At 49.7% G+C, this 120,512-nt stretch overlaps 2 protein-coding genes across 6 annotated transcripts; one reads left to right on the top strand and one right to left on the bottom strand.

The window, feature by feature from the left end:
* The first annotated feature begins 1,728 nt into the window (after nucleotides 1-1,728).
* SRC (SRC proto-oncogene, non-receptor tyrosine kinase) lies at nucleotides 1,729-69,645 on the top strand. 2 transcript variants are annotated; one of them, XM_039498197.1, is made up of 13 exons: nucleotides 1,729-2,298; nucleotides 37,110-37,184; nucleotides 43,762-44,011; nucleotides 44,325-44,424; nucleotides 54,661-54,759; nucleotides 55,707-55,810; nucleotides 61,084-61,233; nucleotides 62,455-62,610; nucleotides 63,236-63,415; nucleotides 64,339-64,415; nucleotides 65,511-65,664; nucleotides 66,568-66,699; nucleotides 67,183-69,645. In XM_039498197.1, the coding sequence occupies exons 3-13, from the start codon at nucleotides 43,771-43,773 to the stop codon at nucleotides 67,389-67,391; spliced, it is 1,602 nt and encodes a 533-aa protein (XP_039354131.1). In that variant the 5' UTR covers nucleotides 1,729-2,298; nucleotides 37,110-37,184; nucleotides 43,762-43,770; the 3' UTR covers nucleotides 67,392-69,645. The 2 variants fall into 2 exon arrangements, with proteins under 2 accessions (XP_039354131.1, XP_039354132.1); XM_039498198.1 differs by lacking the exon at nucleotides 1,729-2,298 and adding an exon at nucleotides 2,523-2,597.
* Nucleotides 69,646-95,805: 26,160 nt separating this feature from the next.
* On the bottom strand, nucleotides 95,806-111,061 carry LOC120381129 (BLCAP apoptosis inducing factor). Of its 4 annotated transcripts, none has more exons than XM_039499232.1 (2): nucleotides 110,898-111,061; nucleotides 95,806-96,248 (listed from the first exon to the last, which is right to left on the bottom strand). In XM_039499232.1, exon 2 carries the CDS (start codon nucleotides 96,128-96,130, stop codon nucleotides 95,867-95,869), a length of 264 nt encoding a protein of 87 aa, XP_039355166.1. In that variant the 5' UTR covers nucleotides 96,131-96,248; nucleotides 110,898-111,061; the 3' UTR covers nucleotides 95,806-95,866. The 4 variants fall into 4 exon arrangements, with proteins under 4 accessions (XP_039355166.1, XP_039355169.1, XP_039355167.1 ...); XM_039499235.1 differs by lacking the exon at nucleotides 110,898-111,061 and adding an exon at nucleotides 110,487-110,727; XM_039499233.1 differs by lacking the exon at nucleotides 110,898-111,061 and adding an exon at nucleotides 110,409-110,726.
* Between the last annotated feature and the right edge of the window lie 9,451 nt (nucleotides 111,062-120,512).

Raw genomic sequence — 120,512 nt, forward strand, 5'->3', positions numbered from 1 at the left:
AAGGGCTGGAGTAAGTAACAAAATAGCTTTTCTTCCAACTGTTTTTTGGTGTCAGAGTTAAATAATAAAAATGAACCCAAAGAATTTTAAACAGACTGCATGGAAATCACTTCCCTTCTCCATTAATCAGGTTCCACTTTTATGGGATATCATCAACTGCTTAGTTCTCCAGTTCCCCATAGAGCTTCTGTGTTAAAAAACAGATACGACTTGGAATGCTAATGTAAAAGTCTAAGCAGAACATCCACCCACCCACCTGCCTTTTTGGGGAACAGGTAGCTGAGGCCCTTTCAGGGGAGGTAGCATAATCTAGTAAATACATCATAGGACTGGGAGTTCAGAGTTCTAGTCCTCCCTCTATTGTGTGATCTTGGACAAGTCACTTTCCTTCTTTGTCCTCATTTCCCCTCCCTTGTCAGTCTTATCTGTTTAAATTGCAAATTCTTAGAGGAAAGGACTAAACTTGTTTGAGGCCTTGTAACAACAATTCCAGGCAGGGGCGGCTCCAGGCACCAGCACAGCAAGCGCCTGGCTGGAGCAGCAAGCCGCAGGGGTGGCCTGCCAGTCGCTGTGAGGGCGGAAGTCAGGCAGCCTTCGGCAGCATTTCTACAGGAGGTTCGCCGGTCCTGCGGTTTCGGCAGTAATTCGGCGGCGGGTACACTGAAAGCGCAGGACCGGCGGACCTCCCGCAGCGCCGCCACCGAATCTGCGTGACCGGGGCGGAAGATGCCACCAAAGGCTGCCTGACTGCTGTGCTTGGGGTGGCAAAAAAACATAGAGCCACCCCTGATTCCAGGCCTTCTCATTAATGCTTGTGATGGGCTCAGATGAGTGTCACGGAAAAGCCCAGGAATACCCCCCCAGGAAGCACTTTTAGGACACAGGATTAGCTCAGTAATCACTGGGGTGCCCCTAGACACCTCAGGGAACAGTGGGGACTCATCTGCAGGCAGGTGGGATTTTTTTTTTATTTTTAAATACAACTATTTCTTTGTGCTCTAGAAGGCTACCTAGAGGCAAACACCTGGGCAAACCCACAGGCCTCCTGCATGGGTTTAGTCTGGCACAGCCCATATTTACCAGGGAAACCCTTTGGGGCAGGGACAGTCTTTTTTGTTCTGTAAAAAGCGTCAGAGTCCTGTGGCACCTCATAGACTAACAGAGGTATTGGAGCATGAGCAATTGTTCTAGTTTTCCAGCACTGAGAGCAATGAGGGCCCCAGTCCATGATGACTGGGTCTCCTAGTTGCTAAGAGAGTACAATAAATAAACAACAACAACAACAATCATAATAATTCCAGTCTGCGAGCGGCCCGGGGTTTCCCTGCAGCCCTGGAGAGCCAGCAGAGCTGCAGCTGCTCGGGGGGGGGCTGTGTATAGCTCGCCCCAGCTCGGCGGGCTGTTCCTCGCCACCCGTCTAGCTGCGGCGGGGGCTGGAGACCGGAGCTCCGTATTCTCCCCATAGAAAAGCGACGTCAAGCCCCGTCTTGCAGACGTCGCAGCTTCGCTCAGGGCTATGCCAGTTTCCAGCCGCTGGCAGAGCGCCCGGAGCCTTTTTTTCCCCCTTATTAAAAAAGAAGAAAAATATATCCAGGGGGAAGGGCTGGTTCTTTTCCCTTAATCTGTTTCCGGTTTGCTGCCATATTCCCCCTTTTGGGGTGGGTTGGGGGAGGGGAGCATTTGCAAATAACTAGGAATCGATGCTAAGATTTGGGGTGGTAGCGGCAGCGAGAGGAGGAAGGGCAGGGCCGGACCAGGGGCCGCCCCCGCCGTGAGCGCCTGAGCCCGGGCACCTGGAGGGACGAGGGAGGGGGGGCTATTGCGTTGGCCTCGCCTGGCCCCCGATGCTAAATCCAAGCAGGCAGCAGCATGAATCACAGTGGGGAGAAGGTGTCTCAGCCGCAGGCGGGTGTGAACCGCTGCTGACATCACGGCTCCAAGTTACAATCCGGCTCTCTAGCCATTCGCTGGCGTTGCAGCCGCGCCGGGAAGGGGCCGGGGGCCTGAGCAGCCGAGGGGGTTAATTCCGCCCCCGCCCCCGAGAGAGACAAAGCCAGAGCCGGGTTTTTGTGTCTGTCTGGGCGCGCCAAGCATGAGCCGTGTGTCCCCGGCGCGGCTGCCCGGCTCGCTGCCGCTCCGCGCTGGTGTCTCGCAGCGGCGCGGGCGAGGCGTGTAAGCGCGGGCGCCGGGGAGCCTGCGAGCCGCCCAGGGCTTTGCATGTGGGGGCTGCTGCGCTGGGGAGGAAGGCGCTGAGCGAGGAAGCCGCCTGGCTCGGGGAGTTTTTCGCGGAGAGAGACGGTAAGAAACCGCCCGGCTGCCGCCTGCGCTGCGATAGGGACTGGCCGGGGGAAAGGGGCTGGTGATACGCTCGGGGATATTGACTGACCCGGAGCTTTGTTAACCTGCCTTGGCGGGGTGTGTGGGTGTGTGTTTGTGGGTGTGTGTGTGTGGTGGGGGGGAGGTGTCTGCTGGGGTTGTGTAGGGGCGTTACACTGCTCCTCTGAACAACAACAGCAGCAGCAATTCCTCTGTGTGGCACCTGGGAGCTGCCTCCTTACGGCTGAGGATGAATTAGCTGAAGCAGCCGAACGGGAAAGGTATTGTCTGGTGGGGCTGGAAAGGGAGGGTGATACGGTCAGGGCGGTGTGGGACTTGTTCAGAGCCCCTCACTTTCTTTTGTTGTGGTGGCGTAGGGCTGACTGAAAGGTTGGGGCTTCTCTGTCTAGCTGAAGACTTTCTGTAGTTCATTTAATCAAACCACTTGGGGAAGCAAGAGGGGGAGGGAGCAGGAGCTGTATGTAGGCCAAAATATGAAATATTAATAACGCGCCTGCTTTGATGTCTTCTGATTCATTTCCCTTTTACTATTTGTTAAATATTCATTTCAGTGGGATTAAAAAAAAACACCACGTAGGTGCTCTTTGGGGATTTGTGTGTTTACATCACTTAGGGGAGTGTAGGAGAATCTCTGCGCCTCACTTTTTTCTTCCTTTCTCTTTTTTTTTTCTCTTTTTTTTTTTAACCTGTCCCTGTCTTAACTAGGGTTTATCTTGTGGAAGACTGGAAAGCTGTTTATTACTTACCAGCCCTGTAACTTCTGCTTCTTCAGATCAGTAGAACACCACTATAAAAAAAAAAAGTAACACGCTAGGTTTTATAATTCATACTAGATCTGTAGTAATCAGTTGCTGTCATGCTAAATATTGTAGTCCTAGGTACACAAGGTGGATGAGATAGTCCAATAAAATATATGACCTCACCCACCTTGTGTACCTAGGACTACAGTATTTAGCATGACAGCAACTGATTACTACACATATGGTAGCTCTAAAGCAGAAGTCAATATATTTTATTGGGCCGACTTCTGCTTTAGAACTACACAGAGTCCTAGGTCCTTCTTCTGAAGCTAAACACCTGGGGTCAGAGCAGGCAAACTTCAATGGGGTTTTGTTGTTGTTGTTTTACTCCCTAGCTCTCCTGGGTGTATGCAATGTGGGTGGTGCACATGCTCTGCTTTATCATTCTGAGACACTGTAAGAATTCCAGTTGTCATCTTGGTTCACTTACTTGTACCTGCTGGAAGAAGATGTGTTAGACCCAATGGAAGCAGGGGCGGCTCCAGGCCCCAGCACGCCAAGCACGTGCTTGAGGTGGCAAGCCACGGGGGGCGCTCTGCCGGCCGAGGGTGGCAGGCAGGCTGCCTTCGGCGGCTTGCCTGCTGAGGGTCCGTTGGTCCCGCGGCTTTGGAGGACCTCCCGCATCCTCCGAAGCGGTGGGACCAGCAGACCCTCCGCAGGCAAGCCGCTGAAAGCAGCCTGCCTGCCGTGCTTGGGGTGGCAAAATGCCTAGAGCCGCCCCTGAATGGAAGGGGCAGTCAGGAGGTGTTTAATACATCTTGACCCTGGCAAGGCGTGAGGTGCCTCTTCTGTTGGATGTTCCTGGTACTGTGTGGTGTCTGCCAGCAAACTTCTGTACGGCTTTCTGCAAAAAATAAATGAGAACCTGCTGCTGTCTCTACCCTGGGATTGCTCCCTTGGCTCCCCCATTCCTTCCCCTCCCCTGTCCCCGAGTACTTGCGCAATGACTTACGCTAGCTCTGTTGGGGTACTTACCTAGAGACCAGCAGATGTTAAGCCCTCCCAAATAGGTTTCCATTTTTATAAAGCCTAGGGCTTTAGAAGCCCATTTGGTTTCTTGGCCTGTGGTGACTGAATGCCCTTGGGGGAATAGGCTGCACTGGGAACCCAGAATTGTCTCTCACAGTCGCTTTGTACTAGTATAGACTGGGAACAGGCATCCAGTTCATAAAGAAACAAGATGGTCAGTGATTGTAGTGTGTGTGTGTGTGTGTGTGTGTTCTCCTTCCCCAAAAGAGGTGGCTAACTATTTTACCTGTTCCGCAAAACAGTTAAATGGCAGGTGACCCACCAGACCTTGAAGGGTATTAGGTTATCCCAGAATGTAACAAATCCCTGGTAAAGTTTGCCTCTGCTGGCTTGAAGCAGGTAGCTGCTCTTGGCTCATGCGGCAGAGTGCTCACCTGGAGGTGTGTGGGTTGGCTTTCTGTTTTGGGCAGGCCTCTCTGCTGCCAGTGAGTGTTAGCTTTCTGAATGCTCCCCATCATGCCGGGCTTGTGTGTGGGAGCTGCAGGGTGGAGAACTCAACCTGGCTGCTTTGCTTGGAAGTCTCCAGGACTCTAGCCCTGCTTGCTATGGGATCATGGGTGAGCCACTTCTTTGTGCCACCTACAAAGTGCTGGTGTGGGGGTGGAAGGGGAGATAACAAACCTGACCCACACTAGTAAAACAACTTGAGAGCCTCCAAGAAGTGCTGTCTAAGACCTTGCCTACACTGGGAAAGCATGTGAAGCTTGTTGGTGGTCTCCCCCCTTCTCCCCGCTCCCCACCCCCTGCACCGCCAACACACACACGCCTGCCCCAGCGTTTCCAAGGGCGGAAGCTGTAGCATGGACAGAATGCAGGCATGTCTTGCAGCTACTCTGAGCTAGATTAGGGGACATGATGGTGAAATGCCTGCATCCTGTCTACACTACAGCCTTCATGGTGGTCTGTACCAGTGCAGGTAACCACTTACCAACTTCTTCTTTTCAAGTACTGTATTGGAAAGCCATTCATGTCATATCTGCCAAGCCTGGAGTTCCCCTTCAGCAGGTGATAGCTCTATAAATGTCTACGGCCCTCATTCATCAAAGCACTCAAGTACATTATGAAGTTCACCTTTACTAAATGGGGGCCCCCCAAAGCTGTATGGGATGTCTGATGATCCCAATGCCATTACCTGTGATTGGGGGAGATGCAGAAGAAGACAGATCATTGGGCATCTGAAGATGAAGCTGTGGCAATTAAATATAAATATGTTATGTTTAAGTTTGGGGACTTGGTCCTGAGAATTGCTCAGCACCTACAACTTGTTAGTCAATGGGCCGGATCTTTAGCTGGCCTATAGTGACATAGGCTCACCCAAGATCCCACAACAAGCAGGGCTAGAACTCTGGAGACATTGAAGTCAATGATGCTATACCATTTTCACCAACTGAGGATCCAGCCTGATGAGAGTTTTGGCCACTCTGCACTCAGGCCTTCAGTGATTATGGTCTGAGCCAAACCGCTTTGAACTATGGGAGGTTGGAGTTGGAAACTGCTTCCAAGTTGTGAGGAAGGGAGGTAGGTGGGGGAATTGCTCTCTGTGGCGGCTGCTGCTGAAATAGTGGATCAGCTGACATTTTAGGAGGCTGATTTGTGTGTGGCCATGTGCTGGACTTAAGAGAAAGATATGGTATCTCCTACTGATGGATTGCCTTCCACTAGGCAGGCATGGTGGTCTTGCGAAACTCCAGTGCACTGTGCAGAATCAGGAGAGTTGCCTCAAAAGTAGCTCTACAACTTGATGAACTGCCCGGGTGTGCTTTGGGGGCTGGGGGGACCAGCAGCCAGCAAGTACCTAGATACAGACCTGGAGGATAGTCTCACTTTGGAGACCTGGAAAGAGGGTATGCAGTTAGAAATGACCAATGTGTATGGGCAGGGCCGGCTCCAGGCACCAACTTACCAAGCAGGTGCTTGGGGCGGCAACTCCATTGCGAGGTGGCATTTTAAGGTATTCGGCGGCAATTTGGCGGAAGGTCCCTCACTCCTGCTCAGAGCAAAGGACCTCCTGCTGAATTGCCGCAGATCACGATCGCAGCTTTTTTTTTTTTTTTTTTTTTTTTTGCTGCTTGGGGCGGCAAAACCTCTGGAGCTGGCCCTGTGAATGGGAAGCTTGGCTGGTGAGACAAACCAGAGGAGCTGCTTCATTAATTTCTGTAGCCTAGTTACCCGGGAAGAGGTGTGTGTTCAAAGGTCTGAGCGTGTGAAATGAAATCTGCGCGTAATAGGCAGTCACGTACTCTCTTGTACTGAAGCGGGTGGTAGCCTTTGCTGGTGGACACGTGTTGAAATGTAATAGCATGTGAAAGTGATGCTGTTGTCCCTGCCACAGCAGCACTTGATGCCTGAAGCCTCACTTGTTGCCTAGGTGGGCCCAACCAGGCCTTAGTGGGCACTTGTCCACTTACCACAGTGGTTCCCCAGTTGGATTTGATTGTACAGCCTCAGAATAGCAGAATGAAACCTGCTCTGTGGCATCTAGAGCTGGAGGAGCTGTGGCTGTCCCCGCTACCCATTTGTGTATTGGCAGAAGTGTGGCTGGAGGGGGGTGGCTGAGAGCTGCCCAGTCTCTGATTGCATTATTCCTGGTGGGAGCTAGGACTAATGATGGGATTAAGCCTGGACTTTGAAATCATTGGTAAAACTCTCTGAACGGGACCTAGAATAGAACCACTGGGCCCAAGTCTCACTTAATTACCCACAAATGTAAATAATAAAGGAGTTTGGGGCGAACCACAGGCTGGAGTGGACGACTTCAGTTCCTTAGTCTGCTTCCTGTGAGTGCTTAACACAAAAAAGCAGCAGCATTTCTATAAAGGGTTGTGTTTTTTGGCATTGCTGGGGACGTTTGAAAGCCTATCTAAAGCACTATTGTTTCCTGTACTGTCTGTCTTACTGCTTGATTTTTTTAACATGTTCCTTTTTATCTCTCGGAACAATTTCCCATATGACCTCACTTCCTCAACGTGCAGCGTCTCGTTTCACAGAACCCCGTTGGAAATTCTTCCGATGCATTTCACTTACTCTGGTGCAGAACATCCCAGAGTGAAACAAGTTCATCCCCCCTGCCTTGCTCATTTGCCCTCCCCCCCAGCCTTCCCCTCTGTGCTCAGTGAAGAAAGCACATGAGGTACCTCCACCCAAGTTGCTGAGTTGTGTGTGTTTGTTTTTGTTTTAACAGGGAAGAGGCAGATTCATTTAAGTTGATGCTTGTAAATGAAATATGAGCTTAAATCACTTAACATGGAAATAACTGTCTCTGCTAATGCTATTCATGCTGCTCTAGTTAAAATTGTCAGTGTTTCCATTCCAATAAAGCCTTGTTTTCTGAGGCTTATAACTTTGGGTCATTTAACAAAACAAAACAAAAAAATCCCTCCAGGCTGAAATTTGCTAGCAAAAGTCTGCCTGGGAGCAAACATTTTAAAGTATGTGGTGCTATTTAAACCAAACTTTACAAAAACAATTTCTCTTGCCTTCAATTTTTTTAAATGGCACAGAACCACACAATAACTAGAAGCCTCCGAGCTCTCCATAGAAGAAAAGAGTAAGCTTGTGGCGTTGTAGTAAAATCACATGTAGATTTCTTTCTTTTGTGTGGGGGAGGGAGAAATTAGTTGAGATTCAACTCTGAAATGCAGCTACATGTCATCTAGTAGCTGCTCTTGACAGCATTTTCCCCAGGGGTTTCACCTAGATGCCCAGACCCACATCAGGGCCCTAATCCTGCAACAGGCAGAGCTCCATTGGGACATCAACTTGTTAAGATCTTATATCAGGATCGGTCCTTTACTCTGTGCAGCAAACTGTGCCTGGGCTGCGGATTCTAATGTTCAAAGTGTGGTTTGAAAACAAACCTTGGGAGGTATTTTGAGAGAGCGTGGTCTGAGCACAAGTCTGGGAACCAGAAACTCTTGGGATGTAAATCCAGCTCTGCCACCACATTCCCTGGAGGCCATTTATAACCTCTCTGCCCTCAGCTTCCCCATGAGTAATATGGGGATGATCCAGGGGCATGGTGAGATTTAATTCATTAATGTTTGTGAAGTGCTTTGCAGATAAAGGCTAAGCATGAATATCCCCTTTGGGAGAACCAGCTGGCCCATGCTTGCTTCCTGTCTGGCTCTTGTTCCATTTGCCAAATCTCTTTAATTAAACCAGGCAGATTCCTGACTCTCGGGGTGTGATGCTGCAAATCTTACTGTGTTGCTGGATTAGCGTAAAGCAGGGATGTGGCCACCCCATGTGGTGGGGCCGATGCAGTGAACTGTGACTCTAGAAAGAGAAAACCAGGTGTTCGTTTTTATTGAGGCCTCTGCAGAATGGGGTCCCAATGCCCCAGGGTGCAAGATGCTCAGCACCCTCAGCTTCCACTGAAGTCGATGGGAGCAGAGACCCTAGTTGGGAGGGTCCCAGTACCCTGCAGGATCAGGCATTTAGTGACCAGCTATCCAGTGGGGGGACCTACAAAACATCATGCTTGGGGAGACTCCTGCTCCAAATGGGAGTCTGGTTAAACTAATCCTGCATACAGGACATTGGTGTTCCTCCCTCCTCACCACTGGTCTTGGGGAGCCTGCTCCCTGAGACCTATCTCAGGTGAGTGGCCAGAAACTGAGGAAGCCTGGAACTGGAATAGCCGGCCGGGTCGATTGTTTGAGGTTGTTTCTTTGGACTAGTTGAGGACAGGGTTGCTTTGGGGCAACAGACTATGGAGAGGAAACACAATGCCATAGAGCATCTGGAGGAGAAAACATTTGGCCTCCAATCTGAACCCCCCCATATTCCTTCCTTGAAGTCTGAGGGTCTGAGCGTCTCTGCTCAGATCTCCCTTGGTTTCATGACCAGATGCACTGAGATAGCTGTAATCACCATTGCTCCGGTCTGATCAGGCTTAGCCGACTAGATTTTGCTGCTGTTCCCGCTCTGGGATGAACTGGAGTAGGAGGCAGACAGAGATTCTGGGGCTTGAAGGATCCCGAATAGCTGTTGTAAATCATAACAGAAATGAAGATGGGGTCCTGACGTTGTTTTGAGGGGAGGGAAGATACTCCTGTCCCTGGTGCCATCTATGTTGTTATGGGCACTCTCCAGGTTGGCTAGCTCCAGGGACTTGCTCAGTAAAGATTAGTCCAACTTGTTTCTCTGCCCTAACCTTGCAGGTTACAAATTCCGTAATGTAAATGGTTCTCCCCAAGGCCAGTAAAATAGCTGGCTCCTGGTGTGCTGTCCAAGGGGAACTGCAAAGGAAAATTTCAGCTTTCCTCCCAGTGAGAGGCATGCTGATGCTCAGATATCCTTGTGGGAGGAGCTTGTTTTGGGGTTGACCCCCTGTTCCAGGTGGGTGGGAGAAAGGTGAAGGTTCTGATCTCTTGTGATACTGACTTTGTCTCCTGCTTGGGTTTGCTGGGTCATTTTCTCTTCTTGCTTGTGACTTCTGCTGTGCAGTATTTACTCCCTGACTTTCCTCTAGTAATGTAGGAAAATCCTGGAGGCTGGCTCTAAATTTCCCAGCCATGTCTCATGTTTGACCTATTATGGTCTCATTTCCGTGACACTAAACTTTACTGGCACGAGGCTTGCTGTGCTGTGCAAACAAATGGAGGAAAACTTGACTGCACACTACAGAAATAGCTTCCACACTGCATGTCTCCTTCTCAGCCTGTGGTTTCTCACTGACACTGCGTGACTGCTGATCTGTGGCCGTAATGTGGAAGCAATGAAGTGAGGCAGCTGCAGCTGAGTTTTACTTTGCATTTGTCTGACTCTGAAACTCTTGTGAGTCAAAACCTGGGGAGTGCAGAAATGTGTCCTCGACTTCTGCAAACTGTGGAATCCTTCTCAGTTCTGCTGTGTGTGGCAATGCCCTCTTCTCAGGCAGGCCAGCATGAAACTGGGCCTGTATAACATGAAACATGTATTAGAAGTGAAACCCATCTGCCCCTGTCCTATTCCTGTTCTCTCATGTTCATAGAAGCATAGAATATTAGGGTTGGAACTGATCTCAGGAGGTCATCTAGTCTAACCCCCTGCTCAAAGCAGGACCAATCCCCAGACAAATTTTTACCCCAGTTCCCTAAATGGCCCCCAGAAGGATTGAACTCACAACCCTGGGTTTAGCAGGCCAATGCTCAAACCACTGAGCTATTGACCCAGGGTTTTTTCCTCCTTCCTCTGCAGCATGGGGAACAGGTCACTTGCTGGTTTAAACTAGTGTAAATGGTGGATTCTGTGTAACTTGAAGGCTTTAAACCATGATTTGAGGAGTTCAGTACCTCAGCCAGAGGTTAGGGATCTGTTACAGGAGTGGGTAGGCAAGATTATGTGGTCTACAATGTGCAGGAGGTCAAACTAGATGATCATGATGGTTCCTTCTGACTTTAAAGTCTGAGTACTGGGTGCTTTGAGCCCTGGCTGGCTGTGTGGCAGGGAAATGCAATAGGAAAAACTCTAATAGGCAGGAAACCAATTGACTTTATAGAAACAGCTACAGCATTTGAGCATTTGTAGAATTCCTCCTGGTGGGCTTGAATCTCACTCTTCCTATAATCATTTTCTGGAGGATGGGACACTGGACCAGGAGACCTCGCTTCTAATTCCTGACTATGACACTGATCAGGTTTGTGACTGTGACCAAGTCACTTAACCTCACTTTGTCTCATTCCCCATCCGTGAAATAGGGCTAGTACCTGCCGTCTCAGAAGTGCTTCGATGCCTGCTGACGAAGCTCTAGAAATGCTTGTCATTGCATAGGGTGCGTCCATAACATCGGTGGGGGGATGGAATCTGTTATACTCATGAGATCTGGAACTAGAGCGAAGAATGAGTGAGGGTGGATAGAGGTACTGAGGTAACTGGGGCTGGAACGCAGCCATGTGCAGCATTGTTCTCCTCTGCCTGTTCCAGCTCTGCACCATGATCCTCTGTGCAATCCTCTGACGCTGCAGGAGCCCTGGAAGCCTCTGATGGCAAATGACAGCCCCGAGCAAGTGGGACTGAGGGTTTCCTGTGGGTACAGCCTGCTTGCTGCTTGTAGCCGTGTTCTGCTACGCCTCTCTGGAGCCAGTCTGATTTCTATGAACAGGCTGCTTCTCCTCCTCTGACCTCTCCCTCAGCATAGCCTCAGACGGATTTGACCAGACAAAGGTCCAGCGTGGAGGGGGCCGAGTGAGTGTGCGGGGCTAGGAGGGGGGATTAGGTTCATGTTCCGATGTCATGGGCAGAGTGGGGCCTAAAGCAGGGCACAGGGGAGGCCTCTCGCTGCCACTCCGGTTTGATAAATGTCTGATCGTTGGGTGAGATGAGCACAGGTGGCGCAGCTGCCCGGCATGTGACTTCAGAGCAGTGTGTGGAGTCAAAGGGGACGTGTGTCCTGGAAGAGGTCTAGAGGGGCCCAACTTGCTGAGCCTGGGGAAATGGGAAGAAGTAACACAGGGGAAATTGCTGTCCTCTTCCTATGGCATTGGACTCTGCCGCCCGAGGAGAAATAGCTGTAAGCTTCTCCGCCAGCTCCTGAGATGCAGGGCATGCAGCTCACTTTCTGTGCTGCCTGGCTGCCTCTCTGTAAAGCCTGGTGCAGATCTGGCACTGTTCTTGCTGCGGAGTTGGGTACTAACAGCCATGTAAGGAGGGCAGGTTTGACCCTGTTTGCAATGGCTGAGTAGGCAGCTCTGCATTTGATACGCCTGCCTTTCATGTTGCACCCCTCCTCCTATCCCTGAGATTGTAAGGGACTGCAATAAGTTAGGCCCTTCTCTTAAGGAGAAATCCCCTTGATTGTGATGGGGATTGAGATTGACCCAACAGGGTTCTACAGAAATGAGCCGGAACCATCCTGTGGACTCTGAGAGGAAACTGGATCCTGGCTATAGGTTGCATGGGCTGGTTTAAAAATCCTATGCCATTGTATAGACTTCTCCATAAGGGTTAATTTTTAACTGTGCTTTAGAGGTCTGACTGGGAAGCCCCACTAGTGTTAATGTTTGTAGTAGGTATTTGAGAAACGCCAAAGAACGCTGCTCTTTGTCCGCCCTGCACCAAAACAGTACTGGGTGCCCTCGTTCACCTTCAGCAGTGCTAGCGGCAAAGTGCTCTCATTAGAGCTCGTCAGTGATACCAGTGCATAAACTAGGAGGGATGGAAATCTTAATGCATTCACAGCCCTCTGAGTGCTTGAGCAGCTCAACTCCTGGCCTGCCAGGAGCCATTGTCACCCAGCTGCAGACTGGTAGGGGAGAACTGAGGCAGCAGTATTAACCCTTGAGAGACTGGCTGAGATAGTGAGGCATGCATGGGGGTGAAGGGGAGGTGGGAGTTTTCTCTCTCCAGAGAACACAGTAGAGCTTCCAGGCTGGGAGGAGAGTGGCTGCAGATTACGTGCATGGTGCTGCACAGAGATCAAAGAGCTGGTCTCGGCCCTGCCATGCTTGCTTTGCCATAGCAAACAGGATGGGCGGTGGCCCTTCTCCTTGCACAGCTTCATGGGCTAATGGGGTTTTTGGAAGCCCAAAAGGTGAGAGTGTGACTGTGCTGGGCACAAAGGACACCATGAACGAAGGCAGCAGAAATGGAAGGAGACCCTGTGGTAGAACTGAGGGATTGGGTTGGGAGTGGTCTAACAAACTCCTCACCCACGCTGGTGCCCTGTTAGCTGGTGAGCGCTCCGCAGCATGTCGCCTGATTAGTGCAGAAAGCCTTAAATATAGGGACTGTCAGGGAGAGGGGCCATGTCTGTAGCCTGTCACTACAACTCTCATCACCCCACGGGTTCCAGCACATCGCCAGCCCCTATGTAGCAAGCTGCTGCCATTGCTAGTTTGGTGAAAGCTCTCCTGGTTAAATGCTGCTCACTTCACTCCTGTGCTGCTGGAACCTCTGGTTCCCCTTTATGTCCTGCCACAGCATCTACTGGCTGACTCATGGCTGTGGCTGGCATGGTAGCCCTGTCTGTCTTGCATTTGGGAAGTGCCTGGAGCTGACTTATCTTGGAGGAGGGGTGGGGAGGAAAAGAAAGAAACTTTCAGCTTTTCCGACTGTCTCTTACTCTGAGGTTGGCCTGGCCACACTCTGGTACAGCCTTCACTGCCTTCTTGCCTCCCAAGGCTCTCTCAGCCAGAGCAGCTCTGAGGAATCTGATGCAACCAGGAAGTTGATTTGCTCATCTTATGAGCAAGCATGATCTGCTAGAGCTGCAGGTGCTGGTGGGCCAGGATAGCCTACGCACCTGAGTTGTCCTGTCTCAGTAACAAACAATTCACCACCAAGGCGGGAAAGCTAGCTCAGACAAGTCCATCTGTGCTATGTTGCAATATAGGAAAAGATCCCTCCGTGATACAGCGTCTGAGGGAGTAAATACTGCACGTGTGGGGAAATACAGGCAACAAACACGATGCAAATCAGAGAGACTAGAGGCCCCAGCTAAGATCAGGCCTTCTGTGCTAGGTGCTGTACAAATACGTATGTGACAGTCCCAAAGAGTGTACTGTCCAAATCGACAAGACAAACAATGGGTGGGTGTAGAAGCAGTGTCAGAGAGAGGCCCAAGGTTGCACAGCTGGCTGGTGGCAGTGCTGGGAATAGAACTTGCGTCTCCTACCCACTGGCTCATGCTGTTCCTCAAGTTGATTTCACTAGCTCCAGCCTTAAAACAGGCAGTTGTTGTGTTGTCTGTGTTGTAATCTTGCCTCCATATTACCACGAGATCAGGGGCAAGCTGTTCACTTTTACCCAGCCACTTGCATGCCTGGAACCCCCTTGAAGTTTGCAGCCGCGGGGTTCTTGGCTTATGTAGTTTTGTACACAAACACCCAATGGTGCTGGAACAATTTGTACGGGGGGGCTGGGAGCCATTGAACCAAACTGTAAACCCTGCATATAATGAAAACCACTTCCAGCCAGGGGGTGTGGCAACACCTCTAGCACCCCTAGTTCCAGCACCCCTGCAAACACCTAGATCTGATTCTTTTCCCTTTCTCTCTCTGCATGTACAATATTGATTTGAAACTGGCTGGTTATGCCTGTGTACCACTGCCCTCAACTGGATATGCGAAGCTCTGCCATAGACCTTACACTACCACCAGCTAGTGAAGATTCTCCTCCTAGTTTCAGTGGCAGAGGCCTGTCCTCTTGAAGCTGGAGCATCTGTTTTTCTCCCTGCTATCACTACGCAAAGAATCAGTGGCCACTTAAGGGACTAGATGGTCTCTGTGCTGCGCTGCATGGCCATTCAGATCTTCACTGCATCCATATCAGTTGCCAGCCTTGTCTGTTAATTACACTTGGGTATGATATTGGCTCTGCTGATGTGTTCTGGAGGCTAGGGATGTATAAGGTATAAGAGACACTGAAAAATCAGGCATTAGATGTAGATAAAATGGCCATAGTGGGTCAGACGAGACCAGTTTTGACCAGGGTGAGGGGCAATATTGGCAGCTTGTCAGGGCCTAGAACCAACTGCAGCCATCCCATTCTTAGGGTGGAGATGTGGCCCGTGGAGATGCAACGTGACAGCTTGACCTGAGCAACCTAGCAACTAGAATCTGATCTCTAGGTGGAGGGGAGCGGATTTCTGATCCGGAGGCAGAAACTTCCTTCCAGCGCTAACTAGTTCCCAACTGTAGGAAAGAAGCAAATTCCACTTGCAGCTGCTTTGACAGAGCCGAGACCCACATGCAGGCAAGCTCTCTCCCAGAGCTACTGACAGGCCACTGCAGTGACAGGAACCCCGTAGGGGAAGCATCTGCTTTCAGTCTGAGATGCCTCCCTACACCTGAGAGCTGTGGGGAGCACACATTCCGAACGAGGACGGAAGTGACTCAGCCGCGGTATTACCTGTGGGCAGCCAAAGTGCTGCTCTCTACCTGTTCGAGCAGAGGTGAAGCGCCAAGAGGGAATGACACACTAGAGATCATTGGAGCCACTTCATGTGCTTGGAAGCCTTGGGCCAGAGCAAGGATACCAGCTCAGCCAGGCGAGAGAATCCTTCGAGGGGGAGGAAGAACAGGGCCACGTAGAAGAGGAGTTCCAGGTCTGAGCAAGTGCTCACCATCCCCGGCTGCGCTGGCATCACTGCCCAAGCATTTCCATACCAGAAACCAGCCAGGCTAGTCTGACAAGGAGAGGAACTCCTGCAGGCTTCAAAAAAATCCTCTGCTGCAACTCCAGCTCTTAGAGGCATGAATCCAGAGATGGGGGAACACGTACATCACAAGTGTGCTGATCCCTTATGGAAGAGCCCTATAGAAATGGATAGGGATTAAGGCAATAGGGATCTATAGGAATTACTCTTCAAAACCCTATAGCAATGATAAAGATGATCCCCAAAAGACGTAAGGTTATTGGTTATTCCATTCTATAGGGAAGTTGTTCTCAGAGTGCTCCATCCTCCTTGTCACGTGGGTTTAATGCAAGTCACTTCTCTATTTGCCTCTCCTGCAATGTGGCCTTGGCCCAGATAAGTGACCTCGCTGCCTCAGTTTCCCCCTCTGTATAAGGATTGCAAGGCCACCCATCAGCAGAAAGCACTAAAAGAATCTCAAAGGTGTTATGCTGCACATGCACCGTGCTATACGAGTGCTGCATTCACCATTAGCAGGGGACAGATCCAAATAGAGGTCACTGCAGAGACCAGCGATTTCTGAACCCATACCGGATTCTCCTCCAGGGCATGGAGAACGTTCCCTGTTCATAGGGTCAAGATATCATATCGCAGATGCCAACTAGCGGGAATCAAAGGGAGCTCTGAGCAGCCTTGTGCTGACATGAGCAGAGCGAGGGAGATCTGGCTCCAAACAGGAGTGATACACCTTGTCACTGGCGTGCAGTCAAGAGATAGGGGAGTGAGGAAGGACGAGTCACCAGCGGAAATACAACACAACACCCTTTACCCAGAAGGGCAAGAGAACACTCCTAGAGGAGCAGGAATGGGTGCAGCACCACGGCTGCTCAGCACAGCAAACAGAAGTGAAACAGAAGGTGCCGGCTGCCAGGCAGGGCTAGTCAGCAAAGTGTCCCTTTGTACATTGAAAGCTTTAATTTACCACTGATAGTCGAGCTGTGTTTGCCTATGCAAACCCGCGGGGAGGCGGGGAGATGCAACAGCAGGTCACGGTGAGCTCCAAGCAGGGTGGGCTCCAGGCACCAGCTTAGCAAGCAGGTGCTTGGGGCGGCCAATTCAAAGGGGGGGCATTCCGTCCGGTATCAGGGCGGCACGGCCGGGTCTTTGGCGGAAATTCGGCGGCGGGTCCCTCATTCTGTCTGTCTCTCTCTCTCTCTCCCTGTTTGAGCTGCTGCCGAAGAAGGAGGACCTGCCGCCGAACTGCCACAGAAGAAGCGGCATGGTTGAGCTGCTGCCAAAGTGCCGCCACTCGTCTTTTTTTTTTTTTTTTTTGCTGCTTGGGGCAGCAGAAAAGCTGGAGCCAGCCCTGGCTTCAAGGGTGGATCCATTCCTGACCCAGCTCTCAGCAGCACCTCACACGCCCCTCCAGCCTTTCTGACACTGACTCCTGAGAGGGGAAGCAAGAAAGTGGATTGGGGGGGGAAGGGAATCAAACATTGAACTCCTCTGAGGCGGAAGCAAAGGGAGAGATGAATACTTGCCCAGGGCTCTAGCAAAAAGAACCATGAAATGCACAAGGAGTGAGTGCATCACAGAGCACAGGCCCCTTGGATCCTCTCTGTAGATTCCATGGGCTTTGGGCGAGGGGGAATATTGTTAGTTTAACTAGGGCCTTGGTCACCCAGTGGGATCCCCATGGAAATGGGTGGAGGCCAAAGGGAATCGGGTGCCATAGCAAAGGGCGTGGCATAAAAACCTAATGGAAAGAATGGACTGAACCTCAAAAGAGCCCAGGTTCTGGGAGGGTTGGAGCTTCGAGGTGGTGTTCTGTGAGGGGGCGTAGTCCAGTGTTCGGAGCACAGGCCTGGAAGGTGGGAGTCGGGCTTCTTGTTCCGATGCTGCTGCTGGCTTGGTATGGTCCATGGTGAGTCTCTGCAGGAGCTCAGCCTTGTCCTGAACCAGGCCATAAACTCTTCCTCACTTCCCCCATCTGTGAAAGGAGGAGGATGCTATATTCACCTGTGGGGGGAACACTGCAAAGACAGTTTGTTTGCAAAGGGCTTTAAACATGCCATGTGGTAGAAGTACATGGGGACTTGTTTATTTCAGCTGGCTAAGATCAAACACCGCATCAAGCTAGTGGAGACACCCTCTTCTAGGAAGGGGCTCTTCCATCTCCACAACTCTGACTGTTACTGGAAGTGAGCTGGTCAGAATTTTCCTGGGGCGAAACTGCCTGGGGTGAGCCAGTGGCACAACAAACTGGCCCCTGTTGCAGCTGACTTTGTCTGCATGCAAAAGCCATGTTGCTTTTGATTGGCTTGCCATGTTTGTGCTCTAGTCTCTCTCCCGTCCTGAGAGTGAGTGTAAGTGAGGCTGTGCCAAGCCTGCTGGAAAAGAGGGGGTTCTCTTGGGGGGCGGAGGAGGGGTGATGGGAACCCTTGCCAAGAAAGCAGCAATGATGGGTACCATTAGGGGGGGGGGGAATCTCTAAAGTGGCATGAGTGAAATCTGGGCTTAGCTGAGCTGTGCACATTAGTAGGGTTATGGCCTGCCTTTCAATTCTGTATTCCAGCTCAGAGATCAAAGCCTGCATGCTGGGAGGAGGGGAAGGACAGAGTGAGGTGTCCCCCCCCCTTTTTTTTTTTTTAAATCTTCAGCAGTAAACAAGGGGAAAGAAAGCCCTATTGTCCAGCCCTTCAGTAAGAGGAGATGCTCCAGATTGCTCACAGCAGGATTCCTCCACAGAGCTCGTCTATGAGGGCCTCAAAATATCAAGTGGAGCCTTCAAGGAGCTCTTTCCTGCCCTCTGAATGCATTCCACTCAACAAAAGCTTCATTAAAATGAAAGGGGGAGGGATAAGAAGGCTTGAACTGGTGAATTAGAGGGAAGCTGGTCTGCCTGCACGGAGTAAATGAGGTCACTTTTTACCAGCACCAGAGAGTTAAACTCATGTGTTAGATCAAGGTGATTCAGGGTTTGATTTCAGTGTGTGGCTGGCTGCTACAAGCTCTCGTTCCATGGGCTTCGCCGTTCACACAGCTCCCTAGGAGGAACAAGGGGGCGGAAGAGGTCTCTGCAATTGGACACCCTCCCTAGGAAGGGAATATTGTTACAGTACCACCAAGAGGCACTAACTGGGGATCAGAACCCCCTTGTGCTAGGTGCTGTACAAACACAGAACGAAAAGACAGTTTCTGCTCCCAAAGAGCTGATAGTCTGCATCTAAGATGAGACAGCAGGTGGATATGGACAGCTAGGGGAAGGGGGAGCGCTAGAGTACAGTGAGATGATTGTTACGCTAATCATAATCGGTGGCCACCAGCTAAAATGTGGGTTGCATTGAATGGAGTTACTTCTCTTGGCTTTTCATACACATGTGAGATTCTTGCTTAGCGAACTAGTGCTGCTGGCAGTGAAGGGACTTCCATGGCCAGAAACTGAAAGTGCTTCTGTTTTATTTTGAAATCACCAGGCCTGGTGTCACGGCGTGTGGGGAAGTCAGGGCCCTGCACCTCTCTGCCTGAGATTCACCGTGACTCTCAGCCAGCCAGTCAAACAGAAGGTCATCTTTAGATGACAGGAACACAGGCCTTGGCTACACTGGAGCGTTACAGTGCTGCAACTTTCTCGCTCAGGGGTGTGAAAAAACACCCCCCTGAGTGCAGCAAGTTACAGCGCTGTAAAGTGCCAGTGTAAACAGTGCCCCAGCACTGGGAGCATGGCTCCCAGCGCTGTAAGCTAATCCCCACGGGGAGGTGGAGTACCTGCAGCGCTGGGAGAGCTCTCTCCCAGCACTGGCACCACGACCACACTCGCACTTCAAAGCGCTGCCACGGGAGTGCTCCCGCAGCAGCACTGTACAGCTGCAAGTGTAGCCATACCCACAGTCCCAAGCGGAGCGTGTAGGACAACCATAACCCCTCAGTCAAGTCCTTCTGGGGGGTTCAGAGAGCTTAGACCCCAGCTTGGGGTTCCCTGCGTTGCACCACCCAGCCCAAGACTGAAAACAAAAACTCCTCCAGCAGTTCTCTTCCCACTCCCCCCAGCTCCTCCTCTTCTTTGTTCAGTCTCCCAGGCAGAAAGTGTCACTTCTCCCAACCCCCCTCCTGGCTCAGGTTACAGCTCAGGTAGCTTCCTTCAAGGGAAGTTCCCCATCCCCAGTGTAACTCTCCTGCAACATTCCCAGGTCAAACCCGCCCTGCTTCCTGCTCCGTCACACCTGGTGGTGCAGCTGACCCAGATGCAGAGCACACTTCCCTGTGCTGTCTTGCTTGCAGGCACCCCCTGGCCTGAAGGACTAGGGAAATGGCAGGAAGGAAAGGTCCCTGGATCTTGCCTGGCCCCATTTTGGCTGGTGAAGTTTGTGGGGCAGAGGGTGTTTCTCTGCTGTGGGCTGGGCTGAGATGACTGAACTCGCTTTGCTTGGAACCTCCATCTGGATTTGCTCCCCACTTCCAAGTGAATGTCTGTTACCTCTCTCAAGCATGTAACATACAGCTCACTGGAGCTTCGGCAGTTTTTTCCCATGTGCCACAAGGACCGGTTTTAAACTCAAAGCTTCCACTGATGTTCTTATTTCTTCTCTCGACCTTGAGTTGACAGTCTTTCTGGGCGTGGTTCTGGAGCCTGCTGATGGGCGTGTTTACACAAGGGCTGGGAAAGCTGATGAGCCAGCTGGTGGGAAGTGCCAAACCATGGGTCTGCTAAATATGCCACTTGTCCGCCCTTGGGAGAGGGGGCTGGGAGGCCTTGCCAGGGAAGTGTGCTCTCCCTGGTGTGAATGGTGACCAAGAGATTCCTTCTACTAAAGCAGTGGTTCTCAAACTATGGGCTGGGCCTCTCAAGGGAGGCACCGGAATGTGTCAAGGGAGGCATAAGGTGTGTGCGCTGCTTTTTTTAAATCTTTGGGTGACTGGGGCTTGTACAGAAGGGCTTTGCACACCTGGGGGGCAAGGATAAAGGGGACAGCCAGAGCCCCACCATCCCATTCCCTCACCGGGAGGTGGAGGGGCTTCGGGTATCTGCCCCGGGGTGGCAGCAGCAGCGCAGAGGTAAAGGTGGCAATGGGGCAGTAAGTTAGCCGTGAAAAGTTATATTGACAAATAGCACTTTTCACATTGCCGTCCTTACTTCTGTGCTGCTGCTGGCATGGCACTGCCTTCAGTGGTGGTATATGTACTTTAAGGTGGGGGGGCTGACTGCAGACACACAAAGAAGGGGAGCCTGATCAAATAGGCTTGAGAACCACTTTTCTAAAGGGAACAGAGTGCCAAAATCTGAGTGCTGAGATCTGTGGTTTTCTCTTAGAACAGGTGCTGGGAGGTCTCCCTCCTCAGACACAACCCATCTGTGTGCCTTAGCCCTGGCCTATCAGGACTGCCTACGGGAGAGGAAAGCCCCATCTCCAGGACCCAGCCTACCTGTGGCCTCTAACCCTGCCAACAAGAGTGCCCATTGGTATCTGAGAGAGAGGGGTGTCCTGTGTGTGGTGTGGACTACTCCTGGACTGCCCTAAGAATTCGGCTTCTCAGAATCTCAACAGTGCTGCATTTCCCTAGGCCAGGGCTTGCCAGGATACCCTTGGAAGGCTGTGTGCTGCAGCTCCTGCACGGGGAGAATCCTTGCCTAGCCGGGCGGAGACTTTTTTTTGAGCCCCTTGATGCTTCTTTAGCCCTTTCACCTAGTGTGAATGGGTTGGAACTTGAAGCAGAAGTGAGACACCGCCTCACTCCAAATCAACACCAACTGGGTAGGAAAAGCTCAGTAACGGAGACGCAAAAGCCATCTACCCTCAACCCTCCCCTCTGGCACTGGACTAATGACACTGCAGTAACGAACATGTCATTGGGGCTAAAGGTCCCAGGTCATATTTCCTGCTTTTCCTCTGGGTTTGTGTGTTTTCCAGTCACACTCTTGTTCTTCCTGGAAAGCTCGTGGTATCATTGGCATTACTGACTTGCACCATCTGCTTGAGGTGTGACAGGAGCTGGGCAGGCCCTGAAGGCGCGAGGACATGAGGAATAGGAGCTCATTATTAGGAAGGCAAAAACTGGGGAAAGGAAATGGCTAGAAGAGAAACAAGAACAAAATGGAGGTTTTTTCTAAATCTAGCTATATACTAGAGGATCCTGAATGCAGGACCCACTGCTTTTCATCTGGTGCCTGTGCTCTCTGGTGGTCTGAATGGGCCGCTTCTGTTCCTGGCGTTCCAGAGCTGCTCTTAGACAGGTTTATAGCTTCCCATTCCTGGCTGTTAAAGCCTGTCTCCTGAGATGATGCTCTTTAAAGATAGCTTTGCTGGGCTGTCAGCTGTTCCCAGGCAGCTGGGCTTTGCAGAGCCCTGCAAAATGTTTTCATAGTGAATTGCCAGGAAACTGGGACTGCTTCAGAATGTTGTGAGGCAGGTGAAACTCAGATCTTTGTGGATCGCTGGACTGGCTGGCAGGTTTCACTTCAGAACCCTGAAAGAACTCCTGGCTTGGCCAAAGTGGCCAGCTGAGTTTCACCTGGCTTTGTGTTGAAATTGTTCAGTTGTGTGGCCAAACCTGGAACTCCAAGCAAAGCTTGTGGCTGTACAGCCTTCCTGGTTCAAGCCCAAAGACTGCTTGGCTTGGTGATGGGGAAATCCCCACTCCCCACCTTCCTTACCCCCACAAATCCGTGCTTAGTAACTGTCTCACCCTGCAAAGCCTCTTTCTTCTCCCTCCTTATTGCAGACCTTGTCACCTACTCTCAATCTTTCCCGCCTATGTGGCATCCAGTTGTGTCTGGCTCACACATGTGGGTGTTGTGTGGATTAGATTAGCTGGTGTCTGCAAAGAGCTTGCATGGCTGCATGCACTTTGCATCTGTAACCCACACACCTGCTGGGGGGGTGGGGGGGGAGAAAGAGATTGATTGATTGGCTCTAGAGCCTTAGCTAAAGGCCGTATGGTTTTTAGCTCATGCAGTACAGGTTCATGCATATAGCTTCAGAGGTCCCAGGTTCTTTCCCACCTGCCAATGACCAGGGTCTGTCGGTGTTACACATAGGGTACGTCTGGTGGGTAGCGATCAAATCTATCGGGGATCGATTTATTGCGTGTAGTGCCGATGCGATAAATCAATCCCCGATCGCTCTCCCGTCGACTGCTGAACTCCAGCTCGGCGAGAGGCAGAAACAAAGTTAGGGGGGGCAGCCATCGATCCCAGGATGTGAGGACGCGAAGTAAGTGATTCTAAGTCGATCTAAGATACGTCGACTTCAGCTATGCTATTCTCATAGCTGAAGTTGCATATCTTAGATCAATTTCCCTTTCCTCCTCCCCCCCCCCAGCCCCGTGTAGACCAGGCCATAGACTAATTTGCCAGCACACAGTCCCCTGGGGGCCATTTGAGTGGAACTTGGCTGTTTGCTGTGAAAATGTGTTAGTGTTGCCTGACCTGGTACAACTGAAAGCGGGCAGAGTTCATGGCTTGTTTCCCTATAAACCCGGCAACAGCCAGCTCCTTGGATTCCCTTTAGTGATCACTGACTCAGCCCTCTACAGAGTATGAGGGGCTCAGTCTCAGCACCTTGGCTCATAGAGACCCCAGGGACCTCTCTTCCCCCCTTCAAAAACCATTCCATCAAACCAGGGGCGGCTCTAGAGCCCAGCGGCGCACCACCCCGCCTGGCGCCCTTCCCAGGGGCGGCAGGCTGGTCGGTGGTGGGACTGCAGTCATCATGCCTGCGGAGTCCCACCGGGGGCGGGACCGGACGACCTGCCGCACTGATCGGGGGGGGGGTTCGCGGGTCGCGCTGCGGCTCTGGCTGACGCTCGACTGCGCATGACTGCGCTCGCAGCTCGCCGCGCCCCGCCGCCGCCCGCCGCTCCGGCTGAGTCCCAGCTGAGCGCGCGACCGCCGACCGCCCGCCGCATGCCCGCGCGGCAGGCTCGCTGCCTCAGCGCGGCGCCGCCCGGCGGGCATGATTGGATTGCTTTTTTTTTTTTGCGGCCCCTGCATCAAACCTTCCATCTTCAGGCCCCTTGTTAAGTGCACAAGGGGCCACTGAGTGGCACAAGGGCCTAGCTTCCACTATTTCATTGCTCTTTAGCTCCAGCGTTCCAGCCATCGGTCTCTCTGAACTCTGTCGAAAGGAGAGAAATTCAATAGTAATAAGTCACCAGGACCAGGTGGGATTCACCCAAGAGTTCTGAAGGAACTCGCATATGAAATTGCAAAACTACTGTAACCGATCACTTAAATCAGATTCTGTACCAGATGATACCTATGTAATACTGGGGGGGAGGGGTGGGTGGTTTTTTTGTTGTTTTTTAAAGGCTCCAGAGGTGATCCTGCCAGTTACAAGCTGATAAGCCTAACTTCAGTGCTAGGCAAACTGATAAATCTGTTTTTCACTGTAGTTTCAGTCAGACACACAGATGAACATGATGTGTTGGAAGAGTCGACATGGGTTTTGTAAAGGGAAATCATGCCTCAGCAATCTATTAGAATTCTCTGAGGGAATCATCAGGCATGTAGACAAGGATGATCCAGTGGATATAGCATACCTTGAACTTTCAGAAAGCCTTTTTACAAGGTCCCTCACCAAAGGCTCTTAGGCAAACTAAGCAGTCGTGGGATAAGAGGGGGAGGTCCTCTCACAGATCACTATCCCGTTAAAGGCCGGAAGCAAAGGGCAGGAATAAATGGTCAGTTTTCACAGTGGAGAGAGGTAAATAGCAGAGTCCCCAAAGGATCTGTACTGGGACCAGTACTGTTCACCATATTCACCCCCTTTTCCAGATCATATATGAACAGTGAGGTGGCAAAGTTATCCAAGATAGCCAAGTCCAAAGCTGACTGTAAAAAGTTACAAAGGGATCTCAGTAAACTGGGAGACTGGGTAAAAAAATGGCAGATGAAATCAGTGTTGATAAGTGCAAAGTAATGCACATTGGGAAACATAATTCCAAATATACATACAAACTGAGGGCATCTAATTTAACTGTTACTGCTCAATAAAGAGATCTTGGAGTCATTGTGGATAGTTCTCTGAAAGTATCCACTCAGTGTGCAGTGGCAGTCAAACAAGCTAACGATGTTAGGAATCCTTGGGAAAGGGATGGCTAATAAGACAGAAAATATCATAATGCCACTGTGTAAATCCATGGTACCCCCGTATCATGAATGCTGCATGCGTTTCTGGTTGCCCCATCTCAGAAAGATATATTGGAATTATTAAAGGTACAGAGAAGGGCAGCAAATGACTTAGTGGTATGGAACAGCTTCCCTGTGAGGAGATTAAAAAGTCTGAGACTGTTCAGCTTGGAAAAGTGATGACTAAGGGGAGCAGGGAATATGATAGAGGTCTATAAAACCATGAATGGTGCAGAGAAATGAATAGGGAAGTGTTATTTACCCCTTCACATAACACAGGAACCAGGGGTCACCTGCTGAAATTAATAGGCAGCAGGTTTAAAACAAACATAAGGAAGGACTTCTCTATGCACCACACAGTCAACCTGTGGAACTCATTGACATGGGGTGTTACGAAGGCCAAAGGGTTCAAAAGAGAATTAGATAAGTTCACAGAGGATAAGTCAATCAATGGCTATTAGCCAACACGCTCGGGGATGCAACCCCATGGTCTGAGCATCCCTGGCCTCTGACCGCCAAAACTGGGACTGGATGATGGGATGGATCACTCAATTGCTCTGTTCTGTTCATTCTCTCTGAAACATCTCGCACCAGCCTCTGTCAAAAGGCAGGATACTGAGCTAGAAGGACCATTAGTTTGACCAGCATGGTGGCTCTTATGAGGAGGAGGAGGGTCTCAGTTGCTGTTCTAGGTGAGGGTTGGATGTACTTGCATATGTTATAAGCAATTCCAGTAAGGCTTGTTTTCTAGCTGTCATGGAATCTCCTGTGGTCTCTAATCTGTCTGTATGCACTTCACAGTAGCAAAAGGGCTGCTTCTAAAGGATGTGGGTGGCAACAGACTAAGGAGGGAAGAACCGTGGTCTGTGTGGTGACTATACAGGACTGCAGAATATCGGTGTCTCTTCTTGGGTGGGACTGGATAAACAAGGCTAATACACTAGCCTCCTGCATCTACAGATCTGAATTCATATCCCAGAGTAAGACCAACATGAAATGGAAAGCTTCCTTTGTGCAAAGTGGTTATCTGCCACAAGCCAACCCCAGTGGCTTCATGCCCTGTCTGTGCTAGAAAAGTAGTCTGGTGTTTGGCTGTTCATTAGCAAAGGCTCTCCTTGTGGTCTCCCCCCTCAAATGAGGTAGGAAATGGTTCGGGGGCTAGCATGGATGGGCTAGATCTTTGTGTCCTCTTTAATGGACTTTGTTATGGTGGTGAATGCTCTTTGAGAATGGATAGGTTATGTCTATAATAGCAATTTAGAGGCTGCTTTCAGCACCCGCCTGAGGAGATGGGTAGGCAGGGTGTCTGTGGCTGACAACCATTGTCAGCAGCAGCACATAATTTTCCTAATGTAACTGGATCTCCAGTGTAGCGAGACTGGCTAGCTCAGCCCAGGGATGGGCCCGTTGCAGGTGTATTGACAGAGCTGGGGTAGCATTACTGCCTGGCTTTCTCCCCTACTGGGAATAATCTGGGGGTAGGGGCTGGTTCCCTGCTGCCACAGAGTTTTGGGGTGAGTTGTATTTACCCATTTAAAAAAAAACCCGTATCTTCCCCCCCCCTCGCCCCCTGTTGCTGATTGCTGCATGAAGTATAAAGAGGAATCAGCAAGTCTGGGCAATGCGTGTTTAAAAAGCTGGTGAATCAGGTGTCTGAGGTGGGAATCAGCCACACGTCACTCAAGATTATGTCACAGACATCAAGATGGCACGTATCGCTGTGTTTAACATAGGGGAATGGCACTGGCATGCCAGGGTGCGTGCTCGGTGTTCTCCAATCCTGACAAGTTCTCTCACCTAGCGTTCTGCCCCGAGTGTATCGCTTCTCGGCTCTCTGAGCTAAGAGGTGAAAACATTATCTAAAAGTTGTGAGCTCTCCCACAGCATCTCTCCAAACAGTTGTGCACAATACAGCAGCTTCCCTGGTTAAGTGACACTCCTTGGCACTTGTGGGGTTTATAAACCCCGTCCTAAATTTTCAAAAATGACTTTGGGAGCCCAACATCAGGTTCCTTTTAAAGGGGCTTGATTTTTTTTCAGAGGCAAAGGACTTGGGTGGGGTTACCGGACATATGGGTTTTCCTGGACATTGCCTATTTTTTATGGGTTTTCCTGGACATTGCCTCTTTTTTGATCCTCTGGCTGGGTGGATCTCTCAAATAAGAGGCAACATCTGGGATTTTTGAAAGCAGACATTGTGGCTCAGAAAGAGACCTGATTGGTCCCTCCCCTGTATCAACAGCTGCTAGATCTCTAGCTCCCAGCCCTGGGAACGGGGGAGAGAGACAGAGGCACTGACAGACGGCTGTCGCTGTATCCTGGGCCTGCGTCAGCTGCCCTGCCACTGTGACAGAGAGTGACACTGCCCTCTACCTCGCGAGAGAGGCTGAAGATATCTCTTCCCCTCTCCCTCAACAGCTTTTTTTTGGGGGGGGGAGTGGGGGAGAGGGAGGGTGAGGGAATGGGATGGCGGGGCTCCGGCTGTCTCCTTTATCCTTGCTTCCCAGGTGTGCACAGCCCTTTTGTACAAGCCCCAGCCACCCAGAGCTCTTTTAAAAACAAAAAAAACCCCAGCTCCTGGAGTCATGGGATATGAGAATCTCGTATTCCTGCCTCTTCCCCCACAAACCCCTAAAAAGTCTAGCCTGCATGGTTGTGGAGTAAAGCTCAGAATATAACCCTGGAACAAACTGCCTAGGGAAGTCATGGAAGCGCCTTCATTGGAGGTTTTCAAAAGGAAGCTGAATAGCCACCTGTCTTGAATGGTTTAGACATAATAAATCCTGCAACTTGGCAGGGGGTTAAACTAGGCGCCCCATGCAGTCCCTACTTGGGTTCTAACCCCTAAGGTCTCAAAAAGCAGGAAGCAACCCCCAGGTTTTTTAAATGTCATGATTTTTAGGGTCTGAGCTAATAATCTTTGCTTATATGGGCTTAGCAAGATTACGTACAATAAAACTCCTATGAGCCACTCAAAACCCTTTCCTCTCCCTCTGAGACTTACGCACCTGGCCTGTGCTTTGGGACTCTCATTCCACAAATTCCTGCTGGGAAAGGAACCCTCCTCCAGACTAAGATAGTGCATGTTTCCCTGCCTCTTGTTTTCACTTGGGCCTCTGCCAATTGCAGTCAGTGCTGGGTGTTTACAGATAACTTACATGGAACCCTGCCTGCCTAGACAAGTAGTTTCATAACTTACTCGACAAGCCAAAATAATTGCCAGGATTGGTCCAGAACCTACGAAGATGACACATGCTCATGCAATAGACGAAGATTCCAATCTGTTGCTGCCTGAATATGCAGATTTGTGTGTGTTTGTGCTACGGTTTGCTTAGTCGGATAAAGTGTCCAAAACTCTTGATTCAATCTTCAGCCTTATTTGTTTAAGGCATTTAATTCCTTCTCATTTTCTGAGTTCCTTCCCTCTTTCTCCCTCCATGGGCGAGGGGATGGAGTGAATTTGATTGTTAATTTAATTATCCCTTTCCTTTCCGTGACCCATTGGCCCCGGCTAGGTTTGGCCGTGTAGCTTTAATTAAGACGGTTTTAAATTTAACAGGAGCTGACAGTTTGGTGGGTGGGGCTGGCTCTTTAATACACTAGTTTGGGTCTTGTGGGAGGTGAGACAGTTCCAGGAACGTAATTTACCATATTCCTCCATCCCGTCTATTTGTTTTATCTTGGAGAAATTTTAGCTGGATTAAGAGGGATGGAGGAGGAAAGCTACATTGCCATGAATAAGTAATGAATGGGGTTCCTTCACTCGCATCTTTGCTGGGTAACTGCTGAGCATTACTGAAAGCAGAGCTCTCATTCCAGGCAGCAGTACAGGGAACGGTGGGGTTCATAAGGAAGCTGGCTGTTTAAACTCACTGTTGCCCACCCTTGCAGCTTTGTGAGCCTTGTGATGTTCGGTGTGTTCTTAAAACCCTAGCTCCTGGAGTCAGCAGAGTCTCCCTGAATCACTTTGCATTTGAAAAATAAAGTTTCTAGCCCGTTATGGTTGTGGAGAAAAGCTGGTATGTGCCCTGAGTGCCTTCAGGTCTGAGCCTGTAATGTGCAAAGAGAAAGAAGCACTTTTTCCTCTCTAAACATCCTGTGGTATTTTGGGGCCTGACTCATGAATTTTTGAATGCCTGGGGTTGGCCATGCTGTGAACCGTCATGGCCTGGTCTGTAATGCTTCTTGGCACAGATTTGCATCCCTACCAATCAGCTCACAAGGTCAGAGTGGAATCTCATCAGGCATCTGTGGCAAGTGAGGCAGTGTGATCTTGCATCTATGATACTTGCGTGGCCTCTATCACCATAGTACTCGAGCACCTCGCAATCTGTAATGTACTTATCCCCACAATACCCCTGGGAGGCAGGGCAGTGCTAGTCCCCACCCCCCCAGGTTGGGAAACTGAGGCACTGAGACTAAATGACTTGTCCAAGACCGCATAGGAAGTCTGTGGTGGAGCAGGTAATTGAACCAGATCTCCCAAGACCCAGGCAGCGAATTAACTACTGGCTCATCCTGCCTGTTGGACTGAGCTAGCCATCATGATGATGCGAGAGAGGTTGGGAACAACCCACTCTACAGATGACTCTGGCATGAGAACCCTTTGACCTATCATGCTGTCTTGTCTCTTCCTGTGATGGGGCCAATGTGGCCCTTCCCCTGGTCATGGGTTGCAAAGTGTGCATCTAAACTTGCCCAAAGGTCTTGGCAGCAGCTTAGATCTGAGCATTTGGTTGAGAACCATCCAACATCTTTGACTGCAAGCACTCGGATGTCTTCATGTGGCAGGTGAGAGACCCTGAAATGTTAGGGACTGATGTTTGAAATCTGTTAATCCCAACAGCATCCTGAAACAGGATAGCGAGTTTCCAGTTGCATCACTTCCCCCTAACAAATGGCCTGCAAGACCAGAAGACATAAAAATGTCTGTTCTCTTGGAGCCACTGCCTTGGATGTTGCAAGAGTTACACTGGGGAGATTGGCACCATGCCCACCTGTAATCGGAAATCCTGCCCTTTAATTACACCCGTTCCACTTTGACAGGCTAGAGTTGCTCTGTGCAATTCTCTCTTCTGGCCTCTTCTGTGAGGACTGAGACCCAAACAGGCAAAAGTTCAAGATTTAGGGATGGAATAGACGAGATCAGCCATGGCAACCTTTGGAACTCTCTCTTGTCTAGTTCTAGCACTCTGAGAGTGTGGGTGAGAAATACCATTTTCTTTCTCTCTTCTCCCCCCCACAAATCTCTATTGCCTCAGACTCTCTAATGTGTAAGACTTGTACTTTCACTCGCTCTTGCATGGAGACCTGGACTACACTTAAAATTTTAGATCAACCTAGCTGTCGTTCCAGGGTGGAGGGTGGGGAATTCACACCCCAGAGAGCCAGAGCTATGCTGCCCTGGACCCCCAGCATAGATGTGGCTAGATGAATAGAAGAATTCTTCCATTCATTTAGCCACCGCCGCTGAGGGAGATGGATTACTTACAGTGACAGTAAAACCCCCTTCTGCAATGTAGGAAATGTCTACATAGCACTTGTAGCGTGATATAGCCATAGTCTCTTCTGTCCCTCTTGCCAGCAAAAGATCCACTTCTTAGACTAGCATGAAGCAGGTGAATTTATTAACCTCTGGTCTTGCAAACCATTGAAGGGGAAAGCCTGTCTCAGTTTGACTGACTGTATTTGCCTTCAGAATTAGGCTCTGAACAGGGCCTAGCTAGGAGCCATGCACACCGTTCTCTTTCCCCACCTCCCATCCCAGGGATGGGGAGATAGGAGGATGCAACTGCTCTAATTTTAGATGTGACTTTAGTATTACAGCCACCTGATCAGTGCTCAAAACTTCCCAGACATCAGTTAACCAAAGAGCTGAAACTGCTCCTATTAGCTAGAGCCGACCATACTGGGGTAGAGCTGGGCTGGAAACTATTTTCCCATCCTGTGAACATCTTGAGATATCTGAAACCATCCAAATTTGGGACAAAAACTCAACCTCTCACTGAAAATCCAAAAATAAGCTTTTAATTTGGATCAATAAAAACATCTGTTTTGATTTTTTTTCGTCTAATTTACTGAAGTTTCAAAACAAAAAGTCATTGACTCGAAAACCAAGCTGTTTGTCAGTCTCCCATTCTGACGCTTTCCAGTCTTGAAGCTCTTTCCAAAAAGTTTTTCCAAGTCACCTGATTATTTGTTTGTGAAACAGGGTCAGGTTCAGTGTCAAGGAACTGATGCTCTTCAGTGAAGAGGGGTCTGTCAAATTCCCAGCCAGCTCTATCCAGGGGCAATCACTGCCCTTGCGAGAATTTTCCCTTTTCGCTCCATCTCCTCACAAAAAAAGCTACTGAAAAGAGGGAGATGCTGCGGTTCTTACCAGGGTGCTGGCCCTGGACCTGACGACTGGGGTCTCCAACCTCTTTGCGGCTAGCAGATGTGCGCTGACTCAAAAGCTTCCTCCCCTCCAGCTGTCTCCCAACAACTGGAAAGGTTGAGGGTGGTTTCATTCCCTGATCTCCTCGGCACTGGGGAGGGCAGAGGGTTTCCCCATCTCTATTCCTCCCCCCTCCCCCGCAGCCTCCTAGGTGCTGTAATAGGCAGTGTCTTTGCTAATGGAGTAGCATTTTAGAGATCCTCTCCAGTGCCTGCTTCAGCTACTGCTGAGTGTTTATTTCCAAGTGGAACTGACCCTTTGCCTATTACAGGGTTCTTCTGAACAGCAGCCATGAAAACAGCAAGACATTGGTATGGTTTCACTCTGCTGCTGCTGCTGCTCAGAACTTTCCCAGGCTGCAACAGAGTCACTAGAGCTGCTTATCTGCTGGCTCAGGAAGGCAACACTGCATCCGTTCACACTTGGCTCCCATATATAAAGTGTCCCTGCCAACCATAGGGACTAGAAACATGGACTTTTGGTTAGCAGAAAGCTTCAGTTCTGCATAGGCTGAAGGCACGGGTTGCACTTGCCAGTAAGGAGGAGAGGGGATTTTCATGCTCTGCATAGGATCTGCATACCAGTGCTAGGATGCACACCTCCAGCCTCTTAGCACACTGTTCTAGGTACAGTACCCCATGGGGAGGAGCATGATCTCCTCCTTTATGGGCCTGATCCCCACCATTCCTAGTGCTTGGGGACTTTTGCCTTGTAGATGACGCTATTTGCCAAGGCCTCTGCTTTCCTGTAACAGAAACAAGAATGTGGTATCTCCAGATCTTGGTCTGGTAACGTGGTGGGTGGGTGGGTGTCTCTCTCCTTAGCCCTTCTGGAAAGGAGACCGCTTCCCCTCCTCCACCAGTCTGGAAAGCTGTAAAAGCCACACTGATAGCACTCTGGCCTTGAGATATTTGGGTACAAGGAGCCTCTCGGGAGCGGTGGGCGGGCGAGTCTTTCTCAAGGAGACAGACTGGCTTCAATGCAGCTGGATTTCCTTGGGCTGCAGCTGGCGAAGTGTCGCTCTGCCAAGGGAGGCGTAAGTCACTGGGGTCATTCTCCTGCCCCTTTTCAACTCCCGGGGTAGCAGCTCCAGGGGGAATTTGGGGCAGGAGATCCTGGCTCGGTGTGACCTGCTAGGAGACTCTCCCTTTCATTGCCCCACCATGGGGTGGCTCTCAACTTGAGGGAAATTCTTTCTTCCCCGTGGGTCCTGTCGGAGGCACCAGATGAGACCCGTAGGCACCTAGCCAGCCTCTCGCCCCTGTGATGAATACATGCTGTAGTGTGTGAGTGCAGACTGCTGCCATCTCAGCTGTGCCATAGGCTTCATTCTGTTACCAGCTGGTGGAGATTCCCCTTGGTTCAGGTGGCAGGGGCTCTGCTTTGGGGCAGGAGGCTCTGACCCCACCGGTGACCGTTGTCAGCATGCTGCACACCAGAAATTCTAGGTTCCCCTGTGTCTGCATCCGCCTGGGGTCTCTTGTCTTAGAAGTGGATTGCGAGCTCTCTGGGGCGGAGACTGCCTTGTCCATGTTCGTGCAGGTCCTGGACCATGACTGAGACCTCCTAGGTGCTACCACAACACACCTAGCTAATGCCATGGATTTGATAGTGAGATCTTCACTTCAAAGGGCTCTTTTTCTCACCCTCTCCACCATTTCCCCTTCCCGGGCCGGTTCTGACTCTGTCGGAGGGGAGCGCACGATACAGGCGCTAGCTCGGTGCGCCCATCTCCTTGGCGGGAGGCTCCGTGCCACGTGTACGGAATCTCTCTAGAACAAATGCGGCGATGGGCTCGCAGATGGGATGCAGAGCACAAACCGAAACGCCGCCTGCTCCGGGGCCTCCAGGGGCTGGCCGAGCCAAAGGAGTGGAAGCAGCGCTGGCCAGGTCTGGAGGCATTCCCCAACAGTTCATTTTTACTCTCCATATGCCAATGCTTTCTTTTCACACCCTGTGGCTCATTCAATTAACAACCCCACAGCTTTCCATGGATGAAGCCGGGGGGAGGGCGGGAGGAAATGCTGTCTAAGCACCATGATCTGAACCAAGCTGAACTATGCAGCTGAGTGCCTTGTTTTTAATTGCTTTTTGGGGGGGTGGAGGCCATTTGCTAAAATCTGTCTTGTTCTGTCTCCTGAGGGCAGGAATTGCATGTCTCAGCTTATCCATAGCTTCCCCCTCCAGCTCCCTCCCCTCTGTTTGGTCTTAATCAGTGCCACAGCTTGGGGTGGGCGGAGGGTAGTGGATGGAGGGAAGAGCTGTGGTGAAAACCTGGAACTGGACATGTGGGAAACGTTCCTCGTGGCTGCTGGAAAATGCTACAAAGCTCCAAGAAAAGGGCAGATCTCATGGATCACAAACTCCTTCACTACTTGGTATCTCGCTTCCCTCCTGCCCCTCCGACAGTGTCTATGGGAGCTGGCCGTTCAAGCCTCTTGAATAGGGGATTGCAAGCTGCCACTATTTGGCAGAGTAAAGATGGGCAGAGCAGGATCTGATGACTTAATGCCAGGCAGGGTGGCAGCATGGTTGTGTGTCTGGTTAGAGCACAAGACTCAAGTTGGGCAACTGCCTGTTCTAATCCTGGCCGCATCACTGCTTTACTGTGATCTTGGGCAAGTCTCTTAACCCTTCTGTGGCTCAGTAGATTTCTGTGTGAAATGGGGATTGTGCTTAAACCTGGTGGTGGTGACTAATCCGTTAGTTTGAAGTGCTTAAGATCCTTGGGTGGAAGATGCTAGGGACGTGCATGTGTTACTTGTTAGTACTGCTCTGCCTGTCAACCATCCCTAATTAGAATGGAGGTCTTTCAGGTTCAGCATAGACCAACTTGCATCTGTGGCATGGTCTGGTGGAGAGGTGCTGGGCTGGAATTCAAGGTCCTCAAGTGCTGATCTGAACCTAAATCTGCCACTGATATAGTGTGTGACCTTGGGCAAGTCATTTCACTGCCTCTGTTTCCCCTTCTGTTTTTTTTTAAAGGGTGGGGGGGACTTTCCAGTGCTTTGGGCTTTTGTCACTTGGCACCATAGATGCAGGCAGCAATATTCTGTACACTGGCTTCTGCTGAGCTTAAAGAAGAGTCCATAATTTCTCAAAATCCCCAGACAGGATGGTGCAATAAATTGTTTCTACACCTGCAACCTGCCCTGTAAAGAGTGGACAGTGCAATGTTAGCAAGAGGGGAAATTCTGAAAAGGTGTTGCCATCTGCCCTGGGGTGAGCCCCCTAACCCAGGAGTTAGAGCCCTAAAGGTGTCCGCTTCCAGAACACAATTAGCCTGGTCTATGCTAGACAAACTTCCCAAACGCTTCCCACTGTGGCCGACACCAAACAGAGAGAGACCCCGGGAAGCTAGGGTAGGCCATGTTTACGTGCTCATCTAGAGGCTTCAGCAGTGCTGGGGGCAGGAGGCATTGTACAGCTTGTCTAGGGTTTTCAATATTCCTTCCTGTAACTACTTTCCTTCCTTTGCCATCCTCCCACCCTTAGTAATATTGTGTACCACAGGAGCACCTAGAGGCACTGTATGGACTTGGTGAGGGGCAGCCCCTGCCCCAAAGAGCTAACAATCCAGCCAAGAGACATAGGGTAGGGGGGTATGAAACTGAGGGGAAGTAACTTGCCAGAGGTCACACAGCAGGTCGGTGGCAGAGATGGGAATAGACCTCCTGGCCCAACTGACTTCAGTGAGGCTAGAACTTCACTCCAAATCTTTACAGTCCTAGTCCAGTGCCTGAATTGTTACCTTGCCTATCTTCCCGACCAGACCTGTAATCCATCTCTTTTCCCATGGATGCCTTTTCTTCTGTGTCTTGGTGGAATTTTTTTAATATCCCCTCATTCACTGGTAGCATCTCATCTGATCAGACATGCTGATCAGCTCAAGCCATGAGGTTGTGTTTTTTTAATGTGATTCAGACTAGTCACCCATCTTGCTAAATACAGTGAAACTCAAATACAGTACTGAGCATCAGCCAAAAAAGTGCTAGTAGGAAGATTCCCTTTTCAGAACTTCACTGTGGCTCTAACAGAATCAGACAGAGCCAAGGGATGCAGCCTCCGTAGACCTGTCAAATGCCGTGGAGTATGGATGTGGAAAGGGAATCTTATTTGTATGTACTGCAATCCTGAGTTGAGACTGTAACTTGAAATTCATGCATCCTGCTGTGCAATTATTTCTAGCAAATATTAGTCAAGTACAAATTACAAACCGTTCTGTCTTAGAGAGCTGTCAATCAAATGCTGCTTGTTCTTCTAATCAACCTCACTAAAAATAGTGGCAAAACTTATTAGCAGGGAGAAGGGAGGGATACCAAACTGTACTGTAGCGCGTCTGCTGCATGTTAAGCAACGTACTCAGAAACTGCCAGCCAAAATACCCCAGTGGGACTGAGAGGAGATGTTTGGTTGGCTGGGTCTGCATAGATCCTGGCAATAAAATCCATTGTTCATATCCACCCCAGTGCAACAGAATATTAAAAAAACAAAACCACCCCCTTCCTCTCCCCCCCACCGCCCCCAACAGCTTTAGCCTTTGCCATACCGCCTTGTCTTGGGATCCTGTTAATTTTCAAGCTAAGCAGGGGCTGGGTCAGGTCTTTGATGGAAGATCTCAAAGGCAATCTTAGATGCTCAGAAGCAGTGTGTACTCTCATTTGGTCCTTGTCTACACTGATTCTTTCTAAAACCTTTGACCTGTGCCGCTCTGCTGGTGGGAGTTCTCAGGTGAAAGGTGCAGGCAGCCACTGGTATTGAGCCCAGCTCTGAGCCAAGTTAGATGATACTGTGGTAAATATGCCAGTGACTGATCTATTCTAGTTCACCCACCGTTGCTAACATCAATGGCACTTCGTGGCTTTGTCTACACTAGATTTTTTTTTATACAGGTTTTGTCATTTGGATGAAATGTGAAATCATGGGCCTGGCCATTTCTCGTGATAAATGATCCCACAGCACTGTAAGAGTAAGGATGTTGCTCGAGGTGCCCTAGTTAAACCCCAAATTCAGTCATTATACTCTGAGTTTCCCCTGAATATTCAAATAGGTAGTGGTGTTGTACCTCCACGAAGCCTTAAATTGTTGAGCATTGTTATAGCTGCGGCGTTCATCCCAGAAGTGGCTGCATTTCAGGGTAGCATAAATGTTCTCGGTATATCTTTTTCCCCACCCCCCCAGTGGATTGAAGATGTGCGTCTGGTGCTTTGGGAGCCTCTGAAAGCTGCTATAGAAGTACAAACTGAGTGACTTAGTGGATTTTTTTTTTAAACTCCTTGTGCCCCTGTTGGGGGTGAAGGTTAGAGGAATAACTCTCTGAAGGCGGAACTCCAACTAATAACTACTCCAAGGAGTGAGTGACCTTTGTGGAAATGATGTGATTGGACCCACGTCATGTCAGTGAGAGTACTGGTGACACTTCTGAAAGGATTTGCTTTCAGACTAGAAGAAATTCAGCTGAAAGGGGTCCGAGAGCCTGAGCATGCTCAAGAAATGGAACCTAGGTGGTAGAAACCAGTTAAGACCTGAGCCTCCAGTTCACCTAGGGATTTTGGGATGTTTTGGATGGCATATTGGGCCTGTCTGCTCTGCCGCTACCTGTGCTGTCCCTGTGCTCTCTCTGGGGGCAGGACTTGCGGCATCTCTCACAAGCACTATGATGTCCTCGCCCAGCCAGCCCAGTAGGAAACCTACATCCGTGCACAGGGCTGCTCAGGCTGATCTGTGCAGGCTAGTTGGGGGGTAGGGTCGGATCAGTGTCTAAACCCTCTGAGATGAAACCCACAATTCCTCTGAAGAGACACAGCAGCTCTGGGTACTGCGCTGGCTCACGCAGGGAGCAGTTTCTCATACTGGTGACGACGCAGACACCCATTCAGGCACAAGCTCGGTTGGATAGCCCTGGGCTGCCACTGACAACCTCCCCTTCCTTACCCTGTTGATTTGATGAAGTGGAGCAGAGAATCGTCCCCTCTTTACACATGACCGATCAGAGAGGCAGCTGTTGGCTGGCTGTTGTGGACTTCAGAGCTCCACCAAGCTAGAAAGTTCTTGGGGAAGGTGAGGAGGGTGGAGATCACAGCCTCACTGGCTTTAATTAGCCCTTCCCATGAGCTCTTCTTGCCCCGATGGGGAGGCTGATGGGGAAACTCCCATTTTCTGGGAGGGCGCGGGTAGAGGGAGGAGGTGTGAAACGGATTTCAAGCTGAAGTACTGAATGCTGCAAGCATGGGGCTATCTGTGCTGGGAAGGTGCCCAGGCAGCGGCACTGCCTATGGGGCATGCAGAGCTCTGTGCTAACCTTTCACTTCATTTGTGTCTCAGATTCCTGAAGAGCTGAGGTGACTTCACATACGGCCACACTGCCCCTGTAGAAAGGCTGTAGCTGGACACATCGCGGTAAGACCTTTTTCCTTTTCGGGCAGAGGGGAGAAGAGGGTGTGAGTTTTCTGCCAGTGACTATTCAACAGATCACAAAGTGAAACCGAAATCTTCTGCTTCGCGGCACTTAGATCCCTAAGCAATAGGCACCTTTAGCTGGGTGGACTTCGTCCCAGCTCAGGTACAGTGCATGGGAATGACGCACATTACCCGGTCCTGCCAGGTGTGGGAGCTTTGTGGAGAAAAGTGCAGCTATTGGTTTGATTTGTCTCCATATCAGCTGGTGCCTCCAGAGCAGACCCCACTGGCTGTGCTGAACTGGGCATGATGCTTTTAGTTCTAACTGGCCTGTTGGACACACAGCTGAGGCCTTAAACTCATCCCACCAATGGCCTCAAACTCATCTGTTGTGATTTCTTCCCTTGAGCTGAAACCATCAGAGAGCTACTGCATACCTGAACTTGCCTTCTGTGCTTATCCAGCTGCAGAAAAGCCTGCCTTACTATACCAGGTCTAATCAGCCAGGAGCAAGTGTTTGGGAATGCTGGCCGCTTTTGCACTTCATCTTTGTGTGGAGAGGGGACGGGGGATTTCAAATTAAAGATTCTGTGAGATCCTAATCGCTGACAAACCAGATGTGAACTGGAACTACAAATATGTTTTTCCCTGTAACAATCTAATGCTGCTGTTTTTGTTTTTGTTTTATTTTTAAACTGGGGGAAATGATGTGAAAAGCAAGAGGGTTTTTGTTTGGGGGGGGGCGGGAGGACGGGCATGGGAGGCAGGAAATGTACAAGCCAACAGATTCCAGTCCCTCTCCCGAAAAGTGACAGTACTTTGTTCCCTCTCCCACCCCACAATCTGCTTTTCTGTTTCCTTATTGTACGGCTCTGCACGTGGTTTGGAACACGTATGACTCAGGCTGTAAATTCTCTGGGGCAGGGACCATCGTGTGTGTGTGCCGAGTGCCGAGTGCAACGGGCTGCTGCTCCAGGACTGGGGCTCCAAGGTGCTGCCACAATACAGGCAGGATGTAGTAACGGCTTTGGGGATGATGATTTAGGCAGCTTCCTTCTTGCACCTGAAGCTTGGACCCATTTTTTGCAGCTTCCAGTTATCCAAGCAGGTCTCCTTGGTGGTGTAGTGGGAGCCTGGAAACCTGTACTAGAAACCAGTGCAGAGAGCGTGGTGCTGTGCCAACGTTTGTCTCCCAAGCTCTGCCTGTAACGTGCCGTGTCACAAGGCAAAAGGCCTCTCTCATGAGGTGAAAGCAGCCATGTTCAGCTGCAACCACACTGAAGCTGGCACCGTTCTGATCTTGTTGTGGCTAGGACTAAAGGCTCCCCAGGGAAGCATCCAATATCTGTTTCCTGCTGGGGCTGATATTACAAGCGTGGCAGCTTGGTAGCTTCCTTTAAGCCCAGTAAGTCATTTAACAAGGCTAGAAGAGATGGAACTAGCTGTGGGAGGGAGTGAAGGAGTCAGCCTCCTGGAGGCTAACTGGGCAGTGGATTCAACTAGCTGTATTCTCTCCTTCCTCCCCGCAGCCTGTCTTTACTCCCTTTTCTTTCGTGGCTCATTCTTTCTCCCCTCCTCCTGGCAGAGTGTGTCTGACCTCTCACAGTCACCCCCGAGACCTTTGTACACAGAGCATTCCCGGACAGGTCATTAATAACTCCTTTCCCCCAGGCCTCCCCTGTGCCACTCTTTAGCAATACAAATTCCTTTGCTAGACTAGTGAATAGGCATTGATCCTCCTGGTTTTTTCAGGAGGGGGTGGTTGGAGATCTCCTTGTACAGCTGCTTTCACAACACTGCTGCTGCATCCTCCTGGATTGCAGGCAGAGGTTGGAATTTTAACCCTGTCCTTGCCTGAGAATGGAAGCATGGCTGCTGCCAGCTGTTGGCAGTCAGTTTTCTGCCAATGTGGCAACTTATTGCCCACAGCCAATTCTTGATGGACCACCGTTAGCTGGAGGGTAGGCATTGCCTCTCACCGTTTCAGAGGCACAGCTCTTTCCCCGAAGGTTGATTCGATGATTCGACATGACTTCTATTTTGCACAGGGAGGGGAGGAAGAGAAATGTTTTTGGCAGCATCTCCAGGAGGGAAGAGTGATGTTGGGACACTACCTTGGGGTGGGCATTGGGCCTGCTAAGAAGCCAGTGGGTATATGAGGAACGTTGAGGCTCACTGTATCAACTGCTGCTGGTACATCCTCTCTTTGATCCGATGGCCCTTCCCTATCTATGCTGTGATCCTACAGAGTGTAACAGGTGGAGGTTTCCTGGGAGGAGGGGAGTGGGGGATGGGAGGGGCTAGCTGCCTGCCCCTCATGTAGGACTTACAAATCGGGCATTATAAAAAGAACACCTGACCTGAGTGAACTTGCCATTCAATCCTCCTCTCTGTTGCCCTTCCTTCTAGTCTGGGTGGCCAGTGAAGGCTGGGCTCCAAGAGAGGACCTGCTGTTGGATTAGTCGGGGTAGCCAGTGTAAGCGGTGCTGAGCTGGTGGAGGAGGGGATGGGATAGAACACAGGGCAGAGGAGAGCTTGGGGAGTATGTAGCATAAGTAAAGGAAGAAGAACTGCCCCAGGATAGGTCTGAGCTGCTCACCTCTCCGCCTCCCCACCCCTGAATTCTGTCCCACTCTGAGCCTGGTGTCTGACTGACTTTTCTTCTGTGCCTCCTGGCCAGTGGCCCTGTATGTGCCGTTGTTTCCCTCTCTCCAGTGGAGCAGTATAACGAAGGGCAGTGCCCTACAGCATTTCCTTTTTGGTCTGTGCGTTCTCTCTCTGCAGCCAAAGCCTAGAAGCTTGTGTAAGCGAGAGGCCAAATTAGGCCTCCTCAAAGCAGTGCACACTGTGATTCAGCAGGAGTCTGAAGGATCCCTTTTTCAAGAGGGTAAACCCGTGGAGGGATGGGGGTTTCCAGCACTTCTAAGCCAAGGCACAAACTGTGCACTTGTGAAAGGTATTGGGGGTGGAGCCCTCCCTCTAGAGGCTACTTGGATAGTCCCTGACTTGGAGACGCCTGATATGCTTCCACAGCGGGTAGTGGGCTACCACTAGCTTCTTGCTCTCATAGGTAACTTCCCGACGGATGCTGCAAGGTATGCCAGTCCGGCATGGCAGCTCTCTACCACCAGGACTCATGACATGGGGCAGTGGTTCGAAGTGGGTGGGGGAAGGGGAAGTTCAGGACTCATCTCTCCCAATGAAGTCCCTGCAGATAGACAAGGACTCTCTTGAGAGTAGGGCTGCCGTAGCACGCCCCACTTGTGAATGGAGGCGGGGCCGGGGAAAGAAACATCCCCAGGAGTCTGAAACAAGGGCATCAAAACTTGTGCTGCCTGTTGGGGCCTAAGCAGATCAGAAAGTATCTCCAGAGGTGACAAGTAACCATGGGTCTAGCCATGAGTGGCCATTTCTGGGTGCTTTAGATGAAGGCCTACATCCCCCCCCTCCCCCTCGCCAATACACCAGTTCTCTGATACCAGGTGAGGGGTTGGCTCCTGAAGCAAGAGGGTGATGGGTCCTGTTCAATTGTATTCTAGCTAGTGCAACTGCAGGGGCGGGTCTTACTCATGTGAAAAGCCTGGTCCTTTTCTGAAGTCTATGTCAATGAGTTGTGGTGGTGATGTACACACGAGCTCCTGTGGGACCCGATTGCTGTGTGAGCAGTAAAGTGTCAGTCCTACTTCCTACTTCCTTTGCCCCTTGTCTTCCCCAGAAGTCATTCTCTCTAGGCCAAGTTCACTGCTAGTGTAAGTGATTTCAGCAGAGGAAGAATTTGGCCCATTGTCTTTCTATCTTCTCCTACCACTGCACACTGATCTGGGGAAGTCCCAGTGAAATACTCTGCCACTAGGCTCTTGTGGGACTCTGAAAAGGGACACTGCAATGCATTACAGCGCGGTTAAGTTAGGCCCGTTATGTCTGTCTTTCAGATCCTCGCTCACCAGGCCAAAAGAAAGTGACTCAGAATGATTAGGAAAAATCCTTGCGCTTACACACAGACCATGTTACGAGACTTAGTCTTTTTCCGTTTGGGGAAGTGTTGTTTCCAGGGGAAATTCTGAGCCGACTTGGGTACTTGTGACTGCCCATGTAATGATGGAAAACAAGCAGTGCGGTTAGGCCCTGTCCTGCATTGTGCGTGTCTTCTCCTCCCTTCGCACATAGATGGAATTTAGCAGGGCAGAATCTAGTAATGGGAACAAATGGCGGGAGACCTGAATCACCTGAGACAAAGGTAGGAAAAACAAAAGGCTGAACTTGGGGCAAGAGGAGGGAATGTTTCTGTCTTTCCCTGTCTGATTGTTATAACCAAGTATTCCAGAGCATGAGCAACAGCAGTCTCCTAAATCAGTGGTTCTCGAATCCAGTCTGCCGCTTGTTCAGGGAAAGCCCCTGGCAGACCGGGCCGGTTTGTTTACCTGCTGCATCCACAGGTTTGGCTGATCACGGCTACAGGCCAGTGGGGGCTGCGGGAAGCGTTGCAGGCCGAGGGATGGCTTTGAGAACCACTGTCCTAGACCATGTTTTCTTGGTCTTCACAACATCCTCTGGCAAGGAGTTCCACAGGTTGACTGTGCATTGTGTGAAAAAAATACTTCCTTTTGTTTGTTTTAAACCTGCTGCCTATTAATTTCATTTGGTGACCCCAGGTTCTTGTGCTATGAGAAGGATTAAATTCTTCCTTATTTACTTTCTCCACACCAATCATGATTTTATAGACCTCAATCATATCCCCCCTTAGTTGTTTCTTTTCCAAGCTGAAAAGTCAGTCTTATTATTCTCCCCTCATATGGCAGCTGTTCCATACCCTAATCATTTTTGTTGCCCTTTTCTGAACCTTGTCCAATTCCAGTATATCTTTTTTGAGATGGGGTGACCACATCTGCATGCACTATGTGTGTTAATGCTCAACTGTTGCGTCCTGTGGGCTACTTATGGGTAGTAGGGTCTCTCCCACAATCTTTAGGAATTTTTAAAATCCCATCTTTCCAGTGATGATCCAGCAGTTGTGTCTGAACTTCTGATGTGGTTATTATTTGTGTAAGTTGATCTGACTCATCTTCTCCTGCCCATAGGTGCTGGAACAAAAAGCATTGAGGGTGCTGCCACACCCCTTGTCTTAAAGTGGTTTTCATCATATGCAGAGTTTACAGTCTGGTTCAATGGCTCTCAGCACCTGTACTATACAAATTGTTCCAGCCCCCCTGCTCCTGCCTGTCCCCTAATAGGGACATAGAATGGAGCATTTGTATGTAACAGTCTCCTGCTGGATGCGATTACCACCCTCTGCTGTGTCCCATGTAATGTTCTTGTCGGACACAATGCTGCTTTGCGATATGGGATGATTGTCGTCCGATGAAGTGCTAGTGATGCCTCTGTGGTCTTGTGAGCCCTGTTTTCAGAATGCTGGGCTGCCTCTCTGAAACTAGGATAATTCTGCAAGCTATGGGACAGGCAGGACCCTTCGCTGCTGTTCAGGCGAGCTTTAGGGGAGGGGAAAGTCAAAGGAGGATTATGGAAAAGGCTTGTTTTGGAAGTCAATGGTGGTAGCACATCTCAAATGGCTGTAGGATTTTAGAGACCCACCTCCCCAGCCTTGGCTGATCTGCAGACAAGTGCCTGTCTGATGCCCTATGAGCAATGGGTGCTGGCTATCCTACCTGCCCCCAAAGGAAATGGTGAACCTTTGGCCATCAGCCGACCATTCTGAATCTGCTCCCGCTGTCCAGTTTTCCCACAGAGTAATGCACAAACATGCTGAGACCCCCAGGCCCTCTGCAGGGCGTGGGTATGAGGGGATGCGCTGGGCCCACCAGGGAATTGGTGTCTGAATGCTTCACCTATTGAGTGGGGGTGGTCTGAGGGGAGCAGCGGAGTTCAGAGCTGTCTAATGTTGGAGCCCAGGACTTGTTTTTTCCTTTAGCTAAGGTAGGGCAGATGGTTTTCGGCTCCTCTACCTGAAGTCCTGATTGCTTGTAGGCCTTAAATTTCCCATAGAGTTCCTGGAGTACCTAGTCCTGTTATTGCCCGGGCCAAATTTGAACTCTGGTAAGTACGTTCAGCATAGCTGAAGTGCCTGCTGCAGTGTGAAATTAGATCTTCTGTAGCATTCTTCTACGTTTGCTGATGCATCATCCCACCTAGAGATGGCTGCTTGGCAGTGTTGGGTGGAGAATGATCCCCATGTATTACAGAGGGGTCTGAACACTCCTAGACTCTGGACCAGATCTTTGTGGCTAGTCTCTGTCTAGTTTGGTTACTCGTGAAAGGCGCGTGCTCTGCATTATTCATTCTACTGTAATGCTATTGAGTGTGCCTCTCTTTGGTAGAATATCGCTTACCAAGTGCATTGGGTCTGTTTCACTAGCTAATACAGGGAAGTGGGAGGCTGTGCCTGAATATAATGAAATAGAGCCCATCCCCAGGCAGTAATGATGGGAGGTTTGCCAGCTGAGCAGTGGTTGATTGGCCAGCACTCAAGGGGTCTGGAGGCTTCAGTCCAGACCCTAGTGGGCAGACGTTCGTGTCACCCAGACCACAGGCATCAGCTTAACCCCATTGTCTTCTCCTCCAGTTTTGGACCATGGGGAGCAGCAAGAGCAAACCCAAAGACCCCAGCCAGAGGAGACGCAGCCTGGAATCTGCCGAGAACGCCCACCATGGTGGCTACCCTTCCTCTCAAACGCCCAGCAAGACGCCTGTCCCCGACGCCCATCGGACCCCCAACCGCTCCTTTGGGAGCATGGCAGCTGAGCCAAAGCTCTTCGGAGGCTTCAATACGTCCGACACAGTCATGTCCCCGCAGCGCTCGGGGGCTTTAGCTGGTCAGTATGACATCAGCTCTGACCTGCCAGAGGGGGAGGGGCGTCTGGAGGTTCTGGAGGAGGGAGGGTATTAGAAGGGAGCCAAGCGCTCGATGAGGAAGAACCCTGAGCCTTAGGCTGCGGGGGGCCGTATGGCAGGTGGGTGCCATTTTTGCCAGGTGCGAGGAAAGCTGCAGTGGAGAATCCAGACTTGCAAATGCCATGAGGAAAGCAGAGGCTGTGCCAGGCACGGTTCATGGCTAATTGCCATGGAGGGGCAAATGCTTCCTGGAGCGGGAGGGTGGCTAACAGGATGAGTTTGGGTCTGTTTCAGGCGGAGTCACCACCTTTGTGGCCCTCTACGACTACGAGTCACGGACGGAAACAGACCTTTCCTTCAAGAAAGGGGAGCGCCTCCAAATTGTCAACAACACGTAAGTGTGCCAGCCTCTCGCTGGGCTGGGGACACCTGCTGCGTGGGCTGGCGTCTCCCTTGGAGGGGCTTCGACCCTCGCTGCTCAGGGGAGCCCCACCGGTAACGTTCTTGCCTCAAAACTGCTCTTCTCCTTCTTGCTTCTCCTCTTTCTTCCATGTTTAACCCCCGGCTGGTCACGTCTGTTGCCTGGTGTTTGCATGTGGTTCCTCAGGGATCCTTCCCCTTCCCAAAGCCTGGTGGGGCGGCTGTCTGGCCGAGGAGGGCTGGGCTGTGCCTCCTGTGCCAGCAAAGAGCCCCTGAGCTAGACCCAGGGGATTTATCAAGAGCACCACAAGGTGCCGTCCCTGCCTCCTGGGGTTGCTGCCAGCCAGGGGGTTTGGGGGCCATGTAGCAGCCCATGCAGCACTAGGTGGTGATGGGCAGCTAGTGGGATCCTCCAACTTGCCCCATTCAAGCAGCCTCCCTTCGTATCTCCCTAACCCTCTGCCCCGGGACTGGGGAGGGTTGGGTCTGGTTCCCTGCAGCGCTGCCCAGAGCGCTGGCCAAAGGTGTCTTGCGAGAGAGGCTCCAGTCCCTCCCTTCAAGGAGGCAGTGAAAGGAAACTGACCTGCTCTAAGGAGCATACCTGTGACTGGAGTCATGTGGTGGTTCTCCCCTGCTCTGTGAAATAATGGTGCCCCCAGGTCTCAGTCCCCAGCATCCTGCCCACCCCTTGAGCACTGGATGTGATGTGTATCTAGGGGCAGGGGCGGGGGCAGTGAATGCACCTCGGATAGGTTGACAGGCATGGTCCATGCAGAGGGTCTCCCATGGAAGTGGGTAACAAACATCTGCTAACCCTGCAAAAGGGTCCACTGGGAAGATTGTGAAGCCCTGCAGTGTGGGGGGTTAGGTGCCAAGGGAACTGCATTCACCCGGGCAGCCTGCGCTGTGGGAGTTGGGCAGCAGAATGAGGCATTTGGGAAATCCTGGGGCTTACTGAGTTAGTCCCGCTCTCTTCCTAGAGCTGGGTCCTGCATCTGGCCTGCTCTCCCCACTGCTAGGTTGGCAGGGTTGGTGGTATGGAGTTAGAGGCAGTCTGTGCTCTGGGAAGGTCCCGGAGGGGAACAGCAAAGGGAGGTGAGCAGCGAGCATGCAAAGGGCCGACTGGTAGAATGCAAGTGGCGTTTCCCCTTAGGACAATCACTAAAGTCACCACAGTCTCCTCAAAGGAAACACACAGAGGTTAAGTGATGTGCCCAGGGCCACAGAGAGAGCTGGCATCTGACTCAGGAGTCCCTGGCTCCCAGTTCTGTGCTCGCACCACTTCACAGTTCCACTCTGTAAGCTGTGAAACAGCCCTTTGCTGCTGACGCTGTGGAGAGGGATTGTTGGTGGTTTCTCTGGCTCCTCGGCACATCTAAGATGTCTGGCAGAGCGTGAGGTTAGGTGCTTTCTAGGGTGAAAGAACCATCGTCAGGATCAGCTTTAGTTTGCCCTAGTGTTGGGGCCAGGCCTCTTCCTAACCGGCCTCTAGGGTGAGCAAGAACTGGCTTCCACCCTGCCTGCCCTACCACCACCACTCGCCAAAACAAACTACCATTGGGAGGTATTGTCCTATTACTAGTGGTGCCCCTTGGCTGCCAAATCTCTCCTCTGCCTAGTGGCATCAGCCTCCCCAGTCTTTAAATAAATCACACCTCTCCGGGGGTTTATTGTGCTTTCCTCTGTTGCTGACAGCCTCACTCAAGGCGACAGGATCTCAAATCCCTTTTGATTGCCTTGTGAGATCTCTCCATGCACACTTCTTTCCCAGTCACTGTTCAGCAGCGCCAGCACCTGTGCAGTACTTCTAATCTAAGCCCTGTCTCTTTCTCTCCTGCACAACATGCTTTCATTTAGGAGAAAAGTGGATGTCAGGTGTGTATCTGTTTTTACTTTTTTGTTGAAAGCCAACTTCCTTCCCGGGTGACCTAAAGGGCAGCTGGGGAGAGGGTTGTTTCGTGGTCTATTTATGATCCCCGGTGACAGTTGCATTTGGGTTCCTTTGTTTCCCCTCTTCTCCCCCCCCCCCCCCCAGTGGAGCTTTTATAGGTTCATTTTCTAACTACCAAATAGCCCCGTCTAGATCCATGTGCCCATACTGCAGTGGTGTGAATTCAGTGCCCTCTTCTCATCCAGGTCTGGAACCTTCTTCCCTCATCCCTTCCCAACAAAGCACTTCCTACCTGTTTTTCTCTCCCCCTTTTTTGTTTCTCCCATTCATCCAAGCCACCAGTGCCCCCTGCTTTCCAATGGCAATGGGGGATGCAGGCAGGACTGAGTGGGGACTGCTTCCACCCCGCCTCTCTGAAATTCCTGGCACTGCACCCCTTCAGCTGCCCCGGTGGCATTCTTGCCAGCTCTCTACACTGCACATTGCATGCAGCTGGAAGTAGGATGGTGCAAAGGGCTGCTGTAGGAGAGGTGTTGAATTTTGTTCTTCGTTGGAACCAAGTGTGTGCTTTTTAATAAGTATGCATGCACAGACAAGCCTATCAATAGATGCATTTCAGAGCTCTTAAAGTGCACTGGCCAAATAGCCATGCTTCAAGGAACGTGCATGCTCTGCTGGCAAAGGCTGTGCTGTGGGAGACGCATCTGTCTGGGTTTTTACACTTTCCCCTGCCACTTTCTTAAAACTAAGGAAATTTAAAATGTGAAGGGAACACTTAAAGGTTGCAACGTCGAGCACTGGCAGGTCCGATAACTCCCTGACTGTCAGGTTTCTCCTGCTATGTTACTTGGGAACTGAAAAATTCCATTTGGGTAACACTACACAACTCCTATGTGGTTTTGGTTATTAACTCAAGCCATAAAATCTCTCTAATGTGCGAAGTGGCTGAGTTCACTGTTGCAGAAGAAACCTTAACTTTGGGAGTTTCCTGACCCCTTTTTGAACGTTTGACTTTTGGAATCTTAATTTTGTACCAGCGCTAGCTTTGGTTTCTAATGAGTACTCCTAAAAGGAGGAATCTGCCTATTGGGGATTCTGGATTGTGCAAATATCTGGGGGAGGGTCCCCCGGCTCCCATGCACAAAAGGCACCTCTGCTTTCCATCTGAATTACATTTGCTCACTATTCCAAAGTATGTGTATCTCCTTTGTACATGCGTCAGGAACTCTGAGAACAAAATGGCTATCTCTGCAGGGCGGGTAAAGTTCTTGGAAATTTTAAGGTGCAATATGCAGGAGAAAAGGCATCAGTTTCAAGCTACATGCCCCACAGTATCCAGTGTAACTGCATTGCTGCAACCTTCACTTTATCAGAGTCAAAAAACATCTTTAGAAAGCAGCTTCATGCAGTGGTGTTAGGGGAGTGACTAATCTATACATGTTAAATGATTGAAAAAAACTTAATCTTCTGCCTAACACACTGAGATGTGCAGACATTCCTGGGATAACCACCCATCTTGTCAAGCATTCTCGCTGACCTAGCAGTAGAGCTGGCATTCTAGCCACATGTTCTGAATGCAGTTAGCCCGAAACCTAGTCATTTTGTTTTCCTTTTGCAAAGTATTATTAGAAAAATATGTGGCAGATGGAAAATCCTGCCTAGTGATACATCCAGGCTCTTTGGTATTGGAACTAGAGTCATGTAACCTCTCGTGAAATGTGTCTGGTTGAGTGGGTTACAAACTCCCACCCACGCCTGGTTTTGAGTCAATCTGGGTTCGTTTATGGGTTTGCTCCGAAACCACACAGAGCTCAGTGTCTTCAGCAGTTTTCTTCTGGAGTTGCTGACCTTGTTTCGACTCAGTTAAACTTGAGAAGGATCCATCCGCTTGGAGTGAGAGAGGACTATTGCATGGACCCCTGTGGAATGAAACAGCCAAGTGTCTCCCATCCTTGGGTTAAAGAGGAGAGACTTAGTCCCCTCCTGGCTAGGCACCTACACCTTTGCAAAGCTGGGAAGGTGGTAAGTGCTAAGGCTTTTCCTCTGCCTCCTGTGCTTTGGTAGCGTATAGCCATAGCTCGTATAAAAGGTGTGTGGGCCTCCCAAAGTCACTGGGGAATAGCACAGCAAGTTTGTAACGAGAGCTGCCCCACTCCATTTACCACCCCTTAATGAGAGCTAATGTCAGGGCTGACTGAACCATTTTAAATGCTCATGATACTCACTGTAAAGATGGCCCCCAAATAATGCCCCCTCCTCATGAATAATTGGATCTCCCAAACTTGATGTGGTTAGAAATCCGCCCCTGGTTTAGAACTGCCAGAATAATTTGTGTTCTCATAGCACCTAGGAGCCCTGTCCATGGACCTGTTGTGCTAGGTGCTGTACAAACAGACCCTGCCCCAAGGAGCTTCCAATCTAACAGTGAGCTGAACCAAACCCACTAATCAGGATCGCCAGCACCTCACAGTTCAGCTGCAGGACTCTGAGACCCAGTTGCCATTCTGTACTACAGCTATAACCGATGGCACGGTCATCCCCGACCTGGTTACAATGCAGCTTAAATTAGCAGGCCAAGATTTCCAAAAGTGGCTCAGGAGTTTGGCTACCTCTGTTTTGGGGAAGATGTTTGTAAAGGTTTCAGAGGGTGGGAGCTCAGCACTTTCTGAAAAGTCACACCTCTGATGTGCCTCAGACATTGAGGCCTTCCTGAGGAGAAGTCACTTCTGGGAATCTTGGCCGCAGCATAACCAAGGCATAACCTGGGACGGGGCCCAGTTAAGGAACCTTGATACAGCTAGAATCACTTGAAATCATTGTCTCCATGCCCAGGATGGGTCGCCCCCACAAAGCTGGACTTTCCTGTCACGTTGGCCAGGCTGGAAAGATTGAGGTTTACCCTGCTCATTCGGTAGAGCTGGTCAAAAATTTCTCTGATAGAACAGTTCTCCACTGGAAAATGCTGAGTGGATGAAATCAAATTGCTCTTCCGAAATGTGTTGGTTTTTGTTAGTTTCCCTGTCAAAAAATATTATCTAAATATTTTATTTAGACTTAATCATTTTTACTCAAACTGTCATGTGGCTGAAACAATAAAAACAATGTTTCAACCTTTATCAAAATGAAACATTTTGGGATATTTTTGTTTCATGTGGAGGAAAAAATCAGATGCCGGGGTGGTTTTTGTTTGTTTGTTTGTTTTTTCTTTTTTGTCACAATCTGGGCTGAAACCAAATTTTGAATTCTCAGAATTTCCCATCTCAGTTTCACTTTTCAGCCAGCTCTTGTTCATCCTCATAGCCCAGTCTCTGTCCCCCCGTAATGGATTCAGTACAGCACGGACCCATGGCTGGCACATCAGCTTAGCCTGGGGGGAGCTGTGGAACCCCTTGAGCTATTCCCCATGCCTTTCCATGGAGAGGGATCTCTCTTCAGCGTGGCCCACTGGCAGCATACCTACCTACTTAAGCAACAGTTTGGTAGGATGCCACCATCTGCCAACGTTCTGGGTGTTGCAGTGGAGACCAGATCCCAATTATGGGTGTGTAAGCAGCTTGGCCAGGCCTCCCAGCTCTCTTTAGTAAGAGCTCCCAGAGTGCATTGCCCCCTGGATTGCTCTACATGCATCTCCTCTGGCACTGTAGCCTCTGCTGAGGCAGGATGGCATAGTTGACCTGAGTTTCCCAGAAGGCACTGTTGCTATCTATCTTAGCTACTTATTAGGCCCCCATTCCTGTGTTATCTGAGCACCTCACAACCTTCAGTGTATGTGTATGCCACACCCCTGAGAGACAGGGCAGTGCTATTTTGCAGGTGGGGCACCGAGGGAAAGTGACTTGCCCAAGATCTCATTGGGCAGCATGGTAGATGCAAACAGGGACAGTTGTGTGGACAGTTTCACTGGGTCAAGTGACTGTCACAAACATGTTAAACATCACTGCACTGGCCTTGTAAATAGATGTGCTTGCTAATGGGGCAGTATTGGTGCAGATGCACCATATTTCACCATTCTACAGAGAGAAAACACCTGCAAAATGGGTCATGAGACGGCCTGAGCCACCAAAGGCTGAGGGGTCTGGATCCAGGTTTTGGGTTAGCCCATTGTGCAGGGAGGGACTAGCAGTGGATTTGAATTTCCCCAGGGCTCAAGGCAGAGAGTTCAGATCTGGAAGATGTGTGGTTGGGTTTCTTTTGTTAGCTCAGACCATCTCTTAAAATGTGCCTTTAAAAAAACCTCAAGTTATCCATTCAATTGAAACATTGTTCTGAAAATATGAATCCTCTGGTAAAGTCTCTCAAGACCCTTATCAGGAATCTGCCGAGTTCTTGTAGATTTGTTTATCCTGCAGTCACAGTAAATTAGACACATGCTCTTCCTTCCTCCCTCCCATCTGACTCTGATAGAACAGTCCGTAATATGTGACTGCCATCTCCCATAGAACAAAACTTCCCCAGTCTTCTGGCATTCCTTTCTGCTCGTGACCCACTTACAAGAATCCCCCGAGACACCCCAGTGAAAATCTGGGAACTGGTGCAACGAAGTCATTGCCCTAGATTTGTTTTCTCACTTCACCAGCCTGCTCATCACAGATCGCTGCAAATGGAAATGACGGCCGTACTGTACTGTGGCAAGATGGCGGGCTTGACTATCCCGTTATCCATCTCATAACCCCTAGATGTGTTTAGACACTACAGTGATGAATCAGAATAATCGAGATTGGCTCATCTCAAATTCCAGCCTTGTAAAATTGTACTTGAGGCAAGTAACATTTTTATGGGCATATACATTGGATCCATCTTCCTGGTGTAGGTGAACAAGGAGACTTTTTAAAATAGATTTTAAGAACTTGTACATCTAGCCACTAAGCATGTGCACAGTAGCAGTAATTGTATGTGTAAATGGCTATGCATAATCCCATGGGCAAACGATGCACTTTTGCCCATGCAGTTAGGAATATTTGAGCTTTGTGTCTGGACTGGAAAATTTTCCTGACCATTTTCCCAGGCTACTGTGTGAATAAATAAAAAATAGTAAATTAATGGAGATATCCTATCTCCCTGTGCCATCTGATCTGTGTATAGCTGTGTTAGGGGTACATACACTAATTTCTTTCCAAGTGCAGGGAAGTGGTCTTTTCAGGGAGTTAGTGCTGGCTTCGTAGTCTATGAAACAGCTTGGTGGAGTCCGAGACATCTCTGTTCTGAGGAAATGTATTCTCAGATCCACATGGAGGGTTTGTCTACCCAGCAGCCGAGGCCTCACTTGTGAAATTCTGCAAGATAAAGACATTCCAAACCACCTTGGTGTTCAGGAAGTGCTTTCAGGATTAGTCATTTAGAGAGAGAGGAGCAGGAGTCACTGCTATGTACCTCTTGCTTGCTTCACATAAAGCTTATGGTACCACATCTCACCAGGGCTGCAGCCAGCAACTTGTGCACGACCACATGAATAACTGAGCTCCTAGACAGCTTCTTAAAGTGACTCCTGGAATAACACAGCAGTAGCTCTGAGCTCCCCAGGCAGCCCAATACTGAAGCCCCCGGGGTGCTCTGGCCCCTCCCATGAGGCTCCACCCCTGCCCTCACTCTGCCTCTTCCCGCCCCCAGGCCCTGGCTTGCTGTTCTTCACCCTTCCCCAAGCTGCCAATCTTGCACCAAACAGCTGTGGCTGGTGGGTGCTGAGTAACTGCTATTTTTTTCCATGGGTTCTCCAGCCCTGGAGCTCCCACAAAGTCGGCACCTATGCCTGGATCCATTTCTGCTGGGAGAGCCCCATATCCATTCATGTTAGCTCCTCATACAGGATCAGCGATAGGGAGAGATTACATGAAACCTGACGCCAGTCATGACCATCCTGTTCCCACTGAGTTCAAAAGGAGTTTTGCCACCAAAGTAAATGGCAGCGTCAATCAAGCCCCTGCTAAGTGACGTTCATGCCTTAATCATTTATTTATCACGCTCTGTCCCTCCCCCTTTTTCCTCTCTTCCCTCTTGTTGCTTTTATGTGATTTGCATTTAACAAACAAGTCTCCTTTGTTTGGCCGTCTTTTCTAGCACGCTTTATTTAATTATCACAGTCATTCTGCTTTTTTCTTTTCTTTTCTTTTTTCTTTTCCTTCTCTGCTTCCCTGTTCTTTCTGCTCTCTGGGATTTCCAATGCTTCACACTTCAGCCAGACTTGGTTCAAATTCAGATGGCTCCAAAGGTATTTTCAATGGGTATCTGATGTGCCCTTTTTAAGTAAGGAGTTTCCTTATTTAAAAGGCTATCGCCTGTGCTGTGTGTATGTGAGAGTGATCGCACAGTGACTGTGGCCATCGCATGCCTTATGGGATCAACGTGGTATCCGCACTGGAAACTCTGGTCAAATGGCATTTCTGAGTTAACATAGGGCGCCCTGATACCGGAGCAGTTTGACCCTTGTTGCCAATGTATATCCTAGAGCATTTGGTTTGCTGGTGCCATGGGCTGTCATAATGGTCAGTGGTAAATCCCCCCGCGTTGATGGGAATTGCAGGTGCTCAGCACCTCAGACTCAGTCCTCTGTGAGCAAAGCTCCGTTATTAGTTCCCCTGCCAGCTTGGCTATTGCCCCCAGCAGTTCTAATGGTCCTTTGGAGATGGTATTTCAAGGTGAATTTCTAGTGACTATCGTGGGGAGCGGTTGTAGTTGATGGTAAAAATAATATTGAGAGCAAAGAGCGATGCTTTCTGTGGCCTAACCAATTCCGCTGCTCATCTGTAATGTAGGGTTGCCAGTTTTGGTTGGACATATTCCTGGAGATTTCATCACACGCCAGTCTTTAATTAAAGATTAATCTTTAATTCTTGGAGACTCCAGACCAATCTGGGAGGGTTGGCAACCCTAGTAATGACCGCAGGGAACATGGGAAGACAGGCATATAGTAGGGCTCACAGTCTGAACTAACTCGCCCTGAATCTTCAAGAGCTTCTCCCTTGCCCTGTTGACTCTAAGGCTATGGCTACACTTGCAAATTTGCAGCGCTGCAGCAGGGTGTGAAAAAACACCCTCTGCAGCGCTGCAAAAGCGCCAGTGTAGTCAGCCCCAGCGCTGGGAGCGCGGCTCCCAGCGCTGTCCGTTATTCCCCACAGGGAGCTGGAGTACGGACAGCGCTGGGAGAGTTTTCTCCCAGCGCTGGGGCTTTGACTACACTTAGCGCTTCAAAGCGCTGCCGCGGGAGCGCTGCCGCGGCAGCGCTTTGAAGCGCTAATGTAGCCATAGCCTCAGTCAGATTTCAGTCCATTCTGACTGTAGCTTTGGGTCTCTGAACATCTCCCAGGGCTTGGCTACACTTGCAAGTTGCAGCGCTGGTAGAGGCTTTCCAGCGCTGCAATTACACCCTGTCCACACTTGCAGGGCACAACCAGCGCTGCAACTCCCTGGCTGCAGCGCTGGCCGTACACCCAGGTCTGCTTGGGGTATAAGGGTTGCAGCGCTGGTTCTGCAGCGCTGGTCATCAAGTGTGGACACTCACCAGCGCTGTTATTGGCCTCCAGGGTATAAGGAGTATCCCAGAATGCTTTTAACTAAATTATTCCCTTTGTTTTGTTATGCAGCCTCTCTTTGTTTTGTTGTCAATTCCGTGGAGCTGCTTCAAACATAGCTCCTGTTTGCTGTCATTAATCTGTAACTACTGTCAACAATGAAATGAGATAACCCCTGCAGGGGTTGAGTGTTTGCTTTGCTTGAGAGAAACGGGGGGGAGGGGGCAGAGGGGGGAAGACAGTATTTTGGATGCAGGTTGTTTGCAGTTAACAGTAAGGGGGTGGGAAAATTTTCTGATTTTGCACAGTGTCGGTTCCAAAAATCCACTCTCTCTCTCTCTCCGCCCCGGTCCCTGTCACACTGCCCCACACCCCCCTCTTTTGAAAAGCACGTTGCTGCCACTTGAATGCTGGGATAGCTGCCCATAATTCATCACTCCCAACAGCGCTGCAAATGCTACAAATGTGGCCACACTGCAGCGCTGGTAGCTGTGAGTGTGGCCACACACCAGCGCTGGCCCTGCACAGCTGCACGACCAGCGCTGTAACTACCAGCGCTGCAGATTTGTAAGTGTAGCCATACCCCCAGTTCAGTAAAGCTGTGGGCACCCAACAGTGACCTAAGCAAAACAATCCAGAAGAACTAACTTGGAAATAACCCCGGTGCCAATGACCTCCCTGAAAGGGCCAGGGTTGCCTGTTTGCAATACCTCCAGCCCAGGGAGTCCACTCTTGGTTGCCAGCTGCTTGGGGATGATGTCACTGCTCGAAGTTCCTCTTTTTAAATATCTGTCTCTCTTTATTTCTCTTCCAGGGAAGGAGACTGGTGGCTGGCTCACTCCCTCACAACAGGACAAACGGGCTACATCCCCAGTAACTATGTCGCACCCTCAGACTCCATCCAGGCTGAAGAGTAATTGAAATCTTTTTAGACGGTTTAAAAGAACAATGCAAACAGCCTGCCAAGTATATTTTTTTCAGACATTTTTTGTAGCCTCCTAAAGGTTTTTGTGGGCTTTCTGAGCTTGCCACTCTGTTAAATATTTTGTTGTTTTTCTCAGGCATGCTCAAAGCCAAATGTTAAGACATGATATGTTTTCGTGCCATATACAGTGAAATCCGTCTTGAGCAACTGCCCGGGGTGGCCTGGGTAGTAGATGTGGCCCTAAAGGATCTGGGTTTTTTTGTATTTTTTTTCCAGACCAAATAGGCATTTAATTGCATATGCAAGATGTTGACTGATTTGCATATGCAAATTAGGGGTAGCATGCCAATAGGCACATTTGCACCTGCAATGGCCCTAGTGGTCTGTGCAAACTAGGCATGTGCAATTGGCTGCACCACTAATTTTTATGTAAATCTACCCTGACAGGTTGCATGCACCATGCTGGAAGGCTTGACAGGGCTAACCCCAAATCACACAGACTCCCATCTGAACAGTGCTGCAGGCGCTCCTGCAGCTTCCACTACGCTGTGAAAATAACACCCACTTTCTGCTCTACATCTGGGGGGGGCAGAGTTCTTGGAGTAACACTGGGCTGGGATGCCTGGGGGACACTTTAATTAAAAAAGACAAGTGACTGCGTATGACACAGAATTGCGCGGGGGCAAGGGCAGGGGGGAGAGGCTTTTGCTGTTTACCTAATTATATCTTTCCCAGTAGATCCCTAGCCCCCTGGCTGTTGGGATTTGAGAACTCTGACGAATGCCTCTGGCTGTTAATGCAACCCTTGGTTCTAGCAATCGGTGCTGTGGGGGAGGGGATGTTGGGGCATCCCTCTCTAAAACGTGGTAGCAGTAATGAGGCGCGTCTAAATCCAAGGGGTTTTCCTTGTGCTGATCTGTTGCTTGCTCTTCCAGGTGGTATTTTGGCAAGATCACTCGCCGGGAGTCAGAGCGGCTCCTGCTCAATTCTGAGAACCCCCGAGGAACCTTCCTGGTCAGGGAGAGTGAAACCACCAAAGGTAACTGGGTCCCCAGCAGGCGCTTAGGTCCATGGCGAAGGCTTATGGGGTGGTTAAGTCTTGGAGAACCATCCCTATATGGTGCTTCTGTCAGGATCAGGAGGCACAATGCAGTGGGTGGCCAGTCTGCTGGGTCCAGGCGTCTGCCCAGGCTCTGCGCTCCCTCTCACAAAGATGAAAGGAGGAGATGCTAGCTGGCGTTGCTGAGAGGGCCCCCTTCTCTGTGGATGCAACCCCTATAGTGCCCCCTGTCCTGTGCCTATAGGGGCAACCTGTCTGCAGTACCCCCAGAACCCTTGTCCTACACCAAGGGCCAGTACTCACCCTTAATCAGTGACCTTCTTGCTTTTAACCCTTGCGCTTTTAATCTGTCCCTGCTCAGCCAGCCTGTTCCAATGGGCGGCTCCCCCCTCTCTTTCCCCAGCCGATTGGCTGAGAGCTGGGTGGGATTGAAAAGTCTGTAAACAGTCTCCGATCTTCTGTTTGCCTCTCTTCCCCTCCCCTCCCGCCCGCGAGAACAGTGCAGAAACTGGGTCAGTGAGCTGGGAATAGATGGGTAACCAATGGCAACGGGGGAACTCTGCAGTTCCCTCCTTCCTGTAGTGCCAGGGGCTGTTGGGTTTGAGCTGCTCCATGAAGACTGTGTGAGGACCTGGCTGAGGCGTGGAGCAGGCTAGCTTATACCCGGGCAGCAGCAGCAGCGGCCTCTGCATTGGCAGAGAGCCTGGCTGTGAATTACATCCGCCCTGGGTGCTTGTGCTTGCTAAGATTTCACCAGTCTTGCACTGAGCGCACCCAGGTCAGAGCAAGCAGCATAATTGCTCTGAGTCTTACAGAGATTTAGATTGGGGGGGGGTGTTTAGTTGATATAACTGGGGAGGGAGGCTGAATGTTTTGTCTCTGACATGGGTGAGTTCTGGGGCTGTCTCCAAGCTGGTTTGGAGCGTGCAATCCAAGGCCCCAAGCAGCTCTCTGCCTGCTGACATGAGATGTTCTGAAGCTGGTGGGTGAGACGGTGAAGTTTAGGACTGGTATAAACGGGGGTATATGTTAATTTACGTAGCAACCCTCCTCTAGAGGGATTCCCATGTGTTTCAGGCATAGGCTTCACCTGTGCTTGGAGCTGGGCGTGTGATTCCCAGCTCGCATCGGCAGCTCGCCCTAGCTCTCGGTGCACTAGTGCACTACAGATAGTAGTGTAGCTGTGGAAGCATGGGGAGCAGGGACTGGCAGCATAGGCGAGCTGCCCTGAGTATGTACCCCTGGGGTCCAGAGCAGGTTTGTCCCCCTCGCAGCTAGCCTGTGCCACTGCTCACCACTGCCTGTGCCACTGTAGCCAGCTCAAGGAGAGCTCGCGTGAGTCTACACAGAGAGTCTCAGAGCCTGGCTCAGACTCGGGCTCGTGGGGGTCAGGTTACTGAACTAAAAATAACTGTGTAGATGTGGGCTGGAGCCTGGGCTCTGAAGCCCACCCCCATCCCTAGGCTTCAAAGCCCAATCTCCAGCCAGAGCCACATCTCCATGGCTTTTCTTCGCGCCGCAGCCCAAGTCAGCCAAAGTGTCCCAGACTCACTCCCCCTCCTCTGTTGTGCACTCATCTCTGGGGCGGAAGGTGGCAATGCTACGCAGCCATGATGCTTGTAGTGCCTAGAGATCTTGCCCAACTCCAGGGCTCTGTGGCAGGCACTGAACAAAGTCCTGGGAAGGCAGCCCCTCCCCACGAGAGCTTAGCCTTTAGAGATCAGACAGAGAAGGGAGATTATCCCCATTTTGAAGAGTAGGAACTGAGGCCCAGGGGGAGTTTCTCAGGTCACACAAGATGTCTGTGTTAGCTCAGTTCCCAGCTCTGCATCTCCCGAGTTCCAGGAAAGCGTGTTCAGGAGGGGAAGTTCAGACTAACTTCTCTCACTTCAACGACTGGGTGAACCTATGTGAACAAAGGGTCACCCAGGGCTCTAGGGAGTGAGTCTGTCTTTTGCTGCAAAAAAATCCATTTAAACCAATAAAAAGAGGAAGCCTGGAACATTTCACTGCTTGAGAGTTGTCTTGGTTTGGATTTGTGCTGAGGCGGATTTTCGACACTCCACAACAGCACAAGTCTGTTGAGCAGGGTGCCAGTAGCTCACTAGGTCATGCAAGCTGCAAATTTTATTTTTGTGTGTGAAGGCCTCTTTGCCCTGAAATGAGTCCAAACCACTCCCTCGCCAGGACTGACCCTGCTTGCCTACCTAGAGTGCCCACATCTATCCTGGTGGAGCCCCCGTTGTCCCCCACCGTTTACAAATGGAAATAACACGTGCACAGTCCTTCCTCAGCCCATTGGAGCAATAGCTTGATTTAATTCATAGGCTTGTTTGTAGGAGGGCGTGAGAAGAAACACAGGCATGGACTTTCTTCTGTCTGGGTGGGTGGGTACTCCACCCCCGCTCTGCCCTGAGACCCCACCCTTTCCCCGCCTCTTCCTTCCCCTGCTCCGCTCCCTCCCCCCCTGCACCACCGCTAAACAGCTGATCGGTGGGTGGCTGGTGCAGGGGCGGCTCCAGACCCTAGCACGCCAAGCACGTGCTTGAGGCGGCATGCCGTGGGGGGTGCTCTGCCAGGCGGCAGGCGGCTCCGGTGGACCTCCCGCGGACGTGCCTGCGGAGGGTCCGCTGGTCCCACGGCTCTGGTGGAGCATCTGCAGGCACGCCTGCGGGAGGTCCACCAGAGCCACGGGACCAGCGGACCCTCCGCAGGCACATCCGCGGGACCGGCGACCAACAGAGCGCCCCCCCGCGGCGTGCCACCATGCTTGGGGCGGCGAAATGGCTAGAGCCGCCCCTGGGCTGGTGGGTGCTCCAGGGCTGAGAAGAAAAGCTAATCTGCTCTTCGAGGCCTCTGGGAGATGCCTCTGTCTCAGTACTACTGCCAGTGAGCAGTTGGATAACTGTAGAGGCGGTGTGCTGCTTCCACATGTGTCCAGTGCCAAGTGTTTGGTGGAAAAGGCCCTTTTAAAGTACGTCTGCAGAGTGTGGTTCTTAGTGTCGGTTGACTGACTCACGCTATCTCCGCACGATGGGAGAGCACTCAAAATAGCGGTGTAGACACTGGCAGTGGCTCCAGCTAGTCACCTGAGCTTGGACCCAGGGGCTCGGGTAGGCTTGGACTAGGCAGCTAGTCTGAGCTGCCTCCTGTGCTGTGATGTCCACGCTGCTATCTTTAATGCACTTTCTCGAGCAGAGCTAGTGGGAGTCTATTTGTGCTGGGAATTACACCTCCCAGCTGCAGTGTAGACAGACCCGAAGGGGGCTACGTGGTATAATGTTTGGGACTGGAAGCCAGGGCACATGGATTTTCTTCCTAACTCAGCCACTGGTTCGCTGTGAGACCGTGAACAAATTGCTTTGTTGCTCTGCCAGTGTTTCCCCATCTGCATAGAAGGTGTTGCACTTCACAAGGGGTATTTTTAGGCTTAATTCAGTGTTTTCCAGCTCTCATGACTTTATTGGGAGGTGGGAACCAGCAGATACTGCAAGACTTGCAATGAAGCAGCTCATGGAGTCATGTGATTTATTTTTTTTTTAAACATTTGCGGTTTTATTAGCCCTTCCTGGTTGCAGAGGAAAGCTGGAAAATGTGATCCCTATCCACTCCACCTGCCCCTACAAAGGTTCAAGAATCAGAAGCATATAGACTTTTGGTTCTTCTTGTTTTTTAAAAATATTATGGCTTTTGCGGGGGGGGCTGACCCACTATTTTTGAACACTTGGGTTGGCACTCCTGTTAATGAACAGGACACTGGTCAAATTTTGGCACCAAATGGAGGTCTGGGAGCTCCTGAAAATACTTCATTAAGTCTTAGAATCAGCATGATCTTTTTTTTTAATTCCAATGAAAACAGTTTATATGACTAAAGTACCAGCTGTCCCCTGCTGAGCTGGTAGCCTAAACATGGCAGTGCTGGGCCGGTGCATGAAGCGCTGACCTGGAGCCCCCAGTGAGCTCCAGAATCCCAATGTCCTCCAAAGCTGGAGGGTGTTGGGGTTTGGGGATTAGCCTGGGCCCTTCCTTTGAGAAGCTGATGAAGAAAATTGAGATTGGCTTTAAACATGGTTTTTAGCCTGAGGGGTCTGTCACTCTCGTATCTAGCAACAACCCATCCGAGGCGCTCTGGCAGCGCAACACCCTCCTACTTCCTCTCAGAAAGGGGGGGCTTGGAGCTCTCCTCCCCACCCTTCCAGCTCCCACAATCCAACTATTCCTCTCTTTGGGGATTGGGACTCAGCTGGTTCCTGCCTAGGCAGATTCCTCCTTTGTTGCTTTTGTTGTTATCTGGAGCCTTTCCCAGTCGTGCATTCATCTTCGCTCCTCTCACATGGCTGCTTGCCCTGTTGCCAACCCAACCAGCACTAGCAAGGCTCCAGAGGTCACGTTCCCTTTTGCCAGCTGTTTTCCCCTCTCCCGGCTTGGCTCCTGTAAGCCAGCTGGGACTCTTCCTATTCATACCTCATCCGGGAATCACACAGGGAGGCACCATTGTCTTCTTACCCTCACTTGCCCACAGGGAGGTGATGGCAGGGCCAGCTGATCCTAGACACCTCACCAAAATATTCTGTATCTCCCTGTACATTCCCCTGAAGAGCCATGTCCCCATTTAACGGGAAGTGGCTGGTTTTTGTGCCTGCCCTTTTGTGTACTCCGCATTTTGGTGCTACTCGTTTCATGTTCCTTCCCCTCTGCTCTCCTGTTGATGCCTTGTTAAGCCAATCCAGTGAAACTGGAACAAAGATTACATGCTGTATGGGCCAGAGCAGTGGTCGGGGGTACACCTGTGTGAGTGGCTGCTGTGAAGTTGCTGTCCTGTTGCACTGGCATGTCCAGAATCTCTTCCATAGACACAGGATCAAGACTTCCCAGCGGGATGGGACTGTCAGCAAGGCTGTGTGTATTCCCACGCCCTGTGGCTGTACAGCACCAGGGAGAAAGCAACGTGCAGCTGTCACACCCAACAGTTGTTTGCATTGGTTCTCCCCTCGTCTTACTCTGTCACACGGCTACCTTAGGCCTGTTCAACTTATCCCAGTCTTAGGATGACACATCAACCGAGTTACATCTCTAAAGAGCATGAGTGCCCCGGCCCAGGCCCCTGCCCCACCATTCCCTTCCTGTAAACCTCAGAGGAATGAGATGTGCACTTCTATTGCACCCTACTCGGTTGTTTTCCCCCTGCTCTTGGAGTGTCCCCTCAAGGTAACCAGGGCGGGAGGACTGAGGTGCACCTGCTCTCCCCACAGGTGCCTACTGCCTCTCGGTCTCTGACTTTGACAACGCCAAGGGGCTCAACGTGAAACACTACAAGATCCGCAAGCTGGACAGCGGTGGCTTCTACATCACCTCCCGCACGCAGTTCAACAACCTGCAGCAGCTGGTGGCGTATTACTCCAGTAGGTGTCGTGCACTTGTACCAAATGCAGCTGAACCCATTTCCTGCCCTGCATTCCTTTACGGCCTAGGCAAAGTAAAGTGTAGCCAGGCCTGGGACAGCCACCCAGGCAAAGCAGGGCCTGTGGGTTAGTAATGACAGAGGAGAGGGTGTATTGCCCCAAGAGTTGGGTTTGAAGGACGGGAGAGGGGCTGCTGGACAGATGAGGTTAGGGCGAGTGTACGGGGTGTGGGGAACAGCCTGGTAAAAGCACAGCATTGAGAGTGGGAGATGGAGACATCCGAGGGGGGTGTACGGAGGCACAGAGAGGTAGTTGGGGGCAGGCTATGTAGGGCCTTGCATGTGAACTGAGGCTGTGTCTGTCTCCCCCTTCACAATGGGGAGTGGGGAGAAGGTTGGAGCAGCTCCCTCAGTGGCTGCAGTGGTGGGACCTTTGTGTGGACAAGGCTCCTGCAGCTTCTGGTATTCAACACTGCGCCACTCTAGACTTGCTCTGATCAGGTTTTATTAGACAGGGCTGCTGACATCTTCTATCTTAGTGCTTCCTTACAAGCTACCATCGATGCAGCTGCACCATTGTTGGCAATGATGGGTAACTTTGCCAATAAAAAAATGCCCAGTGTAGAAAGCCCCAGGGCTGCATTGTGGTGGGGATGAGAGGCCTGGGGTTGGCCCACAGCTTTATTTTGGCAGGTCGAGCAACCAAAAAGAGATGCCAAAGGTCTGTTTTCACTTCCCTGAAAACATACAGGATGCCAGGAGACTTGGTGATTTTTAGATAGAGGGAGCAAACGCATCGATCCCTCCCCTCTAGCCCTTGTCTCCTAAGGAGATGTCATGTCTCAGCAGGGGAGACAAATACTAGATGTTAAGAGGGAAATTATCAAGGAAGGAAGAGTGTTTGTTTTCTCCCTCCCCTCTGCAATGCAGAGAACGACCCCCTAGAGACCTCTGGCCTAAATGCCGTAGCAGGTAAGCAGTGAATGGCTGGCTCCATTTGAAGTGTGATGGGGGGATGTTGTCTTCCACATGGAATGCAGCCCCCCAGGCAAAAGGGTCCCAGGCACCCTTCCTACTGAAATAAAATGGAGAAGAGCCAAATAATGGATTTTAAGGAAGAAGGGAGGGGATGATGATCAGAACAGACTCTGCCGCTTTGGAGGCTGGCAGATGCCGTCTATCTAAACTCCCCCTGATGCCTGTCTATCTTCCCCCTTGCCAGAACATGCTGATGGCTTGTGCCACCGTCTCACAAACGTGTGCCCAACTGCCAAGCCCCAAACGCAAGGACTTGCTAAGGATGCTTGGGAAATCCCCAGGGAGTCTCTGCGACTGGAGGTGAAACTGGGGCAAGGCTGCTTTGGAGAAGTGTGGATGGGTAAGGATTCTTCCAAACACATATGCCTAAGGCGGCGGCAGCATTTGCCTGGGCCAGGGAGTATCTGCTCATCTTGACATGTTAATGAGCCAGCTGGATTTCTGACAGCGAGGGCTGGATGAGCGAATAGGAATTTCAGCCTTTTATTCCTTGCAGCAAGTTGAGTAATCCCCCCTTCCTGGGTGGGAGTAGGGGTGCTCACTGGAGTGATGCAAAGCATCCCCCTTGCTAAAAGTGCCCCCAAGGGCACTCTGAGGGAGCGTCTCTGCCCACCAAACAGGCCGTATAAATGGGGTGGGAGGGAATAACTTCTAGCGCTGTCAGAGAGCCGTGGATTGCAGCCAGTGCAGGGAGCACTGGCCAAGGAATGCTGATGTGTCAGAAGTCGTGTGGGACGCGGTGAACTCTGCAGCTCTCCCTGTGCTAGTCGGGCTGTGCACTTGTAGGACTTCCACGCCTGGTGCAGCAGCATCCCTGCACATCCTGTTGATAGTGTGTCATGGCATAATCTGGCTGTGCCGGGGTGACTGGGTGCTGGGCACCGCGCCCCTAGGTGAGCGCCTGTAAAGGCAGTGCCTAATCCTCCAGGGGCTGCTTCATAAACTGGCTCTGGCTTCTGCTCCAGGGACCTGGAATGGCACCACCCGGGTGGCCATAAAGACTCTGAAACCCGGCACGATGTCTCCAGAGGCATTTCTGCAAGAGGCCCAGGTGATGAAGAAACTCCGTCATGAGAAGCTGGTTCAGCTGTATGCGGTGGTGTCGGAGGAGCCCATTTACATTGTCACGGAGTACATGAGCAAAGGTGAGTGCCTGGCACCCAGGGGGTAGGGCTGGGGCAGCTGGACGGGGGGGCTGGGGCAGTCATAGGCTCTGATAATTGAAGAACTGCTTCCTATATGTAACTGAACCTACTGTGTGAGCAGAGAGAAGTGTGTAGGGCAAGCTGCACTGGCCACCGGCAGCAGCGAGATGCAGCCACCTGAGGAGGCTGGAAGGAATCTCTCCCCTAAAACTGATTCCATAGTGCTCCCATACGTGGAAAGCCAGATCCTAGTGGGCGGAGGTGGAGACCTATAAATGACCCAGCCAGCTGAGCACAGTCTTACCCATTCCTCCATAGAAGGCGTGTTGGATATTTACCGGCGGCACCCGCCCTTGGCAGTGTGCAGCGTTCCCTACTAGAAGGGGCAGAGTTAAGGGAGCTGGGGCCCACTAGAGTGCAGAGGGGTAAGGAGATGGCCTGCTTGGGGGCTGACTGGGGAGCGGGAGGGCACAGGTTGTGAAGAGAGGAATAACCACACCCGGTTCTGGGCCAGAACGTCCTGCCTTACAACGCCCCCACTCTGGTGCATGCACTGCTGCCCTCGACTGGATGGAACTGGAGCTGCTCAATGTGTCATAGGCCCTGGCCTGCCAACAGATTGGTCTTTAGCTCAGCGGCCAGGGGCCTGTGTTTTTTTGGAGCCAGAGGATTCAGATTCTATCCCTACTGTTGCCATGGCGTTCCAAGTGGCTGTAGTGTGCAGCAATGAAATCCCGGGTGGCTGCAGATTGGTTTAGCACAAGACTCCTCCCCCCCCCACCCACTTCCCATCATCCAGTAACAACAAGGGCAGGTGCATGAGGACACCTCTTTGCTGTTCTGCTCAAACACCGTCAAGTGGCCGAGAGTCTGGTGTCCGCTCCTTCCTAACAGCAGCTGACGGCTGTGCCTTTCCACCCTAGGGAGCTTACTGGATTTCCTGAAGGGGGAGATGGGCAAGTATCTGCGGCTGCCCCAGCTGGTGGACATGGCGGCTCAGGTGGGTCTGGCTGACTGGAGAGCTGCAGTTTGAATTTCACTTTTATCTTCTTGGCTGCTGTGGCCCTTGGACTTCGGGCCTTCTCCTGCCTGGTCTGGGTGGGGTGTGGGAGTCCAGCTGCCAGAGGGGACAGGACCATCATGCCAGTCTTCACGAGTGCAATCCAAGGAATCCACGAGCACCAAAGTGAAGTGTGCCCCAGAGTTTGAGGCGCTGCCTCAGCCGTCCTTGTCCTCTGAATTTGAGGGTGACCCGATCCAAAGCCAGCAATCCCAGAGGGGCGGGGAAGAGAGGAAGGATCTGTTCAGAATAGGACGGCCTCTGTCCCACTTGCCCTTATCTCCTTTCTGTTCCTCTGCCACAATTGCTGTATCAAGCGAGGCCTGGGAACTGGATGGTCAGGGCACAGCCAGAGCCAGAAAGTGCTAGACTTTGGATCGCCTGCCTTCTGGGTCTTTGCCAGCAGTTGCTGGTGTTATGGCACCTCCGCAGTGAAAGGTTAATAGCAGCCTGCCCTATGCAGGTTTATAGGGCTCTGGAGGGTCACAAACTTCGAGCTGTACTCTGGAAAACCGCGAGGGGTCCTGTGCTAGATCTGTAGCCCTGATTCTATGGCGCACACACAGGAACAAAAAGCAGCTGTCCCTAGCTTGGCTCCTGCCACTGGACTGATCCCATCAGGTTTTACTGCCCTGACCTGGCTGCTATAGAAAAGGCCCCCAGTCTGGGGCTCTGGGTGGTATTTCACGTAGAATCCCGGGGAAGAAAATACCTCATCGCTGCCAGGCTTCTGTTGTCGTCGTCCCCCCCTGCCCTGGTGGGGTTTTTTTGTTTTTGTTTTTTATGGCCACAAACCTGCATTCGCCTGACGAAGCATTTGCAAAATAACTGCAAGCCCCTTCCAAGTCCTATCAGCTCAGTGTGACCCAGCCTCCCAGGTTGCTGCTGGAGTGCCGGCTATGTTTACCATGCCCACAACGCAGCTGCAAGCAGCTCTGCATTAACACGAGCACACTTGTGAGGTCTAGTGCTTGGGCAAACCGTGTCCTGTAGCATCTAACGTTCTCTGCGCACTGTCCCATGTGTGGGCTGCAGATCGCATCTGGAATGGCATACGTGGAGAGGATGAACTACGTCCATCGGGATCTCCGAGCTGCCAACATCCTGGTGGGGGAAAACCTGGTGTGCAAGGTAGCCGACTTCGGCTTGGCCCGGCTGATTGAGGACAATGAATACACGGCCAGGCAAGGTATGGACAGTGGGAGGGGGCGCATAGCCTTTATGTGCGGGTGTGAAAGGGAGCTGTGGAAAATGGAATGACTGAGGCCCAAGCTGATTCGCATTTCCAAGTGGAGCAGGGCAGGTGAGAGCAAGGTGGCACAAGCCATTGGTATGTGCTCCTCGGTTCAAGTCCAGTCCAGCTCAGGAATGACCTTCCAGCTGCTGTTTGGTTCCCTGCAGGCAGGCCCCCACACTGCATAGACTGCCCCGCTGGCACGGGTGGTCTCTGCAGAGGGGCCAAGTACTTACACAGGGCATGGAGGCTGAAGGAATCCCTTGCCCCCAGCCGGTGAGGGAGCCTGCACAGACTGCAGGTGTGGAGGGACATGGCTCTGCAGGGCTCTTGATCCAGCACTTCTCAGGAGTCTGCAGTCACACTCCTGTGCTCAGATGTGTATGGGGTGACCCTGCTGCTCCATATTGGGTACTTTTAAACCAGCACTTTAACTCCTGTTCACCTGCTTCTACTCACCCTTCTCTGCTGGTGCTATTGGAAAGGGAAGGGGATGGGACTTGGGACCCTACCTTATGCTTTTCAGACTTACTCCTGATGCAGGCTCTGTCCCCGCCTAGATATGAGAACTTAATAAGGTGCTTGCTGACCCTGTAAGAGGGGAGGAGGAAGCAATCACCATCCATAGTGCCACGGGCTGCAGAGGGGGCAGGCATAACTTTTCTCCAATGCTAGTTCTGTAGCCTAGTCCTCTGAATGGGGGTCTGCAAGTCCGGCTGGTGAAACCTCCCACCTAGAGTAGCTCTCAGCTCACACCCATTGTGGTGTCACTATCCCTCTGTTCTCTGTGTGGAGGCTCCTCTAGTGGACATACAGGGTGATTGCATCTGAATTTTATTTTCTATCTCTGTTGCTTAGGTGCCAAGTTCCCTATTAAGTGGACAGCCCCAGAAGCTGCTTTGTATGGCAGGTTTACGATCAAGTCAGATGTCTGGTCCTTTGGAATCCTATTGACTGAGCTGACCACGAAGGGCAGAGTGCCATACCCAGGTAAGAGTAGTTACCGACTGTAGGCACCAGGAGATCCTATGCAGTCACTGACCATTGCAGGCTCTTATATCAGCTCAGGCTGTGGCAGATCCCAGCTGATCTATGGAGCAGTGTTTTGTCTAAGTTGACATGGTGACTCCTAGACACATCTCAATGGAGAAACTTGCTGTGGTGTTTCTGCCACTGCTTAGGGATGGGGGTGGATAATGAGGCCTTCCCCATGGTGGGAAAGACCTGAAGGGGTCTTGTATTTGGACAAAGATGTTCTCTGGGCCTTGAGTGAAGCCCCAGACCTCCTGCCTTGGATCAGGTTCTTCTCCCATTCATGCTTGGAGTGAGTGACTGGCTGTATTTAGGACTGAGGAAGATCTAGCTAGCTGAATATCAAGGTTCAGTTCCTAGCTCTACCACAGACTAGCTACATGATCTTAGTCAAGTCAGCTAGCCTTGGTATGTCTCACTATTCCCTCTCTTGGCTATCAGGTATGGTTAACCGGGAAGTGCTGGACCAGGTGGAACGTGGCTACCGGATGCCCTGTCCTCCAGAGTGCCCCGAATCGCTGCACGATCTGATGTGCCAGTGTTGGAGGAAGGACCCAGAGGAAAGGCCCACCTTCGAGTACCTTCAGGCTTTCTTGGAGGACTACTTCACGGCGACAGAGCCCCAGTACCAGCCGGGCGAGAACCTATAGACATGGGGATGGCTCCTGGTGCCAAAGACCTTGCTCTCCTCCTGGTGTGTCCATGCACATGTCACAAGACACACGGCATCTCAGGAACTCATTGCAGAGTCTGGGTCTGGTGACTAGTCCTTCTCCCAGAGGGTGGGACTGGTGCTTTTTAGCCCCGCAAAGTGGAGGGGGCTGGGTTCTCCTGATCACGAATTACTGATTTATGGTCTGTGTTTAACAAAGTGTGGCCATTTGACCTGGAGATGAGTCTGAAGGGAATTGGCTGCGTGCAGTGACTGGGGGTTGGAGAAGGAGCCTTTCCAGAAGAAACCCAGGAGGGAAGATCTGTGCAGAAGCTGGAGGGGCCTTCAGGGGTCTTCCTCCTAGTAGTTCTGAAGTGCAATGAAAGGCATTATACAATCTCTGTCTAACAGTGACCTAGGCTCCCTTGCAGCCTGCCTCTCACTGGAGCGCTTGGCTCTGCAGGGACTGGATGCTAATGCTACAGATCGACACCTTGCAATCTCCGATCACGCAGCTTCCAGCCTCTCTCTTTCTTTTAAACCAGCACAAGTTTCCTCCCATACCTCTTTGCTCCCTACGCCTGTTCCCAGAGCAGACTTGGCTGCCGTTCGCTACAGGAATGTTTGTGGTTTCAGACTGAGAGACTCTTCCAGAGAGGACGTTCATATGTCAGTGCTCGCATGACTCGGTCTCCACTGCCCCATCCTGCTGGTGTACAGGGCTGTGGCATTGGGACACTAGCGCCAGCCCCCTTGCCTTGCTGCAGGTCCCAGGCACATGTGAGTTTGGATCAGGGATGCTGACTGTGCCATATAGACCTGGAGGCTCTTGAGGTGATTTTTTCTCCCCGGACGAGGTTCTACTGGAGAGCTAGAAGGACTTCATGGCCGAGTTGCACGTGCGGCTGCATTAGTGTTCAGTGTTGCTACTCATGGGGCCAGTGACTTCTGACTTGTATCGGGACCACGAGCTGCAGGTTTCTGTCTTCCAGTCTCGTCTGACTCAGCGAAGGGAACCTTGTAATCTTGATGACTACTTCGTAGAGACACACTAAGGCAAATGCCAATGGGGCAGGATACCCCTCCTTTTTCCTACCTTTGCTGCCAATCCCCTATTGCTTTGAGGGGTATTCGTCAACGAAGTACCCCTGGTCTTCCAGCCAGCACCCTAAGCAGCTCACCTGGGGAACACCCAGCCAGACCCTCCTGCCTCTCCTCATTCAGATGCATCTTAGTTTACTGCAAGGTTTTTAGTGCCAGAGAAGCAGGGGCGGTCATTCTTGGGACACTTTGGTGCCAACTCTGCCACAGTCAGGAAAGCCTCTGCCCAGCAAAGGTTTCTTTGTGTCTGAATCAAGGCCTAATATGGAGCTAGCTTCTTACCTAGGGTAATGGGGCCCTGGCCATGCCCCATTGTCCTGTCCTCCACAGGCTGCTGAGCTCGAGAGAATCCCAGGAGTGCATCACCCACTCCATGGGGGTGTGGTTTCAAGAACTACTTATGGATGCATTCAGGGTGGAGGTGAAGTCTCCATTCTGCCTGAGAGCAGAGGGGCCTTCCCCTCCATCTTCACTCCATAATTGGTCTTGAGCTACCTGGGGGCGTCACCTAAACTCCAGACCCTGCCTAAAAGTTAAAACTGGATTCTGCTGCTTTAGCCCAGCTTCCATGGCTGTTTTCCCTGGGTGCGGGTGAGGGTCTGGGAAAGGGCTCCCACAGGGAAGATCACTAGTTCAGTGCTTCCACTCAACCCCAGGCTTCAGCAACTGGAGCTGAGCTCTTCTGGAATCATGGTGGGACCTTTGCACCTGCCCTGTGTGCAGCGTGGCAAGGTAGGGAAGCAACCTCCTTGCCTCATTGTGTATTGGAGTCTGGCCTCCTCGTGCCCTTGCTGCAACCTGGCCTCAGGCCCATGAATGCAGAAATCAGGCAAAATCTCTGTTCCAAGCCTTGGTGAGGAAAGGGAGGAGGAAGGGCCTGATTCTCTAAGGTGCTAAGAGCCCTCACTTCCCACTGAAATCCTTGGGAGCTCAGGTTGCTCAGCACTCTAGGATTGGATCCTAGGTACTTTCTTCAGCAAACAGCTTGTTGCTCCCAGTTAACGCGCTCTGATGGTGCATGAGTGGCTTCCATGCGTGTATTTATGCAGCCACGTGGCAGAGGTTACCTTGACAGCAGTTGACACACAAGTGGCTGGTTGTATTTTTCATCAGGCTTGTGAATAAACAGCAGACGTAAGTTTGCAAGCTTTGCCCTGTGTGTGTATATAGTTATTAAAATCTCTAAGGAATCCCTTCCTGCCAGATCACTGCTGATCTTCTCTTCTGCTGTTTCCTCAGGCGGAAAGAGCTGGTGGAAGGCAGATTCAGACACCAGTTCTAGCTCAAGCTGCTGTCAAGGGGGGGTTTCTGGTGCTCTTACCCTGATAGAGAAGCTAATAGGCCATCTACAGCCAAGTCAGTCATGGTGCAGGAGAGATTACAGTAGCCACGGGTCAAGACACAACTCTCCATCTGCTCTTAGCTGCCAGGGAGAACAGGCAGCTGGATGGATTGTATGCAGGGCAGTAAGAGCTGGACTGGCCCAGCACTTGGATTCAGGTCATTAGTTGCAGTCTAGGACAACACTGCAAATGAATGATCTGTGTCTCAGATACTGGTCCCAAACGGACAAGGGAGGAATGCTGTGCTGAGATCTGCAGCAGGGAGTGTTAAAATGGAGACTGAGCCTGGCCTTTCAGTGAAAGTGCTAAGCAAAAAACCCACTCTCTTCAGTGCGGGAGGGAGGGAACCCCATCTCTCGTTAACTCCAGACTGTCATGGGGCTCTATATCAATATGGTGCCCTAATACAGCCGTGTTGGAGGTGAGGCCTAAGCACTGCCGAAGGAACAGCCGTCCCATTTCTCTTTTTGCTGCAGAAGAAAGGCTCCTTGCTGCTCAGTAGCATTTTTTTCCCCCTTTGAGGTAGACCTGGAATGTCAGAATGCAAGAGACAGGGAGGTGGAATAGCAAATGGTGCCCATATGGGCAAAGTGTCATTAATGGGCAGGTGCTGTGCCAAAGACAGGAGAGAACGCAAAAGACACTGCCCCATCCTTGGCCAAGACAGCTGGCTGGTCTTCGGCCCAGCTCTCCAGATGCGCCAGGTGAAGTCCCACCTGCTCAGTCCTGAAGGGTTTCTTCATTCTAAATGAGGTCCAGTCATAAAGCCCCATGTGGTGCAGGCCTGTCCTTGGAGCAGGATTGAGATGCGCTTGGCCAACCTCTAGAAGGGAGGGCGCTCGGTGGGGTGGGGATGTAGAAAGGGGCTGCAGGACTGCCCTCCCCTACGTCACAGACGGGCTGGAGATGCTTCTGAGTTTGACCGTTTTCAATGACCCATCTTGCTCCTGCCTTCACCTCATGATGGATGATTCTTTAAACAAACTATAAAACCCAAGCAGCCACCGAAGCCCTATTTGAATCACCTCTTTCTGGCAAAGTTACGCTGTTCAACTGCAGCAGCCCAGCAGCTTTCTGTGGGGTAAGGTGCTTATGGCTTCTTAAAAGGGAGAACTTCTAATGAGCTGTAAAATAGCCTGGTTTTGTACATAGCCCTCGAGTCGCCTGGGTGCTCACCCAGAGCCCCCATTGAATTAGTCGCATGTGTTTTTTCTAAGGTACCGCTCATGTCTGCATTTGGATGTAACTGGAATTCTTTGCCTTTGCCCGCAAGGCTTTGGTTATTGTCATTACTCGCTCGTTTTTGTCTGTATTTTTGGATGCTCTTCAGTGTGCCAATAATCCCCACAGACCAAACCCCTTTGGCAGCTGAGGGACTGTGCTCCAAGCCCATGTGGCCTGCTTAGTCCATGCATTACTCAAAGAATTTAGCTGTCTCAAACAAGTGCTGTCCTAACTGCTTCCTTTAGGTGGCATCTGGCCTGTGGGGTGCTTTGGCACACTGGCTGAGAGTGACCCCTGACCCTCTGTTCTCCAGAACTGTAGGCTGGCATCATGGTTCAAAATGATCCATTCTGCCCAAGGCTGGGTTTGGTCTGGCGCAGCTGCCCATTCTTGATGCAGAGGAGAACTACTTTTCTGGGGAGTGTTAAGGAGTGCTGGGCAGGCACAAATCCTTCCCCTGGAGAAATGCCCTCTAGGGTGAGTGAAATCTCGGAAGCACATGGGATTAAAAAAAACCCTAGAAAAGCATGCGGCACAGCCACGCATGACCTTGAAAGTGGACTCAAGTGATTGATTCTGATGTGCTTCCCCCAGTCCCTGACCACCCCAGCCTGTGGAGCAAAGTGAGCTTTGGTATTTTCCGTACATTTTCTTCCATCATGGCCCTAACGCTTTTTCCATGTTGGGATCGTTCCCCATCTTTAGGGCAATTGAGCCAAACCTCCACCAGGTGCCAGGTCCATGTGTATCACAACTGCAAGTTGCAGAAATGTCTTGGCAGCTGTGGTGAATCCCCCAAGTGGAGCTAGTGGGGTGAGAGAGGTGCCCAGGGGCATTCAGGGGGATGACTGGCTGCATGTGGGCTAAATCCTTCCACTGCCATCTGTGCCAAAACTCCAGTTGGTTCCAGTGGGATCTGTCCTTCTGTCCCCTGTACCCCTGCCTGATCATAATACGATGCAAGCAACCTTGGGAGATATCCTAACAGTGCTGCTATTATAGAGCCGCTTTAACTCGCGTATCTTGTCTGTATTGCTGATATGCCTTTGTGATTAAAAATCATTAGGGTCAGAAAATTAGGTGGAGTGTGACTCCATCCTGGCTTTGTAGACTCTTTTTAAAGCTGCCTTCTCCTGAGCTCTTGCAGCCACGTACAGGCCCCACTGAAATCCAGGACACAACTCCCATTAACTGACGTGGCACCAGCCTTGGCCTCTCAGAATAAAACCCTCCCCGTCCAGCAGGGGAGAAGCAGGTGCAGAAGGATGAGGTAATTGTCTTCCCAACCTATCCCCTCAAAAGTGGCTAGAAATTGAGCTTTACTGGCATTCTCTTCCCAACCTGGGCATGGTGGGAGGGATAGTTCATTTTCTCCCAGAGCTGCTGGGACCCAAATGAGAATCTTCCTTTTAGGCATTCCTCCCCCCAGGAGCTCAGGGAGAATGGGACTGATGAAAACACAAACCCAGCCCTGCATCTCTTATTTATTAAAACTGTTTTTCTTTCTCTCTAAAAGGTTGAGTTTCCACTCATCTCCAAGAAAAGTTCCTACCTTTCTTGGTTAGAATGTTAATTTTCTGTATTCTTTTAAGTAAATTTTGGACTAAAAGGTCCTTCTGCACAGCATAAAAGTTGCTGTGTCTAGATTTCTTCATTCATGAGCAGGGACTCTGGGTCCCTTTTTCATGTTCTGTGTCTTTTTGCATATGTTGAGCAGTTGTGGAGAAATCCTAATTACTAGTGAGATCAGATTCCTCCCCCCCCCTTTTTTTTTTGGTAAGGTTTCTAACATGCAGAGAAAGTGTGGGGGGGGGGGGCATTAAGTGTGTGTTGTGCCAGTGATGCTTGTATAATTTACATGATATATCTTTAAACACCTACCATTAAGGAGAAATTGTTGCTTCAGAAACAAAAATTGGAATATGCTGAAGAACAGCAGGCTGACGGGAGCTGGAGAGGAGGCGGCAATGGAAGATGTACATATTTAAAAAAAAAAATTCTTTTCAGTATGTACATTTTTCAAAGGAAGATGGGGGATCAGAATGACTTAAACACGGATTGTTTCCAGCTCTGTCTGATTTTACTACAGCTGGTGTAGCAATAATGACTATTAATTATTTAAGTGAACACGGGATGCTCTCGTTCCCTGTCTTTGGCAAGCTTTGAAGAAGACTAGAGCAGGATTCTTTGAATTCTTTTTTGTCCCAGGTTCAGAGTAAACCCCTCTTCATTGTGCATGATCTAGAGTGTGGTAGAGCAGGGTGATCCTCCTGTGTGTGGACACGAGAGAACCTAGGGTCTGTTATGTCTTAGGGATGGATACTGGCATTGGAACTGACTAATACCCTGCAGGCAGCAGGATGGACAGACTGTGTGTTTTGCCAATTTTATTTTTTAAGCCAATAAACTAAAGAGGAATCTCTTTACCTAGTGAGTCTGATGCTCTTTGGCATTGATTCAGGGAAATAAATAACACCGTATAAGGTATTCTTCTGTTATTGTAACTTGTTAAGTGTTTTGTAAAATTTCCGGCTGCTGACTATGCAGAGAATGTGGTGATCTGCCTCTCTTCCCTGCTCCCCACCCCACTGCCTTTTGAGTATCTAACTATCTAATCCACCCCCCTCGTTTTTTTTTATAAAAAAACTTTTTGGAAAAACCTAAAGTCCCCAGATTTGTGGAGTGGGAGGTGGGGATTCTTTGAAACTCTGATATTGGTGTAAATATTTTGCAGTTTGTCTGATTAAACATACACACCTCACCAGAAAACTTGTATCTTGTGTATGAATGAAAAGATTGGCTTCTTGTGTGTGCAGCAGTGCGTAGCTTTCTGTGCCAATGCACGTCCTGAAACAAGCATGAGCTCCAACCTGCAATAGCTGAGCACCTCTTACAGATCTCGGGCCAGACTTCAGCTGGCACTCACTGGCATACCGATTATTGACTTCAGTGGCGCTAGGATGCTTTACACTACTTGGGTAGCTGGCTCTCTCCTTACCTAACCTCATTTTTCCTCCCCAATCCATCAACTTAAATTTTCAGATTGTATCAAGGCAGCAAGTTCTACCAGGCATTGTATTAGCAAGGCCCATCAGACTATTAGCTTTAGTCAGTGCCCTTCTCAACAGCATGTCTCTAGCCAGCGACACTCAGCTGTATCGAATCCATCACAGCCTGCTGAGCCAAGAACTCCTTCCTTGCCAATGAACATCTCAGGGCCTGCACAGCTTTAGTGAATCCCTCTGCCCTGCTGGGAACGGGCTTCCAGAAGGCCTGCAAAAAATGAACCTCTGCTCTGTCATAGAATAGACAAGCTCCTCGGGTAGGGTAATGTGAAGTCTCTGGAGTCGACTGGTGGCAGAGCAGGGTTATTGTGTACAAATATTAAAGCAGCTGGAACTACCGGCAAACTGAATCTCAATTCCTTTTGCTGCTCCCCAGGAAAAAGGAGAGGGGCTGACTAGCACTGGTCCTACAAAATTTGGTTTCTTTATATGTCCTCTAAATGTTAGTTAATGCAGGTTGGAGCTGGGCCTTAACACGAGTAGCTGCTTCATCCTGGATGCACAGCCCGCAGATAATCACAGCCCTCACTGATTTACAGCTCTCCCAGCTGGTACTGGGACAGGGGTGTGTACTGAAGCTTTGGGAAGAAGCTGGAGCTTCATCGGGGAATCTTCCCTCCCCTGACACACTTGGATGGAGCTGGTTTTCCTTTAAAATAAACACAACATGCTTGATGTGCTCTGTGCCAGAGGCTCTTGCTGCTTATTTTAGCATCTCCTCCCATCTGCATTACTGTTTCAGTGTGAGAGTGTAGGCTGTCCTGCTGGCCGTGCCACAATAGAATTCAGTTGAAGGCATGATTGGTTTGCAGCTCACCTCCAGCTGCTGCTCCCTGCAGGACCCCAACAAGACTGCTGAATGAAGACAGCAAGTCAGGTGTGGATGTTAAAGTAATGTACGCATGGTATAGGCTGTGCTGGGAGCAGATCTGTGCTACTTATCTTACTACATTAACTCTTGTATCTAGTGCGTTTGTCCTGCCAGATAACAAGATTCACACTAGTCTGATCACAGCTGCATGTGAATTTTCCCAACATGGAAAAGGGGGCTGGAGATGAGGTAGACTTTAGAAATAGGGGTCAACTGCAAAGTTGATCTGTTTGCAGCAGTTGGGCTCACGTGCTGCTCCAAACAGATGAACGTTGCAGTTGACCCCGGTTTGCATGATCCTTACTGTCCACATGCAACAGCTTCATCAGCCCAATGCAACTTACGGTCATGCCAGGGAAGGCAGAGGCTGGATGAGTCCTGATGGCATTTACATTTCTAGCAATTCTAGGTATTTCAGCTCTGATCTTTATATCCTGAACCGTCCCCTGGATTTGCACTGTAGCAAAGGGTTGGTGCCTGTGCCTCGTGGATGCACCTGAAGGGGTGACCTATGGTCTACAAATTTAGGGTTGTGAACCCTCCTGGGTTGGCCTGGTGTGTCCAGGAATTAAAGATTAATATTTAATTAAAAATTGTCATGTGATGAAACCTCCAGGAATACGTCCAACCAGAATCGGCAACCTTACCTATGATAGACGGCATATCCTGGGCTCTGTTTTGTTGTGAAAATCCCCTTATCGTTATGGGCCAAGGTGTCAGCAATAGCAGGCTCCCTCTTTGCTCCCCTACTGCCCCCTGGTGGCCAGGGACTGATCATCACGAAGACTAAGATTTTGTGAGGGGTATTTTTAGTAGAGGTCAGGGACAGGATGCAGGCAATAAATAATAAATCACAGCAGGCCAGGCCAAGCCCCGCCACCCGGGCCTGAAGTTGCAGAGGTCACATAAAATCATGGAAGCCGTGACTGACTCGTGGTCTGTGCAGGGTAGAAAAGGCTAGTGGCCCTCCGTGCAGAGCAGCCCATTCCCAGCAGCGTGCTCTGTGCCTGAGACCCTGGACGCTCCTGATGCATCAGACTGGTGTGAAAACTGCAGGTCTGCCAAGATGTTGCAGAGAAAGCTCCCCTCTGCCATTTCCCCCACTCTAGGCTCGCTCCTCGTGTATCCATCAGCCACTGGTGCTCATGATGTGGGACTCGCAGGTGGCTGTGTAAGCCTGTAACAAGATTACCCTGGGCCAGGAGGGCTGTGAGCTAATCTACGATACTGTACAATAAACCCTGGGATCCAATTACCTTCTGACCAGGGGCGGCTCCAGGCACCAGCACAGCAAGCGGGTGCCTGGGGCGGCAAGCCGTGAGGGGCGGCCTGCTGGTTGCTGTGAAGGTGGCAGTCAGGCTGCCTTCGGCGGGATGCCTGTGGGAGGACCCACGGCTTTGGCGGCAATTCAGCAGGGGGTACATCGAAGGCGCGGGACCGGCAGACCTCCCGCAGGCATGCCGCTGAAAGCAGCCTGCCTGCCATGCTTGGGGCGGCAAAAACAATAGAGCTTCTGACAAGATAATGAAGGCAGCAAGCCCAGAGACGGTTGCTCCAGGAGGTGTGTCCTATCACCCAACTGCCTGGACTTCCTTTCTGTTCTGCTGTCCTTTAACATTAGGTGTTTGTGTTGTTCTGTGGGCCCTTTTACCCACCACCAGGCTCCATTGTTTTGCCCCACTGTGCAGCCCAGGTTGATTCACTGTTTAGGTTTCACTCACACCAGCGTGCACAACGTTTTGCCTCCCGTTCACCTTGTGATGCTTTAGCCAACCAGCTCTGCTGCCGCTGGATTTACTGTGTGACACAGATTGTTTTTTCTGGGGGGGGACACTTGTACAGACCTTTTCTGATGCCTGCTGGGTGCTTAGCTGGTGTAGTGTGCTCTGCCATCCCTTCTCAGCCACATCAATACTTCTAGCAGGGGGAGTAGAACCACCCATCGGGGAAACTCCATGGACACGGTGAGCCACTCCAGTAGCTTTTTAATTAAATCGAACACATCTACACCGACGGCTGGAATTGGGACCAACCCCCATGCCAGGACAAGGCCTTTCATTCTGCTTTCCTTAGCACCATGCAGGCTCCTTCCAGTCAATGCAGCCTTTTTTGTGTGAATAAAACAAAGATCCTGCCTCTTCGTCCTGATACCCCTTCCCTGCCGCTCCAACTTCTTGTGTTTGCAGCACGCAGCCTAATGTGCACTATGGACACCAGAATGTGCAGTCATTGAGATACCCTCACGTGTGCTAGGGCTGGCTGCAGGCGCCTGCCTTTGTTGTTGGAGCCCTGCACTCACAGTTTGGTTATTTGTTGCTTTTTTCTTTAACAGTTTTGAGATTTGATTTCCCCCACGTGAATTTCAGGCTAGTGAGAGGAGCTGGGTGGCAGTCTGGGGACCTGAGTCTGAGACCCATCTAGAGAGCTGGGGGGAGCCTGGGCAGTGGCACCCCAAGCTGATACACACTCTGCCCACCAGCCTACCTTACCCGGGTCCAGGAGGAGCATCTTCTAGGGATAAGACGGAAGTCCAGGCGCTGCAGCCTGTACACGCCTCAGCCCCTCCTCCCAGTGGGGATGGTGCTTGCTGGGATGCAGCTGTGGACTCTGCCCATGTATGAGATGGAGACGGATTGGAAAGGATCCATGTCCCAGTAGCTCATCCCCACTTCCCCAGGGTGGCAGTCTGAGCCTCGTCAGCTCTAGGCCCAGCCATCACTGGAACTGCACCAATGTGACACCCTAGTGCCCACGGGCCAAGCTGCTCTTTGCACTGGTGCAGTTCTCCCCTGCTTCAAACTGGGCTAACCCTCAGGAGAGCCTCTAGCAGCACTGAGCCTGCTTTGGCCACAGTGTGGAAGGGCTGGGATCTTATCACCACGCCACGAGGGGGCTGCACCAGGCTGTCAAGCAAGCCCTAGTGCATGCCTGGCCCCTGCCGGAAACAAAGAATCGTGGCTTCCCCTTTCCTCCTTATGCTGCGTCTCCTCTGCTCTGTGCACCCTGCATGCAGTCAAGGCTCCGGATCCTGCTGCTCTTGCCAGCAGCCCAGGGGCGCTCGCCCTCTCTTTAGCTGTTTCAGTGGCTGGGTTCTGTTCAGCCCAAGGTGGGAGACGGCTGAGAAAGGAAGAAGCATTTATGGCACTGGTTAAAGCCTCCAGCTGCCTCGCTTGGGGGGATGGGGACAGAGAGAGGTGCTTTTACTTTGGTGGTGGGGTTAGTCTTGCTTGGCCCACGCCCTGTGATTCTATTCCTAGCAAAATTCTCACCCTGGAAAGGCAGCCAGGGATTCCCTGAAGCCTCCATTGTAACATGTTAGTGGCTCACAGAACTGTAATATGCAATGATTGTAGAGGAAGTAACAGCTAGCACTGGGGGCTGCTTGTTTATAGGCCTTGCTTCCCTGGGTAGTTCATGGAAAGGGAAGGCGGGGCAGCTGTACAGGACATGGGGCTGGACAGTCCAGCCTTAGGGGAAGGCTGGGCGATGGGGAAGCGTTTAGAGGCTTCTGTCAATGGTGTTTCTGGGCTAACTACCTGGAATCCTGCGTCAATTGCAGCTGCTGGCTGGTGACTGGCCTAGTCAGTCAAAACCAGGAGCCAGTTACAAGACAAGAAATCGCTTTTGCACCACGAAGAGGCAAATCTTGTGGCTGTAGCAAGAGACACAGCAGCTTGGATCCTGCCTCACGAACCGGGTGGGGGGGGGAGGGAATGTTACAGGAGAGCAACCAAGAGCTGGAACCGAGCCACTAGGGCTGGGAGAGACAGGTGCTAGGGACAGTGGTGAGAGCAAGGGGTGGGGAGGCCTGTGGAAGGCGAGCTTTGTGGCAGGAAGAGAGATGCCAGCAGGGCTGGGAGCAGGGAGACAGGCCAGTGGGGAGCAGAGGGGAGCTGCTGACATTTTCTGGCAGGCGCTGGGCTATGACCTTAGGAATTAGCCGCCTCCACTCCCACCCTTGCACATCCCAGCACCCTGCCACCTTCCCTCCTACTGGTCTGCAGCCAGGGAAAATGCTGAACAGTGACACTAGCTGCCATTCCCTTCGGTTAGGGGTGGGAGATTGGGGGGAGGGGAGACCCTGGGTCAGTGCCCTCTCTGCTTGGTGCGAAGGGCTGTGACTAGGGGGGTCTGCACGCTTTCATGTGAGTATCCAAAGCACTGCCAGCAGGGGTCTGCTGCGATGGGGTGTTCGTCATGGCTTATGGCAGCTGTTTCACTTTAATAAAGAATTACATATTAATTGGGCCACAGAAAGTGTAAGAAGCCCTCTATAGCCCAGCGTTTTGGGTACTCACCTAGCCTCTGGGAGCGGTTGGGTCAAGCCTCCTGCTCTTTGCGGAGATGGATTTAAGCAGTGTTCTCGTGGGACTGCCCTGACTGCTGGACGGTGAGGGTTTGCTGAGGTGTGGGGCGGGAGCACCCTGGCTTTCCTGGTGAAGCTGCTTCACTTTAATTAACGCGCCAAAGTGAGATGTAACTGTAGAACGCACTCTGTCACCCTGTGGGTTGGGGGGGGCTCCCCTGGGCGGTTAGTGGCCCTGGGTCAAGGCTTCCTGGTGCCTGATGAGACGGGCTTGGCAGAGTGGTTTCTTTCTGTCTGTCGTGTTGATGCTGGGCTACTTTCATTAACTAGTCATTGGGTAACCACCAGGGGCGGCTCCAGGCCCCAGCACACCAAGCGCGTGCTTGGGGCGGCAGACTGCCGGGGGGGGGGTGGGGGGGGTGGGCGCGGGCGCGCTCTGCCGGGTGCCGGGAGGGTGGCAGGCAGGCAGCCTTGCTTCGGTGGAGCCTGCGGGAGGTCCACCAGAGCCGGAGGTCCACCGGAGCCGCGGGACCAGTGACCGGCAGAGCGCCGCCCCCCCCCCCCCACACACACACACACACCCGCGGCATGCCGCCGTGTTTGGGGGCGGCAAAATGTCTAGAGCTGCCCCTGGTAACCACCAACCCACTCAGCCTTCTGTAGTACCCTGCTGTGCGTGGGCTGGTGGCCACAGTGGTTTGAGGCCACCAGCTACTTGCTGAGGTGTCAGGATGTCACAAAGGAGCTGCCCTGTTGGCGCTGTTCCACTTTATTAATTGGGCCAAAGCAAGTGTTGCGTGTGAGCCCCACTGCGTAGCATAGTGGTTAGGTTCCTCATGGGGCTGTTGGCTTGACCCCCCCACACACACACTCCGTTGGGGGGGGGGGGTTTGAACAGGGCTCTGTCTTAAAGGTGAATCACTCTTTTGTCCCCTGGTTAGACTACTCACCCAGGCTCTGGGAGCCTCCAGGTCCAATCACAGAGCTCTCCCACCGCCCAGAGACCCTGCCCTCTCCCCCCACCCCCTCACACACTCCCTGCCCGACTCCCGTCACACCCCAGCCGCCTCTCCCCCAGGGCCAAGATTTGAGTACGAAAAGGGAGGTGTGTGCTTCACTGACCCCCTCTCTGTCAGGCCCCCTTGGACTGTACTAGGAAGCTACACACGTAGTGCTGCGGTTAGACCATGGGGTTTGTTCCAGGGCTGCTGCACCAAAGAGTATCTGTGTCAACCAATGGGGCAGGGTTTCGAAAGTGGCTGGGTAATTTTATCAGCACTAATGACACATGGAGAGACGGGTACTCCAATGATTAGAGCAGGGGACTGGGCCTTAGGAGACCTGGCTCCATCACTAATTCACTCTGTGACCCTGGGCAGATTACTTAGCCTGTGACTCTGCATCACCACTTATTACATGTTGTAACGTATCAGAGGGGGAGCCGTGTTGGATCTGTAAATGCAGTGAAGAGTCCTGTGGCACCTTATAGACTAACAGACGTATTGGAGCATGAGCTTTCGTGGGTGAATACCCACTTTGTCAGATGCAGGCATCTCACGAAAGCTCATGCTCCAATACGTCTGTCAGCCTATAAGGTGCCACAGGACTCTTTGCTACTTACAACATGGTGCTACTAATTCTGACCCAGGTTTGTAAGACTTTGAGACTCCCCCCAGCCCCCCATAGAAGGGGCACACAGACTCATTTTGCCTCTGATGCACATTGCGCACCTGGCCTAATGTACTATGGGTTTCAGGGCGGGTACTGTACTCAATGGCCCAGCATTCAATCTGTTCCAGCCGCTCGTAGATTCCACTGTTACTGACCAGCCATTGCTCATTTCTGGGGTGGGGAAAAAAGTGTAATCAGAAACCAGCTTATTCATAAAACCAGTAATCTTTTTAAAATGGTGTTATGAGAAAGGCAGTTTGGTTTCTGGTTGGCAGCCGCACGGTCAGCTCTACCCTGGGTGGCCAGCCTGTCCTCTCCGAGTCAGTACAAATGCACCAGGAGCCTTTGAGTTTTGAAAATGAATCAAAAAGTAGAAACTGGCAAAAGCCTTATTGCAAAAAGGCTCTAGCTGTTGGAGGGTGGGGGGGTAGTGGGAAGGCATGTGATCATCTAGACAGCAAAATCCACTTGATCAACAATCTGATAAGTGGCAGGCCTGCTTAATTAGGGTAATTAAAAGGGAACTGATTGACATCAAAGGGATTCGACAGTTGATCTCAGGTACACCAGTAGGAAAAGTCTGGTGTACTTTAAGGGCAGACTGATGACAAGGCCCAGTGGTGAACTATGGAGGAATTGGTATGTTTGCTAAAATGAATTTTCTAAGCATTGGCTGCCTGTCTCCTGCCAGCTGCTTCTCTGATCTGTTATGTTTGGTAAGTGAGACAGTCTTGTCTTTTTAAATGTTTAATGCTTTGTAGTATATTGCCTGTTAAAGCAATTCATAAAATGAAAGGGAATATTTCTCAGCAACAACTGTCTTCTGTAAGCCTCTGACATACAGGCTGATTCCTTAACTGGCTTATTTGTTTCTGCTCAAGCTAAAGAGGATTTCTGGCTTCAGTTTTCCCTCTTGGAATGATTGTGCATAGGGCGGTGTGACTACAGGGAGAAAGTGGGGCACATATCCAGGCCAGCAGAAGCTAAGACATTTAGACCGTTAGATAGGAGGCTTTTTTGCTGTCTAATTCACTAGGTGTGGTCATCGGATTTTGCTTTGGAAGCTTTTAACTCTGCCTGTTAACAAGCACCACCAGAGCTGTTGCACGAGGGCAGAGGCCAATCTTGCTCTCACACTACGAGTCAGGCTTTCAACAGCCTTCGGCAGCTCTAACGGGCCTCAAGGGTGAGGCGGCGTCTCTAGACGCTGCTGTGCACTTCTGCAAATCTAGGCATAAGCAGAGCTGAGACTCCCTGCTCCATAGCTGTCAGTGTCTCTCGAAAGTATATATGCCTACGCGCTAACAAACACCAACACTACTGGTTAATTACATGAGGTAAGGAATTGATTCACCCCTGGGTAGGGGCTGGCAAAGCAACCACCAACCATTTCCATTTGCCCTCTGACTACATTAGGGAATCCTAGACCGGTGGGGCTGGGAGGGAGCTTGAGAGGCCATCTAGTCCAGCTCCCTGCACTGAGGCAGGCCCAAGTAAACCTAGACCCCTCCTGATGGGTTTGTCCAACATGTACTTAAAAGCCTCCAATGAGAGGGATTCCACAACCTCCCTGGATATAAACTAGGGTTTAGGCTCACGTCACTAGGTAAGGTGCAGGCTGCTGTTGTTTTTTTTTAAACCTATGCCTTCTGCAGGTGCCATTTAAAAAAAAGGCCTCGATTCTTAATCTGCACCGGATAGCCAGCACAAGTGCTTCACAGCATCCTCAACTGGGGCTAGATTCTTCAAGAAGGCTCAGCACCTGCTGGGCTGGGCTCCTCTGAAATGTTGGCTGCCTATTTTGGTGTCGAGGAGTGCTGAGTTCTCCTGCGAATCTGGCCTATGGGCTGATACAGTAGGCAGAGTGCAGTGCAGCTGGGCAGAAAATAATCTGGGAGCACGGAGAGTCTCTCCTCTGTTTTTAGTGAATGAGGAAGTGTCCCAGACTCATGGGGCATATGAACAATTGAGTGCTAGTTTATCATGAAGCACGGCTCTTCTTACCAGAGGGGTGCTGCCTATAATGTCCTTCTGGGCTTGAAGCTGCCCATAAGGCCTTGTCTCTGCTGGTGGTGTGTAGGGTGCACGTAGCTACCCACCACACTAAAAAGCAGGCTGCATCCATGCTCCCTGCAGGGGGACACTACACTGCTAGTTCTAGCAGTGTATCTATGAGTGGCCCTGCTTGGCAGGGGAGAGAGCCACGTAAGGTATATACTGCAATGTTCTGGAGCATCTTCACTAGCCTAAGCAGGGCTTCACCCTCTCTACGACTATTTAGCCCATGCTGGGGGGCACACAGTATATAGCCTCTACCTGCCACCATACGTGTAGACTCAGCCTAAGACGTGTCACACAGGAGACGACGTAACCACACTTCTATGAGCCAAGATCTGCACTGAGGAACTAGGTCCCTCATTAGCCATCACCTGCCTCTCCTCGTTTGCCGAAGGAGCTGTGCTGCTGCCTTGCACCAGGAGGCTCGGTCAGCAGCAGAGTCATCCTGAAATTTCTCAAGATGTGAAAAAGGAAAAATTTTGCTGTCACAGCAACCTCCTCCCCACTCTGGCTGCAGCGCCTGATGCGATCCGCAGTAGCAGTAGCAGGGGAAATTACCAAACTGTAGCTGCCACTTGTACTAAATCACTTCCAGTTACCTCTCACCTCTAGTAGGTATCAGCTAGTGATGCTTGTAGGGTGGGGAAAAGGAACAGGGCCTTGCTCATAATATTGAGGGAAAAGCTGTAGGCCAAAATTCAGTGATACCTCCACAAACGCTCCCCCAGAATTCCTGGGATTGCTTCAGTAAACACCCACAGCTCTTAACAGGGCAGTGGCCATGCTACGGGGATGCCAGTCTGTGCATGTTTCCATAGCAGAAATTTCTCTCTGCTCCAACTGTTCCCCAAGCGGCTATTCAAACACTCCCTGGGCACCGGTGGAGGACACCCTTGGCTCTTTGTTACGTCTTTCCCTTGCGAAGTGCTTTGAAAACCTAACTGATGAGCTGCTTGCTAGGTGTGAATGGAGGCCTGGGTTCCACTGTTGCAGCAGGAGGCGGGCAGGGACTGAACAGACTCTCTCCAACTCTAGAGCAACAAGGGGTGTGTGGGAATATCGTTTATTGGCCCAACTCTTGTTGGTGAGAGAGCTTGTTCTTCTAATATCCTAGGACCAACACGGCTACTGCAACCTCTCTCCAGCTCTCACATTTCTAAAGGAAAATGAGTTGTGTAGGGAGATGATGCCTTGGGATACATCCCAAACCTAACTCATCCCTAGGCCAGCCCTGTCTACTGGGACATGAGCAGGGTGGGCAGGAACTAGTGCCGTTGGGAAAGGGGAGTCCGCAAAAGACCACTTTGCAATCCACCCAAAAACATTACGGCCTCCTCTGCTCCTTGGAAGTGTCATCCCTCTGTTGGGTGCACCTGGCTGCTAGACCAAGGGTCCTCCCTTCTTGGATTGCCCCAGGGTACGTGCGTGACCTATCCCAGAATCCCCACTCCAGCAGCAGACCAGGAGGAGAGGAAATTAGACCAAGCTGCAGCTGCACTGCAAAGGAGCCAAGCAGTTTATTTTGCTTCCAATTCTGTGTGATACCTCGCTCCGCCCATCCCAGAGGCTGGTACTGATAGGGAGCCAGGAGTCCTGTTCTGCCCCCCCTCCCCCAAAGAAGGGAGATCTGCTCCAACCCCACCCACTGGAAATGTACCAACATCAAGAATCAAAAGACCTGTTCTTCGCCTCACAATGCAGCCCATCTCCCAAGGGGACTGGTTCCCCAGTTGCAGGAGCCCAGAGGATTTGCCTATCTCTGCTACAAGGTAAAGGGAGATACTGAGAGGTTGGGGGAGGTCTCACTTAGGACTGCTGGATTTGGGAGGGGCAGAACCCATGGCTAAGCTGGCAGGACAGCATATGGAATTGCTGGACTCTGGGCAGTTTGGAGAAGAGAGGCTGTTGCATGTATGACCAAGTGGGATGGGATACTGTTGAAAGAAACCCTGTATGAAGCATAGGTGGGTGTAAATCAGGCACACAACATCCTTCTGCCAGCTGCAGCCAGTCACCCCACTTGCCTTACCCTTCCCCCAGCTAGAGAGATCCCAACAGAAATTCCTCTCTAGCTGCTAGACTAGCTTTGGCTAAACTTCACTCGGACTGGCAGATGCGCCTTGGGGGATTACATACGTTGAATCCTAAAGGAATTAATCTCACTGTTTGTTTCATGCGCTTGCTTCTCCCCTGATCTCTTTGTAATCTAGGCATGGGATTTGCGTGTTACACAAATACAGGGAGAATGAGGGCAGAGGAAAGCCAAAACTATTGTCTCCATGCTCTACATTCTGAACTCCTATCCCAGGGCGGGGAGGAGTGAAAGCGTACCAGACAGCAGAAGCCACATATACAGTTGACCATTTGCACTAACTACATTACAGGCTAACACATAAGCCAGCCACATACCTAGCAGATGCTTGGCCACTTGAAACCTCCCTCTAAAATCTACCACTAGTGCTTGACGCCTGCAAGGACGGAATTAGAAGTGGGACAGTGAAGTTCATAAAATCAGCAGCAGTTTGGTACTATTGAGGCTGATTTGTAGAAGGGCAAAAGTTCTAATTCCCTGATTCATTTTCCCCAAAGCTCTGCATAAATACCACACTTAGAGGTGACTGGCAGAGCGGAAAAGGAACCTGAGTTCCGCCCAGGTTTCTGCAGAGTGGTCCCACCTTTCCTAAGGCGGAATGTACAGCAGTGCTCTTCAACTAATACTTGTGCAAGTCTCACCCCACTCACAAGATACTCAATGCTACTTGCTTGGCTGGGGATATCCAGGAAAGCATCACGGATTGCACTGAGGATTCTGGAATGCCTTGTGATTTTTGCAGCAGCAGCAGGAAAGCATTTTTAAAAGATTGGTTAACACTATGGCTATGCTGCAAGCCTGGTTAGCAGGATCATGGAGCCCGCATTCCTGAGTTCAGTTCAGTTCCATTTACTAAGTTACTGCACCTCAGCTCTTTTTGAAGGTATCTTTCCAGTGCCCACTGTGCATCTCTTTTCTGCTTATTAGTAAAGGGCAAAGAGGGAGCCATGGGCATATCCTGACAAGGAATGAAACCTGCCTCTCTCAGGAGGCCAAAAGGTTGTCACTGTATCGTAGCTAGGGCCCTACCAAATTCACGGCCGTGAAAAATGCGTCATGGACCGTGAAAGCTAGTCTCCCCCGTGAAATCTGATCTTTTGTGTACTTTTACCTTATACTACACACATTTCATGGGGGAGACCAACGTTTCTCAAAGTGGGGGTCCCAACCCAAAAGGGGGTTGCGAGGAGGTCGCAAGGTTATTGTAGGGAGTTTGCAGTATTGCCCCCCTTCCTTCTGTGCTGCTTTCCAAGCTGGGTGGCCGGAGAGTGGTGGCTACCAGGTGGGCACCCAGCTCGGAAAGCAGCACCACCATCACCAGCAGCGCAGAAGTAAGGGTGGCAATGCCACAATGTCCCTACAATAACCGTGCAACCTCCTTTTGAGTCAGGACCCCTACAGTTACAGCACTGTGAAATTTCAGATTTAAATATCTGAAATCATGAAATTTATGACTTTTAAAATCCAATGACCGTGAAATTGACCATAATGGACTGTGAATTTGGTAGGGCCCTAGTCATAACTGGCTAACAAGAAAGTCTCTCTCTGGTGGTAGAGATGCCAGTTTTGCTGGGCAAAGCACAAGAATAGGAAATTCATGTTTCCACAACCGCACCCCCCTCGTGGCACCTGGCGCTCTGGAATAACACGCTGGGGTTTGAGAGTCAGGGATCTTTTTTCCCCTTTCAGCACAAGTCCATTTACCTTTAAAATACTGAACCCCCTCCCCCCATTTGGGGGCAGATGTCGGCTGAGCTTCTCTGAAACAGCTCAGCAGACTGGAACGAGACTGCCAGGGTGAGTGGTTCTCACTGAGGAGCTGAACATGCGAATGCTCTTAGCAGATGCAGTAAGCGGGGCTCAGCAACACTCCTACTTAAAAGGGACAGATTTAGAGAAGATCTAGTAGACCAGAATTAATCAGTTTGTCCTGTAAAACTCATGGGTGAATTTCATGCTCGTTGGAGTGGAGGAGATGGAGGCTGAAGCATCAACCCAGCCAGGAGCCATGCAAGCTCCTCTCACCTTGATCCTGACCCCCAAGACCACAAAAGTCACAGCAAGATACAAGTACAGGGGGCAATAGAGAGAAAATTTAACTGGCTGGAAGGGAAAGAAAAATACAATCCATGGCCCGAGTTTTGCTGTTACATCTTTGTCACTCCTTTGAATCAAATGGAGGTCTGATGTCACACCAGGGCACAGTGTAAAGCAATTGCTTCAATCATGAAGTCATCTCTCCAGCTGCAACCTCCATTCCAGAACACTCCCCTTATTGGCCAACCTGCCATTAAAGCCCCATTTTAACTCAACTGTTAGCAACACCCCTGAGAGCCTTGTCACATGAAAGCAGCTTGGATTTCCCTTTCTGGGGTGTGAGGTTATGTTTGTTTTTCAATTTGAATTATTCCTCATCAGAATCTCCCTTTCTACTTAGGGAGCTGGTGCATTAATAAAGCCCCAAGACCTTGTGCAGTTCAACAGTGCCGAGTGGTGGGGTACTTAGCCAGCCAAGACCTGACAATGCCAAGAAGTTACTACTAGGAGAACGGGGCAGTTAGGGCTGTTTTGATCTGTCCGTTCAGCAGGCTCTCACCATAGGGACAGGATGAACAAAGCAGCACTACTGTGCTACACTTTCAAAACTAGCTTTCTGCATTGGAAGAACATAGAGAAAACAGACAAGTGAACGCAAGTGACCTAACAATACTCTTACGGACTGCCCCTTCCAGAGTCTTCCCGTTTCTTTCCTCCCCTGGGACTTTGCCCCAAGTCAGTGTGGCTGCCTGCCATTCTCAATGTCCCGCACCCCCAGTCGCAACTGCAGGCAGAGCCAAAGGGCAGATTAGCTTGTCATTGTAATCCCCCAATCAAATTGAAAGCGACGTGGCAGCTGGAGATTGGGAAGAAGAGCGCAGGGAAACCTCACAGCTTTTCTCTGACGTTCACAGCAGTGTCTTTGGGGGTAAAGGAATGGTTTAAGATTCCCTGTTCACTGTATGCTTAGCAGGCTGCTGAAGCACTCGCTAATACATTGCAAGGCCTAAACCACTTGCGCTGCTGTAGCTCCTTCTATCCATGGAACTCCTGGCGGTGTCCAAGGGGTGAATTAAGCCTGACAAGGCTCCTGTAAAGTAAATTATTCCTGTTTTACAGATAGTGGCAAATTGGGGCACAAAAAAGTTAGTATGACCTTGTGTAAGTCACCTGCAAGTTCGTGGTGGTATTGTGAAAATTAATTAATAATTTTTTGCTTACATGATACTTGTAGTCACATTTTTCTACACATGCCCTAAGCGCAGAGTGCACTGTATGCATCAATGCTAATGAGGTATACTCAGAATCACATTATAAAAAGAGGATATCCAGACTGGGAAAATTGAGTTCCCTAAGGGAAAACCTCAGCAGGACCTATCCCTCTCCTGCTGATCAATTGGCAAGGCAGCCATCAGACCTTAGAACACAGTTAAGGATGTAAGTATGAGCAGATTTGTTACTTGTGCATAGGTCTTCATAGAATTTCTCTATGCTTGGGTAATCATAACGTTAACTGAAACGTTAATAAACTTGTAAAACAGACTAGACCTTGTACTTGTGAAATCTGTGTGGTCACTATCCTTGGTCTTTGTGATCCTAGGGACTCTAAAACTGACACAAATAGCACTAAGATGACTTTCATTCTGAGCTTGAAACTATAGCAACCACAGCCAAACCCACAGTGTTGTAATACGTTACTAAATTCACTTTAAATTAAAATCAAAGGCTACAAGGGTAATATTCCAAAATACAAATATTCAAGAAAATTTTTGGTGCCACAAAGTGGCACAGTTGTGTACTGCAATGTTAGAATGGTCCTACAACCATAAACTCACAATCCACGTCTCCAGGGCTAGCCTAGTGGTGTGTTTTTGGGGTTTGGGGTTTCTTTTGGCGGGGGAGAGGCACTGGGGCAAGAGGAGAATGTGCATGAGTGTGTGTACATGGACATTATATATACAAATATGACACACATACACAGAAAGACTCTTACCTCGTCTATCATATCAGCTCTCCCTGGCATATGGCATTCACTGTCAGCTAAGCAATTCTTAAGGGGATGTGGAAAATAGCTTGTCCATCTGAATAAAATGGTTTCATAGAGGCATCTTAAATTAGAGCAGGGCCACTGGATTCAGATGAGCCCTTACACAGATCTGGTCAGCTGTGTATGGAATGGAAAGACCCTATAGTTTAGGGGTTTGAGCTGGTATCCTCCATAGCTCAAGCCCCACTGTTCTATACAGTGGTGCGGGCTGGTTGGTAGACCCTCCACCCTGAGCAGCTGCACTTCAGTGGTGTTCTACAGTGAGGAAAGAGGGTCTGACTGGTGGTTAGGGTGTGGGACTCAAGACACAGGTTTAATTCTCTGCTGTACATAGACTTCCTAGGTGACCCTGACTTAAGCCCAAATCCTCACATATTTAGGTATTTAAATATCTTTGAGGATCTGGGCTTTGGTGTCTGTAAAAAAGGGTAGTACTTCCCTACACCTCACAGGGATGGGATGAGGCTCAGTACACCACAGACTGTAAAGAACTGAGATACTATTGTAATGAGGACCCTGTATGTACCTGAGGGAGGAATATATAACTGTAAACAGCTTTGGGCTGGGGCTCACAGTAAAGTGTAAATTTAGCATCACCCCAACTCCTGCACACACATCGTTAGTGCAGTATGGTCAGAACCTCCATTTTTAAATATTTGATCCAAGTCTGATCTAGTCTTGGAATGAAGAAATTCACAGCTCTCACCATATGATTTTGAATACAATAGCAGTGTAGGGATATTAAAGAAGGTTTATATTAAACATGGTTTATATGAGAAATGATTTATTGTTAATTGATACTTTATAATTTAAGGTTTATGTTAGAAGTAAATTTGTGATTCCCAACATTTAGCCTCTAACCTGCAAGCCACCAGCTGTGTCTGTGTGAAGCCTGCTCAAAGAGATACTTGGTATAAAACTTGCTAAACATTAATTAACTCTAAGTAAGCCAAAACAGTAGCTGTTACAGTGTATAGATAGAGACCCCCACCCTCTGTAAGTTTTCATCTCACTTTATCTTTTGATTGTTAAAAGACAGGGAGTCTCACATAAATTGGTAACACCCCAGATAGAGATGTATGTGAATGAATGGTTAGGGAGTTACCAGCCTAAAGAATTCAGTGTCGGCTGAAGAAGGTGTCAAGTGGGATCAACCAGATGACCCTCGGAGGGCAAACTGGAATCCACCCACCACACCTCAAAGGAAGGAAGAACAAAACATCTAACAACATGAAGCCAGCCACCTGCTGATTGATTTAGCAACAGCAAAATGAAGCAACTCCTATGAACTAACATAGGGAAAAATCCCTATAAAACTGGACTCTAAAGACTGAGGACTTTGAGTCTATGGTTCTGCTGCCAGCCTCCAGGAGCATCAGATGCATCTGACACAGACTCGGCTCCATCCTCATGACCAAGATACCTGGCCAGTAACTAGGCATGAGCAACATCTAGGCTGGTAACTATAACATCTATACAGAACCTGAATGAATGATCGTGTGAATGAATATATATGTGTGTGTGTATGTATATGGAATAAGTAGTGATAGAAATAAGTAGTAAAACAACGTTGTTTGCTTTTATCTTTTGCTTTACTATTATATTTACAATAAATGTGGCATCTTTGCCTTATCCCTCTTAATAAGATCCTGCTAGTTTTTATTCGTATAACAGCAGAAGGAACTATTATGAACCAGCTGTGCAGTGAGTTATGGCAAAACAATGGCCAAATCTTGTCCCCCGCAGATGTTGCATGGTCTAGTGCAAGAGGAGGCTCTAACTTTACGAATATTTAAGTCACAATCAGAGTGAAGCTGGCCCCAGTTAGCAAAGACCATCCAAATATTTTTTTTTTTAAAGAGGAGTTACATGGGCTAATGCAATCACAGCTCTAATTATTTCCAGAGCAAAAGCATTGGTCTTCATTCGCGTCACACCATAACTGCCTAATGGCAGGCGTTTCACTAGTACTAAGCCTGTTTCCGGTCAGGGTTTACTCACATCTACCATAGTACACTGACCGGGTATAATTACTGTCCAGTTCCCAAATCCAGAGATAATGCTGCCTATCCTTTAATTTCTACATTTTATACAAGTGGTGGACCTTGAATCATTGCTGAGTTGGACTTCAACTACCACAGGGTAAGGAGGCAAAGGAAACTGGTTTAAGTTTGAGCAGAACACAACTCCTGTGGCAACAGTGATGTGTCTTCATTTGGCCAGTTAGACATGAGCTAGCTAGCGTAAGATTATTGCAGGAGAATGGGATAGAGCAGAGGTCAGCAAACTACGACCAGCGGGCCACATCCCGCCCACGGGACCCTCCTGTCCGGCCCCTGGGCTCCTGCCCCGGGAGGCTCCCCCTTGGCCCCTCACCTGCTCTTCCCCCTCCCGCACCACCTCAGCTCACCCTGCCGCCAGCGCAATGCTGTGGCCGGTGGGGCTGCAAGTTCCTGGGGAAGTAGAGCTGCAGAGCCACAGCCTGACCCGGAGCTCTGTGCTGCACGGTGGTGTGGCTGGCTCCAGCCGGGCAGTGTGACTGCCTGTCCTGTTGTTCTGGGCAGTGCGGCTGTAGCACCGGTGCTCCAGGGAGCATGGTAAGGGAGCAGGGGGGTTGGATAGAGGGGCAGGGGAGTTTGGGGTGGTGATCGGGGTGTGTGGGAGGGGATAGGGGTTGGGGCAGTCAGAGGGTGGGGAACAGCAGGGTTGAATGGGGGCAGAGGGTCCAGGGGGGCAGTCAGGAAGGAGAGAGGGGGTTGGATGGGGCAGCAGGATACAGGGAGAAGGGGGGAGTTGGATGGCAAGGGTCCCAGGGAGCAGTCAGGAAGGAGAGGGGAGGTCGGATGGGGTAGCAGGGGTCCAGGGGCTGTCAGGAAACTGGGGGGGGGGGTTGGATGGAGCAGGAGTCTGGGGGGGAGGGGGCCAGAGTCTTGGGGCAAGGCTGTCAGGGGGCGAGAAGCAGTGGGGGCTCGGATGGGGGAAAGGGCCAGGCCCCACCTGGCTGTTTGGGGAGGCACAGCCTCCCCTAATCGGCCCTCCATACAAATTTGGAAACTGGATGCAGCCCTCAGGCCAAAATGTTTGCCCAACCCTGCAACAGAGTCCTGCCATCAGAGGACAGATTGGAGTATCTCCGTATGGAACAGGTGATGGTAGCAGGGTTCTTTTACCTTACCAATATGAGAGACCCCCTGGCACCTAGTGTTAGTCATGATACTTTGAATTGGTAGTGCTGGAATAATCATGCTGCAGCCTTGCAGCTTAGCTTCATGCAAGTGAAGTTATTACTATAAAGATGTCAGACTGGTGGTTCCAAGAACTGCAGTCCTCTGGTAACAGGACAGGTGCAGGTGAGCAATTTTGCAAAATCTTTTTTGGTGCTTTGCACCTGCTTTGATTTTCCTAAAGGGTGATCCCTTCCAGCTGAAGCAAAAGTATTTCAGTCTCCCTGTCCCATCTGATGCTGAAACTGCTGCCAACAACAAATGTGAAGGGTGTGAGATATGGACACCTCTTCTTGTGCAACCTAGGTAAGAACCAACAGCTCATGTGGCACAGCTCACAGGACTTCTCTTGGCTCATAAGTCTACTGACCTGAATTGAAACAAACACAGAGTTGAGAACATCTCTGTTATTCTACCTTATCCCGAGTCATTATGACTGTCTCAAAGTCCATTACTCTCTGCTGTTTGACCAACTTTAAGATCTCCCTTCCATGCTTGTGGACTCTTAAGTAGTTGGAAGACAACTCTCCTTACTCAGACAGGCGCTCACCTCTGCAGTGTTCTCGCTCTTGCTTTTATGACTTTTTTTTTTTAATAAATTGGGCAAGTATAATTTCTATGGACTCTTTAAATTGATGAAAAAGGGGTCTCCGTGCTTTGCAAGTAATTTTCAGAATTTCTGAGGCCAGGTATCTTTCACTCATGTCATCCCCTTTACATTTTTGCACTGGAGAGAGACTGAAGCTTTGAAATGTCAGTTTCATTTCAGCTTTTGCTATGGGCTTGTCTACACTACCGCTTAAGTAGACGTAACTTACCTGGCTCCGGGTTTAAAAAAGCCTCCCCCCCCCGCCCCGGGTGCCATGTTACATAGACTTAAAGCGGTGTCTCCACTGCACTGTCGGCAGAAGAGCATCATAGCTATGTTGTCCCACCAACATAGCTTCCGCCTCTCATTCAGGTGGAGTAATTATGTCAAGGGAAGAGCATGTCTTCACCAGATGCACTGGAGCGGCGCAGCTGCACCAATGTAGCGCCATAGTGGAGACTAGCCTATGACTCCAGACCTCTATAACTCAAAGCCCCATACTGTACCATTGGACAAGGCTGGTGGGGGAAATGGATCATATTTTAAAGGGACAGAGCCAACACACTCACTCACCACACTTTTGACCACTCTTGCTGGAAGCTGTGTTGCCTCCACAGTGCTGGACTGACCTTGAGTCTACATTGGCAAAATTGGCATTTATCAATTCACCCCAGCACAGCTCCAGTGGTGGTAACAGCTATGGAAGCCATGATGCAGGAAGTACTCAGTGGGGGTTTCAGGCATTGCCTCTACTTGTCATCAAACCCTTCAAGTGAAGGCACCAGAGCCCTCTCTTCACTTCCTTGAAGTGGACCTTGAATCAGTGGTGCTGCATGTCAGCAATTTCAGGTCTCACTTTTGCTAGTGTGCCCATAACTGGATAAATTCATGGTGGCTAAGTCCATAAATGGGTATTAGCTAGGATGGGTAAGAATGGTGTCCCTAGCCTCTGTTCGTCAGAGGATGGAGATGGATGGCAGGAGAGAGATCACTTGATCACTGCCTGTTAGGTTCACTCCCTCTGGGGCACCTGGCATTGGCCACTGTCGATAGACAAATACTGGGCTAGATGGACCTTTGGTCTGACCCGGCACGGCCGTTCTTATATCCTGAGTATTAGATTTCAAGCTCTAAGGGCAGGTCAAAGAAAACACACACACAGTTCAGGGCTGCAACTTGGATGAGGTCCCAAAGCCACGTGTAAGGCAGTTTAAACCTTACAACCTGAATCAACATTAAATAATCAGTGGAAAGAGTCAGTATTCGGGGAGCTGTGTGTCACAGGACAAACATTGGTGTAGACTCCTGAACCACTTTTTTGGAGGTTTTGCTGCAGCTTGTTCTGGGAACAGAATGTGGAGTGGGGCAGAAAAGGTCAGAAAACATTACTCATCCAAATGCCTTAGTCCAGGGGTAGTGAATGCATCACAACTGGCACAAGTCCATAGACCAAAGTTTATAAAGCTTTATTGAACATTGTGAACAGCTGTGCAGTGAATAATACAATGCTCTGGAAGTTTCACAGCTGGTTTTAGTTTTAATCTCCCTTGAGAGAGCAGCAACCATCTCTGCTGCTCTCCAGTAGAAGCTTGTGTGGAGACAAATGGATGGCAGACAGGAACATAACCTTGAAAGTGGATAGACCCAGTGTATTTCAAGAACCGGTTAAGTTTCTCACAAGCAAATATTTGCCACAGCAAGGAACACCATTCCCTCTGGGAGCTGCTGCTATGCATTGGAACAGATGAGCAGGAAAGCAAGCTGTACAACAAGTACCACTAGGGAAACCTCCCCTAGGCTCCCCAAAACCAGCCTGCCAGGAGAGAACAGAGATCCCAGGACTGCTCCCTCCCTCCATTGCACATTACCAGCAGCTGGTTTGCTTGGGACAAAAGAAAATGCACAGACAGTCCCGGCCTGCAAACACTGTCAGTTAAATGGATACAACCATTTGCTATTTTGAACCACCCCACATCATGCTTACTAAAAACTTTGAATCCTCCCTCCCTGCTCCCACCTCATCATTCCAGCTAGGAATGCTGACAGTTTTCAACTAACAGTGAAATTAAAACAACCCCAAACACCACAGCAGAGCATGCTTTGTATCCAAAGAGTCAAGACCTCTGTCAACTGGAAATCCAGCAGAGAGGGAGGCAGGCTTTGATGCCTGTGAGAAGCGCTTCAAAAGCAGCATCATGACAACGCAAAGTTTTTTCAGTTATGATCTGGGAGAATGCAAGTAGTTCAGAAAGCACTTGGGCAGTGCACATTTTTCAATTTGGCATGATGAGCAGGAGATGACGACTCAGCAGTCTCTGGCTCCAGCAGCTTTCAGCTGAGTGCATCTGTTAACTGTTGCAAATCCCCTTGAACAGCAGTGCAATGAAGACTAGCTCCCCTGCAAACAGCAACATGGAGAATCTTCCAACTGCTTCAGCAGAATTGGTGGGCCCAAAGCTCCCACAGAGACAGCTGTGGCCTTATACAGACAACTGAGAGACGAACACAGATGACCAGCACGCAACAGCTGGACAGGTCCTTCTTCCACCACTTCTCAGAGGAGAGGGCCAGTGTCCATTCCCAGAAATAAGGGAAGGGAAAACATAACTCTTCTGCTTCTAAAAGCAGGTAGCAGTGCCAGAATTCACACAGTAAACAACTGACATCAAATTTCATAGGCAAAGTGGGAGGGCTGGTCAGGAATTTGCCGCTGTAGTCCACACACGTTATAGAAAACAGGCTGCTTGTACTTGCCTAACAAGCCCTCCCTCCCCCCGCCCCCAACCTCACCCAACCCTCCCTCTTTAAAAGCAAACCCAGAGCTGTCAGCAAGCTGGAGGTACTTTTAGGTACCGACTATGCTGGGATCATGAGCAGACTCAGGCAGCTGGGAGCCACTGCAGTGATACAAGAAGCAGTTCCCCCAGCAGCTGTAGCAGATGAGGAACAAGGCTGCCAGGAAGACCAAGGCACAGATTGTGCATGGCTTCCGCTCCAGGAGGAAACTCAGCAGATAGAAGCCCATGAACATTGAGTGACTGAACCACAAAGCTGGGTTGAGGGGTTTAGGAATGAGGAGGACAGGCAATAACCACTGAAGGCAGTACATAGTGACTGGCAGGCAGGGACCCAGGGACAGCAGCAATTAGAAGCACTCCTAGAACTTTTTCCTGCAGCTCCTCAGGTGAGCAGGATTCCCAACACTGTTCTGTAACGTGAAGATAAAGCTTTAAAAGAAAAAGAAAAACAGTCAGGATTAGGGTAATGTGCTAGAGAGGCCAAAACCAATTCTCCTCATACACCAAGTCACTTATTTGCTCCCAATTTACTGTACACTGACAATCACGGCATTGTTTTAACATGGTTTAGTATTAGGAGTTCCTCACACCGAGATCTGAGGCTGCACTATAGTCTCCTGGGGAAATGGTGAAAATACCACCAACTAGTACATAACACTAGATAAAACATTAAAAAATGTACAATGGGGGGCAAGCCTGCATTGACAAGGAGATGGATTTGGTCTAACTTCCTGGTCAATGCTTCTTTTTCCCAAAGGCCAGCTGTTATCTGTGTCATTGGCTCAAATTCTAACAAAGTAGTAAAAAACCCAGTCCCTTCGCGCAGTGTAGGAGGCTAGAGGGAAAGCAAAGGATTCCATGGGGAAAGACTAGAGTGGCTGGTTTTCCTACTTATGTGCATGCTCAGCTCAAACTGTCCAAAGAGATTTGGAAGGTGATGTCAGAGTGCACTTTACAAAGATCACCGCTGAGTGGTTGCGTGGGAAGTAATGGAAGACAAGGAACAGAACCTAATTTTGCTTCCAAAGGGGAAATCATATCTGTCTAATAGGCACAGCTGGAAAAGTGGTTCAGCATAAGGCTGACAGCATGTGAGAGGGACTGTGATGATTTATGAGATCTTCACATCTGAACTGGAGGACGGGATCGTGGGAATCTCTCCTTTGCCAGGTTGCATCGTGCTTTCCTGCCTGCACCTAAAGTGGGAGAATTCTACCGAGTCTGCTCTGCAGTCCTGCTTATCATTCCTTTCCTCAGCAGCTGCAAACCCAGAGTCAATTTCACACAGATGCAGATACTGCAAAGAAAGCCCTTGGGGAGGAGGTACAAAGCAACAGTGAAACTCAGTTTCCCTCAGCAACTTCTTAAGATCTTAGAAGAGGGAAAGCTGGGGCGGAGGTCAGAGAAAGATGCCTTTATGGCATTTAGACACATTGCTGAAAAATTCATATCTTGAGCCCATCCATGTACCATCTCCTCTCCACACACATGGGCTGATTAAAAAGTCCCCTAGCCCCAAACATAGTATGCATCTTCTAATGCAGCATTCTGACACCAGAGATCCCAGTCATGCAATATGAAATTCAAGCCATGTGTAGCTAAACTCTGAATGATGACAGCATGCACACTACACTACAATGAGAAAGACTGTCTCTGCCTGAAGGATTTACAATTTAAGCCCGACAGACACATTCAGATCAGACAAAATACATTGATGGATCAGATATAGGACAATCTCAAAATGACAGTGTTTATACATAAACATGGAATTTCCTTCCTTGGATTATCATAATAAAACCATGTGAAAGCAGCATGTTTTGAGAAGGCATCTGAATGGAGAGGGTGGCCAATCAGAATACTAAGTTGCACTGCTCCCTTTAACAGATCAGCAGCAGCCACAGGGAGCAATCTAAGCAGCTCACGCTAGAATACTTAGCTGTAGATAGCATTTGTCATCCGAGGATCTCGAAGTACTTTAGAAAGGAGGATATATTTTCAGTTTACAGATGGGGGAATGGATGGAGAAAGAGGATTCTGACACTTACCCAAGATCACACAGCAAGTCAATGGTAGGATTAGGGTACTAGTCCTGGTTTTGACTCCTTGTCAGTACCTTGCTGAAACAATACATACGAAGTGTGGTGGTGGTAAAGGGAAAAACGAAGGCACAGGCAGCAGCTCTCTCAACAAGGGCTAATGAGAACAGTTTACATTTATACAGCACCTTCCATCCCACAGTGCTTCAGAACTACATTTATACAGCTCAGCTAAAGGGGACGGCAGGCAGCCAAGGCACAAAATGGCAAGGGAAACAAACATGTGCCCAAGGACAACAGGGCAAGCCCCTCCTCTTAGAGAAGTGCCAGGGGTTCTAGTGACCACGCACAGCAAACACATTCCTGGTTTATAACGGCTTGTCCTAAAGATCCTTCTTCCTTCAAACACTAAGCTGCATGGTTCTCTTTGTCTCAGAGGGCAGAAGGGCTGAGCCAAGCCAGGCAGGAACAGAAACTGTAGTTGCAGAGGGGCTAGTGGGACAAAGAAGCTGAGAAGATAACAACATATTCCCTTGGCTAAAACTAGAAGAGAAGGATGGGATTTCCTGGCGAGGGGAGCGGGGATGAGGAGGGAAGAAGGGGCTGCATGAAAAAGCCAAAACACAGCCACAAAGAAAATGGTTTCCTGTCAAAAGAGAGTGAAGTCATAACAAAGATTAAGAAGTTCCCAGGCATGTTTGAGTACCTGCTCCTCCAGCAAGAGCTGGAAACACATTCCGGCCTCATATGCAACATTCTCCCCATGCCACCAGCGAGAGGGTGTATTTTAATAGCGATGAAAGAGGAGGCAGCCCAGCAGCTCCATCCCGGCACACAGCACATCACCAGCGTTTTGGAGTATTTCTGGAGAAAGCATGGGGTGTTGGTCCTGGGAGGGTGTGGTGGAGAGGAGAGAAAGTACCATCCAGCAGAGAGTCGGGAGGTGGGGGTTACTTTATCAGTAAAACTAATGAGCTTATTTTCAGGCCTCACAATTACTAAGTTATTTGTTTTACGTGTCAGTATTTATAGTGGTTACAGCCAAGAAACAGGAATCGGACTCCCAAGGTTTTATTCCTGCTTCAGTCCGTCTGTCCATGGGCCGTAGTTAATTAATAAGATAATACTTCCCTATATCACAGAGGTGCAGAAAGGCTATTAACCTTTGTAAAGCATATTGAGATCCTCAGATGAACATCATTATAGAAGCTAAGTATTAGTTAGTTCCTCCCCAGGGTAAGTGTTCACAGAAGTGAGCTAGCAGCACAGCTCTCATGGGAGTTGAGCAGCTAAGTCACTGCTCTTCTCCCTACTCAGACACTCACTTTTCGTTCCTATCTATTCAAACATATGGTATGACAGCAGGCAGTAAAACAATTGTGGCAAGTCAGTGCTCTGCAGCTCTCCTTGAATCCTTCTACACGGCTCCATATCATATGCACAACATGATTGTTACTTATATAGCAACTTTTGTCCCCATGTTCCCCCCAAAGCACTTTACAAACTTAACCATTATATAAAGCAGGGGTGGGCAACATATGGCACGCGTGCCAAAGGCGGGCACGTGAGCTGATTTTCAGTGGCACTCACACTGCTCGGGTCCAGGGGGCTCTGCATTTTAATTTAATTTTAAATGAAGCTTCTTAAACATTTTAAAGATCTTATTTACTTTACATACAATAGTTTAGTTATATATTATAGACTTATAGAAAGAGACCTTCTAAAACGTTAAAATGTATGACTGGCATGCAAAACCTTAAATTAGAGTGAATAAATGAAGACTCGGCACACCACTTCTGAAAGGTTGCTGACACCTAATATAAAGTATACACAAAAATCACTATTTCCACCAATGGACTGCAGTGTACTGAATCACATGGTACAGCCGTTGGGCCCTTTAAGGATCAGCTGTTAATAGTAACAAGTACTCTTTTCTACCTCTTTTTCCCCCACCCACCCAAGTCCAACAAGGCTATGAGAGTGTCCCATGGAGACTCCAGTCATCTTAGCCACATCACCTTTCTTTTACTAAATGGTGAAATATTTATTTTGTTTGTGGTCTTTGACACACAATTTCTTATCTAAGTTACAAGAGTATTTTTAAAGTATCCACTTCTGCCTAGACTCCTGAGCAATAGTCTGAGGCAGGGACACAGCAAGCACACCGAATCCCCACCTGATTTTCTCTTTTTCCTCAAGGAAACTACACTTATCTGCTCTAGTAGATTACCAGGTACTGACAGCAAGTTATTAAATGCGATACAGCAGCATTTCATTGTCTGTGCTTCCTCGTCTCACAATGGCATTCTGCTTCTTCCAAACCTACTGATCTCATTCACCTCTGACTCATCTTTCATTGATTCCTTGGCTAAGATGTGCACTGTCATCTTTACAGATTGCAGTCCTTATACTCACTCATCTGGTTTGTCAGCCACACTTGTTAGTCATTCCAGGAACAGTGACTCCTCTGAATCCATCACACAGCTGTTAGCACCACTAAGTTTAACTTTAGACCCCTGAGTCAGAGAGCGTACAAAAAACTAACTGACATTCTCACTGCACTCAATAATTCACTGTTCCTTTCTATGATCTCCAGGCAGCGCATTGGAGTCTCCTACTCTAGAGTTCCTGCAATACCCTCAGGGTCTGAGCCACCCACTACATCAGAGCTAAGCAAATACAAATGGTTTTCCACAGACAGTCGCTCATGCTCATTAGTGAATCCACACCAGTCATGCTCACATCCTTTCCACTTGATCCCATGAACAACATTTAAGCACCAAGAGCATAATAGGGTTATGGGAATAGCCAGCATGGATTTATTAAGAATTATTCCCAAATTAATCTAATTGCCTTCTTCGACAAGGTTACTGGCCTGGTGGATTGGGAGAAGTAGTAGATGTGATATATCTTGATTTTTGTAAGGGTTTTTGACAGTCATACCTGACAGTCTCATAAGCAAACAGGGGAAATGTGGTCTAGATGAAATAACTATAAGGTGGATCACAACTAGCTGAAAAACAATACTCAAAGAGTACTTATCAATGGTTCTCTGTGAAATTTGGAAGATGTATCTAGTGGGGACCCAGGGGGTATGTCCCAGGTCCAGTATCACTCAGTACTTTCATTAATGACATGGATGACTGAGTGAAGAGTACACTTATCAAATTTGCAGATGACACCAAGATGGGAGGAGTTTCAAGCATTTTGAAGAATGACCTTTACAAATTGGAGGATTGATCTGAAATCAACAAGATTAAATTCAATAATGACAAGTACACAGTCCTACACTTAGGAAGAAAAAACATAAAATGCACAACTACAAAATGGGAACAACAGGCTAAATGTACTGCTGAAAAGGATCTGGGGGTTATAGTAGATCACAAACTGAATATGAATGAGATGCAGCTGAGAAAAAAAGCTAATATTCTGAGGTCCACTAACAGGAGTGTTGTGTGGAAAACACAGGAGGTAACTGTTTCTCTCTTCTCAGTACTGGTGAGGCCTCAGCTGAGTTCTGTGTCCAATTATGGGCACCACACTTTAGGAAGGAGGACAAATTGGGTGAGTCCAGAAGAGAGCAACAAAAATGATGAAAGGTCCAGAAAACCTGACCTATAAGAAAATGTTTAAAAAACTGAGCATGTTTAGTCTTGAGAAAAGCAAGCTGAGAGAGCACCTGATAACCTTCAAATACATTAAGGGTTGTTATAAAAGGATGGTGATCAACTGTTCTCCATATTCACAGGAGATAGGACAAGTAGTAATGGTCTTAATTCACAACAAACAAGATTAAGGCCTGGTCTACCCTACAAAGTTGGGTCAACATAAGCCACCTTGCATCAACCTAGCTGTGCATGTGTCTACACTTAAAATCTGTCTCCTACTGATGTAAGTGTCTTGTTACAGCAACATAGTATCACCAACTCCCTAAGGGGCGTTGAGCCATGGTCACTGTACTGAGGTCCACTCAGTGCAAGTATAGACACTGCTTTACTTATATGGCCCCTAATAGTCCTTCAGCAGCTGTCTCACAAATGACTGACACTGACTGCTCTGGTCACAACTGTGAACTCCACTGCCCGCAAGACATGGAGACCAGAAGGCCACCCTTCCCCTTTAAAGCCCTGTGAATTTTGAAAGAGCCTTTTCTTGATTGTTCCAGTTGGCGAGCACACCTAGCAGCTCTCCATTGTTGCATAAAACTCCACAGCTGACCAGGCTGGCTACATGCTCCAGGTGCACTCCTGCTTGAAGTAGACAGCAGATATTGGATCTCCTGGGCTTGTGGGGAGAAGGAGCTTTGCAAGCACAGCTACAAACCAACTGTAGAAACTTGGACATCTACGTGCAGAGTGCTCAGGGGATGCAGGAGAAGGGGTACAACAGGGACCAGCAGCAGTGCTACGTGAAAGGGAAGGAACTACATCAGGCATATCAGAAGGCTAGTGAGGCCAACAATCAATCTGGTGCTGAACTGCAGACCTGCCATTTTTACAAAGAGCTACAAGCCATATTTGGCAGAATCCCACCATCACCCTGCACACCACCATGGATACTTCCAGGGAGCCCAAACCACGAGGCCCTGGTGCGAGCAGCAAGGACGATGAGGGACATGCAACATGGGGGTCCTGCTATGCCACAAGATAGGATCTGTTTAAGACTCCACCGCACTCCAGTCAGTCGAGAATGGGGAAGCCTGATGCAGGGGAAGGAACCTCCTGTGAGTGTGTACATTACAGTGGTGGCACCCCCAATTTAACAGGACACAGCTATTGACACTTCATTAATTTACTCGTACTAGAAGAGGTAGTGGTAAAATGAAGAGGTAGCACTGTTATCTGTTTTTCATTCCCCTGTAAAGTTAGGTAAGGGTGTGGGGGGGCTATGCGGAGCATTTTGTTTATGTACAGAAATGTCCCTTAAATCCTCCTGAGAAATCTCAATGAAACTTCCATGGAGGTACCGTGCAATCCTCTCCCAATCGTTTCTAGGATGGCAGCCTTATTTCTTCCTCTATTGTAGGACACTTCTCCCATACTAGTCAGTGCTAACTTCAGCAGGCACCAATGCAGCACACAGCCTAGCAGCATACAGGCCTGGGCAGCTTTGGAACACCACCAGCAGCTGTTCTTTCTGTGCCTTTGTTACTTTCAGGAGTGAGATATCAGCTAAAATCATCATTGCCTGTGGAACATGGTGCTAGTATTCAGTACCAATACCCTATACTCATAGTTTCATACAACCAAGCATTTGCCTCCTCATTTTCCTCACCCCTGGAGGGCTATACTCACCATGTCTGGTCCTGAGAGCAGTGGCTTGCCCAAGCACTCCAAAGCAGAAGTGTCAATATACCTGTCTTGTTTAAAACTTTGCGGAAACAAGGAAAGAGAGTTCTGAATCTTAGCTTTCACTTTCCATTGCAACTATACTCTGTGTGTTTTATCTGCAGCTGCTGCCACTGCAGTCTTGAGGGGTTCCCCCTACACACCCACTGAACACCTAAGCCAGTTATGGAGGAAAAAGAAGACATGTTCAGTGAGATTCTCCAAGCCAGTGCTGCATCACACCATGAGCAGAGAGCCTGGAAGGTGAACACTGCTGATAGCCCAGAGAAGGAAAGAGTGGACAAGAGAAAGGCCCAGGGGTCCCAGCAGGAAAAGGAGAGGGAGATGCACTAGGACATAATGGGGCTTCACTGGCAGCAAACAGATGCTGCAGACGCTTGTGGATCTACAGGTTCAACAATCCTGGACTTCCCCTCCCCACCTTTGCAGACGATGGAGAACTTCATTACAGAGTGTACGCATACCCACACACACCCCTACATACCATGTTTTTTCAGGGGCCACATCCCTACCACTCTACCCAGGTGACATTAAAGGACAACCACAGCTTCACAAACACTGATCTGTGAATGCCACAGTTGCTGTACATAGATGTAAAATGGACATGAATGTTCTTCCCCTTGTTAATAAATTAATGGAACAGAACAGTATTTGCTTTTAAATTGCACAGACTTTTCTTTGTACTGGTTCTATTACTGAATAAAATTATTGGAATTATTGGAAAATAATTCATCTTTATTAGTTCACAAACATATGCTGCAGAGTGCCAAGCAGTTCTGAAATCACCTACTTGTTACTGTATAGCGTAACAACTCTCAGGATCAGTGGCAAACAGTATAATATCAAATATACAGCAAGCACTGCAAAATTCATAGGTGCACTGACAGTGGTATAGTCATAGATGTACATCAAGCATCACACAATTCTTAACAGGCCCCAAAAGAGCAGGGCCAGGTAGAGCACAGTACACCACAATACATTATTGTGGGTTGCTGTTTAAAAGCTCTTTCAAAGCCTCCCTCAGCTGTATCTGGCTGCTCAAACACTGCAGACAGCTACTCCACCTCTACCCTTTGCCCCAGCCGCAACTTTTCCCCCTTTGCTTCCCACATTATCCAGAACACTAGGCAGCTATAACTAGGCCCCTACCAAATTCACGGTCCATTTTGGTTAATTTCATGGTCATAGGATTTTAAAAACGCGTATATTTCATGATTTCAGCTATTTCAATCTGAAATTTCAAGGTGTTGTAATTGTAGGGGTCCTGACCCAAAAAGGAGTTGCAGACCCCCCTAAAATAACCTTGTGACCCTTCCCGCAACTCCCTTTTGGGTCAGAACTCCCAATTTGAAAAATGCTGGTCTCTTCTGTGAAATCTGTGTAGTATAGGGTAAAAGCACATATACTACCCAGATTTCACAGGGGGAGACTAGATTTCACGGTCTGTGACACATTCTTCACAGCCGTGAATTTGGTAGGATCCTACCTATAACCATGGGGATATTTTTCTCACTGAAATCCAATCTTGAGGGTAAATACCAACATCCCTTCAATCTATCAAAGCACATTCAACTGTCATTCTGCACCTGCTGAGCCAGTAGTTAAATCTTTCCTTGATGCTGTCAAGGTGGCCGGTGTATGGCTTCATGAGCCAGGGGAACAAGAGGTAGGCTGAGTCCACTAGGATCACTATTGGCATTTCATCATCGCCTATGGTAATTTGCCAGTTGGGAAAGAAAGTCCTTCCTTGCAGCTTTCTGAACAGTCCTGTGTTCTTAAAGATGTGACTGTCATGCACCTTCCCTAACCAGCCAACACTGATGTCGATGAAGTGTCCCTTGTGATCCACCAATGCTTGCATAATCAAGGGAGCACTGTTATGTACTCTGTGGAAAAGTGGTCTGGTGCCAAAATAGGGATGTGTGCGCCGTCTATCACTGCAATGCTGCAAATCCGTCCAACGAGTTCTGCACATTGCCAAGAGTCACAGTCCTGTGTAGCAAGAGGTGATTAATGGCCCTGAACATCTGCAGGACAACGGCCCCCATAGTGGATTTTCCAACTCCAAAATGATTTCTCATTGATCGGTAGCAATCTGGTGGTGCAAGTTTCCACAATGCGATCGGCACTTGCTTCTTCTCTGTCAGTGCAGCTCTCACTTCAGTGTCCTATGCTGGAGAGCTGGGGCGAGCGTGGCATACAGATCCAGGAATGTGGCCTTGCACATCCGAAAGTTCTGCAGCCACTGCTCCTCTCCCAATGCCTGCATTATGATGCGATCCCATCAGTCAGTGCTTGTTTCTCAGACCCAGAAGTATCACTCCACCATCTTCATCTGCTCTGTAAATGGCACCAACAACTCTGAATTGGTTCTTGCTATATCCCACAGCAGCCTATCCTCCAAGAAACTGTCATGTTCCCCACTGATTCGATTATTCTTACAGCTCTGCAAATACCAGAGGATCACATGTCCTGTGCTTGCAACACTTACGACAGTGGAGAGTTGTGCACGCTCCGTGCTTCTGTCAGAGATGGCGGACAGTGAGGAGGGCTGCGCACATTATACAAACACCTATCGGGGTTGGTCTAGGTTTAGTTGGTCCTGCCACAGCGCAGGGGGATGCACTTGACTTCTTGAGGTGCCTTTCAACTCTACGTTTCTATGATTCAGTTATTGAAACCACCGAGGTCTAACTTCACAGGAACAATTTTAAGATTCACATGCATAAGTACTTGCACAGTCAGGGAACAAAAACAACATTATGAATTATCTAACCAGTCACAAGTAACCAGCACTACTCTAATTTTAAGTATTTGCAATGAAGTATTCAAAAAGCTACTAGAATAAATACATCTGAGGAGCTTGTGATCTGTTCCTGGATAGTTTACAAGGCGAAAAGGCTTAATTCATCATAACTTTAGTTGTAAGGTATTCATTAAGCTATAGTCCCTATATATTAGTCCATGGATACCCATTTTATATCCCCTCTCTTCTGCAGAGAGTGTGTGCCACTCCCAATTACCGTAGGGCTCTACTTACCCCTAACTAGTGAAAATCAGCTCTGATTATCCCCACTAAACACCCAGAGAAGTGCTCAGTGGTAATCTTATTCAGCCCTCATTAGGGTTGCTGTTAAGCAGGTGTTGGTCCAGAGGGAAGGCAAAACTTAGGTGATTTATGAATCGTTCCATCCCAGCATGCTAGTCAAGCTGCCACCCAGTTTGGCAGCTAAAAGGCTTTACAGCAAGAGCTCACTCACGTACCACCAAGAAGATGGTCAACTATTCAGCTTTTCAGAAACACAAACGTCTCCCTGGAATTTAGAGGCACCAGGTGTCTAGAGCAAATTCTGTCAGTGTCTACACTATAGCCTTATTCTGGCTGATGGAAGTGCCCTAAAGAACAGGAGTATTTGTGGCACCTTAGAGACTAACAAATTTATTTGAGCATAAACTTTTGTGGGCTACAGCCCACTTCATCAGATGCATGGAATGGAACGTATAGTAAGAAGATATATATACATACAGAGAACATGAAAAGGTGGAAGTTGCCATACCAACTCTAAGAGGCTAAGGAAAGAATTTTCCTCCAGGGCAGATTGGCAGAAGCCCTGGGGGATTTTCACCTTCCTCTGCAGCGTGGAGCACGGGTCACTTGCTGGAGGATTCTCTGCACCTTGAAATCTTTAAACCATGATTTGAGGACTTCAGTAACTCAGACATAGGTTTGTTACAGGAGTGGGTGGGTGAGATTCTGTGGCCTGCATTGTGAAGGAGGTCAGACTAGATGATCATAATGGTCCCTTCTGACCTTAAAGTCTATGATTCTATAATTAAGATGAGCTATTATCAGCAGGAGAAAAAAAACTTTGTTCGTCTCTAAGGTGCCACAAGTACTCCTGTTCTTTTTGCAGATACAGACTAACACGGCTGCTGCTCTGAAACCATTCTGACAGTTGACAAGAAGGTGTGAGGATACTTAACATGGGGAAATAGATTCACTTTGTGTAATGACCCAGCCACTCACTGTCTCTAGTCAAGTCCAAGTTAATGGTATCTAGTTTGCAAATTAATTCTAGTTCAGCAATTTCTTGTTGGGAGTCTGTTTTTTAAGCTTTTTTGTTGCAAAATTGCCACCTTTAAGTCTGTTACTGAGTGACCAGAGAGGCTGAAGTGTTCTCCTACTGGTTTTTGAATGTTATGATTCCTGATGTCAGATTTGTGTCCATTTTTTTTTCTGTGTAGAGACTGTCCAGTTTGGCCAATGCACATGGCAGAGGGGCATTGCTGGCACATGATGGCATATATCACATTGGTAGTCACTTGCATGCTGGGATAGCTGCCCATAATGCACTGCTCCCAATGCCGCTGCAAGTGCTGCAAATGTGGCCACGCCAGTGCACAAACAGCTGTCAGTGTGGACAAATCGCAGTGCTTTCCCTACTGCGCTCTTCGAAGGCAGGTTTAACTCACAGCGCTCTACATCTGCAAGTGTGGCCATGCCCTAAGATGTCATGGAATAAGAGGGAAGGTTCTTTCATGGATCACTAGCTGGTTGAAAAAAAGGATAGTACTAAGTTGTCAGTTTTCACAAGTGGAGAAGGGTAAATAGCAGGATCCCCCAAAGATCTGTACTGGGACCTGCGTTGTTCAACATATTCATAAATAATCTGGAACAGGGGACAAACAGTGAGGTGGCGATATATGCAAATGATACAAAAGTCTCAAGACAGTTAAGTCCAAAGCTGACTGCAAAGAGTTACAAAGGGATCTTACAAAACTGGGTGACAAAATGGCAGCTGAAATTCAGTGTTAATAAATACAAAGAAATGCACATTGGATAAAATAATCCCAACTATACATAAAAAATAATGGGATCTAAATTAGCCATTACCACTCAAGAAAGATCTTAGAGTCATCACGCATAGTTCTCTGAAAATGCCCACTCAGTGCACAGTGGCAGTTAAACAAGCTAACAGAATGTTAGGAACCATTAGGAAAGGGATAGATAATAAGACAGAAAATATAATGTTGTCACTATGTAAACTCATGGTATGCCCAGTTTTGAATACTGCTTGCAGTTCTAATCCTCCCATTTCAAAAAAGATATATTAGAAGTGGGAAAGGTGCAGAGAAAGGCAACACAAATGATCAGGGGTATGGAACAGCTTTTATAAGAGGAGAGATTAAAAAGACTGGGACTATAAATCTTAGAAAAAAGATGACAGGGGGCGGGGGATATGATAGAAGTCTATAAAATCATGAATGGTGTGAAGAAAGTGAATAGGGAAGTATTATTTACCCCTTCACATAACGTAAGACCTAGGGATCACCTGACAAAACACATAGGCAGCAGGTTTAAAACAAACATGAAGAAATACTTTTTCACACAATGTCAACATGTGGAGCTCATTGCCATGGGGTGTTGTGAAGCCCAAAAGCATAACTGGGTTCAAAAAAGAATTAGAGAAGTTCATGGAGAATAGGTCCATCAATGGCAATTAGCCAAGATGGTCAGGGACACAACCCCATGCTCCAGGGGTCCCTAAACCCCCAAGTGCCAGAAGCTGAGACTGGATGACAAAGGATGGATCACTTGAAATTGCCCTGTTCTGTTCATTCCCTCTGAAGCATCTGACACTAGCCACCATCAAAACACAGAACACTGGACTAGATGGATCATTGGTCTGACCCAGTATGGCCATTCTTATGTTCTTAAGATTGGCACTTCATGCTATCTGCCTGACTCTGAAAGGAGAGAGAGAAGACTGAGATACGTAGAAGAGAATGACAGCAAAGAAGAGCAAATTTTTTTCATGGTAAATTACAGATAATCACTGCACTACTTAAAAAAAAAAAAAGTATTTTGAGAGCCACTGAACTATCTTGCAAATAATTAACCCACCATTGATCTTCAGGTGAAAATACTGTCTCCCTATCACAATCTTAAGAAGAAAGATCAAACCAAAGTAGTCATCAAAACAGCTGCAGTTAATCATTTGTCATGTCATCAATCTATGCTTGCATCTAAGCAGCAGGAATAACACAACATCTACTAAAGTGAATTATATGCCTGTTACCATTTAAACACATTTTTCTACATATCTGTTCAGTGCAGAGGGCCATACCAGCACTGCCTTACCACCCTAAACTGCAGCCAACTTACAAGCATGGTCCAGCACCAGCAAAGGAAATGGATGTAATACATAAACAGGAAACAGAGCTAATGCTGATTGTGACTGTCAAATTTAGCCCAGATTAGTTTTTCTGAGGAGAGTTGTTCACTTTTTTTTTTTTTAAGTTAAAAATCATAGAAAGCCAAGAACTGGAAGAAGGGAGATCTACAGACACAAGGGACATGAAGGGGATCAGAAAAGAACTAGATCGGGGCAGGCAAACTCTTTGGCCTGAGGGCCACATCCTGTTGCCAAAATTGTAGGGAGGGCCAGTTGCGGGAGGCTGTGCCTCCCCAAATAGACAGGCATGGCCCAGTGCCCAGCCCCCACCCCCTATCTGACTCCCCCGTCCCCTGACAGCCCCCGGATCTCCCGCCACCCCATCCAACCCCCCTCTCCTTCCTGACTGCCTCCCCAGGACCCCTGCCCCATCCATTCTCCCTGTCCCCGATCGCCCCCAGAACCCCTGCCTCTGACTGCTCCCCGCACCTCCATGCAACCCCCTCTCTTCTTCATGACTGCCCACCCCGCAGGAACCCCTGCCCCCATTCAACCCCCTGTTTCCCGCCCTCTGACCGCCTCGACCCCTAACCACCACCCCGGACTCCCCTGCCCTCTATCCAGCCCCTTACCGCGCTGCCTGGAGCACCGGTGGCTGGCAGCGCTACAGCCGCACCACCCAGAGCAGCAGGACAGAGAGCCGCGCCGCCCGCTGGAGCCAGCCACGCCACCGTGCGGCACAACGCACCGGGTCAGGCCGCGGCTCTGCAGCTTCGCTGCCCCAGGAACTCGCAGCCCCACCGCTCAGAGCATTGCACCGGCGGCGGAGCGAGATGAGGCTGCGCGGGGGAGGGGCCGGGGGCGAGCCCCCCGGGCCAGGCGCTCAGGAGAGGTGGGCCGCAGCTTGCTGAACTAGAGGACAGATGATCCAAAGGCGGGGAAGTGTTTCTATCCAGAGAAACCAGACAAACGGATCAGCAAAGAAATGGCAACCGAGGCCTCACCCCAAGCCCCTCGCTCTGCCCGTACCTGTCTAAGGATAATCTGCCAGGGCCCGTTGTCGGGTTCTCCGCGCACACCGACCCCTCGCCAAGCTGCGGGCCCCACCTGCGCTTTACGTGTTGGTTCTGGGGAAAGCCTCTGACGTGGCCCCACACTTGGATCTTCGCAGAAAACAGGAACCTGCCCCCGCCCCCCGTGGAGAGCCCACGGCCAGGGAGGCACCGCCGAGCCCGGGCTCCGGAACCCAGCACAGCCCTCGAGCCCAGGGGGACCCGAGCGCGACCCACGCTGCCCGTACGGCGGGGCGGGTGACGGGGGCCGCGCCTCGGGACCCCTGCCCGGCGGGCCCCACCGCGCTGAGGGAGCCCCGGAGGCCAGGCACAGGCTCACCCGGGCGCCCAGTCCAGCCCCCCGCAGCCAGGAGCGGGGACCCTGCCTCCCCCGGGCCGGGGGGGGGGGGCGCGCTCGCGCTCGGAGAGGCCCCCTGGGGCCCTAGACCTCAGAAGCTCCCGTTACCTGCGCTCTCCACCGTCCCGCTGTCGCTGCACTCCACTGCGCCTGCGCCCGTCACTCCCGCAGGTCCCCAGCTAGCAGCTCTCTGCCTGAGTCGCGAAGGCTCTCCTCTGGGGCTGCCCTTCCCACTGCCTGTCTCTGTCCCGCACCGTGTCACCCCGGTAGCCCGGCCCCCCAATAGTTAGCACCCTCCCCTACTCCTCCTCAGCGATCCCCGGGGAAATCTGGCCCCAGGTAGATGGTCTGGGCGTATTTTGATCAGGCACCGCCACGGACAGCCCCGTCTAAGCGCCGCTTGGAGATTCCAAGCTCGTGGATACGCAGCGTGCGGTGGCCCGGGGGGCGCTGCAGAGATCGCTGGAGCCTGGTCCTGGGTGTGGTGCTGGGGGAGCTGCAGCCGGCTGGCCTCCTCCAAGGGTGGGGAGATTGCAGTGGACATTCAAGTGGCCATGTTAATTGAATAGCTCTCTGTGCGTGTCTGTATTACTGCAGCGTAGCTCTCCTCAAGCGCCATTGCAATGGTGCATTTTAAAAATAATAATAAACATTTCTCTAGGGATATTAAAGATCCGATTTTGGAAAGCTGGAGGCCACCGGCTGCCCTCATACAAGCCCTGCGATGGAGCATGCAACTGCGTGTGCGGTGTTGGTGGCTAATACTGGGTCAGCCCCACTGGATCATCATCCCCTGCCCCCGGGCACCTCCAGGCTTTGGAAAACCTCTCATATACAATCCCTCCCCATCCCTCTACCATACACACAATTCATCATACCACTCGTGCAATGCAATATAGCGAGGAAAAATCCACAGTTTATAGCCAGAAAAATTAGCTTTGACTATCATTGCATAGCTTGCATAAGAGATATGGGGACAGATTCTCAGTTGACACAAATTGGCATAACTTAATTGACTTTAATGAAGGCACACCAATTTACATCAACCAGATAGTGTTGCCAATTTCAAATATTCAAAAATCATGAATCAGGTCCCCCAATTCATTAAACTGGCTTAGAAGTCATTATAACTATCTTGTACCTTTATCTTCATAGCAAATAAAATGAAAACACTAGATCCAAACACCCTTGCACTTCAGTTTTAATGGCTTTGGCCCATCTCCAGATCTAGGTAGCAACTGGAGCCATGTGGCTGGCTTGTCATCTGTCTCTGCTGGAGAAGCATCATATAATGTGGATAGCAGGGAGAGGTAGAGAACACATTGCTAATGTTTCCAAAATAATAGGCTTCCTGTGCCTTCCTACTGTACTGGACATGTTTGTTCATGTATATCTCATTCTGTGTAGCAGCCTCCATTGTAACATGACTGCAATGTGTCACTTGTGTCTGATCACACTGGCAAAAACCAGTGTTGCCCCTTTTGACCTGAATAACTAGCCAACAAGGGGGGGGGGGGGCGCTTGTAGGTTTTTCCAATTAGGAGAAATCGGTGACAGTGATGTATTTTCTTGGATGCAGTTTTGTCTATTCACAAAGGATGTACTAAGTCCTGTGTCTCTGAATGCAGAAGGAATCAAATAGAAGGAAACAGCTTCTTTTGTTCACAGAACCCAGGGTACTCTTTTCAGCCTGCATCCCTGACCCAAAAACCTCTCTTCAGGTTTCTTTCAGGGTCAGCCATTGTGCTTTCAATTGCTCTTTCAGGCTCTCTGCAGCCGTGTTCCTATCCCCTACATTGCACCTTGTGTCTTCATTGACACCTGTGCAAAGTGGGGGTCAAACAGTATCAAATCAGCATGGTAGCACTTTCTGCTATGCACAGGTGTTGCATAACAACAAGAACTTCACAGTGCCCTACCCAGACTCTGTCTAGGAAGCTTAGACCTTAAAGTCAGCCCTAATACCACACGGAGTTCCTCTTCGACTTTGGGCAATCACTTGATCTTCCTGTTTATCAGTTCTCTATAAATTGTAGTAATAATACTTCCTTTCCCCCACCCTTTTGTGTGTCTCGGATATTTAGAGTGTATGCGCTCTGGGGCAGGGACTATGTGTATGTGCAGTGCCTAGCACATTGGGTCCCGATCTCAATTGGGGCCTGTAGTGTAATGAAAACTGTGTTACAATTACAGGCTCTCACTTTAAGTTTTAAGGGGGTTTCTGGCCCTGCTTGCAGGCAGTGGGGCTCTGTTGTGAAGTGTGTGATCTGGAGCAAGGTGGGGTGAGTGGTGCCTCTCTGCCTTAGGGAGCAGCCTGTTTTCTCTCTGTGTTTTGTTGTTGTGGGGATGAGTTCTGGAGTCTGTTCTGTTACGTTGCAACCTTCCAGGAAAGGAGCGGGGGAGTGGTTCCTAACACTTTGTGTGCATGCTGTGAATATAACAGGGCTGTTAGGAGCTTCTGTAATACAAGTCATAATCCTAATATGATCTGACTGTAGTGCAATTTCCTGATTCCAACTCATAACTATGCTGTCTTAGTGACATTGCAAACAAACCTCCATGTTAGAGTGCTGATGTCTCTGTCAGATAACCATGTGCTGCTGATGAGGTCAGAGCTGTAGTATAGATAGGGCCCAAATACCCCACGTAGTGAGACTCGGGGGTGAAAGGACACAGAGGACTTTGGAGCACGAAGCTGTTTCACTGGTAGATTGCCAATGTTCTAATGTGGTTCTCCGCTCCAAAAGGAAGCACTGGAGGCACTTGATCCAGCCTCCCCCATCAATGTCTCTACACATGCTGTTCAGTGTCAGCAGAAAGCAAGGATGTCTGTGTTTACATACCTGAGACCTCTGCCAATCCATACGGCAGGTAGTTATCAATGTCAGTTTAATTACAGCTGTGCTACTGTAGTGCCATGCACAATGACATATTCTATTATTGTCTTGTATGCGGGTCTCTTATCCCAGTAGGAGCCATGCTGTTGTCAGCGCTAACATCACAGGCCCCACCATGAATCCTACTTAGCTCTGTTGATGGGACTAATGGCAAAGTAGGTAGTGCCCTGCTGGTTCTGTGCAAGGCTGGGGAACTCCACAAACCTGAACTGGCTCCATCACTCCCAGCAACTGCTTCCAGAAATGAGACAGTCAGGAAAAACGTGTTTGAAACAGTGCTGAAAAAAGGTAGGGATCAGGAATCCTCATGGCCCCCTACAGACTATTCGTGCCCACCCGCAGCCTGGGGCATGCTCACCAGCCCCGGGCATGCTCACCAGCCCCCTGATGCTCGTGTAACCCAGGGCCTATAACACATGCTCACTAATGGGTTACAAACAATACCCTAAACTTGTGCCATGGCTCTGCTTCCACGCTGCAAAGCAGTGTGACAGATAGTGAATATGTGTGTGTTCACCTGTAACATCTGCCCACCTGTGCTTGCATGGATGATACGTAGGTGAGTGGGTGTGAAACCCCTGCCCTCTACCAGCCTGAATTCATTGACAACTTCACTGAGGTGGCACAAAGATGGTTGCAGCAGCGCAACAGGGCCGCCTCCTCTCTATCCCCTTCTGAACCATGGGACTTCAGAGCCCCACGCTCAAACAGTAGAAAACCAGGAAACGTTCAGGTAAGAGCTCTCCAGAAAGGATGGTAGTGTGACAGGAAAAAGCAAGCCACGGGCTCACCAAATGCAGGAAGTGCTCTGTTAAGCTGCTGCTTTACACACAACACAACCTTAACTCTGCCCCCTAGGGATGCCAGCACCTTGTAGTCTCACTCTTGTGGGAGTGGGGTAAGACAACAACAATGGACTTGTTTAGGACACACTTTGGGATGCCACCAACATGACTTTCATGGGAAGCAATAATATGGACACCACCTAGAAAATGAGGGCAACCTAGAGAACCGTAACACAGAACCCTAGAGAAAGAACCCAAATTCATCAACATGACACTCAGAAGCCTGAACAGACCAGCACAAGTCTGAAATAAATGGCAGAAACTGGTGGATACCTAGGCACCTGAGGGTACAGGAAGACAAAGAAGATACTAATAGCAAATCAAAATAAAAATGAAGCAGTTTGAGCAATCCAAAATGAAATGGGGTTTGGGGGCAATTTTCAGGGAATTATAGAATGAAACCTGAACATTCTGAATCAGAATGAAAACAAATTTTAAAATTTCAAAATCCTTCACACAATAGCATTTCCATTCGCTGCACAGCTCTAGTTGTTAGCCATTTGAATGGTGACTGTCTGGCTGAAACAAAGAGGGGAGGCAGCTCCATGCGCCCTGCATGATGTCTGCTAAGCAGCTGCAATTACTCCTGAACCCTTGGGTGCTGTACGCTGTACAAAGCCAAATAAGGAGACAGTCCCTGGCTCCAGGAGTTGACAATCCTTGTGTCAAACTGCTGCACAGAGAGTCCTGTAGGACTGCATTAATAGGGGCCCTGATCTGGAATTATGATGGGAATAAAGAAAGTGACAATATTGTTGGGGCAGGTAAGGTAGCATGATTGTCATAAAGGACAGAATTAAGGCTGTGTGGTTGTGTTAGAATTTTAAAATCTTTCAGTTTTTCAGTTCTAATCTGGATGGTCATGTCCCTTTACCTATCTTTTGCATTATTCTGCATCTCTGCAGGTTGGATTTAATCAACAAACTGGTCTTTGCAAATATCTGCTTCTAATAATTTCCTTGTGCCCCATTTAGCCACCTTCATCACTTTTATTGTAGATAGCTGCTAGTCACTGTCATAGGTGCTGGAACTAGGGGTGTGGGGGGTGCTGCAGCACCCCCTTGCTTGAAGTGGTTTCCATCCTATACAGGGTTTACAGTTTGGTTCAGCGCCTCTGAACACCCTGCTCAAATATTGTTCCATCGCCCCTGTTCACTGTCATCTGCGCATGCCATAAAAGGGGTACCCAAGGACATAGTCCTGGAAACACAACAAAATCTTACTGTCTCAGCTTCCTAGTTTAGTGCTTTGGGGACACCTTGTGGCTGTAAGGAGCCACTGCAGAAATGGATGTAGTTAAAACTTGGGGAGAGAGAGAGAGAGAGGGGAGAGGAGAGAAAAGTAGAATGAAACTATGGTGGTGGGTAACTAATGATTTTTCTGCATTGAGTGGGATGATGATCCTAGACTACTGATGACACCAGCATTTAAATGTGAAACATCTCAGCTGGGTCTTGTAAAATTCTCCTTACTCAGTAGCCTAGGGCAAGCGGGGTTTTCTTTGATGGGAAGAAAAATAGCAACAAGGTGCACTGCTGCATTTTAGTCTGGACTTGGTAGGTTTTCATGTTTATTTTGCAAGGTGCCTTAAATAAATGAGGGAGAAGCAGAAGCTGGGTGAATCTGCAATCTCATGAGATTCATCATAGGGGGAGTATTCCAGTGCTGAAACAGTGACACTTTCACACTATCTGGTCCTGCTGCTGGGGTTTCATTTGGATGGAAGCAGTGAAGAAATCTTGGTAATGTTCTCTCACCCATTTGCGCTGTGGTTCTGTAGAAATGGGGGAAGCCCCTGAGGCAGGAGGCTGAATTTAGGGGAAATGCACACAAGCTGTTATTTAGAGTAGATGTACACAACCCAGAGAGATGCTGCCCGCAGTGTAGTGAGTTGCATTGAAGGGGCTCTGCCTGGCCTCAAACCAGCCACTATATAGCAGACAGGTTTCAAAACAAATGTACTATTTGCTACTAATTACTCTCCCTAGGGTCAGATATTACTTTTTAAAAACAAGGAGAAAAAGAGAGACTGAGGGGATGCTGGATATCTGGAACAAAAGGTGAGCCACATGGCTTGTGTATCTTTAATTGCGCAAGAGTTTGTTCAGTACTGCCACTGCCAGAAAAAACTGTGCCTCTCCAATCTGCTATAATTATTTTAAGCATAATCACAAAATCGTAGATATAGGAGAACAGGTTAGAATAGTTTATTTGGGCATTCAAGGAGCCTTTGACAGTCCCTCACAAAAACCTATTAAGGAAATTAAGTAGTCACGGGATGACAAGCAAAGTATGGTCATGGATTAAAAACTAAGTAAGAGAGAACAGAGTAGGGATAAATGGCCAGTTTTCAACATAGCAGAGGGTCAATAGCAGAGTGCCCAAGGATCTGCATTAGGACCATTATGATCTGGAAAAGAGAGTGAGCAAGGAGGTAGGAAGAAGTCCAGATGGCACAATTATTTGATGAGAACAATGTGAAGAATGCAGCATGGCAGCAGATTAAAATTAATTGCTAACAAATGCAAAGCGATGCACACTACAAGAAATAATCTGAGCCACTCAATTTTAGATCCCAGCAAAGTGTAAGTGTCACTCAGAAAACAGAGTTGGATTTCATTCAGTGAAGACCTCTGCTCAATGAGCAACTAAAAAAAAAAAAGCAAATTGTTAAGGGATAAAAGGATGGGATAGAGAATCATACCACAATTAGGTTAGTAGTGGTTCACCCTCACCTGGGATACTGGGTTCAGTTCTGGTCACCTTATTTCTAGAAATCAGAAGTAATAGAAATAAAGGGAATTCTGAGACAGGTACTGTAGACGAGCGGACTCACCCCTGCGGCGCCTCCTGGGAATTAGCTCGTTCCAGCTCTGGAGCGCCCCCTGCAGGCCGGTGATCCGCCTGTTCTCTGGCCCCCATGTCTCTCCCTGGACCCAGTGCCCTTTTACATGGGATGCTGCCCCCTGGCAGTAACCCCCTCAGTCTTAGGGTCTTCCCTCCCAGGGGAACCCCCACCCACTATCGCCACCTTGCCTCAGTATATGGCTACTGCCAGTCATTGTCTAGTCCCACACCCTGGGGCAGACTGAAGTATCAGCCTACTCATCACTGCAAGGTTGGGTTTGGACCTGCTGCCTTGGCCTACCCCTGGGCTGCCCTCTGCAACCCCCAGTACCTGTTAGCCCTCTGCTAGGCCACAGCCTGGGGCTTTCCAGGCTGGAGCTCCCCAGCTTCTCTACCTTTCCTCAGCCCTGCTTCACTTAGGTACCCTGTGTCCAGCTCCCTGCAGACAGGCCCATCTCACTCTACAGCTAGAGAGAAAGTCCTGAGCCCCTGGCTCCCAGCCTCTTTATATAGGCCAGCTGCTCAGTTTGGGGGGTGGCCCCAGCTGCAGCCACTTCCCCCAATCAGTGCAGCAAAAAAGCTGCTTTTTCCAGCCACAGCCCCTTCCCAGGGCTGTTTTTAACCCCTTCAGGGCAGGAGCAGGGGTCCACCCTGCTACAGGTACAAAAAATGTCTAGAGGCCTGCAGAGACTTCATGGAGAGACAGAAGAGACTGGGATTGTTTAGTTTGGAAAGGGAACATGGCAGAGGACAATACAAGTGACAGGTACAGAGAAGGTCAGGAGGTGCTCCTATTTATCTTCCCATTTTGCAAGAGGACAGTTAAAGAAATAAGGCAACCTATTTAAAACCAATATAAGGACATCTCCCCTCACCCTCTCCCGCGCACCCCCCCCCACGGATTAAATATGGGAACTCATTGCCACAAGATCTCAAGGATACAAAAAAGGGTCAGACCCATGGATAACAAGAGTATCCTCACTTACACCAGAGAGGGCAACAAAGATAAGGGATCTGAATCCTCATGCCTCCAATTGCTGAGTTGGGAAGAAATTATTGCCCACAGTAGAGTTTCTTTCTCTAGAGCAGCTAGTTCTGGCCACTGGGAAACAGCATATTGGAGGAGATGGTGCTCCAGGCTGACACTGTGCAGCTGTTCTTTTGTTCCTTTAAGGGATAAGAAGTTGGCAAGGACATACTATCTTTTAACAGATAAAAACACATCTTCCTGGCAATGACTGAGATATAGGGAGTAGCTCCCGAGGAACTGGGCAAGGCTCATGGGAGCCCTGCTAAGGACACCGATCCCAGATCTGGGCTGGGGAGATGCAGATCCTCTCTAGGTGCATTTATAGTGTGATGCTGTGACTTGCCCATTACTCAGAGCTACCTAGATGAGGCCAGCCTAGCATCCTGCGGTGTAGCAAAGACATCATGTAGACAGCTCTTGCTCCAGATGACTGCTCAGTATTCTGAAATCCTGATCATTTCCCCTCACTGCACCCGTGGAGCCATGTCACTAAACCAGATTTATAATGAAAAAGGAAACATATGGATGTGGGGCCCTGGCAGGTCAACTTCGTGTCACTGTGGGCAGGAAGAAATCATCAGCCTCCAAGTTTGGTTCTCTTCAATGTACGATGATGCCACCCATCCACCACTCCCAACTCCTATTTGCTCTGCCACTTAGGGGCTGTGTATTTTCCATGGCCCTGGCTCCAACTAGAGCAGGGTTCCTTTCCTCAGTGTCTGTTTAGCATCACTACAGCAGCTGCAGGAGAGAATATTCCCAGGAAGAAGAGGCTGTAAACAGCTTCTGGCTAAACCTTGAAGCAAAGCCAAGGCTCCAGCCCCACCACTGCTATTCCTGTTGTGGCATGGGGAGAAGGTGCCACAAACCCCAGACCAGAGCAGAAGAGTGTAGGACTTGTGGCCATGTTGGGCTGGGAGGGGTTGTGGCTATTGCTTCTCTATTTAATGCCCTTCTTTGTTCTGTCTTCAGAATTTTGCCAGCTCAATCCCGAAGTTGGCCCCTGTAGGGCAGTGTTGCCAAGGGATTTCTATAATTCTACATCCAAGTCCTCTGACAATTATACTACAGAGGCTACAAAGGTAACAGTAATAGCTTCATCCTGCTAGAGGAAAGTCTCCAGCCCAGTGCAGGCTGCTGAATGTGACCCAACCCCTCTTCCCCCCCAAAAAAACCAACCCCACATGGCCAATCAGAACCTGCTCAGAGCTAAATGAATCATTCATAACTTAGGCCTCTTTCTATGAATAAATTTTGGTCTGTAGCTGATTCTCTGAGTATCACTGTGGAAATTCAAGATCTTTTGATCAGCTACATGTCAAGCGATACATTTCTGTTCCAACTGGACGAGAGCGACTCTTGGAATCAGGATCCAGGGTAATCACAATTACACTTATATTTTCTTTCCACAAATATTCTCCAAGATTCCATTAAAATTCAGTTTTAGCAACATCCAGAGCAGTTATCATACTCCTGGCAAGCGAACACCAAATAATTGAGTCCAACCTCCAAGAAAACATATGGAAAACTTCAAAGTAGTATTTGGAAAAGTTTTTTCAGTTCTCTGCCTTGAATAATGAACACCAAAAACTGGAAGATGCACACATCTGCATTCACATGTTCACAGGAGCTGTCTGTGCACAAATCAGATCATTGTACCTTTGCACCCATTTGCTCCTCATGCCCTCCCTAGAGAGAGAACCCTGGGAGAGCTGCCTTCTGCCAAATCTTTCAGCCCCTGGGGAACAGAGACCACCACCTCACTGCAGTTCCTCATGCTAAGTGAAATGTAATTAAATCTACTTCAGAACATAAACTGATCTAGGCAGGGGTCAGGCGAGACTTTAATATCTATGTGCAGCATTGCCCCATCGGCAAGGGCCACCACGGGGAATTGTTAGCTTCTCCTGAAGTCTCACCAACAGGCACTGACCACTGCTGCATGCAGGACATACCCATGGCCTGGTTCAAAATGGCAGGCGGTGAGATACTGGAGTAGATAGGATCAGTGCTCTGCTCAATTCTGTGCAATCCTTCAGTTTTGTCTCCACCCTCCATGTTCACTCTCCAGCTGAACTTTGAGAGTTCCTTGCTTACTCCAACC

This window comes from Mauremys reevesii, linkage group 13 (genome assembly GCF_016161935.1).
Source record: "Mauremys reevesii isolate NIE-2019 linkage group 13, ASM1616193v1, whole genome shotgun sequence".
Lineage (NCBI taxonomy): Eukaryota > Metazoa > Chordata > Testudines > Geoemydidae > Mauremys > Mauremys reevesii.

Coding starts and splice junctions, on each gene's coding strand:
- LOC120381129 (XM_039499232.1), bottom strand. CDS start 96,130: ATGTACTGCCTTCAGTGGTTATTGCCTGTCCTCCTCATTCCTAAACCC.
- SRC (XM_039498197.1), top strand. CDS start 43,771: ATGGGGAGCAGCAAGAGCAAACCCAAAGACCCCAGCCAGAGGAGACGC. Junction 44,012..44,324: donor GCGCTCGGGGGCTTTAGCTG/GTCAGTATGACA, acceptor GGTCTGTTTCAG/GCGGAGTCACCACCTTTGTG. Junction 44,425..54,660: donor CTCCAAATTGTCAACAACAC/GTAAGTGTGCCA, acceptor TTTCTCTTCCAG/GGAAGGAGACTGGTGGCTGG.